The sequence below is a fragment of the Scomber japonicus genome, chromosome 4, assembly GCF_027409825.1.
Source record: "Scomber japonicus isolate fScoJap1 chromosome 4, fScoJap1.pri, whole genome shotgun sequence".
Lineage (NCBI taxonomy): Eukaryota > Metazoa > Chordata > Actinopteri > Scombriformes > Scombridae > Scomber > Scomber japonicus.
The window spans coordinates 4,315,350-4,459,528 of NC_070581.1; the positions used below are offsets into that span (position 1 = coordinate 4,315,350).

General features: G+C 39.8%; 3 protein-coding genes across 4 annotated transcripts in view; 1 reads left to right on the forward strand and 2 right to left on the reverse strand.

Moving 5' to 3' along the window:
- Positions 1 to 43,078: 43,078 nt before the first annotated feature.
- Positions 43,079 to 67,026, reverse strand: LOC128357917 (sodium-coupled neutral amino acid transporter 3-like). Its single transcript, XM_053318339.1, has 16 exons — positions 66,841 to 67,026; positions 61,526 to 61,670; positions 61,352 to 61,421; positions 60,838 to 60,953; positions 59,844 to 59,917; positions 57,793 to 57,885; positions 57,557 to 57,638; positions 55,197 to 55,279; positions 54,898 to 54,956; positions 51,528 to 51,644; positions 51,226 to 51,305; positions 46,348 to 46,448; positions 46,120 to 46,244; positions 45,269 to 45,413; positions 44,044 to 44,147; positions 43,079 to 43,914 (listed from the first exon to the last, which is right to left on the reverse strand). Exons 2-16 carry the CDS (start codon positions 61,588 to 61,590, stop codon positions 43,810 to 43,812), a joined length of 1,419 nt encoding a protein of 472 aa, XP_053174314.1. The 5' UTR covers positions 61,591 to 61,670; positions 66,841 to 67,026; the 3' UTR covers positions 43,079 to 43,809.
- A 16,053-nt stretch (positions 67,027 to 83,079) lies between these two features.
- On the forward strand, positions 83,080 to 97,593 carry LOC128357920 (solute carrier family 2, facilitated glucose transporter member 1-like). The gene is made up of 10 exons (XM_053318347.1): positions 83,080 to 83,097; positions 86,212 to 86,304; positions 89,293 to 89,453; positions 89,552 to 89,792; positions 95,354 to 95,516; positions 95,799 to 95,986; positions 96,475 to 96,579; positions 96,674 to 96,775; positions 97,058 to 97,261; positions 97,387 to 97,593. Exons 1-10 carry the CDS (start codon positions 83,080 to 83,082, stop codon positions 97,591 to 97,593), a joined length of 1,482 nt encoding a protein of 493 aa, XP_053174322.1.
- Positions 97,594 to 106,645: 9,052 nt separating this feature from the next.
- Positions 106,646 to 144,179, reverse strand: part of mthfr (methylenetetrahydrofolate reductase (NAD(P)H)) — a 45,031-nt gene continuing 7,497 nt past the window's right edge. For both annotated transcript variants that reach the window (XM_053318335.1, XM_053318334.1), the window contains exons 4-12: positions 140,907 to 141,017; positions 140,627 to 140,820; positions 133,119 to 133,369; positions 128,219 to 128,353; positions 127,847 to 128,027; positions 108,712 to 108,894; positions 108,505 to 108,606; positions 108,298 to 108,417; positions 106,646 to 107,762 (exon numbers count right to left, since the gene is read on the reverse strand). In XM_053318335.1, coding sequence (XP_053174310.1) covers positions 107,541 to 107,762; positions 108,298 to 108,417; positions 108,505 to 108,606; positions 108,712 to 108,894; positions 127,847 to 128,027; positions 128,219 to 128,353; positions 133,119 to 133,369; positions 140,627 to 140,820; positions 140,907 to 141,017 — 1,499 coding nt within the window. In that variant the 3' untranslated portion in view covers positions 106,646 to 107,540. The remainder of the gene's footprint in view (positions 107,763 to 108,297; positions 108,418 to 108,504; positions 108,607 to 108,711; positions 108,895 to 127,846; positions 128,028 to 128,218; positions 128,354 to 133,118; positions 133,370 to 140,626; positions 140,821 to 140,906; positions 141,018 to 144,179) is intronic.

Sequence of the window (144,179 nt, forward strand, 5' to 3'; positions counted from 1 at the left end):
TTGGTTTTCACTTCTAAGTTGAAGTTAAGGGTCTATAGAACAATTTTGGTCCGAGTGTCAAACACACAGATAAAAAAAAGACCTCCAGGGGGCGCCGCAAAATATGTAAACTGCTATAACTTTTGAGAACGGGTGTGTCAAGCATTTGGTGACCAGATTAAAAATAAATACACTTTTAGCCCAATATATTAAATGGACACAAGCGAAATGATGCTTTTTTAAACATAAAGTCTGAAAATGTCCTCACAGTTGCTGTGGAATTTTACTTTTTAATGCTAATGAGGTGAGTCATACGGCACCCGCCATTGCTGTACTCCCCATGTAAGAATCTCTTCACTTTGACATTCGGGGCCGGGCGAGGTTGAGCCCGGGAGGTGTCCCGGTGCTTCTAGATGATGCCCTGCAGCTTCCACGCATCTAAGCTGCGGGTATTGGCCAGAGATAGAGGTAGAACACATAACCTGACCGACTCGTTTTCGTGTAGTTTACAGTCGCACGTCGACAGGGTGGACAGGCATCGACACCCTAACATCATCCATAGTATAAGTCGCGTGTCGCGGATTGGTAGCGGCCCAAGCTCCTTGCACTACCAGAGCCTAGCTCACAGAGGCCGCCATGTACTCAAGCATTGACTAGCCAGTGGATGTGGCCGTCCCTGAGTGACTTTTTCATGACTTGTCAGGGCTATCAGTGAAGGGTCCACCTGTAAGGGCCACCTAGGTGTCCCCCCAGTTGGCCTTCCCTCAGCCAAGGTAAACGAACCGGAGATCAGTGTTTGAATGAGGTCTTTCAATTACCAACACCAGGAGAGTAGTATCTCTCCGAGGGGGGGATAAGTCTGCTCTTTCGCCCCCCTCAATGCTCTTCTGTTTAGTTAAGTTCCCTTTGTCTCAATGTTTAATCATTCAGTGCGTCAAATCCTGTAGTCCAGGCCTGCTACCAGCAGTAACCAGACCCTCCGTCAATTCCTTTATTCTGCACCTGCTATCAGTGGTAGTCAGATCGACCATTCAACTCCTGTAGCCCAGGCTAGCCAGTAGCTAGACCTGGGTGAATATATTTTATTATACTGACACCTTCTTGTGTTTATTCAATGTTAAGTTGTCCATTCAAATCCTTGAGTCTGAGTCCGCCACCAGTGGTGGTCAGACCCTCTGTCAATTCCTGTATTCTGCACCTGCTACCAGTGGTAGTCAGATCGACCATTAAATTCCTAGAGCCCAGGCTAGCTAGTAGCCAGACCTGGGTAAAAGTTGAAACTTTCCCATCATATCATGCTTAGTTTCACTACTGGTATGGATTACCATTGACAAATGTAAATTCACATTTATTTTTCGATCCTTGGTTCGGGCAATGATCCTTGGTTCAGGTAATGGTATCACAGTGCAATGAGTATATGCATATATACACAAGGAAGGGAGTACGCCACACTCCACTATCCAGCGCAGGAAATTAAGAGAGTCATAGTTACTCCTGCCATTTACCCGCACTTCATTGAATTTCTTCACTTTTACATTCAGAGCACTGGGCAGAAATCACATCGCGTCAACACCCAACGTGGGTCTTCGCGATGCTTTGTTTTAATTAAACAGTCGGATTCCCCTGGTCCGCACCAGTCCTAAGTCAGCTGCTAGGCGCCAGCCGAGTTCTGACTTGCCGACTTCCCTTACCCCCCTTGATCTAACATGCCAGAGGCTGTTCACCTTGGAGACCTGCTGCGGATATGGGTACGGCCCGGCGCGAGATTTACACATTCTCTCCCGGATTTTCAAGGGCCAACGAGAGCTCACCGGACGCCGCCGGAACCGCGACGCTTTCCAGGGCATGGGCCCCTCTCTCGGAGCGAACCCATTCCAGGGCGCCCTGCCCTTTACAAAGAAAAGAGAACTCTCCCCGGGGCTCCCGCCAGCTTCTACGGGATCGTTTGCGTTACCGCACTGGACGCCTCGCGGGGCCTATCTCCGCCACTCCAGATTCGGGGATCTGAACACGACCCCCTTTTCTATCGGCCGGGGGCGACGTAGGCCATCGCCCCACCCTTCCGAACGGCGTTCGCCCATCTCTTAGGACCAACTGACCCATGTTCAACTGCTGTTCACATGGAACCCTTCTCCACTTCGGCCTTCAAAGTTCTCGTTTGAATATTTGCTACTACCACCAAGATCTGTTTCTGCTTGCCAACTGAAGGGAAATGTGTCTGCAAGTCTGCCCTCTTGTGGCAGTAGATGACATAACTCTACTATAACCCTATTTTTCACAAATTACAGTATTCTGTATATGGATGAAAGCAGTGAAATAATTAAGAAGTGCATACAATTACAAAAGGCATGCAAGTTAAGTGTTTCATATCTAACTGCTTCAACATAGGCTATATGCAGCCATATTGGGTAGCCTAGCTATCTTTGATTTGTGCTATAGGGATATTGTGAACACCAATCTCAAATCCAGTTGATTCATTACACAGCCTTTATTTACAATAACTCTAAAAATCATGTTTCATAGCAAATGTGAAGACATTTTCAGACTTTATGTTTAAAAAAGCATAATTTCGCTTGTGTCCATTTAATACATTGGGCTAAAAGTGTAATTATTTTTAATCTGGTCACCAAATGCTTGACATACCAGTTTCTCCTTTTAATTTTTTAATTCTGAATCCATACATACCTCATATGTTAAAATTGGATAATCCAATCAAAAGTTATAGCCGTTTACATATTTTGCTGCGCCCCCTAGAGGTCTTTTTTTTATCTGTGTGTTTGACACTCGGACCAAAATTGTTCTATAGACCCTTAACTTCAATTTAGAAGTGAAAACCAAACTATAACATCAATTTGAAATGACTGAGTCTTAAGCAACCCCACTAAAGGGAGAAGAAACCATGTACATTTCAGTCTCAACTCTTTTGAAGTCTTGAAAACTCACCATGCAGTGCTTCTAACATGGATGAGTACCTGTGGAGGTGATCAGCTGATGGTGTGGCTTCCTTCAGTGTTGGCATGTGAGTGAGAATATTGTCCCCCATTTGGCTTCAGAGAAGCTGCAACTTTCTCATGAAAGCCTTCACTGCACTGTACATTTCATGCACAAAAAGGCCCTGCAGTTTGACATTCAGTTCATTCATCTGAGCAGTCACATCTACAGCAAAACCAAAGTCTGCCAGCCAGTCTGCATCTGAAAGCTGAGGAATGCCATTTCCCTTCTTCACACAGAACTCCTGGATCTCCTCTCTCAGGTCCCAGAAGCCTTTCAGCACTTTTCCCAGGCTGAGCCACCTGACAACTGTGTGGAAGCTTATGTCACGATGTTCGACATTAACAAAAACACAACAACATTAACAAAAACACGACATTAACAAAAACACAACGACAAAAAGGAAAACACAACGACATTAACAAAAACACGACATTAACAAAAACACAGCGACATTAACAAAAACACAACGACAAAAAGGAAAACAAGACATTAACAAAAACACAGGGACATTAACAAAAACACAAAGACATTAACAAAAATACTACAACATCAACAAAAACACAACATTAACAAAAACAGCGACATTAACAAAAACACAACGACAAAAAGGAAAACACAACGACATTAACAAAAACACGACATTAACAAAAACACAGCGACATTAACAAAAACACAACGACAAAAAGGAAAACACAACGACATTAACAAAAACACGACATTAACAAAAACACAGCGACATTAACAAAAACACAACGACAAAAAGGAAAACAAGACATTAACAAAAACACAGGGACATTAACAAAAACACGACATGAACAAAAACACGACAAAAAGAAGAACACAAACATTAACAAAAACACGACATTAACAAAACACAACATTAACAAAAACACGACATTAACAAAAACACAACGACAAAAAGGAAAACACAACGACATTAACAAAAACACGACATTAACAAAACACAACATTAACAAAAACACAGCGACATTAACAAAAACACAACGACAAAAAGGAAAACAAGACATTAACAAAAACACAGGGACATTAACAAAAACACAACGACATTAACAAAAACACGACATTAACAAAACCACATCGACATTAACAAAAATACAACATCAACAAAAACACGACATTAACAAAAACACGACAAAAAGAAGAACACAAACACATTAACAAAAACACGACATTAACAAAACACGACATTAACAAAAACCCGACATTAACAAAAACCCGACATTAACAAAAACACAACGACAAAAAGGAAAACACAACGACATTAACAAAAACACGACATCAACAAAAACACAGCGACATTAACAAAAACACAACGACAAAAAGGAAAACAAGACATTAACAAAAACACAGGGACATTAACAAAAACACAACGACAAAAAGGAAAACAAGACATTAACAAAAACACAGCGACATTAACAAAAACACAACGACAAAAAGGAAAACAAGACATTAACGAAAACACAGCGACATTAACAAAAACACAACGACATTAACAAAAACACGACATTAACAAAAATACAACATTAACAAAAACACAATGACATTAACAAAAACACAACAACATTAACAAAAGCACAACATTAAAGCTGCAGTTGGTAACTTTGAGGAGAGAGAGGACTTAGCATCAAATTTGAAGAAGTACAACTTTCAGATCCCTCCCCCTCCCTCTCCGCTGCACTCCTGCCCTGCCTTCAAAGTCCCTCCCCCAGAGGAGGCTGACGTGCACGTGATTGGTAACACATGAACTACACTCCACACAGCTAGATATAAAACGCTTTACAGTGACTTTCACATGGATATACCTCACCTAGAAACTCGGAGATATGAGCTTGACCAAGCTGAGGAGGAAGGGGAGGGGGCTGTGTGTGTGAGCAGTGACCAACAGCTGTCAGACACTCCATCAGACACAATCCTGGCTCTGATTGGTTCTTTTTTCCGGCCGCGGTGGATTCTGGCAATTTGAAGTTAATTTTATAAGACTTACCAAATGCAGCTTTAACAAAAACACAACAACATTAACAAAAACACAACGACATTAACAAAAACACGACAAAAAGGAAATCACAATGACATTAACAAAAACACAGCGACAAAAAGGAAATCACATTAACAAAAACACGACAAAAAGGAAAACACGACATTAACAAAAACACAACGATATTAACAAAAACACGACATTAACAAAAACATGACAAAAAGGAAAACACGACAAAACGGAAAACACGGCATTAACAAGAACACAACGACAAGAGAAAAACACAACATTAACAAAAACACGACAAAAAGAAAGACACGACATTAACAAAAATACGACATTAACAAAAACACTACGACATTAACAAAAATACTACGACATTAACAAAAATACAACGACATTAACAAAAACACAACATTTACTCCTAACGAAACCTGCTATGACAAGGATCATTGCTGATTAGACGAAAGCACGTCTGTCTTTTTCACAGGTAGGAAAGGCTGCTTGATGCTGTACCTGAGGGCTGTTGCACTCTCTCTCTCTCTGTGAATGAATGAATGAATGCATGACTTAGAGGGCATGGCCAGGGAAGGTAGGCGATTTCAACAGCCTACTCAGTCTGATAGAGCATCTTTATTCAGATTTTCAGCATATCTAACTGAATATAAGAAACTTAGTGAAACACAGATCATGTGTGGATGGTGAGGGCTCCGTGCTGCACAGTGCTGAACTTTGGGACCCAGCAGTCTGCACAGAAAGCTCCTCTCAGTATTAGAGCTTCTTCATCTAACACGTTAACATCCAAACAAGGACACGCCATTGTGAAGAAAGAAACACATGAATGGGAATATTGATGCTGGGCCTATATGAGGCGTAAAGCAGCCTTTCCCACCTAAAAAGACAGACGTGCTTTCGTCCAATCAGCAATGATCCTTGTCATATCAGGTTCCGTTTGGAGTTAATGTCATTGTGTTTTTGTTAATGTCGTGTTTCCCTTTTTTTGCTTTTGTGTTTTCCTTTTTGCCATTGAGTTTTTATTTTTGTCGTTGTCGTTTGCCCTTCAGGGCCACCGTACTAATCTCTTTCTGAAGGAGGCATACAATAATTCTCCCCCTCCAATAAGCTTTAAAGTATCCCACCAAATAGTGCTATCCTGCTTACTATTTGTTTCCTTAAAAAGTGATGTTTAGTTCCGTATCATCTCGAGGAATTAGTTATCTTTCAGTAGGGATATGTTTAGACGCCATCTACGGCTTTTAGTTGCCTGTGAAAAATTTGTTAAGCAGGCGAAAACAGGGGCATGATCTGAAATTACTATATGACCTATAGGCTATCCGAGCTAAGAGAATAATCAACTAATGATTTAGACATTAAAAAATAATCAATTACATTAATCTCCAAATATCTTTTTGACCCAAATCAGTGGCAAGCTGTGTGATGGCAACTGCTGATCTGCTTTGTGTGCTTGCATCTAGGCAATAATCTGTCAAGATCTTGATCCAGTATTTGGCTAAAATCTCAACCTAGAATTATTTAAATATCGCAGAGGTCCAAGAGAAGTTGTGATAGGCCAGAATTTTTTCACAACTTATCGAAATTAGGTGCACAGATATTACAGAGAGCAATTGGTGTATTGAGTAGTTGACCGTACATGATCACATATCGGCCATCTGAGTCTATTAGCACATCTGTTTCATTAAAGTTAAAGGTATAGTAAGCGATGTGGGGGAAAACGAGGAGAAAAGTTGTTGATATTTGAGTGAAAACCAAAACAACCCCAACCCCCCTTTGTGATCCTGAAGTTCATGGATGCACATTGTCATAGTAACGGACGTAACCACTGCACAAGCTGACCAACATGGCGGAGTCTGAAGCGTCTGCTGCGGGATGGTAAGTTAGCTTCAGTTTGATAGCAGCATTTATTTCTCTGATAGTACAGTAGCATGTGTTTTAGTAGTTCGTGTGATAATAAGCCTGGCAGTATTTAACAAGGTGTTGACACCAAATATGATTAAAGCCAAAGTCAAAGCAGAGAAGTAACTTAGTCTATGTATAAATAACGTTAGCATCGTTGCTAATATTACTAGCTTCACAGTAACTAACCCCTATTCTACCGTGAAGTGATGCAGTTTATTGATTTTAAAAGATCTAGGAAGAAAGCATCATACAACAACCTCTGAACTGACACTGGCTCTACATATAATATGAAAACTGCATCTGATCATAATAAAGTCTTACTTATGAACACTAATTAAATTTTCTCAGTTTAGGACCTGGACCTTGATCAGCCTCATCAGCTGCAGCACTGTCTGATGATGGACCCAAGCATGATGTTCAACCCAGAGCAATAGATAGAACAGAGTGGGGACAGCTTTTGATGTTGCCGCCAGAGAGGTCATGTGGTTCATGTATTTTTTTTTTTTTTGATATATTTATTTATTAGGAGTTAAGGCACAGTACTGTACATGACCAATGACAAGTTTACATTGAATACTATGTCACAATTGGATCACAATGTCACAGGTAGATATAGATGCAGAAAAATAATAATAATTAAAACTGCAAGCAGTGATGAACGGGCCCTCGCGCCCCCACGCATGTCGGGCTGCGGCTCGGTCGCAGAATGTAGCATCACCAAGGTCTTATGTCTCAGCTGAGTTAATTTCAGGTGTAAATACTTAAGATTATGGGAGTAATTAGTCAACGAATGAAGCAAGTTACTTACTGTTACCAGTAGACATAAGACCTTGGTGATGCTACATTCTGCAACTCGTGACCCATCATCAAATACTGTTGCCATGACAACGCATTCAACGCCATGAAATACGATTACAGTTTTTAGGGGCAAAGGATGCCTCCACGGTAACGAAACTCAACACACACGTCTGGAGTGGGGTCATTTCACATCCTATATACTTCAATGGGATGGCCGTGACTAAATGGCTCAATAGCGCCCCCTTGAATATTTCATAATTGAACCTCAGACTTCCCGATTGACATAGAAGAATGAAATTCGGTAGGTTTATGTATCATCTCCAGACGCACAAAAACGCCATCCATCTATATCCATTAACATTCATGTACTATTAATTGCATTCAATAACCTAAACTTCTTCCCCGGAGTTGTCTGTGCTTTCTTGTCTCACAGGTAATCTGGGCCTGTAGAAATAAGCCTATTCTCCGGAGGATAATGTTGCTTGATGCAGCCGGAGTTTTACTTCAATTCAAGGTGCAAGCGTGCTGGTGGATTCACACAAATGCACCTTTCTTTCCAAGCTGCAATTCAGGAACAAACACAGTTGCTTGTTGGCGTTCATCAAATAAATACAGTTTATCCCCAAGCAGTTTTCCAAGCTCATTTTTACTCACTGTGGGTTCATTTTTTACTGCACATGCATCCTGCACCTCTAGCAGCAGTACAGTCATGGCTACAGCAGGTAGGAAGAACCCAAGATGTTTTATTGTGCAGTATAACACTGTTATAATGTAATAAATGTGGGGCTGTCAGCGTTAATCGCGATTACATTAATGCAATCCATAACGCGTTAATTTTTTTAAATCGCATTTTAATTTTGCAAGCCTTTTTGTCCCTTCTACTCACCCGTAGACGGCTCCTCTAGCTGTAGCGCTATGCTTTGAAGTGGCCTCCTTCCAGCCTGTCCTCCCCAAAAAAACGACCCTATAGGTCGTTTGTACATGCAGTTTAATACGACCTATGGTTACGTTTTAAAGCCATGCGCCCTCTAGCAGCGCTGTAACGACAATCTGGTGTCTCGTCATCCAATGGCCTGTGACCTAAGTGACCAATCAAAATGCGATGCGCGCAGACGCGCCAAGAGAGGCAGGAAGTGGCCCACACATTTCACTGACCCCATTGATTGTCGTCGTGATTGTCCACGGTTGCTTATCAACGGCTAAAAATGGACAAATTTGTTATTAAAAAACCTAAAGAAATCGCGTCTACCACCAATTTTCCGACCAGCAGCAACAGTGGCAGCAGCGGTGGCAGCAGCGGTGGCGGCAGCGGTGGCGGTAGCGGTAGCAGCATCACCAGCGACACAGACAGCAGCAAGGGTCAGCAGGGAAGGAAGTACCAGGCTAGCTGGAAAGCTAAATTCCCGTGGATTCTCTATGATACAGCAAGAAACAAAGTGCTCTGTGAAGTATGTTCGGCTGCTGACAAAATACATGCCCCCATTACCATGTACAGGACTTGACTTGGATTCTTTACAAGGCGTTTGTAAAAGATGGCTTTTGTGGTTGGGGTAAAGCAATGGAAAGATTTCAATGCCATGAGAAGTCAAATGTTCATCGAGCTGCTAATGCTGGAGTTAACATAGCAACTAGGGCTGGGAATCGATCCGAATTTCCTGGATCGATCCGATTCCGATTCGTAAGGTCACGATCCGATTCGATCCACGATTCGATCCGATTCGATTCGATATCGATCTATTTACAGACATAATGCAAATAAATACTGTCCCATGTGCTCCATGTGTTTGTGATTGTGTACGTGTAAGAGGGACACAGAGAGAGAAGAGTCAAGAATCAAGTATTTATTTTAGACAAAAATCCAAGTATTATTTGAAATTTCAGTAACATATCCATGGCATTAAAACAATGACCAGAACTAAACAACAATGACCAAATAAAATATAAATAAATTAAAATTAAGTGGCCCTCTATATTGGAAAACTACAAGAACCCCCTGTACCCAGTCTTTGACAACCAGATACTTGTGAAATGCCATTTACAGGTTGTTCATGTAACAGATGGCTTGATTGAAAAAAAATAAAATGCCAAAATGCCAAAATGCTGCCATAACGATCAGCTGATAGTCAGCTGATCGTTATGGCAGCATTTTGGACGGAGGGAAAGGGAACCGTTTTCTCCGTTTCATGTTTTTATGTATTTAATAGGTAAAGATACCGTATGCATAGACAGGCTAGTGTTGCCAAACATCAGCCTTCATTCCAGAAGGTGATTTTAGTGGTGCCGCTTCAGCCATCTCGCTATCTTAAGTTTCGGTTTCGTTTAGCCGGCACTCGCTTTTTATAGTGCGCCTTGCGCGTCAAAGAAAATAGTGCCTTTAGTCACCTGGAAAAGATCGATCCAGACATTTTTGGATCGATATCGTGCTTTTTCAGCGTGAATCGATATCGGATCGCGGATCGATTTTTTGACCACAGGCCTAATAGCAACTGCTCTCTCTGACGCTAAGAAAAAACAAATGGCTGAGACAAGAACTGCGTTGATGAGTATGTTGTCTTCTATACAATATCTGGCTTGTCAAGGGCTAGCCATTCGGGGTCATGTAGACACGGAGTCAAACTTGAGGCAGCTGCTGAACTTGCATGCTCAAGACATCCCAGAACTACAGTCCTGGCTGGCTCGCAGTGAGTCGAAGTGGCTTTCCCATGACATCCTCAATGAAATGACAGAACTATTTGCACATGATGTTCTGCGAACACTAATAGATGAGATAAAGCGTGCAGAGTTTTTCTCCATAATCTTGGACGAGACGGCGGATATCACCGTCAAGGAACAGGTGTCTGTGTGTTTCCGTGTTGTTACTGAATGTCTGGAAATAGAGGAACTTTTTATTGGATTTTACCAGACCAATAGCACAACCAGGGATGCACGACGTGTTTAAGGATATACTGCTGAGACTTTCCCTGCCTATCAAAAATTGCAGAGGTCAGTGTTACGATGGTGCAGCAAATATGTCAGGGATCCGAAATGGTCTGCAGGCACGCGTACAAGAACAGGAGCCTCGAGCGCTTTACGTCCACTGTATGGGGCATGTGATGAACTTGGTCGTGCAGGACGTCGCCCATCACATTGCCGAGTGTCGGAACTTCATGTCACTCATTCGTGACCTGAAAACACTGATACGAAATTCACCAAAATGACTCGCTTGGTTTCAGGAGTTCCTCCTCCTTCACGTTCCTCCTTCGGCGGTAGACAGCAGCCAGTGGTGAGTGACTGACTCAAATATTTTTCTTTCTTTCTGTAACAGTAGTAGTAGAGATTTCATGTGTCAAAAATGGTGTAATGATGAGTATGAGTTTGAGTTTGCTTTGAATTAATATGTATGTGTAACAGGGTTATTTTAGATTAATGAAGTTCGTCAAAATGTTATTTTATTTATTTTATTTTGAAAGCAATGTATTTAGTTGTTTTCCATTCTGATTATTTTCCTGTAAAATAAGTTAATATTTTGTGTTAATCTATGCAAGGATCCTTTTATTTGTTAAGTATCCTCATTGTATCCTCCTGTGGCCAGTGATGGTAATTGCTGTTTCCGTTGTCAATGGCAACAGCTTCGGTTTGCCCTTGTTGCTGTGACGACCGCAGCTGTGGTATGCAACTGTAACAGCTCCGTGATTTAATCATATATTAATCTATGAAACTGCCTTTATATAAGTTTAAGTTCATGTTATGTTATTTGAGTGGTCCTGTCACGTTTTTTGACGATCACTGTGTCACTGTTTTATTGTTTATTATTTCTGTCTTCTGAGTGAAGGTGCACTAGCTTACTGTTTGATATATATCAATATATATGGCAACTGTTACAGTGTATTTATTTTAATAATTTTTAATGTATAGGTCAAGGACAAGGGGGGCTATACTACAGACTGTCACCATCGGCCACGTTGATGTGTTTTTTTGTATTATTGAACAGTTTATTATTTCTAATGATAATTATAGGTAAAGGGGCTTTTGCACAAGATTGATGTATTATTGTTATCATTTAATTAATGTTGTAATTTTTATACAAAACTGGAAAATGGGTTCATGGCAATTTGTGTATAGTGTACATCCCTCCATTGACGTAAACGGCGTGAAGTGGAGAGAGAGAGAGAGAGAGAGAGAGAGAGAGAGAGAGAGAGAGAGACGGCGGCTCCTTCCCGACCAAAGACTTTCTCTCTCCCTCTGACCAACCGGAATAAAACAGCACCCTCTCGGTGTTCCGAGTCCATCAAAATAGACTATATATCATGAATTAGAAAACAAAGAAATTTGTAAAATCAGATGTTCAGAAGCAGTGAGCACCCCTACATAGTCAGAATTATATGATCTTTATATGATGGGTATTTATTTAATTTGGGCACCCACGGGCAAAAACATAAATCGGCGCCTATGCCTCGAGGGGAACCTGATTAAAACCAAATTCGTTTGTCTTAGAAAAGACTACTGTCTTTATTGCTACTGTTGGCAGTAGATGTACGTTAATAAAAGGATGGCAAAAAGTAATTATATCTCTTCAGCACTAGAGGCCCTGTGTACGGGTCCTGTTAAGGTTCGGAATAAACTGGAAAATAGTCTAATTCACAGTAGGTTTACAGCTATCAACATTAATTGAATTCAACTTAAATGACATGAAGCCATCACTTCTAGTTAAAAGGGGATAAAATGAAAATGCAGAATGTTGAAAGATGATTAAAAACATTGCAGGTGCAATATTCATGAGATTTGCAATCAGGTTCAGGTTCCCTGATATTGCTTATTTAAGGTTATAGCTACATAGAACATGCATGATCCCCATACTGTAAATGCTTTCAGTTTTACTTGCACAAATGGTCTGTGTCCACTCCTAACCTCTTAATACTGCAATACTGAGTCCTGCATGTTTTGATTAGTGTACTCTGAGCTTTTGTACACACAGAGCGTATTCCTCTTTGTGGTAATTTAGTCTGCATTTAGCTATATGTTTATTTCAGTGGCTAGAAGTAAACTTTGTGGTAGCATAACTAATCCTACTAATCTTATATTATTTCTGTTTTTCAGGTGTTAATACACCATATCACTTCAAATCTCACTTGTATACTTAAAACCAACGGTTCTTTTAAGAGCCATCTTCTTGTTCCTTCTGTTATTTCCCTGTCTCTCAGAGTCTCTCATTGTGTTTGTCTCTGTCTCTCTTTTGTCTTTCTTGTCTTTGTCTTCCCTTTTTTGTCTTCGACTGTTTCTTTGTCCTTTCAAACATGGCATCATCCAAACAACTCCATGACTGGCTGGAGGTGGGGAAAGCTGTGGCAGATGAGCTTGAACCAAAAAAAGTAACATTTTTCATACATTATTTCTTAATTATGGCTTAAATGTATTAGAATGTACTTAGGCACACATCTGTTGAATGATGTTTGTGCCTCAGTAGAGGCAAATGTATCATCTTACTTTTTACTTTTAGCCTTCAAAGAAAAAAAAACAAAAAGAGGCCTGAAGGTTCTGGAGTTAAAAGAAGAGGGACTAGCGTGGGTACATCATACCTCAACATTTCAGGACTAATCGATCTATATAATAGTTACATTGTTATTCAGACATTTTAATGCTGTTGGTCAGCAATTATGTTTCATACATCATTGTTTTTGTGTTTGCAGTTAAACCTGCTGGCACCAGAGAGCTCCCTGAAGCTGAGGAGTCACAGACACATACAAGTCATCAAGAGGTCCCAAGTCTTGGTATGCATATTGAATTCTCACAGCTTAAATGAAATCAACCATTATCTTTCAATTTTAAAATGTCAAATGTTGGCATTAAATACAGGTGCAGCTCAATTAGAATATATAAAAATCATTGAGATGGCAACCGTAAATAATTAGTGCAACAGAAGCCTGCAGATGACTATAGATGTGATTTATTAGCTGGAAAATACAATAGCGACATAGTCTGAAGCCTCACACATTTCCAGTACAAATTTGACAACAATACCACGGGAAATTAAAATTTTACACCTCTTAGGAGTTTCCAAGATGGCGGCGTAGAGGACGGACGCAGTGAAACCAGCTCCTGTACTTAATCCTACTTTTCGCTATTGACCCGCACTAATTTGCCATAGAAACGACTACATTACCCTCTTATAACTAAACTAACAACCCAGGATGCCGCCGAAAAAAGCTGATGTAGGGGCGAAGGAAGACAAAGGTGGAAAGCCCACCTCAGCAACAACATTCGTAGCTAACGCAGCTAAGCCTGCTAGCGTTAGCCCGAACGAAACCAACGCTGAAAAGCCGCTGACATGGTTTCATGAAGAATTTGCAAAGGGGTTCGACAAAATTCAAAGTCTGCTGGACCGAAAGCTGAACTCTCTGGCAACCTCAGTGGAAACACTCATCAGCGACAACCGCGCACTAGGTCTCCGTGTTAAAGAGATTGAAGGCAAGCAGGCCGACCACACGGAAAGTCTCGACTCCCTACATAATGACCTCGGAGATCACAAAAAGAAGACGGAGGAAGAAATTAGCGACCTTAAAGATAAACTCGATGACCTGGAAAACAGAGCCAGGAGGCAGAATCTGCGACTGGTTGGCTTCCCAGAGGGTGTAGAGGGGAGCAACGCCATCACTTTCTTAGAAGAGTGGCTCCCGAAAATACTAGGACTTGAGTCCGGGACCCCTATCGAGATCGAGCGGGCTCACCGTACGCTCCAGCGCCGACCTGATGAGGGTGGCCGCCCCCGGGCCATGGTGATCAGACTGCTCCGCTTCACAGATGTGACGAGGATCCTGGACGCGGCACGGAAGAAAAGATCACTCCTGTACGGCAACTCCAATATAATGATTTTCCGGGACATGTCCACAACTCTCTACAGAAGGAGGAAAGCCTTCGCACCACTGAAGAAGAAGCTACACGACCGCAATATATCCTTCAGGCTCCTCCATCCTACTAACTTGGTGATGGATCTTCCGGAGGGCAGACGCACCTTCACCTCCCCGGTGTCAGCTGAGAACTACCTGGGGAAGCATCACCCTGACGTGCTGACTTGAGCCCGTGACTCTAATCATCTGAGGTAACGCACCACACCGAGGCTTCTTGTACGAAATAAGACTGCATGGAAATCCAAGTAAAGTGGATGTTTTTGTTTTTTTTGGACTATCTTTTGTACAAACTAGCTGAGCGCACTGGCAGGGCCGGACTGATCATGTGGGCAACCTATCTGGGAGGCCCATAGCAATAAGAGTACTGCCTAAAAAATTGTATGATTTTACCTTTTGTAAATCCAGTAGATTTCCGCCCTTGTTTATCTACCTTAGATCTTTTCTCCCAACACCTTTTTTTTTTTTTTGTGGGATGAATCTTGGCAGGATACTCTGGTCTCTCAACGGCCAGTGCGTGTGGTACTTAAAGTCCGCCCCTTGGTTGGATCTAACTATTAAACTCGTTACCTCTAACTTGGCTACGATATCTAGCCTCCTCAGATGTTAATTATAGAGCTTTTTCGGCTCTGAGTTTTTTGAATAATATGTTCATTAGTTCCTTGCCCGCCACTATCTGTGCTATTTGGGTGGCATCTTGCAATGGGGTTGTTTCTATTTGAATCCTTGGCACTTTACTTTAGATTAGGTAGCCTGGTTTTACTTGTCAGGGTTGAGTATGCTAATACGCTTGTCGACAGGCAGAAGTATATGCCAACTCTTTTTTTGGGGGGGTGGGAGGTTTTTGAGGGTGGGCGGAGGGGCTATGGGTGTAGTAGCTTCTCTGATTATTTTAGTCTCAGCTTTGACCTCTCTAGATCATTTGTTTTTTAAGGCACAGGATATTACTTTGTTTTTTACATTAACCATTGACACTAATTGCTTGGCTTACTATACTGTTATGACTGCTGCACCACCATATCTGTGTTTACTCTCTACCAGTTTAACATACATGGCCAGATATGATATATAGATTTTTAAGCTGGAATACCAATGGCATTAATCAACCTACCAAACGCCGAAAAGTCCTCAACTTCATCAGAAAGCACAAGGTTGACATTGCATTTCTGCAGGAATCTCATTTAACTGATGCAGAACACTGTAAACTGGGCAAACAATGGCAAGGCCAAATTTACTACTCCTCATTTACTTCTCAAGCACGGGGAGTAGCTATTCTGCTTAGGAAAGGGGTACCCTTCCAACTGGAATACTTAGAGAAGGATAAAATGGGCCGATATGTCTTAGTTAGAGGCTTTTTAGCCAATACACCAGTCACCATGCTCAACGTTTATGGGCCAAATCAAGATGACGCTGATTTCTTTGTGAATCTCTTTTTCAAAATAACTTGCTCCCCCACCGAACTAATCATCGGCGGTGACTTTAACTTGGTATTGGACCCAAACATGGATAGGTCCTCATTATCTTCTAAACCTTTATCATCAGCAGCCAAGGTCCTTAAAAAAGAGTTGACGGATCTCAATATGATTGATGTATGGAGGGCGAAACACATTCACCTTCGCAAGTACTCTTTTTATTCACACGTACATAACAGCTATTCCCGAATTGACATCTTTTTCATCCATGCAGGGATGGAGCACCTTGTTACGTCCTGTGAATACTTAGCTAAGACATACTCAGACCACGCCCCTCTCCTACTTGACCTGAACAACCAAGACCAAAACAATAGACCTAAACGCTGGAGGCTCCCTGCGCATTTGGTTAATGACGAGAATTTTGTCAAACTAATTAATGAGCAGATAGATTTTTTTCTCACTGTAAATAAAGGCTCGGCCTCCCCATCCATGATCTGGGAGTCCATGATGGCTTTCATCAGGCGTTCCACAATTAGCTACTCCTCATGGAAAAAGAAACAATATCGAGCCCAAATTTTGTCCCTTGAAACTGATATTAAAACCCTTGAAAATGAACATTCCCACTCTAAAACACAGGCAATATTAGACAAACTAATCGCCAAAAGAGCGGAATATGACGTGCTTACAACACGTGAGGTAGAAAATGCAATGGCTAGGCTGAAACAAAGGTATTACGAACAAGGCGACAAATCAGGGAAGTTACTGGCCTGGCAGATTAGAAGAGAGGAGGCCGCCAGATACATCTCAGCTATTAAATCGCCAAGTGGAGATGACGTGGTCCGTAATCCACAACACATTAACCAGGCCTTCACAGAATTCTACAAAACATTGTACACTTCACAGGGTGAGAACAGCCGTGACACGCACAGCTTTCTGGACTTTTTGGATATCCCGAAGGTACCGGAAGGAGCTCAGATTAACCTTGAGAAAAAAATATCCAAACAAGAATTGCTGGATGCTCTGACCAGATTACCAGGGGGGAAGGCACCTGGCCCCGATGGCTTTACTATTGACTTTTTTTAAAAATTTGCAGAAAAATTAATTGATCCCCTGTTAGAGATGTTTAACCATGCAATCGAAAATAACCAATTGCCTCAAACACTGGAACGAGCCCTCATCATTGTTCTGTTAAAACCAGGTAAAGACCCTAGGCTGTGCGGATCATACAGACCAATTTCTCTTTTGTCAACTGAATATAAACTGCTTACTAAAGTTATAGCCACTCGACTTGAAAAAATAGTTCCCCAGCTGGTTAATATGGACCAGACTGGATTTATTCAAAATCGATCATCAATAGACAATGTCAGGAGGTTCCTTAACATAGTGCACTGTGCTAAGTCTCTGAATGACCCAGTTCTGGCAATCTCACTCGACGCGGAGAAAGCTTTCGACCGCGTCGAGTGGCATTTTCTCTTTGCGGTTTTACATAAAATGAACCTTGGCCCAAATATGTTAAGTATGATTCAATTGTTATACCTTAACCCCACAGCCATGATACAGACAAACTCAGACGTGTCGCCTCCATTTTCTCTCTCAAGAGGTACCCGGCAGGGGTGCCCACTATCACCCCTGCTTTTCGCGCTAGCAGTGGAGCCCTTAGCCATTGCAATAAGGACCCACCCCTTGATCTCAGGGGTCACGTTTGCCGATACAAACCATGTAATCTCTTTATATGCAGACGATATAATCCTATTTTTAACGAACTTATCCACCACCCTGCCGGCCCTTATAGATCTGCTCGATACATATAGTGGAATATCAGGATATAAAGTGAATATGCAAAAAAGTGTGGCCTTACCCCTTAACCTGCCAGCTGAACAAATTCCACGGGAAAATTTCCCTTTTCAATGGAATACTCAGAGTGTCACATATCTGGGCTTAGAGATTCCTACCCAGTTAGATAAGGCTTTCTCACTCAACTATGACACACTGTTAAGGAAGGTGGAGAAGGACCTGGACAGATGGATGCAACTACCAATCTCTCTGATAGGGCGTGTGAATTGTATAAAGATGAACCTGCTGCCGCGATTTCTCTACCTGTTTCAAACCCTTCCCATATCAATCCCAACAAATTTTTTCAAGAAACTAGAAGGTGCGATATCCAGGTTTATATGGAGGGGGAGAGTACCCAGAATTAAAATCGAAACGCTGTATAACACCTCCCATTACGGTGGTTTGAAACTCCCCAATTTCGAATTTTTTTACTGGGCTGCTCAGCTAAGAGCTATCTGGTTCTGGCAGACAGAGATGCCCAACCCTCCAGCTTGGAGGCAAATAGAGAAATTCCATGCAGCGGATGTGCCACTGGCTGGTATCCCCTTTATTAAATCCTATTATACTTTGAAGGATGGCACAGCTAATCCATTTATCAACCATACGTCAAAATTATGGTCAATTATACAATTACGTACCCGTAGTGTGAAACTACTGCATAGTAACACCCCCTTTCATAATAACCCAGCACTCCCACCTGTACTAAGAGATGGTCTCACTAAGAGATGGCACAGCATGGGGATTAAAACATTTGGCGACCTCTATGATAATAATATACTCAAATCCTTTGTACAATTAAAAGAATCCTTCAATCTTCCTGCTGCACATTTCTTTAAATATCTGCAGGTCAGGCACTTTATTGGCTCTCAACAGGGTGGGCATCCAACCCCTCTAGAATCTCCTGTAACTGATAACATTCTGAAGGGCATTCAACACTCTAAGGGCATGGTGTCCGTGATATACAGCAGAATACTAGATCTCCTGACAAATAAAACTCTGAAATCTAGGGCTAAATGGGAGCAAGATCTTGGTTTCACCTTTAAAGACTGTGATTGGGAAGCGCTGTGTAGCTCAGCTCAGAAGTTTTCGTATAATAGCCGCCATAGGCTTCTACAGATTAATTTCATTCATAGAATTTATTTCACACCAGAGAGACTCCATAAAATGTACGGTACTATTTCTGAACTTTGTCCTAGGTGTAAGGTCGCAACAGGAAGTCTTATTCATATGTTCTGGGACTGTGTAAATTTGAAACAATTTTGGGATCATATTCTGGATGCACTCAAGGGCATCACAGGGATTGAGATTCCTCACTCACCAAGATTGATTTTGCTAGGGGATTTATCTGTTTTACCTGCTAACAGGGTAAGGAAAACACGTTTTATTAGGCTATCCCTAATTGCTGGAAATAAATGTATTGCCATACAGTGGAAAAGTGAAAACCCACCCACTGTCTCAATGTGGCTTAAGGAAGTTGCATCATACATGGCCTCTGAAAAAATTATGTTCAATGTGAAAGAGAAACCCCATCTTTTTGAAAAAAGCTGGAGTGACTTTAAAACATATCTGGATAACTTCTCACAGTTAACTAGTTGAGTACTGTCAATGGTGTAGTGGTAGTTGTTGGCTGCTGTTGGTTGTTATCACACCTGTAAGTCCAAGCCAATATCATGACCTTTGTTGAATGTAATTTACTGTGCTTTGTACTTTCTTTATATTTTCTTATGGTTTTAATTTATTTTTCTATTATTTACTTAAGTACTGTACTTATCTATCATCTACTTTATTATTACTGTTATTATCTTATTTATTTCTTTTTCTTTTTTTTTTTTTTTTATTATTAGGGATTAAGGCAAGAGTTGGCCCATGGGCCTGATTTGGGAGGGGGGTGGGTTTGGGCGGCATGTGAAGTTATACTGCTGTTACTGATGCTGTAAACTGTATGGGAAAAATGTTAATAAATAAATTGTTTAAAAAAAAATAAATAAATAAAAAATTTACACCTCTTTTTCCAAAGTCTACAGGTGCATCTCAATGAATTACAACAAATATATATGTATGTATGTATATATATATGTATATATATATATGTATATATATATATATATATATGTATATATATATATATATATATATATATATATATTCTAATTTATTGAGCTGCACCTGTATAGCATGTAATGGTTATGTTCATGATGCATATGCAGTGACAAAGCCACGTAAGAAATTACTTCTTTGAAATGTTTATTAAACTTTTGTATTGTAAATGTCTTAAACATTATTTTTCATACTATATTAGATCAACATCTTCAGAGCCTCAGAACCCTGCTGAGTTCCATCACTGTCCCTGTAACAGCGGAAGTGGAGGAGACGCCTACCATGTCTGCCTGGACCAAAAGACAGTTGGCGTGTGAAAAATTCAGGGCTGCAATACCAGAGCTTTTGAATTGCACATTAGCTTCAGAGACTGTAACACAGCATTGCTGTCAGCAGTGCCAAGCAACTGATGCTGTGGTCCGGTGCCTAGACTGTGTTCAGTTTCTCTGTTCAGCATGTGACTCCAGCATCCACAAAAAACATGTATTCCATGACAGAGAAGCCATGATTGATGGATTTTTCAGGGCTATTCCACCCACATCCTTGGTGGTCGTCAATGACAGTGGCCAGTATCAACTTGGTGAACAAGGTGTGTTCAAAGAATGTAGTAAATGTCTTCTCACCACATTTTCATTATGTGCACTATATGTACAGTGGCACAATATGTTGTGCCTGAAGTTTGCTTTGACAGTTTATTTTATTTTTTTGTATTAGACTATATGTCTTAAATGTCTGGAAATTACTGATATTAATTTGCTTTACTGCAGTCTGTCTGCTCCCAGTTCCTCCACCAACACAAATATGCTCCTGCGGTCCAACCACCTTCACCATTATCCCTGGAAAGCAGACTGTCTTGGTGACTATCAACGGTATGTTTTTACTTCCATCTACTTTTTATATCCCCCCAGGAGGCAATGTGAGGTCAAGCATATTAATGGCTTATAATGAGCCCTTTGTCCTATATGCTAGTCAAATAGTAAATATATTTTTGTTTTCAGGTCCATACAACCTGTGCCTACCTATTGTGTATTGTCCATGTTGCTCTTCCAAATGGACCCCAGGGATAAGTGACCTCCTTAAACACAGATACTGACCAGCAACCACGAGCTGCCAAATGCTGTTCAAATTTGATGTGTTCACATCATTTGAGCAGATGAAGTTGGCCAGCCCAGCTTTATCTGTTCAAGCATTTCTCAGAATGCTTGAACATTTATCCATCAGCACAGGACGGGTAAGAACTGTCTTTTTATTTGTAAGATTTTTGAATTTCAAACTTAAAATTCTTTCATTAACCAAAATAATACTATTCTTGTTTCCAGATGGGCAGTATTTGTGTTGTGATAGTTTTGCAGGCATTATGGTAAAGAGCAAAATTCTACCTTAAAACATTTGTCAAGACATCAAAGTTAATTGAGGATGCACAGTGTAAGAAATATGATTCTAAAGGTAAATGTTGTTTGTTTTGGGGCAGGTGAGGTGGAGTGGCAGAAACCAGGATGGTGCAGGAAACACTGTTGGCGAGGAGGTGGAACAGGTCAATAGCTTCCTCTCAAGGGCAGCTCTGACAACAAAATACATGACCAAGTCAGGTTGGTATAAAAACAAAAAAGGTATGCTTTGACACAGCGCCAAATTATAAAATTGATTAATATTTGCATCATTTCTGTTTTGTTTTTACAGCCAGAGGAGATATGATAACTGTGCTTGCCATTGGATGGAACCACAGGAAAGTGGAGTCTCCACAAGACATTGACAAAGAGATTTGCCAAAGTAAGAACTCTATACTGTACGTTAACATATGTAATTTCATGATCACTACTTGCAGTTTTGAATACCAGAATTAGACACATGTTGGTTAATGAAAAGTATTCATAAAACATTACATTTTTCAACATTAGATAGATACTTTAATTAAAAAATAGACTAATTAATTTTGGGGATTTTTATTTAAAAAGGCACTACAAATGGCATTATTTTCTTTAATGGTAACAATATTAATTCTGCTGAATCATCATCAATTTTAAAAATTGGGGCACAGATGTTACTTACCAGAGGAAAGGGTAGCATTATTATGTATATTCAGCAACTGTACATTAAGGAATTCATTTGTTTTCTAATATAAGGGCATTATGGACAAATAACCCTCTCAACAAACTGGTGAAATAGTGTACCTCTTGCAGCCATGTTTGCATATTTGTGAACAAATCTGCTTTGCTCACTACAGTTTAATCAAACTGTCATTAAATCTTCTTGCACCATAAAATAACTTTGGGTATAGCTAGAAAATATTAGTTTCATGAGGCTCATTGTCGGTTGGATGGACAGACTTTAAAGAATATCGCCATGAATTTGCGCTTGGTTGTTTTGTTGTCTTTTGTCTGACACTATCAAGTAGTTTAGCCATATTAAATGGCACTAGGACAAGCAGGAAATGTGCTTATCTGAATTTCAAATTTTTTAGTAACTAATATTTGTCATCTATCTTTAATGAAAATCTTATAATACAGAATTGCCTATGTTAACGTACCTTTTTAGAGATGAACCCTTGGGGCTCATCTATTTTTTTCTTTTTTAAACATTCTAAATAGACAACACAGCGAGCACAAATGGAGGCAGCCAATCTTGAGAGCCTCAAGCAGGAGCTCAACATCTCTCTGGAGGACATGGAGCGATGGGTGTGTGATGTTAAGAAATGGGCAGCCACTGGTATGTAATATGGTCACTGGTGTATAAAATTGGTGCTGTCTTGCACTACATTTGGCTACATGTTTTACAATGATACTTATTGTTTTTTAATGGTCAATTTTTCTTGTTTCTGTTTTGCAAGAGCGACATGGAGCTCATAGTAGCCAGTGAGAGCTACAATCAGACATTGATGAGATCATTTATCCCCTCCGGAGAAGGAAGCATGATCTTTATCGAAAAAAATGGTATTTGCTATTAGGTCAATCAACAACTTAAGTTTTTTTGTTGTAGATTTTTCTAATGATGACAAGGCAACGCCAAAGGAGAAGAATGACTGAGCTCAAGAAGAAACTCAGAGAGACAATACTGCAGTACAACACTGTTGTGGCCTGTGAAGACAAAATTGACACAGAAGCAGCATGCAGTCTCTCTGAGGAAGTCATTCTGCCTTGGGAAGCCAACAAGGTCATAAACCAAGAGTAGACAATAGCTAATTAATGAGCAAATTAACCTGTGCATAAATATACCTGTGCAGCATTCGAATATTGATTTTACAATTAGAATTTCAATGTTATAAACAAAGCTTCAAACTATGTGGTACAGCCCTAATTTGTAGTGAATTGTTGCAAGTGTTGTGAATTATGTATATTGGCTGCATTATTATAAGTAGGGATGGTATCAGTAGGATTTTTTCGATACTACTACTATTATCAATACCCCTTTATTGATCTGGTTCTTTATCGATACTCTTATTGTTTACTTTTTAGTATTAAAGAATGTTTTAAAAAATGTATATTTTGAAAAAGAATGAAATCAGAACAATGCGAGCTGCCAATTAAAAGTTTGCAAGCCACGTGAGGATTGCAAGCCATGCTATGAAGGGCTCTGTGCTAGACCTATGGTGGAACATGTTTAAGTGTCTTGATTTTGACCCATCTTTTTTCTAAAACAGTGGTGAGCCTCCACTTAAAGAGGCGACTTTTTGACCAGGTGATGCTGGTCAAGCGTATGGAAGAGGAGAAATTAATCATTGTGAAGGAGATAACTCAGCATTGTCAATATCTGAGAAAGGCATTAGACAAATTGGACAACCTCCTTCATCAGATTAAAGAGGACACCAAGAACCATATTATGTTCCACAAATACTTTATTTGTATTATTATCCAATACATCAAATATATTGATGCCACTGAGCAGTAGGATGTTGTTGAGTGTTCTGTAATAATTGCATTTTTTCCTCAACTCTAAAAACCTTTATTGAATCTATTCAGCTTTATTTTTTTTTTCAAAAATGTAAAGCATCGGAGTTGGACATTCACACTGCATTACATGTTACCAACTTCAATGTTCATTAAAAGCTACACAATTTTCAATCTCATATTTCTTCACTTTTTATTTTAGCTTTTCCCAGAGAGATGACGGAAGAGGGATACAAGGGACTGCACTGCTGTCTATTACGCAAGCGGCACATTCTGCAGCAGAAACTGAGCGTAGTCACCAGCACCTACGCTCGTGTTGACACAGATCCCTCCTTTTTCGTGATGGAGGAAGACCTGGAGGAAGACATGGAGGACTGTGAAGAGGACAACAGCAGTCCAGAAGTTTCAGAGGGAGAATTGTAGATTGTACAATGTCCCCTAAAACGTCCTCCAGGAACCGTAAAACCTTTCCTGGCCTGAGACTATATATTTGTATATTTGTGTATAAGTTGAAAATTGCCAATTGTGATGTTCAGTCTGAAGATTTTATTTAGCTTGAATCCCTCCAAGTAACTATTGTTCATTCAATCAATCAATCAATCAATCAATCACATTTGTGCACAAAGGCTTGACACATCTTGTGTCCAGCTGGAAAACTGAAAATATTTGCATAATAATAGTCTTGACTTTTCACTGAGAGAGATGTAATTTAAGGTAATTAGACTCTGTGTGGAAAAACCTATATTATGCATATTATTATTCAAATACTATTTTTTTAATACATCTTATATGTGTGGACGGGATCCTTTTACAATTGTGCTTTTTATGATGAATTGTTCAAACATAAACTGTGACCTAAAGAATTTAGTTTTATTAAAAAAATAAATGACAGTTTAACCCACAGCTACTGTGTCTTGTTTTAACCCTACCTATGCCAATAATAGAAACATTGAGCAAAAATAATTACATAACTTATTTCAAACAAAATGTTTGTGTGCAGGTTTTTGTGTGGTTCATAGTCTGCCCCAATTCATACACACAGAGTGCGTGGCTTATTATTGATTAAGTAAGACTATTTTAAGAATGATGAATTCATATTCAATATCATATATATTCTTATATAATATATTTAATATAAAACTAAATTAGCATCTTCACATTTAAATGGCTTTTTTACAGGGACAGTGGCGTTTGGAATCGTGATTGTCACAAAATTTGAAGCTTTGCGACTGGCTGACTGGAGGACCAACCAGGAAGTATTTTCCTCACTGTTAACGTTTTCTTTTTAATATCTTCAACATTTCTCAACACAAAACACTAATGTGTCCTTGATAACTGAACAATTCGATGGGCTCATGTTAAGGCCATCAGTTTCAATTATTCCTCCTTCAATCATGAGAAGTAGGCCTAAAGTATTTCTTTTTTTTGGGGGGGGGGGGGGGGTGTCAGTTTTTGATAGCGAGAGTGACTACATTACAAACTACAGGCCTGTTTCTTTACTCCCCCAATTTTCCAAAATACTAGAAAAACTTTTTTCACACAGACTGGACAAATTCTTTGAAAAACACAACCTCCTTACAGAAAGTCAGTATGGTTTTAGAACGGACAGATCAACATCGCTGGCACTAATGGAACTAATAGAACAAATCACAAACTGTATAGACAATAAAAAAATAGCAATTGGAGTATTTGTTGACCTAAAAAAGCATTCGATACCATCGATCACAGCATATTATTAAATAAACTAGAAAAGTGTGGTGTTAGGGGAGTTGGGTGGAGCTGGCTGGCGAGCTATCTAAGAAACAGGCAACAGTTTGTGCAGATAGGTGACCATAAATCTGACTTCATGAATATTACATGTGGGGTACCACAGGGGTCAATATTAGGTCCGAAATTATTCATATTATATATCAATTGTAACGGAATAGGTATCTTAAAGATATCGAAAATAGCTCTCGTAATAAGGGGCACCACCTTCGTATGAAGGAAAAGATTTTTACTTAATTGGTTGTTTGATTAGCCAATTAATAAATCAATAAATCATAATACTTAATGAATCAATACATTTCTGAATCAGTCAAATATCTAAAGTTCATGGCTCTACGGTTCAATAGATCCCCTGTATCACTTCAAAGAATAGACATACACAATTGATTGAGTTTTATGGGTTTTATTAACTACACACTACTAATAGATGATGTATAAATAAATGTGATGATACAATGCAATATGAATTCAAGGGATTACTCGATATAGCAACATGAATGAAAGATGATGGTGAATGATGAATTTAAATGAAAGATATGTAATTATGTGGAAACTAAGTAAACTTAGCCTATAAGTTTTACTGAGCCTTACTTTTAAAGGGAATTTGAATTACTCAATCTGACATCAACCCTTGATTAATGCAATATTTGGATCCTACTTTCATCCGTGGAGGGTCTCTCAGCTGTCCGTCCTGCAGAACCACGCGTACGCACACCAAGTGGAAGACCTCAGAGAGCGTCGCAGGTTCGGATTCGGATTCCGGGTCGGCTGGCCTTCGTCAGTCAGACTGCCTTGGTTCCGGTCGTTGTCCGCTGGCAGACTTTGTTCCTCTCGGTTATGATGAGTCGTAGGGTTGACAGACGTTTGTCTGCTCAAAAAGTTCTCTCAGGTTGATGAAAGATGGAGGAAGGGTCTAATTTAACTAGCTCTCTTTCTGGAGAGATCTCAGCGTCAAAATCATCAAAAATGACAAAAACAGGCTGAATGCAAAACTTAATGACGTGTTCACTTAAAGGGCCTTTTCTCTAGACGTTGCTGGTGAAAGTTACAAGATTACAAAACTTAAGAAAACCTAGATAAAGAATAACTAAAGATTAAACTAAGTGTGTGAGGGGAAGAAAAGAAAAGATGGACAGAGCAAGACCGCTGGTTCGGGTCATGCTGAGTCCGGTTCAGGTCATGCTAAGACCAAGACCAAAAGGGAAGAGAGATAAGAGGACAAGAGAGAGATTCATGAGTGCAGCTGGGTTTTGTCCCTGGGGTGGGTTTGTGTGTCAGCCAATCAGACTCATCAGAGCTCACTCTGAGGATCTAATTTCCAGCTTTTTATCATGAAACTTTTCATCATCATCATTCATTCAATATTTAATCCTGATTATAAAATGCATACTATAATCTATTGACACAGAACACAGGATGTATTATTCTGTTATTAATATGACATCGGCTTGATTCATCAAGCTGCCATTCATTAAAACCTGAAATATGATCAAGCATAACACATTGTTATTCTACTTATTCCATGATAGATAATTGATTATCACCAAAATGTAAGCATAACATCAGTGTAACACTTTCTCACATTAAACAAACATTTTCATACCAAAATTTAGTAAGTAAGTAAACTAAAGTAAGTAAGAAAGTATAATCACAGTTCTCCAAATACACATTTATCTATGATCGCTGTAATAGCTGTTACAGTGGAGGTTTAGGTAATTGATAATGATATAAGTAATTGGTATTGTTTAAACCATACTTTTCACTAAGATGTTCTTATTTAAGTATTTAACACTCATTTTCTCACTTTCATGCTCTGTGTGGTTTCAGGAGACACAGAGGGGGTTGAACTCAGGAATGTGTCTTTTGATTTACGACCGTTAGTTAGTTAGTCAGAAGACCCCCACTCCGGGTCTGGGGTAGAAAAAAAGTCATTGTTTCATGCCTCGGGTTAAACCTTATGACCGGAAGAATGGGAAGATGGGACAAACCGGCTCATTCTTACACGGTCCCTCTGCAATTAGCTCAAAGCCTTCCATATGGACCGATTCTGTCCCATGTTAAGGGATCTTTGTTTGTCCAAGAGAGAGACCCTGTTTGTCTCTATCAGACCTGGTTCAATTTCCTCATCTGAGGGTCAAAGGTGACTCTGACCAGAGGATGTTCTGAGCAGTACTGATGTCGTATTCACTACACAATGACATATGTAGAGTTTCGCAGATACTGAAATTTTTTTGTTTGCAGACGACACTAATATTTTTTGTTCCGGTGAGAATTTGCAGCAGACTTTGGAGACGATCACAAATAAATAAACTAAAACTATGGTTTGACAAAAATAAATTATCATTAAATCTAAGCAAAACAAAGATCATGTTTGGGAGACACAAAATAGATTGTAATGTAGAATTGATAACAGACAATACTAAAATAGAAAGGGTACAGGAAATTAAATTCCTTGGTGTGATTTTGGATGATAAAGTCTGCTGGAAACCTCATGTTGGCTACATACGAGCAAAACTGGCAAAGTCTGCGGCAATTCTATAAATCGCTGCACACTCTATATTACTCATTATTTTTGCCATATCTGACTTACTGAGTCGAAGTTTGGGGAAACACCTACAAAACCACTCTGCAGCCGATATGTACAATACAGAAAAGAGCATTAAGGACAATAAACAAAGCAGGATACAGAGATCACACAAACCCACTATTCATAAAATCACATATGCTGAAATTTTTGGATCTGGTCAAATTCAGAACGGCACAAATAATGTACAAAGCGAGAAATAACCTATTGCCAAAAAATATACAAGGAATGTTTTGTGAAAGGGAGGGGGGATATAATCTAAGGGGAGACCTAAATTTAAAAAAAACCAAAGGTCCGAACAAGTATGTGCGTATCGAGCTGTGGGGTGACTTTGTGGAACAGTCTGGAGACAGAAATAAAACAAAGTGCAAATATAAATCTGTTTAAAAAAAGGTACAAAGAAATATTTTTAAACAAGTACATGGAAGAGGAAGTCTGTTAACGGAGGACAATGAAGGATGAGGTACAGGGATGGAGGTGTTTAAGTGACTCAGGTGCAAGTTGTTTGTATGTGTGCGTATGTATTTATGTTGTTTGTACATAAGTATGTCTATCTATGTATGTTTCTGTACATGTGTGGATGTGTATGTAAATATGGGGATGTGTATATATGCGTGTATGTGCGTATGTATGTATGTATGTATGTACATATATGTATGTATGTATGTGGCTATTAATTAATTACCCATGAGCCCCACCTCACGCACCCCGTCTCCCGCCTCCCCTGATACGCACACACACACGCCGTTGAGTGATGTGTTAAATGAACTTTTCCATGATATTCTAATAAAAATATTAGGGCTGTATGTTATTCATGAAGTTTGTGTCAAAGAAGTAGCCCTTCGTATAACTCAGTTTCAAAAAGGTTGGTGACCCCTGCTCTAAGCCTTCATAATTCTAATAGTCGCCTAACTAAAACACATGTGACTAGTGACTAGAAAAACTTGACTCAAAATCCAAACACTTTCAATCCTTGAAAATACCACATTAAAATTCAAGCATTTTCAAGGATTTCTAGCACCTGGGGGAACCCTGCCAGCCGTAAAGATATTAGTAAACACATTATTTTACTGAAAGTGTACCTTTTTAGGCTATGAAATGACAAATTGTAAACAATTATAAAAATCAAGTGTATATGAACGAACACAGCCAGCCCATAAACATATGGCTTTAATTTATTACCATTTGCCATAATGATCATTAACATTCTTAAAACAAATTCAATAAACCAACAAAAACAAGAGAAAAAAATGGGATGGTGTTAAACTAGAATGTTGTCTTTTGGCTCCCAGGAGTTTTTCCACTTCGCACCACTGTAAGACAGACAGAAAAAAGGGGAAAAAACTATTACTGTCACATTGTTCGTAACTGTTTGGAATATATAGTACTATGCTGACACATCTGTTTACAATGAGACATGGAGTCTTCAGGTATGCATACATTATATCTTTTTTATCCTTTTTTATACCTGGGCATAATCAAAAATATTTATGATCCGCATACTGAATTTTGTGAAACTTTTGAAATTTTTTAACTACTACTAACTAAGAATAACTAAGTTCCTTGTAAAAGCGTGATAAAAGTGCACTTTATGCGTATAAAACACAATATACTGCTCTACATGCTGTAGAGCAGCATTTACATAAGGTAAATGTTTAAATTCCAAGTAAATGTTTAATTTCCCCTATCCTTTGATTGCTGTGATATTGATGGACTTGAAGCTGTAATGGTGTTTAAAGACGTTATTGGTTGATCATAGGCAGAAAAGGATAGATATTCACACACTGGATTGTAGCTCCCAATATAATATTGGGAGCTATAATCCAGTGTGCGAATATTCAAACTTTTCTGTCTTCAAATTTAATATAATCTAGCACCTGGCCTCTAAAACAGGTTGGATGTGCACTACTACTTTACTGAGATTGGTTGATAAGGGATTTGTGTGAAAAGGGCTACTTAGTTTATCTGATGTAATGTAAATAACCCTTAGATCTGAATTGAAAATGTAAACAACATAGATAATATATAACAAAACTTTGTACACCCCTGGTTGATATTACAGCCTGTATTCAGGGGGTCCGATACCCCGTTCTCCCAGAGAACCCCCCACAGGACTCCTCGAGGGACACGGTTGAATGCCTTCTCCAAGTCCACAAAACACATGTGGACTGGTTTGGAAAACTCCCGCACACCCACAAGGATCCTGCAGAGGGTGTAAAGCTGGTCCACAGTTCCACAATTCCACAGTTCCATCTTTCTATCCGACGAACCCTCCTGTGAGGCCGACTATATTTAGTCCTTCCCCACCAGAGAGGTGACGTTCCACGTCCCTAGAGCTAGCTTCTGCAGCCGAGGGTTGGACCGCCAAGGTCCCTGCCTTTAGCTCACAATGCACCCAACTCCTTTGGCCCCTCCTACTGGTAGTGAGTCTGTGGGAGCGGGGTCCCATGTCACCTCTTCAGGCTGTGCCCACCAGGCCTGGCTCCGGGGGGGGGGGGGGACAGGAGACCATTTATTTTATTCATCATAAGGCAGAGGTGTCAACTCATTTTCATTCAAGGGCCACAAGCAGCCCAATTTGATCTCATGTGGGCCGGATCATTAAAAAGATGGAAGGAAGGAAGGTGAGAAGGAAAGATAAGGAGAAGGAAGAAAGGACAGGTGGAAGGAAGGAAAGAATAAAAGTGAGGAAGGAAGAAAGAAAAGAAAGGTTGGAAAAGAAGACGGGGAGGAAAGATGAAAGGGAGAAAAGAAAGATAGAAGGATGGGTGGAAGGAAGGAAAAGAAGACAGGAAGGACAGATGGAAGGAAGGAAGGAAAAAAAGACAGGGAGGAAAGTGAGCCAAAGTGGAACCCTCGGCGGGCCGGTTCTGGCCCACGGGCCGCATGTTTGACACCCCTGTCATAAGGGGTCTAGTGAGCTACCCTTTGTCTGGCCCCTCTCCCCGGACCTGTTTGCCATGGGAGACCCTACCAGGGGCATAAAAGCCCCCGACAACTGTGCTCCTGGGGTCATTGGGACACGCAAATTCTTTCCATTTAATACAATTTTATTTGTTTTTAGACAAAACCCAAGAAGAATTAAGCCAATTCACCTGAATATTTGACAAATTAAACTATAATGAGAGGTCCATATTTTAGAACAAACTGCAACTAAAGTCAGCACTCCCTTCATTAGTGAGACTGCATTTTGTGTGCCTGCCTTTCTTCATCCTGGGCATGGGTGATTCCATTAGGGAACAAATATGTGGAAAGATGTTTTGTCTAAATGATTACTTTCAGGTGCCCTTTGCTGGAGGTTTTTGTTGCTCCACCTTCCTTTTTATAATACTCTAAATCTGTTATATTGGATTCAGGTCAGGGGACATGTTTGGCCAGATCAAAGTTTTCACTTTTTTATTCTTTAAAAATACACTTTTTGTGTGTGTTTACCAAAATACTACAAATATGGTAAGTTAATACAATGATCGATTGAATGAATGATTTTATATTTTAGTGATATTGCAGAGGGGTGTACTCAGTTTTGTTACTGTAATCAAATTTTATTCTAAATCCAATCCAGTGTAGTACACTGGCCAAAGATTATTTGACTATGTGACTTATTTGACTGCCATGTGACTTGCTTGACAAGCAGACTTTGCTGTCACTGATCAAACTGATGATAAAATTGAAGAAATGTTTATACTTGAGTTAGTTCTGTTTCCCCAGCAAAATCATCTAAAGTAAACTTTAGAAAACATACACACCATCCAGAGCAAGGATGCCACTGCACCAAAACCTCGGCACGGCCCTTAGTGAAGACAAAGACATAAGGTGAAATTAATAAAATGCTCTTTCAACAAATGGCAATACTGGTAGACTAATATACATGCTGAACTGTCAATCCAACCTTAAATATATAGTATGTAACTTTTACATATAAATTAATATCTGTTACATTTAGGCCATTACCAAATAAGTCATAAGCACGTATCGTCAGTTATTTGTTATTACCATGGTAATTACTCTCACTAAACCCTAAAGTATAATGACTATCTAAAAATCTAAAATGTGCACAAAGATTAAATATTGATAAAAGCAAACACATTTTTCTGTTGGACAATTATATGGTTCCACAAAGGTATTTTTATTATCGTTTTTCATTCATTTATAATTCCTTTTGAAACAAACCTCCCTGAGTCTTTCCCTCAACACTTTTTTGTAGGGAAAACTGGATATCCCTTGATGAACGGGACAGTCTGAAATGAATTAAAAGATGGTAATAATTTGTAGGTTGAACAGAGATCTTTGTCATGAGGGTCAAGGTTATAGAAACTATCCCAATGAAACAGAGACTTTTTATCATCAAAATGACTGCTAACTGTAAACAACTGAACAGGGCTGCGTTTCCCAGTTTCAATGTACCTTAGTGCCTATGAAGGTTACTAAGGGAAACCCTGGATGCTATGAGTGTTTCCCAGACTGTTCCTTAGCGGCTGCCTTGAGAAGGAACTGTTAAGGTACATTGTAGGTTGGAGCAGTCTGTCACTGTGGTTCTGAAACGTGTTTAATCCCAGGCGGATCGATTTTGTCACTTATGAATGAAGTTTTAATATAACGCGGAAGTGGTCTTCACTCGGAGAACCCACAACTCCCCCCTTGATTTCCTGCAGCCTGGAGGACTACTCGTTTTGGCGAAAATTAGTTTGTAGTCAATAGTCTACCTTACCACGATAGGAAAGAGGCATTTCTTATGTTTTAACAATGTTTCGTTTATGAGCTATTTATCGCTGAAGTTCGAATCTGCCAATCTCTTTCTAACTTTACCCAAGTCTTTAACACCAGAAATATTTGACGCGCCGTCATAGCATTGTCCTCTGCATTTCTGAAATGGCAGTGAGAATCTCAGCAGAACATCATTCAGCAGCTGGAACAGTGCGTTTGCTGTGGTTGTTGATGTCTCGTAAAATCCAACAAAATGTTCCTCTGGCTCCAGATTTTCAGCTACAACACGAAAACAAATCGACACCTGCTCTCTGACTGAAATTTCGGCGGTTTCGTCCATTATCACAGAAAAAAAACTCACACTTGATTTCTTCAATCAGTGTTCTCAGTACGTTATGGGCCATAATTTCTGTCATCTCATATAAAATATCATGTGAGAGCCACTTGTTCTCTTTACGTGCAAGCCATGACCGTAACTCCGGGATATCCTGAGCACGTAAATGCAGTAACTGGATCAAGTTGGAATCCTCATCCGTGCTTCCTCGGATGGCCAAACCCTGACATGTAAGATGTTGGACCGAGGATAGAATAGCTAACAAAGCTGTTCTTGCATCTGACATCCGCTTTTGTTTACCGGCAGAAATTGCTGCGGCAACATTTACACCTGCATTAGTAGCAGCAACAGTGCTAACTGCAACTCTATGCAGATTGGACTTTTCGTGAGTTTGAAATCTCTCCAGTGCTTTGGGCCAGCTTGAAAAACCATCCTGTACAAAAGCTTGCAAAGACTCTTGGTCATGTGTTGTGGATGGACGAGGGGCGCCCATGTTTTTGGCTGCAGTGCAAAATTCACAAAATACCTTGTTTTTTGCATCTTTGTAGATTATCCATGGGTATTTGCCTTTCCAGCTAGCTTGAAAATTCAACCTTTTTTTTTCTGCCCAACATCTTTAGGCGACTGCTACTGTCCTCAATCATTTTACTTGAGGACGGTGTCGGGTCACTGCTAGTTTTAACAGCAACAGCTCTTTTGGCGGTTTATCTGACATCACATCACAATGCAATGTGTTGCTAGGTAGCGGGAAGTGTCATTAGCCAATCAGCAGTCTCGCTCGCCAGACGCTCCTCCACAGAAGAAAGCCAATCAGTGACAAGTGTGCGCCGGCGCACGTGGGTGCTCGGAAATCTCCGTGGGTGCTCCGCAATCTCCGTGGGTGCTCCGACCCAAAGCACCCACAAAATCGGCGCCCCTGTGTGCCATGATTGGTAAATTAAGTATGTGATGTATAATACTATAACGTTGGCACGTTTTGGCTTTTCTATTCCTGGCTTTGCACCTGTAACGTTACCTGTCGTGAAGTTATCTAAAATCAACATATTCTTAGCAAATCATTTTGTGTTATTGGGAAGGTTTAAACGACCATAACGTTAGGCACCGTTATAGTTAAGCTAGCTTAACTTCCTCGCAGACCTTCAAAATTATTGTACTTTAGCGGTAATAATTTGCAATCTCCTTTGGTTAAGGTCAGATATTATGAAAATGGATATTAAGCTAAGCTAAATGTCACTTAACATTATGATGTTATAATGTTCACGCTAGCTGACTTTTGGCTCTTACATTATTCCTAGCTAAGCATAGTAAGCTTAGTTACTACATTAAATGACGAAACAACACATATTCTACTGCTTTCAAAATGTTTTTTATCACTATTTACGAACCACTTACCTTTATTAGCTTCAGAGGGCGGTATGTCATCTAATAAATTCACAGAGGCGACACGTATCTGTGGCATATCTCTCATATCTCTGGAGGACATGTCGCCTCCTGCAGTAAACCTACCACGGTGATGGAAAGTAAGAGAGCTACTGGACTTTTGAACGGCTTGTTTAACTTTAAAAAACTTCGAGACGGTTCAGTTGACGAGTCAAAAGTAAAATGCAACCTGTGTCAAACGGAGTTTAACTACCACTGGAGTGTGTCGAGTTTGAGTTAGCACCTCCACACTAAACACCCAGGTGCAGCCAAGCGAGGCTCAACTCCACCAAAGTACCATTTTGGAGTGTGGGAGTCGCAGCAGAGCCGTGATCGATTCCCAGTTAAGACACTCTGGTAAGAAATGCTTTACATTATGGGCTTAAAACTGCCTTGAAATGTAAAATAACAGGATTTTAAACATGCAATTCAAAACGCGATTAATCACGTTTAACTATGGAAATTCTGCGATTAATTGCGATTTTAAAAATTAATCGTTTGACAGCCCTAAATGAAACATAAAAAACAGAAGTTGAATTTCTTATTTAAATTATTTTAAAAAACAACAACAGGAATACTTTGTTACAATGCAATACAAACTATTTACCTTTTCCCTCTCTTTACCAATAATTTTTCAATTATTTCAAAACTATTACAGCAAATGTGGCGAAATTGTTCTGTTTCCAACATCAATGGGACATAAAAAGTGGGCATATGTGTATCTGTGGATGAATAAGTGGCAATTCTTCTATCTTACCTTCGCTGTTTTTGTGGTTAAAGGGGCTAAATACGATTTGAATTTCACCGCTAGACGTCGTAGCTCTGGACTGCGTGCAACCAAAACAAAACTAGCTAAGGGGTACACCCCCCCCCCTTTCCGCTCACCTCCCCCTCGCTCTCCGTCCGCTCCTCCTCCTCTACCTGCCTGTTTTCAGTGAAGCACTTTCCATCCGTGATGAAACAGCTGACTCAGGACACAACGGACCGTTGTCACGTCAAGTAACGAAGTAAGTAATTCAAGCGAGAGTAACGTATTAGTAACGTATTTCTAAAGTAGTGTAACAGTTATGAGCTTTCCGATGCTAACGTTAGCTAACTGCTAGTAGTTGAAAATTAACAAGCTGAACATAGTAGCGAAGCTAACAACTTCACATTGATCATTTCTGTTGGATTTTATGAGCACTGCTGGCAAACAGACATTTGGATTTTTGTGCACTTGTAAAAAATATTGACCAAGACACGTGTTGCTAGTGTAATGTAGCCAGAGTCTGGTTCATCAACTGTCTCTAAGGTAGCTAATGCTAAGTTTGTTCCTCATAAAACTATAACGTTATATTATAATTGTTGCTGCTCTCTTCATAACTGATACTTTGATTTTGGTTTTGTTAAGGGCAGCAGCAGCAGCATCATGTCGGCTGAGGCAGCTGCAGAGTGTCTTGCCTCCTCAGAGGAGCCGGTGTGTGCTGCTCAGATGAGAAGAAACAGAGGTTTGTATCATCTGTGTTTCTATGCATTTGAAGTCAATTGTAAAATATCAACATAGTGTGAAACACCAGTTTTTCCAGTGTGTCTACATCATGATTTACTTTTCAGTGTACGTGTTGTTCATCTTATACAGAGCCTGTTTAAGACTTGACCCTTGAAAGAGCCTTTTGGACCTGCAGCCAGGACTGGTTTCTGATGCTCTGATGATGCAGCAGGGCCATCATGATGCTCAGCTGCCATGCCATACCTACCTCTGACATCTGCAGCAACATGCACCCCACATTTACAGGAACATGCATCATTTAGAGATCAAAGGCAACTCAGTCCTGTTCAGTAGACTCCTAACATGTTTAATTAATCATTTATAATAATTTATGTTCAGAAGTTATTGTTTAGCCTATTCATTAATGAGTAAACACATATTCTTCAAAAAATGATGTGTGGGTCTGCTTCATTCACTAATAACCTAATTGTGAAACACCATAAGTTTTCTGCTTTGTGGTAAACAGTACATCAATTTACATTTCACTTGTGTATGGTCAGTGATTGAATTACACTCTCTAAGCAGTAGTGAACTAAGCCAGTGTTATCTACAGTGTTACAAAGGATAATGTTGAAATGGATGAAGCATGAATATAATCTCAAATCATGTCAAGTTTATTGGTGAGCAGTATTGCACAGTCAATTCCAGAAAACAATGTAGCCTCAACACATGGGGCGGGTGCGCTACCCACTGAGCTATGCTTAACCCATTAATTGCATATTAACTGTACATTAATTGCACTACTTACGCATTGAGCCGGTCCGCGATTGTCTGCCAGGCTTTCTCCCTTTCCTTGATTACAGTGCTTTGTGCTTGTGTTGCCTTTTATTCTTATAATTTCTTTAACCTCATCATGAAATTCCATCAGGAGCTGTTGTTCAGCGGCTGTGAAGAATGACGCAACACCTTTCCATTTTCCAATCAGTGATTCTGTGATCGATGCCATGGGTCTATTTGAGAATGCCGTGAACACGCACTTATCCCAACTATCTACACCTGGCTTGACATAGCCGCGCCTTTTCATCCTGGCTCAGCAAACGTGCAACCGAATAAGCCAAGATGCTCCGGTCAGACTAGATCAAGCTGCGCTTGCTCAGTTATCCTGGATTTCTTTATTCTACTTTTGTGCAATACCCCTCTGATGTAAATACACCATTAGTGGTTTACATAGCAAAAATAAAATTCCTGAAAGCTAATAAAGCTGTATTTCGCATATAGCCCCTTTAAAAGTTGTGTGTGGTTGCTTAACCACTTAACACACGCCCCTGTTTTTTATACTGTTAGCCTAAACGACATGCCCAAGTTGTGAGCAGCACAGATCCCACATAGTTTGAGACTCGGAGATATGTCTGGTATCATTGGAAAGGAAAAACTCTCAGGATTCTTGTAAAAGTGTCTGTGTGATTCTGTGACTTACTGACAAAGAGTGGCAGAGGTTACAATGATGGGGTTGTTTACTTGCCCACAGGTTTGCCTTTACAATGACATGTCTACAGACATTCAGGGACCTCTCAGCGGGATATAGACACAAGGAGGCCACAGCCACAGGCCTTGGCTTCATGCAGTCCAAATTTGGAGTCAAAAGACCAAAAGAATTTTTCAGAATTATTTTTCAACAGGTATGTCCATGCGTTTTCCTCAGGTCCTTTTTGGAGACTCCAAATGGACACTTGGTTACCAAAGCTGTATAACCGCAATCAAACACCTATAACTTCACATCCCCTTTGCCTACAATCAAAATCTTGGTCTCTAATGAAAGCTGACGCCATATTATTATTATTATTATTATTATTATTATTACTATTATTATTATTACATATAACCATATTTTTTTGTTTGGCCATATCTATCTATCTATCTATCTATCTGTTTATATTGGTATAAGTCATATGTTAAGTCGAAGAAGAACCAACCGTGTACCAAAATGCTGTGTGCGTAATGATATATGGTTCAACTCTTTTACGCACAGGGCGCACGCCGGTTACGCTTGGAGTTTGTTTATGGACAGCCAAACTTAATAGCTTAGTGTCATACTCTGACTATTGGCTAAAAGGTTATCAACTTCATTTCACCGAATATTTCCATAGGCTAGAACAGCAGTCAATCAAAGCCATGTCGTCATTGTTGTCGGTCACATGTCCTCATTGGCTTTGGAGACATGCGCTGCCTAAACCTAAACACAGATTGGCTTGTGTGTGGTGTCGTCAGAAGCAGAAGAGGCTCACGGTCGTACACATCTAGTCACGTGTACTCTGAGACGGACGTGCAGGTCAGGAAATGACGTAAACGGACTGTATATGGTTTGTTATTTGTGTTATTACGTTACGTGTTGGACTAAATACATGGACATATTGAGGAAAGTATTTCGGTTTTATGGAAACGGATTTCATATTTCACAAGAATGGATACTTGGCGAGCTGTACAGAAAGTGCTGAGTCATAAGATGATCGTTGTGGATAAAGGGAAGACTTTGAAGGTATGTAGGCATTATAGCTTTTCTTACTTAGCTCAGGGGCTAGCCGAGCTAATCGCTAATACTATTACGGCTGTGAGCAACCATATAAGTCGTGAGTGGTCTTGAATGAATCAGGACAATCTAAGCTTTCCAACGATGTACGGCATGTATATATATGTTTAAGGGTTGGTGTTTAAAACATCCAGAAGAATTTGTGGCTACCTCCTAACATCCGTCCCGTCCCGTAGACGGAACAGCGTGCGTTAAGTGGTTAATATTATTTGAAACAGCTACTCCAATGTCTGTGGATGATCTTGAGTCGATTCAAGCCAATTTCCATTTATTTACATGAGATGAATTGCTGTTAGCCTGCCTCACAGTCTTTTTCTCCATCTAGTGGTTGAATTGTGCTATTGTGGTGTTTAACAGATTAAGTTCCCCTTAATTACTTACATTTTTAATGAATTGTTCAAGTATGATCATAACGATGGAAAAACGCAACTATCTTTTTGCAACTTTCACATACATCTTCTGTCACAAACTAGCCCACATTCTGATGTTTTATGATTTTTTACTGAACGGTCATCTGAAATTCATCTAATCAAATCAAAAAATTAAATAGCCTACTGACTACTGATTATTTTGTTATTATAACACAAAAAACAAAAAAGCCTTTTCATATTTTAATTTCAGGCGGAGATAAATAATACAAAATGGCAAAAAGGGCCACAGGACTGTATTTGATTTTAGGCAATTATACAGCACATTTGTGCCAGCCAACCCCGGGCTATTCAGTGCATGCTTTAAGCCAAGTAAGCCCATCCACCTTATTAGCATTATCATTGCTCAACTTTTTGTTTGGGCTTAATGTACGGTGGCCCTGAAGGGCAAACGACACCAACAAAAAGGAAAACACAACGACATTAACAAAAACACAACGACAAAAAGGAAAACACAACGACATTAACAAAAACACAACGACAAAAAGGAAAACACAATGACATTAACAAAAACACAACGACAAAAAGGAAAACACAACGACAAAAAGAAAAACACAACGACAAAAAGGAAAACACAACGACATTAACAAAAACACAACGACAAAAAGGAAAACACAACGACATTAACAAAAACACAACGACAAAAAGGAAAACACAACGACATTAACAAAAACACAACGACAAAAAGGAAAACACAACGACAAAAAGGAAAACACAACGACATTAACTCCTAACGGAAAGGGTTGGTACCTGCTATGACAAGGATAATTGCTGATTGGACAAAAGCACGTCCGTCTTTTTAACAGGCGGGAAAGGCTGCTTACGCCATACCAGGTAGTTTAGTGAATGCACGTCCATATATATATATCTGATGATCTCCACCTGCTTAATCCAAGCATGATGCCTCATGTTGTGAAGTACAATTGTAGGATCCGAAATACCGGACACCATTTTCTGTATTTACATGTTCAAATAAAAATAAATAAATAAAAAGTCACCCGACACGGGATTTGAACCAACTGCAAAAAATTCCCAGCCTAATGATTTACCATTAGGCCACGTAGCTATACAACAAGCATTTGTCATAAAGTGATACAATTACTGTTGAATTAAAAATCACGTTTGCATAGCCACGACTGTCAACACACCATGGCCAAATTAACTTGTGACCACTGTTATTGCAATGATAACACTTTAGCACCTTACAGGTCCAGCTTGTTGCACCTCTGAAAAACATTTCACGATGATCAAAGATCACGTCAGGTAAAGATGGTCTAGTAAAATCACGCATTTGATGTTTTAGACACGTTTATGTCCATCAGTCCGTGTGTTGTAAATCATGTTGGAGCAACAGTGTGTAAAATAAAACAATTTGAAGTCGAGCGGAGTAACGCGTGGCATATAGGATATCCACACATATTGGCATACTCAGTTATAAAATCATTCATCACATCACTTGTTGATATGAAGAAGTTTAGACTGAATGGATAGTGGGTAGTGGAGCGAGGAAAGCAATATGACCAAATATGAAATTGATTACCTGGTATGGCGTAAAGCAGCCTTTCCCACCTGTTAAAAAGACGGACGTGCTTTTGTCCAATCAGCAGTTATCCTTGTCATAGCAGGTACCAACCCTTTCCGTTAGGAGTTAATGTCGTTGTGTTTTTCTTCTTGTCGTTGTGTTTTCCTTTTTGTCGTTCTGTTTTCCTTTTTGTCGTTGTGTTTTTGTTAATGTCGTTGTGTTTTCCTTTTTGTCGTTGTGTTTTTGTTAATGTCGTTGTGTTTTTGTTAATGTCGCTGTGTTTTTGTTAATGTCGTTGTGTTTTTGTTAATGTCGTTGTGTTTTACTTTTTGTCGTTGTGTTTTCCTTTTTGTTGTTGTGTTTTTGTTAATATCGTTGTGTTTTACTTTTTGTCGTTGTGTTTTCCTTTTTGTTGTTGTGTTTTTGTTAATGTCGTTGTGTTTTACTTTTTGTCGTTGTGTTTTCCTTTTTGCCGTTGTGTTTTTGTTAATGTCGTTGTGTTTTCCTTTTTGTCGTTGGGTTTTTCTTTTTGTCGTTGTGTTTTCCTTTTTGTCGTTGTGTTTTTGTTAATGTCATTGTGTTTTCCTTTTTGTCGTTGTGTTTTTGTTAATGTCGTTGTGTTTTCCTTTTTGTTGGTGTCGTTTGCCCTTCAGAACCCCGGCCTTCTGAACACACACTATGGGCCATTTGGTTCCATTGTGACACAAATCACGCACAGAGATTCAGAATCAGAATAGTGTTCACGGAACTATTTTCTAAGAGGGGTCACTGTGAGCTTTCATAATAGTCAAATCTCTCCTGCGTCATGGTGCTGCAGCCAGGTTTTCAGCCTGCACAAGGCTGAGAAAGAGCGCTCAGATGCCGCGACAGATATGGGCCAGACAGAGTTTAATGAGCATTAATTGTATGAAAAAGATAAATATAAGTCAGACAAATTGAGTTTAAATTCAGATTCGTTATTATTATTACAGTAACTAAGTTAATTAACTATTGGTGTAAAACTGAAAACTCAACCACACATATGTGCTGGACAGTGGGTGGGATAGTGGGGGCACCACACACATCCACAACTACACACCTCAGTCACTTAGAAAAGATGTAAAACTGAAAACCCAACCACACATACAGTAGCATATGTGCTGGGTATAGTGGGGGCACAGACAGTGTCTTGATCTTGATTTTCGGTGGGGGAGGTGTCCAGCTCGAAGGTGATGGGTTGAGGGGGATGGTTGCAGGGCTGTCCCATTGTCTTTCAAAGCGAATGCCCCCGTCCCCCACTGGCCCGCACTCACATTACCTCAAAACCCAGTTGCCTCCGACAAAAACATAACGCAAAAACATAACGCGTGTTCAATTTTCTTTGATTTTTGTGCTTACCCAGATAGCAAAATTCCCATATCTGGCCCACACCTGACATGTTCATCCGGTCCACATACAGCATGGAATGATGGCACTTGGGCGGTCCACTCATGTTTGCCAAAAGTGGGCCATAACCAAGCCATCACAATGCCAGATGTCAACCAAAAACACACCAAATAAACCAGTTCGGCCAAGACTGGCCCAAATATGTTTCAACAAAGGTGGGCCAAGTGTGTTTCCTTATATGTGGGCCTCTTTAGGCTCACATCCGGATTAGTCATTGCCATAATTGCCATATTTCGGCCAAAGATGGGCCATATTCGTTTTGTGATATTTGGCCCAAATGTAGCATTTACTACATGGGCCAGTTTAGGTTCACGTCTGTTTTGTCCAGGCCAGAAGAATGCCTACAGTGCCGGATCATTGCCTCAAGTGGCCCACATTCGCATGCTATCTGGGTATCTCATGTGTCAGTAGGCTACGTAGCTAGACGGTGTCTTTATCTGTCTGTTTTATTCATGTTTGTTGCTGAAATACGATCGGGAGGCTGCACGGGTTGTTTTATTTTGAAAGACGGAAGTTTTATTATGCCGATTCAGTGTCTGACTTCCTGTCTGGTGCAATCTGCTCTGTTGAGCTTGTAGCGAGTTAGAAACAGCTCCGTCAAAAATAGAAATGCTGCCTATTGATAGCACTGCAGTGTGGAGAGCCGCTGCTGGGATGTTGCTGACACGCTGCTAAGACGCTGCTGAGACTCTCCCGGTGGAAACACTCTCATTGATTATAGTGGTACCTATCAGCTCCGGTGACCGTGGCGCAGCTGTCACGCACCAATGACGGACCCGGTGGAAATTGGGCTTTATTGTGCTTATCTTCTCTTATCTAGAAATGTCAGTGTGGTGGTCTATGTATTTGTTTGGTTTTGTTGTGTCATTTGTTTTGTTTTTGTTTTTATACTCAACTCATTTACTAAAGATTTAGGGAGTAAATTCCTGACCAGTTACAACTTACAGATGGCCAAATTGTGGCAAATGATAGCTATCAGCCACATTGTTTAATGTAGGTGAAACATTTATTTATAATAAAAAGAAATACAAAAAAGAAATAAAAACAGGTTTCATCCTTTGTGAATTTTTATTAAACAATATCCACACGTTGTTCAGAACCAATTCACAAATTAATGATGTCAAATTAATTGGTTCACAATTATATAAACTAAAATGCCATATTTTGGCTGATGGAAGACAACTTTTTTCTTCCAGTTTCAGTCAGTCCAACACTGTTTGCAGAATCACATCATTTGAAGTGAATTATGTGATAACATTTTTTCGGTTTTCTCATTCTGTATGTTCTTCTGTTGAGCAGACATAATTGGACTAAAATGTTAAATGCCATGATGGGATCTGTTTTGAATAGCATTGTTATAAAGCAAAGCTGCTACCAAATACCAAACTTTGCTGATAATTAAACATGTTTTTGCATTTAGACATTTGCCCAATTTGCTTCTAATATTGCTGCTAATAGACACCACATTTAGCCACTGTGATGGCAGTAGTTTTAGTATTTGAGTTGCTTGCAGGGTCAACATGTTCATCAGCTCTTCTGGTAGAACAGAGAATCAGCACCTGTGAGGGATCCTAGTGGTACATGTCAACCTGGTTGAGTGACGAGACACAACTGGCCTCTCAACAGTCTGTAGGAACAGATTGTCCTTCTTTCGATTAATAAACAGTCTGAGCAGTGGCCTAGCCTTCCAGCAGTAAGTTGAATCATGCTTTCCATCTGGAGGACTGGAGCAGGGGTACCATGGAGGGCTGCTACTGCTGTGGGGTTGGGATGATGCACTTTAATGTCCACCAAGACTTCGTTTTTCCCCGCTCGTCCAATCAAGCACAATGAACGTCAGGCTCATGGTCATGAATATAAAGCCCAAAGCTGTGAAACACACAGCCTGAAAACCAAATAAAGAGGAACATATCAAAATGAAATCCATCTGTAGTTCTCTGTTTATATATATATTCAGTTATACTTCCTTTTAGTCTGTTGAATCTGGGCTCTACATCCAAGCTCATAACTTTACCTGGATCTTTGGTCTGGAGTTAATGGGCTCATGGTTGGTGGGGATGATGCGAATGTAGAAGAGTCCAGGAAGGATGAAGATCAAACAGGGAGCAGTGGTTGCCCCTGGACACAGAGAGGAGATGGCATTGGTCATTTAATTTTAAAATAGTAGTAGTTAGATCTCAGCTAGATATTGTCTAAAACCAGCTGTTGGTCTTGTGCATGCATGCAGATAATTCACTATTCCACTGATCTACAGGTGGCTGTAATCTACCATGATATTCATTAATGTGCCAGCAAAGGCAGAGAATAGTAATAGAGATTTAAAATACAAACAACTTTTATGTATATTCTACGCTTTGGTTAGTTTTTATTTCCAAATGTTTCCATTGTTCTTTATTTTACTATTATTTTATTGTTATTTTTTTTACAAATTTTGATGTTCCTGTCTCTCACCTTATCTGCCACAAACACATCCCAATTCTCTTTCAGGCTGAGTAACTGCTAGCTCGTTACACTAGCCTCATTTGTAACCCTTGCACTTTGTACATTACTCTGTAATTTGTTCAAATCACAGTCCCATGTCAAACTTTAAGAAAAAAATTAACTGTTTAACCTGTTACGTCTAATTTTCACATAGAGAACATTTTCATTGACTGTGTTGCTGCAAGTTTCACCAGATGGAAAGTATCTGTCTGTGGAAATAGTGTTAACAGATTTAAATAATGGTTTTAACCTGGGCAAATCATTCATTATCACACATGGACTGTAGATATTTGTGAGAGCACAGAAATACCTCTCAATGTGAGACTAAACAGAAGTTAAAACACGTTCGTCCTCTCCTAAAGTTTGAATTCAGAGCACTATGTGCGTTAATTATGGAGTAATGTACAGAATGTGGTCATAAATGGGGCTGCACCTGACATGTGTGATTTGTTAAGGAACAAGGAGTCTGGGATGGGTGACAACACAATTATCATAAAAAATATTGTTTTTAAAAACTTAAAATAAAAGAAATAAAAATTAGCATTTTGAAATTAGAAATAGTTATATAGAAATACGAATGAACACAAATAAAATCAGGAAAATAATTCATAAAATAAATAATTATTATTATATTAAAATAAAATAATTTGCTAATGTATCTGTTTCTCTGTAGTCATACAATTGTTTATGCATAGTGGAAAGGAGTGCCATTATTTAGTAGCTTGGCAAAGTCTTCAACTTGAAGTATAATGTCCTACCAGTAATGCCAAAGATGTCTCGAATGTTGGGGACTAGAATGACCAGCAGGTTGACAGCAAAAAGCAGACACACAGCGATGGCAATGTGATGGAGCCAGTGGAAGGGCTTCCCTGGGAACAGCAGCTGCAAGAGAGCTCGACGGATCTGACAGGAACACAAACATAAGCATGTATAATACTACTTTGGTATCACAACAAGCACCATGTGCAACACCAAGTCAGGAAGCCCAGCACAGTATTATTTTCTTCCCTTTTCCAAATATTGGCAAAATATTACAAATATGCACAGTTGTCACTTTATCAGTTAGCTTAATGATTTTTCTTAGTAAAACAGATAATTCAATTCAACAATATATGCGAAATGTGCAAGTGAACTTAAAGTGAATTAATTAATTTTATAAATTGTGAGTTTATCCAACACATTCTGCACAGCTCAACCTCCTCAAATTTCACCCCACTCTTAGTCACATTGCAATAGAATTTGAAGATCAGTGATTGGATGTGTCTGTCTGCAAAGCTCTCTAGTTGCAATGATCACAGTTCTGTATGTTCAGAAATCTTTCAGCATATCTTATTTTACTGATGAGTATAAAGTTGGCAATTTTACTGATCAATCAATAAAGAGGAGATTCCTCTCAATTTGGTAGATTTCCAAATATTAAAGAAAACTGACATTTTGCTGAATTTATCATGTGAGGCGTTGTACCACCAGTGTTTCCACCTTGTCTTAGATTGTTTACCTGGCTTTCCATGTCCACTTTACTTCAGTATTGAATTTAGTACAAAAACACATGGGTATTTCAGGTCAGTGACTTATGTATGTGTAACTCAAGGGCCAGACATGCTCTTACAGGGAACAGGACCACAGGTACAGTCAGTGTGACAGCCATTAGGACAGCCAGTCGCACACAGAGGATCAGAGTGTCCAGGGGATCCACCTTACTGTAGGTGTGGAGGAGCTCTGCTTCAGTGTTCCCTGTGCACACACACAAAACACACAGAGCTATAGAACCAATACACTTTACTATCATCAGACTGAGATATGCTTGTCAGGTGAATGAAAGAAGTGTTGCTCTCACCGTAGAAGGTCAGATAGCCAAATATGGCAGTGAAGAAATACATGGTGAACATGCCAAGGATGGAAACATTGCCAATATTCTGCATTCTTCTCTTGGTTGGGCTTAAGGGGAACAAGATAGCAGACTTTAACCAATGGAGTACATGATGACAAGAGAAAGAAAAAAGGTTGTTGCTATAGTTTATTTTCAAAAGATTTAAACCTACAATATCTTTTCTTTCCACTTGTAAGCATGAAAAGCCAATAGTGAAAACAATGCTGACATACCATCATTATTTAAGATGATATGTTGAACTTATTAACAGTTGGTTATTTCCACATATATTCACTAGCTAGTCTACAGCTAACTATGTCGTCATTTGGTGGTAAGCAGGTAGTGTACAGTGGGTTTTTAGAACTCTTTTTCTGAAAACAACACTGAGAATGCTAACAGTAAACAAAAAGTTCCAGCTGGACAGCTAAACAATAAGCAAAAATGATTTATACCATGGACATAAAGCAGACACACCTATTTAGCAGAGTAACTTTGGTTATTGGAAAGTTATACGACCTGATATAGGATTTATTGCAATATGCAAAAGGTAAATGTACGTGTGCATATTTTTAATACTATACCTTTTCAATGTAGTTTGCTGCAGTATGGAACTATTTTTGTGTTATATTTGCTAAAATTGTCATTATGTTCTGACAGTAGAATGACAGATAAACTGTGAAAAAATCTGGTGTCTCTGGGTCCATCCAGTGGTCATAATACCATTTGCAAGTATCCACCGCTCCTGGATCAAAACAACCAATCAGCAAGAAGTGTCAATCACACTCGTGCACATGCTGCTTGGAAGCCCCCCTTTCCCACGCAGCTCGGCAGCGCCCCTCCCCCACACAGTGCATGCTCTGCTCTCCCTAGGTCAAACCAGCTGCACATGTGCGACTCACATCGGGTAATGACAAGGCTTCCTCTATTACTGTGATTACAAGCCTGCTCGTGCATGACAGGTTCCTCTGTGGGGAGGGGCTTTGAAGGCAGGGCTGCAGCGCAGCAGAGATGAAGAAGGAGGGATCTGCAGATTGCACTCTTTCAAATTTTCTGGCTAAGTCCACTTTTTTCTCATAACTCTATTAAAGTTATATTACCTGAATGAGACTTGTTGCAATCCACAGTATATTTATGTGAATATGTTTAATACTCTACCAGTTTTATGTAATTTGTAGAACATGTGATGCTAGTCACATTTAGAGTGTTTACATGTTAGTGTCAATAGCATAGCTCTCAGTATAGTAGAACCCCACATTATTGTTTATTAGTATTGTCAGTATTGCAATTTTGGTTGATTAAAGTGACTGATGAGAGGGATGTTTGTACTTTTTTAGACAGAGAGGACAAGAAACTCTACTTGCTTGGTGTGTCTTGTCGGTCTCTCCTGTACAGACAGTGCTGCATGCACTGGTCCTCAGCTTTTGTCTTAAGACCTCAAGACTCACTCACTTTTAGTCTTAGCTTCTCTAAAGGCAGAGGATGAAATTGATGTGGATAGGACAGTAGAGGAGGACCTGGGTAAAAGTAGACATCCACTTGTTGTCACTCACCAATGAAGATTGCACCCAACGAAGAGCTGACTGCCAAAATAAAGTCTGCTAAAGAGACGACCATTCTCCACATCACTGACACGGGTACTGAAATTACCAAAAAGGAGCTGGTGGAGAACTTGGGCAACATCATCAGCAAGTTCCTCCACTAGATGACAGAGATGCAGGTTGAGACACAGTCTACCTCAGAGAGACAGTTTGGTGTGGGTTTCTAATCTGTTTTAGTTGTCACGGCATCCAAGCACAAAAATGACACCCAGCACATCTGGGTGTCTGACTCTAATCAGGTTGCTGTCACTGAAGACCCTTGTGCTGGAGACATCAAGAATCTTGTCAAGAAGTACTCTCAGTTTATCAACTTCCCTATCTATGTTTGGGCTAACATGACTGATAGTTAATGAGCCCATTGAGGAAGACGCTGAGGCAGCAGGTGAACTAGAGAAAGGGGCTGCTGAAGATTAGACTGAGATTGAGAAAGAGGAGGAGGACAAGCCCAAGACAAATAAGGTTAAGAAGATGATAGAAGAAGATCATCAATCATACAAGATGAGTGAAGGAAGATGAATACAGGGCGTTCTACAATAAGGACAGGGATGACCCTCTGACTCATCCACTTCACTGCTGAGGGTGAGGTTACCTTCAAGCCCATCCTGTGTGTTCCCAATGCAGCTCTGTGGAGCCTCTTTGACAAGAAGAAAGACTTCATCAAGCTGTTCATGAGGAGAGTTTCCATCACAAACGACTTCAACAACCTCAGTGCTGGCTCCCCACAGGGCTGTGTGCTAAGCCCTCAACTCTACAGCCTCTACACGACTGCAGCAACACCATGGTGTCACAATGGTGACACAACAGTGACAGGGCTCATCTCTGGGGGGGGATGAGTCTGCATACCAGGACAAGGTGTAGTGGCTTTCTGAGTGGTGTATGGAAAATAACCTGGTCCTAAACACCACCAAGACCAAGGAGGTGATCATCAACAACAGGAGGAAAAACACATTCAGCCCTTACACATCAGTGGTATCTGTGTGGAGAGGGTCTCAGACTTCTGCTTTCTGGGCATCCAGATAGAAGAGGACCTGACCCAGAGCACTGACACCACAGCATTGGTTAAGCAGGCACAGCAGAAACGGTACTTCCTGAGGATCCTCAGGAAGAACCACCTGACTCATAAATGGCTTGTGTCCTTCTACCACTGCTCCATAGAGAGCATGACCTACTGCAAGTCTCCAGAGGGTCATCACCACTGCCCAGAAGATCATTGGCTGCCCATTACCCTCCCTGGAAGATCTCTACAGCCCCTGCTGTCTCAAGGACCCATCTCACTCTGGACACAATCTGTTTGAACTGCTGCGGGCAGACATTACGGGACATTAATATCACAGACAAACAGTTTAAAAACATTGTTTTAATGCCAGAGCCATAACTGGTCTAAATGCTCAGAAAACTTGATTTTTGTACAGTGGCAATAACACTTTATATGTGCAATATTAAGGGAAATTGTGCAGTAATGTCAGCAGAATGTGGAGTGTGTATTATGTGTTTTACCTTCCTTTTAGTTTAGTACAAAATATTTTTATTTTTTTATATAGTTGTACTATATTTATTTGCTATACAAATAAAGATTGATTGATTGATATCTTTTATAAGCACTGTTTTGGCACCGATAATGATTGCTTGCTATTTCATTGCACATGTACAATGACAATAATGACAATATTCTATTCTATTCTATTCTGCCCAAGTACCTGAACCTCATCAAGAAAGTGGTTGACTCTGATCACCTTCCCCTCAATGTGTCGAGAGACATTCTGCAGCAGCACAAACTGCTCAAAGTTATCCATAAAAAGCTGGTGCATGAGAGTTTGGACATGATTAAGACTATTGCAGAGGAACAGTACAACGATAAGTTCTGGAAGTTCTGGAGTTTGTAACCAACATCAAGCTGGGTGTCACTGCGAACTACTCTAACAAGCAATGGCTTCAGATGCTCTGCAACTAACCAGTTCACACCGTTGCAACTTTTCCCAGCAACATTCTGAATCAGTTTTGTGTCATTGCTAATCATTGATCTGAACTGGCCTTTATGGAGATAGGATAGAGTGCATGCTCTGACAGAGCAAGGATGTACCCCTCAACAAACACATTGAAGAACAGCCAGGGGAAGAAAAAGAGGAGCCTACTGAGGAACACTCTGAAGATAAAGAGGACATTCTAGATGAGGAAGACAATGTAGAATTGACCTAAACAGACAAAGATGAACTGTGAAACACTGAATCAAAGGACATGTACAGTAGGAAGGCTGAAATTGGATTTGAGTCTTCCAGCACCACCATGGTAGATATTATCCTGGGGGGAGTCCCTGGGTATGAGTTGTTTTTTTTTTAGACAAGCATTGTTTGTTTTTTTACATTAAACACATTACATTCCTTGTGACGAAATTAACTAATATTTATCTGACCTGTTTATGGAAAGATGTAATCCTGTGTCTTGATCAAATAAATGTTCCCTGAAAAAAGGAAACTCTACTGGGACCTGTGAAATGGGGCTCCATTTCTCCCAATAACAGCAGTTTCCATCTGAACAGCCAGATTACCATGTTAGCCTGCTGCAGTTTCAGCCTGAAATCCACCCACAGAATGTTGAATTTTAAATTTGTTTTTTGAGTTTTAAATTGTTGATGACATGTTTATTCAAATGTGAATTGCATTGATAGTAATTGTTCAAGGTATATTTGACATTATATCATATTTTGACTTTAATGAAGTTCATTGAACTTATTGTCTTTTATTTTTCAACTATTCTGTGCCTAGTTAACTTGTTAACACTTTAAATCAGGGGGATCCAAAAGCACTTGTAAATCACTTTTAAATGAACGTTTTTCATTTCTTCTTTCCCATTAATCACCTCACAACCCCTCAGATTTATCTGATGACCCTTTGGATGGACATAAGCCTTAAATTGGCAACCACTGGACTAAACTAGCTAACTGTATATAAAGTTGTGTAAACTAGCTCCACCTCCAGCAGCTACAACAATAACATGCTGCTCTAACACTGATGCTTCACTATTAATAATCTAATTATGTCATAGTAATCTATCATTTATTTTGCTGTACTTATTTACTTTGACTGAAGTAGGATTTTTCATGCAGGATTCATATATACTTCATCATTTATTTTACTTTTTTGTGTTGGTATTTTTACTTAAGTAAAAGATCTGAAAACTTCTTCCACCACTGGGAAATGCATACTGTGTAGCCTATGTGAAATGTAAAAATCTTATGTGTGGCTCTTACTTGCTCAGTTCAGTGTAGATGGGAAGCACTTCAGGGTGACAGACAAAAGCAAATGCCAGGATGGGAATGGTATAAGCTGTCTGTAAATCAAATAACATAACAGAGTCATTTTACTTGGTTGTTTACCAGGAAGGACATCAACTCTGAACGTGTTCAGCCATGTGTTGCATGTAACATGATGCATCCAAAAATAGTTTCTGACCATAAATGTGTTCAGAGTACACATTAGCCTTTAAACAGAGTGCATCATAAATAAACAGTTGAAATGCAGATGATTTTGTGTCAGGAAGCTCATCTCTGACCTCTTGGTTGATGGTGAAGAATTTGGCAGTGCATGAGTTGTCTGGGACTACTGGGCTCACAGTGTGGTTGCCAAACACTTCCAGAGGACAAGCAATGTTGAACCTTTTGTAGATGACCTGGTGTGGCAGAGAAAGAGTGTTAGAAGAAATGCCACCTTTGCTGTGGTTAGAAAAAAACATGCTCTATTGGTTGGTATCTTAACCATGCCTTTGTATATAGGCAATTAGTTTGAACTTGGCAGTTACTCCCTGTCTATCCAGCTGAAGCCATTCAGATTCAACCTAGAGACACTGTATTCTTTAAAGACTGTGTAAAGTGAATCCAGACATTTTCTTCTAAACACATTAAATAGGTCATAAATGTATTTCTTAAAAAGGTGTAAAAAGCATTTCAACCATTTAGATTTGAATTGTGGAGCTAGGCTTCACAAACTGTGTTTCATGATTTCTGTGTGATAAGCATAAACCCACCCTGCTGCTGTAGAGGTACACACTACTACTACTACAGTCTACAGTTAACCAGTTTGCTGAGTTAGCCGCACAGCAGCCGAGTTAAGGCTGATTTATGCTTTTGCGTCGGACCGACAGCGTAGCTATGTGTAGCCCTCTGCGTCGTAGCCTGACGTGCACCTCAAAAAAATCCTAACTATGTGTCATGGCAATGCGGACTGCAAGGGCTGTGATTGGTCCGGTCAAAGCGTCAGTTCTTTAGCCACCGAGCTAGCAGCTGAGTTAGCAGCAGAAAGCTCTCAGACGTAGCGTCGATGTTTCTAGTAGAGGTGGTGACTTTGACTGACAGGCAGTGGCGGCTGGCCCAAAGGGGGCGCTGGGGCTCCGCCCCACCAGCTGTTGAGGGGAAAAAATATTTTTTGCATTTAAAAAAAAAAAATCAATGTCAGTTTTACTTAATAGTGTGTGTGCCTACATGCAATTTAAATCATTTAAACAACATTTCCACCAACTGACACTCATTAAACAGTGAATTTCCACTGACAGACAGTGTATCATTCTCTCATGGGGCGCTCGGCAAAGTGCCCCTGACCTGCAGCTAAACAGCCAATCCGATTATGGTTGCTAGGGGGAAATTATGAATAATTGGCCTATCAATGTCGCCAAATTTAACGCCGGCGGGGCGCTGGAAATTTAGCCCCAACTGCTACGTAAAATGCTTGAAGGTTTAGGATTGCTAAAGCTACATGATGAGCCAGCGATAGTTTTTTTTCGTAGTGCGACTCCCAGACTCTGTCCTACGCTACGGCGGGGAAAAAAATACGTGCGACGACGATGGCGGTGACAACCGGAGTTCAAGAGCAGCTTCCACCAAATTCGGTTAAATCATTATTAATCTACCCTTTTGCAAGACAGACGACGGAGGAAAAACTTCTCGTTAAGGAGGTGGAACTGAAACTGAAACATGGATGCTGTCTACATCGCAGGAATCACCCAGGCATTCATTAACCGCATGCAGGCTATCAGGTATGTTAAATGCATTATTATGTAGCCTAGCCTAATTGTTAATTCTCTGCATAAATTATGTGTAGCCTTAAATGCTTATATGTCATCTTATTCAAATTATTAATTTATCTGTGACGTTTAGATGAAATAATTATAACAACCTTGGGTTTGGTTAATATATCCCTAACTAGTTTTCACAACTGACTCATAAAACTTATGTATTGGATCAGGGAGGCTGTTCCTAATCTGACTGAGGATGAGGAGTACAGGGGACCTGTTCAGGAGCCACCCACAAAGAAACGGAGAACATTGGGAGAAGGCACGCAGAGGAACAGACACACAGAGGAACAAACAGACACACAGAGGAACAGAGAGGAACAGACACACAGAGGAACAGAGAGGAACAGAGACATTCTTGTGTCTTTGTATAGTTGTATATATAGCTATATGTTGTCAATATGTAATAATATTATAGTATTATGTAATTGTAATATAGTTGTGGAGAATGCTGTGACAGGCTGTGACAAATGTATGACACTGATGCTGTTTTTTGTCTTGATTAGAGAGGGTGTTAAAATCATCTGTTTTATGTTTAATTTTTTAAAATAACTTGGTTCTAAATTCTTTGTACATTTTAATAGGAAAAGTTCTGTTTCATTCTCTCTTCTCAACCCACACTCACCTTAGACAATCCCCCCCTCCACTTACTCACTCATTCACTCACTCACTGTTGATTTGTATAGATTCAGCTGAAATCATACCCTTGTTGTGAATTTATCCCTTGATTGTATTGTATAGTATTTGATAGCATAAAGTCTAATTATAGCTGTAAATTGTTACTTTTTCTGTGAAGAGACTGTGAAATTAAATTATTATTGTGGAACTGTAGTCATTTTCCAACTGTTCATTTGAATGCTTATGCTAGATTAGGCAGGGAAATCTGTTGGCACACCAGCCCCACCAAAAAAAAATTTCACCAGCCGCCACTGCTGACAGGTGACACTTGGTAGGGGGTTTCAGCGAACTCGGCGGGCACTCCCACAGCGTTTGGTAGCAGAGAAAGAGGCTGAGTTTTACACAACTTTGAAGCCTAATTTCATATATTTGGCGATTTTTTTAATCATTCAAATTTGGCAGGGTGGTAAACAACTTTCTGTGGTATGTCAAACTCAGAACACATATTTATTCTTACTTTACACAGACTTTAATGTATTGATTAATTAGGTCCTTGAGTTAAAACAACATTAATACAATTTTTGGTCATTTAGTGACGTTGGGAACAAGCTGCAAATAAAAGCTGTGCCGTATAGGAAGTGTATACCTCGTACACATACGTACTACATTTCTGGTTTATCAGAGTCATAGCAGCAAGCTGCTGCTGGGCACCAGGTTGGTGAGAGTGAAATAAAGCAGTCATTTTGCAAACCAAAAGAATGAGTTAAAAAGAAGCTTAGAAAGCTCTATAGAGCTGAGGGGAACTTTAGAGTTGGTGATAATTATATGTGGGTTTGTCACTACAAGCAACATCTTTGACATGCACACAAGCATATATAATATTGTGTGCACATATTGTGGGTCTTCCCGAATACTGCAGTTCTGGCACTTAACTTAACACTGTACACTACATGGTCAATGATGTGATTATTATTATATTAGGAGGCCATATTTTATTTATTTATTTATTTATTTCCTTTTGTTTCCAATAACACCCTGGTTTTACATGGGTGTTACATAGAGCAACAGTGATTCAGTTATTTAAAAAATATGTCAAGTCAGCAATCAGTTGTCAGTATATGTTATGTCCTTTCGGTTATAATTGATATACTGTAGTTTATTGGGAATTTATTCCCCTCAATGTAACAACAAATCATTTTTGCAGTGCACAAAAGCTTACAAGTCACTCATAGTGACTTACCGAAGTGAGGAAGAAGACCATGCAGGAGAGAGAGAAGCCACTGGTGTAACCAAGATATCCTGAAAGAATGTGAGAAAATAAACTTCAGACACACCTAAAAAAAGGCAGATATATTGGAGAGCAGAGACAATCTTTTAAAAATCAGAGACAGTTTATAATAATGAACATTAATTAATTACAAGGGAGAAATATCTTTTCTAAACAAAATTAAACAAAAAAACAACAAAAAAATATAATGAAAGGACTTGTACACCCACAGAGGTTGTTGAGTAAAATGAGATTGAGGTTAAGTGACATACCCAGGTGTTTCATCAGGGCCAGTGGAAGGATGATGCAGGCAGTGACGATGATAATGAGGTAGTTTCCATTCATGAACCAATCACTGCATGCAGAACATAACACATGGCACAGATATACTTTTTTAACAACACATATATGTAGAAAAGCAGTTGTGACACTAATGGCATTGTTCATATACTTGACTGTGTACTTTGTGAGTCCCTGAAGGACCAAAGTATATTTGCAAGGTGGAAGATGAAGGCAGGTCACCAGAATATCTGTCTTGAGAACTTCAGATTTTTCTACAATGTAAACATAACCAAATGTGGTGACACTGAAGGACTGTGTTTAGAACACATGGTTCTTTGGCATTAACAGTGATTGTTTTAAATCATAATCCTTATTGTAGATATCTGAAATTTCATTTTTACTAGTTATAATACAATTGTTGAATATCCATAATGACATTTTTACTTGTCACAATGTATTCTGGATTTTCAATGCATTTGCATTGTGGAAAGGTTTTTCTTTTTTGATATCTGAAATTTAAATGATGAGAAACTATTATATTATAAATATCTGAAACTGGAGTTTTTCATAGTGAGGATTCTACACTGCAGATCCAGAATCCAGAATGTTTATTCTAGATAACAAAATTGTAATTGTGGCAATCTAAAATTGAAAGCCCAATACATATCAATGGCAAAAGTGACATCATTTGTCCTGGATATGTGTGTGGATATCTGAAATGACAATTGTGGATTATGTTAATTTTGGCTAACAAGAATTTAATTACAGATACACTACATGGACAAAAGTATTGGGACACACCTCTTACTCGTTGAATTCAGGTACTTCATTCAGACCCATTGCCACAGGTGTTTACAATCAAGCACCTATCCATGCATACTGCATATACAAACATCTATGAAAGAATGGATAATTCTGAAGAGCAATATGTCAGTTCATGAAATTTCTTCCCTGCTAGATATCCCATGGCCAACTGTGGTATTATTGAAAAGTGGAAGTGTTTAGGAACAACAGTACTCAGCCATGAAGTGGCACCATGTAAAGACAGAGTGGGGTCAGTGAGTGCTGAGGTGTATAGTCTTTAAAAGCCGCGAAGTTCCAAACTTCCTCTGACAGTAACATCAGCACAAAAACTGTTTGCCAGGGCTTCATGGAATAGTTTTTCCATGGCTGAGGAGTTGCATGCAAGCCTTACATCACCTCACACAATACCAAGCGTCGGATGGAGTGGTGTAAAGCACGCTGCTACTGGACTCTGGAGCTGTGGAAATGTGTTCTGCGGAGTGACGAACCAGGCTTCTCTGATGGATGAGTGGAAGGAGAACTTTACCTGCCTGGCTGCTTTGTGCCAACTATAAAGTTTGATGGAGGGGGGGTAATGGTATGGGGTTGTTTTTCTGAGGTTACTTCCAGTGGAGGGAAATCTTAATGCTTCAGCATACCAAGACATTTTGGGCAATTATTTGCTTTCAACTTTGTTGAAACAGTTTGGGGATGGCCCTTTTCTGTTCCAACATGACTGTAGCCCAGTTGGGTTGGGTGGTCAGGTGAGTTTGGTGTGGAAGAACTTGACTGGTCTGCACAGAGCCCTGACTTCAACCCCACTGAACACATTTGGGATGAACTAGAATGGAGATATCAAGCCAGGCCTTCTTGTCCAATGTCAATGCCTGACCTCACAAATGCTCTTCTGTATGAATGGGCAGATTTCCCACAGACACACACCAGAATATTGTGGAAAGCCTTTCCAAAAGAGTGGAAGCTGTTATAGCTGCAGGGGGACATATTAATGTCTATTGATTTAGAGTTGGATGTCATGAAATCTCCTGTATGTGAAATGGCCAGGTGTCCCAATAATTTTGTCCATATAGTGTATGACAGGGGTTGTGACACTCAAAAAATATCTCTTTCACAATATAAGTCTATGGCACAATTAGCCAATTGTGCAAAGGCCCTTTTGGGCCCCATTAATAATTCCTTTGGATACAAACAGGCACAATTTGGTGCTTGGGCCCTTATAATTCCTTCAGATATCACAGGGCCTTTGCACTACACTCTGTTTGGGCTCTAATAACAACAACAACAACAACAACAATAAGAATAGGAATAAGAATAGGTGAGTCACAGACAGAGTAGAGAGAAGTCACACAAGTCCTTTCATGGTATTTCTTGACAATAACAAAATATAGTAAGTCAGCATTTTCTACAACAAAAAATATGGTGCAACACTAGCAGTTTTCCTCTACTTCCAGACTTTGTGTTAAGGTTAAACACACTTTCTGTAACAGACACACACAACTGAAACCCTTGATTTCATTTTGTTGATTTCAAAGTTATTGACAGTACTCACTCAGAGCTGGATGTCTGACCAAGAAAGGCTTGGATGACCAATGGTAGCTCAGATTTCACAATGAACAGGTAGCTGGACATGGCTGCAGAGGATGAAAACAGGTCACTCTCAACAGAGATTGTCTGACATATTTGGTTCCTTTGGCACCAACATGATGATGTACCACCACCAGCTACTCACTTGGTGGTTGACAGAAACCGTTCAAATATCTCAAATAGATACCAATATTGTCTTACCTCCAATGTTATGTAGTGTTATAATGACAGCTGCAATGATCTTCCCTGTGTGGCCAAAAGCTCTCAGGCCCAGCTGCTCATAGGCACGAATACCTGAATAGACCAACAGCAGAGTGTGAAAAGGGCTCAAATATAAGATATATTCTTTGAAAATAACGTGTCCAAAATGAGCAGGTAGGTTTTATTTGTCATATATGACAAATCCTATATCACGCAAACAGAGCCGGTCCTGCCTATACACAGACTATGCAGTCTGCGTAGGGCCCTGGGCATCCAAAAAGGCCCTGCCCACTACCAAGTCTGCACCTGAGTCATAAAGCATGCTCATATTTACTGATAACAATAGGCAAGATGAAGCGCAGCTATCCCTCAGGCGACTCAAAAGGAAAAGAAAACAACGCGAGAGTGAGTTGTGGGAACAACAAGCAGGTATTTGTGTTCTCAATCTCTGTCCAAGTGAGTTGCCACTTATTCATCCACAGATACACATATGCCCACTTTTTATGTCCCATTGATGCTGGAAACTGAACAATTTCGCCGCATTTGCTGTAATAGTATAAGAAATAAAAAGAGAGAATTGAAAAAATGTAAATGTAATGTAAATAGTTTGTATTGCATTGTAACAAAGTAGAGATTCCTGTTGTTTTTTAAAATAATTTATACAAGAAATTCAACTTGTTAACTATAACAGTGTTATACTGCACAATAAGAAATCTTGTGTTCTTCCTACCTGCTGTAGCCATGACTGTACTGCTGCTAGAGGTGCAGGATGCATGTGCAGTGAAAAATGAACCCACGGTGAGTAAAAATGTGAGGAGAGCTTGGAAAACTGCTTGGGGATAAACTGTATTTATTTGATGAACGCCAACAAGCAACTGTGTTTGTTCCTGAACTGCAGCTTGGAAAGAAAAGTGCATTTGTGTGAATCCACCAGCACGCTTGCACCTTAAATGTTAAAGCGGGAACAGTGTGTATCAGGTGTGATTGTGTGGCAAATTAAATAAATGGTTTACATGGCAGCTGGCTCATAGGTCAGGGCCCCTTAACAGAATTTTGCTTAGGGCCCCAGGGAGGCCAGGACTGGCACTGGATGGAAATACACAAAAAGAACAAAACTATTGCACTACACAACCCAGAAAAAATGCAATAATATTGACGTGGAAATCAATCCTAGGAAAAAACAAACACGTGTGTTAAGTGTTTGGTTCTCAGTTTAACCTGCAAGAGTTTCTGAAGACTAGTGTGACACATTTTTCTGCTGTGGGGGAAATAAATTCATGATCAATTATTAACCTTAATTTAATCAAGTAACCCAATTAGAGATAGAAAATCAAAGTTGTATTAAAATAGTAGGTCTTATATAAAATAAATCATCCATCCAAAAAGAATGAGAACATACACCTCATCACGTAAAACAATTGCACTTTGTTATGGGAAGGTTCAAAATCTTGTTTCTAAATTGTTGGCAACTTATGTGGAGTATTGATTTAAAAAGGGGTCTTTCCAAAATTATTGTTGACTTTGGGTACATGGAGTGTTAGCCAATCATATGATTGTGTAATGTAAGTACTGCTTGATTTGATCAAGAGTGATGAAATGTAAGAAGGAAGTTTACCAACAAGTGCTTTGTACATGGATAAGTAAGTACCAGTGCATAGCATGTCTATCTGAGAGAGATGACCAACCTTCTATTATGGGATGCAATGATGGGTACCATAAACATCACTAGTGATAAAATGGAGATAGGAATGACAAACTAAATCTAAATAAAAATGAGTTGAAAGAAATGGACAGGGCTACTGTAGAAAAGAACTGGGTTGCCAAGATTACTGTTGTCAGACACACAAATGAGGAATTTACATTTTGCTTTAATAATGTTGTTTTCAATTTATCATGAGAGGCTTTCTGGATGAGGGCTTTCATCTCCTTGAATTAATAGTATTTCAGGGAAAATGTTCCTATGAGTGTGTCTTTTCAAACAAAAAAAACAGCTGTTCAATCAGGGTAATCTTATATTCAAGCAATATTTTCAAAATTGAATAAAGCCTTACCCACAACTCCAGCACTGCGCAGCAGCAAATGGACAGAGTAACAAGACAGACAGGCTATACATGTCAACAGAACCCTGTAAAACACAAACAGTAATGATAGGATTTACCATTTACATCACCACATACATGTTGATTATATTCAGTACTGTATTGCTAATCTCTGAGTATAATTTAGCCTTTTCTGTCAAATAAGTAGAAGGAGGGAGCATCCCCTCACCTACCCTGTTAATGAGAGTAGAACACTATTCAGTAATCGTGAAAGAAAGGTTGGACTATCTGTCTGTGTATTTCACTCAACTGATACTGGCTCTCACACATGACATGTAAGGCTTGAGTCTACATGAGATCACACTGTATACTGTGAAACATTTCTGTGATGTTTTGAAGCAAAAGAAAAATAACCCAAATTTATTCAAGTTTCTTATGTTACGGAACTTTGTTATGAAGTTAAATAACAAATACAAACTAAAACTATTTAAAATTGATTAGCGTTTTTAAAGCGTTTGTAGTGCCTAAAACCTGCACACTACTGTATATCAAATGAATTTATTTTTTATCCAGCGATAAATATATCACATCACAATGTTTGTGTGGTCAAAATCATGATGTGAAAATATTGACCTGACTTAAGATGGTGCTCTGTGTAACTATCCTAATTGGATAACAGTCTTATTATGCTTGCACAACATACTCCTAGTACTTTAAATAAAAGCAGTGCTTTAGTGTTCAGCATTTGTGTTTCACCACCATTGGATATTGTATTTTTAGATTTGAAAACATTTCCTTTTTAACATTCAGTTAACTTCATATGTCATAACTATGTATGCCACAACTATTTCTTTCTAACCAAATGTTGTGTAATATTTACCTTGTCTCTTCTGGTTTCTGTTTGTGTACTGTCTGTCACTTTCAGGGAACCACTGAGGTACAGAACATGCGTGTGGGTGTTTGTGTGTCCACCCTGTATCAAAGTGTGTATAGCTCTGGGACTCACAGGAAAAGGACAATGCCTGTGTTTGACATGGCATATGACAGACCAAGAATGCCGCTGCCCATTATGGCGTTGCTCAGGTTGAAGACAGACATCCCAAATGAGGTTTTACCCTCAAACTGGAAGAGACATAAAAAGAAGATATAAGCTAATTTAAATATATATAATATATGATCTAAAGAACACAATAACAGTAATAACTAACCCTAACCTTTAATTTTTCAGTTCAATTAATGTTAGGTAGTCATAAGGGACTGATATTTCTATTTTCCACTGAAAAGCAAGCATATCACAGTCATCAAATTAGAGAGATAGGCACATATAGCAGATCTGTGAGTGTACCATCCCTGGATTCCAAATAATAAAAGGGTTGATTAATTAGTTCATATGATGTTGTAGATTCTTAAGATATCTAAGAAGCACATGAAATCGTTATCTGAATGACTAAAATAAAGAACAAACTGGAACAATAAACTGCATGGCCTCTGCATGGCCTCTAACCCTCTCTCATACTCACATCTGTGAACTCAGGTCTCTTTGACCCATCACTCTTGTGCGGCAGGAACTTCTCTTCCTCTGGTGGCACTCTGCGATTCATCAAGAACAAAAGAAACATTGAACTTATAAGCATAATTAATTTTGCATAAATTCAGAGCAATTTTAGAAACTAGGAAATATATAAGAAACATACCCTCCCTCCACCAGCGCAGCAACTTCATGTTGGTGATTACCATTAGATAGCTTCTGCAGCTCCATATTTGTTAGGTGCAGCAGGCTGATTTATATCCTCAGATAAATGAAAATTTTAAAAATAATAGAAAGGCATGGAGACAGATCTGAAAAGGAAGAGACAAAAGACAAATACTTCAAATAGCTTATTTTTATAATTGTATGTTGACTGTACACATATAATAATAATGATAATAATAATAATAATAATAATAATAATAATAATAATAATAATGATAACAACAACAACAACAATAATAATAATATAGATATTATAATAATGATATCTTTGCACCTAATGAATATGGTACTGACCAACACTTCAATTAATGACAGAAAGTGTCAAGTCCTTTATTTATACAACACAAAATTACAAATCACAACAATCTGACAATATGACAGTTTATCCCCCACAACTCCACAAAAACAAACAAAAAAATAAGAACAACTCAGGAGGGAGTTGGCCATTTTCTGTATCATGATGTCAGATTGTAAAATATATTGACTATAAATATATAAATATATTGGCTACTGGTTAACAGACAGTGCCAGAGCTATGCCAAATGAAAGAACTATCAATCAATCAACAAGCCGAAACAGAGAGACAGTTGGATTAAGTGTTACACTGATAAATTGAATGCTACATCTGAGCAACTTCATGGTCCATCTCAAAAGCCAAGCTATCCATTCCTACCCAATCCTGTTACTGCTCATTTATTACATACAGTCAGTGAGAGACGACTGATACTGAGAAAAGGTGAATTACACAAGGAGAGTTCAGCAGCTATGGTAAGTCCCATGTCATCAGTACCAAGTAGACATCAACAAACACATCGAAGTCCATCGAACCAGAGGCCCACCTCCGTCCATGTGCCTGTTTGTTTGGTCTGAATGTATCAACGGAAGCATGAGCAAAACAACAAACACTGCAGCATTTATCCACAGACAATTCAGGTCACACACAACAATATTCAGTTGAAGTTTGCTTTGAACTACTATCATCTTGTTTATGTTTGTACTGTTAAAAATGACCTAAACATTTAAGCATAACTGGCTTGTATTACTGTCTCAGTGCTGCCAGCAGTAGGGTTGGGATTAGACAAAACTGGAATACCAGAGTCTTAGGGAGCCCAAAAGCCCCAGGTTTGTTGTGTGTTTATGATAATGAAGTGGTTCCCAAAGGTTACTGCAGCACTAGGGTGCTTTATTCTTGGGGTGCCTGCAATAATTAATTGATAAGCTGCACACTATTAAATTAATCACGATTTTGGTAATTGATTAATTCTTTTGACTTTGTTTTTTTTAAACATTAATCCTACTGACTGGAGTACCTACAGATCCTAGAAGCATACTTTTTGTAATATTATATATGTGTATCATAAAATGGTTTCATGCCTTTGTCAATCAATTTGTCCCTAATCATATTGTTTTCAGTTTTCTTGTTTTTCTCTGTGCTTTGTTAAAATACCAATGTATCACACAGTATGGGGGGTGCGGGGATAGGGGTACTCTGTCATTTTGTCATTTTGAAGGCTTTGAAGGAAGAAGAACTTGGGATAAAAGTTGCAATATGTATTAAAGAAAAGTATATGTTTTCATTTTACACAACATGCAAGTTAACTGTTAACTTGTTGCCCCCCCTCCCACCACCACCAAAATCACAGAATTAAAATGTTGCCATTTTGATGACCATCTGAATAGTTTGCACATGGGTCTTTGCTAATAAAAACAATGGAACTGGATAACAGAATCAAACCTTATCTGTTAGTGTTATATATAAGAAATGAGTCCTGTATTGGTGGGTCAAAATATTCCCAAGCCCTGTGAAAGGCAACGTGGCTCTTCAGATAAGAGGCTGGAGTGAAGCCAAGTCTGGACGGCTCCAGTTGTGGATATCTCCTCCCTGTTGGCCTCGGTAATGACAGACAGAATGATAACAGCTGAGAATGACCTCCCTGCTCAAATATGACTGAGCTGTTTCCTCAGACATTGACATTTTGTACAGTAGTAGTAACACATGGACAATATTTTTAAACATTGACTCTATACAGGCATTATTTTTAAACATACCCCCTATACAGAGGGCCATTTTTATAGCTTTTCATAGTGTTATTACTAAATATATTCATGTTCCCAACAGTCAACAGTGGATATATATATATATATATATATATATATATATATATATATATATATATATATATATATATATATATATATATATGACATTTAAACCTATATATTCATACTGTTAATAATGATGTAATTGAACCCCTTACATTTAATATAAATTGGGGGGTTGTCTGGATTAGAGTCAGGTTCTATCTGTCCATTCAAAGTTCCATTCTCACACAGACTAGTCTTACTTTAATACTTGTTAAAGAAAGATACGTCTGCACTGTGTTTCAACATTTTAAATAAAATAAATGAAAACTTTTAACCCGACCATAGATCTAAATCTTAAATTTTGATCAAATCATAACTGGTTACATTTCAGTTTGGATTTGGTTGAACTTAAATAGATTATGCATTTTTATTGTCATATTGTTATGTCAAACTACACATTTGACTATTACTATTACTCACAAGTTTGAACCTACTTCTGTGTTTAAATTGGTTGGACAATATTCAATTTTAAATTGAAATTACATTGAAATTTTAAACAGAAAACAGACAATAATGGGAGAGAATTTAAAGTCAAAGTCAGTTTCTGTAGCTGCCTGCTCACCTAACAGTATATGACTTACAATAATGCAGATACACCCACCCATCCTGTGCACCAATCAGGCTTGAGAGGTTCCTTGCCAATGTTTTCTGGCCAAATACAGATTTTCAATTGTAAATAGAAACTATTTATGACAGACTCTGCTTGTAGCCTGGGGTCACTGAGAGTCAAATCTATAAACATCACTTGTGCAACATGGTCTGTGAAAATCTTTTAAACTTCAACAATTTGCAATGTATCATAAGTGTCCATACATGGTGTAATTCTGCAGCTGATATAAAACAACTACACTGAGTTCAGCTCTTAAGATTGAAGAAGACTTCATGAATTGGCTTATTTACATTCAGAGCGTACTGATGATGACATATAAACTGAAGTTATTTTACTGTCTGAACAGACACCTTGAGTAGACAGGCTGACATTGTATCATGTTTGTTTAATCTGTACACAAACAGAAATGTTTTTGCAGTGACTGTGCAGCTTCCTGAAGTGTCGTTATCACAGTGTTTACCAGATTTGCGACCATTGCTTTAAGAAAGTCCCCCATCTGCACCACATCATAACAAAACATTGTTTCATTTGAAAGACTATTTTTTGTTTCACATTATCTAAATAATTTTGAAACACTTTTATAGGTGTACAGAAAATAAATAAGTCTTTAAAGGTCCCATATTTTTATTTATTACTTTTCTGGTGTTTTATTTGAAGTCTTGATATCCATAAGAGGATATATTTATATGTTTTTAAAAACCATGTCAATATATTTTAACATCTCATTTCTCATTGGAACTCTACTGGGAACAGGCTGTTTTGTGTGTGCTCAGTGCCCCTCTCTTCTGATTTAGCTGACCAGACCAACCACAGGTAATGAATTGTAGCCTACTGTAGCTACTGTGTGTAAACTAGGACTCTGGGTAAAATCTATAAAAATAAATGATTTTGGCCACTGCTGAGGACATCCAACAACTGTGCAGAGTTTTCTCTGCTCTGCGTGAATGGATGAGCGAAGCCCCATGCTCGGGTAAAACACAGAGAGCAGAGGAGAAAAGAGAAACTAGTGTGACCATTAATGACAGCAAAACACTTTCACACTGAGCTGAAATTAAACAAGTGCACATAAATTAGGTAAATAACATAAATCAAAATATTTTGTTTCTTTCAGGAGGCATAGCGGGTCCTGTTGTATGGGCTAGCCTCCCCTTCAAGGCAAATGCTGAGCATATAGTCGTGACATCACAACTTGATGGAAGTCCAAACAACTCATTTTAAAGGCATTGTTTATGAATATGGACTGTATTTTGATACTTTCAAAGTATTTTTTATAGCACCTAGACCTGCTTTATAATAAAAAGAGAGATGACAATGTCTCTTTCTACAACTTGGACCTGTTTCCTATTATGGGACTTATTTCACATGGACAGTATACACATGATTTGATCCTTCCACAGAGTTAGGTAAGAGGGAACATATAGTGTACAATGTGTGCCTAAATGGGGCCCTGCCCTATGTTCTTGCATGGAATGTGTACATTTATAGCTTATGTAATACTGTCACCCTTGTTCATGTGTTTCAGTGTTTTTGAAAGTGTACAGCTCAGTAACCTCTTAGGTCTACAGTGTGGTATGCATCTCAAGTTTACCTCTACATCAGCAAAACTGTCTGCCCTTGTTTTTCTTCTTTGGATTTCTCCTGAATTGCACTTTGACATTTCATTACTGTACATTTCTGTGTAGTGGTGTAGATACACATACATGTCATGAGTAAATGAGTACATGAAACATTCTGTCATCTTCTGTCAACAAAGTTTGAGGTGTGATGTTTTTATCAGATCTTAAATGTTACATTTAGCAACCTTCCTTCACAACTAGACTCCCCATTTATCACTTGAAATGCAAAAGTAAAACATTTAAAAAATAAAATAGTAAAATGAGTAAACATAATAGGGGACCCCAAAATTTGTGGACACCATAAAAAACAAAGTACATGCCTGTGAGTGAATTGGGATCGAAAGGGTGAAGATTACACGATTCACCAAAAAAAGTACAATTCGGCCAAGTTTTTTGAAACTTCTTTTATGCACAAGCGAATACACTTTGCGTCACTACTAGAAAGAAAACCAGACCTCCACCAATATATGACTTTCCCTAGGTATTTTATTTTAAAAACATGCTTGTTGTGTTACAATCACCCCCATATTAACAAAACAAGCAAACGTTGACAAGTTAGTATATTAGAAAATTTCCCTTTTAAAGATCTTATAATCTCATCAGGGACTACTGTCAAGTAAGTTTATAGTAAAGAATAAAAGGACCAAGCATTAAAAAAACAGAGACAGGAACTGTTGAAACCACATGAAAACAGTTCTACAATTAGTTTAATAAGTTAGGTACACCTTTCAAAATTAAAGCCTCCGAGTACTGACTCAACACAACAATGCTCTGCTCTTCTTCCATGCCCAAGCAGACCTCCCAAGACCTCCAAAGCAGACCTCCTCAAGTAGCAAAACCACGTGGCACTACAGTAGCTCCAACTCAGCCAGTGGAGTGACTTACCTCCAGAAGCAGGCCCAGCTGACTCTCTCAAGCAGAGCAGATCGTGTTTGGTGAAGTCCTAGGATCAAATGTGTAGTTTGGGCTTGGAAGACAAGTAACATTGGCCTGTTTTTGAAGCCCTGCAGAGAAGCACACAGCGTCTCAGGGAGAGCTTGGTGAGAGGGTTGCAAATGTGGGAATAGGCAGTGAGGAGGGAGGGCTATGAAAATTATGGTTTCAAATTTCTTGTGATGTCATGGTTATAGGCCCTCCTCTTCCTTTCCAGAAAAAGAAAACACGTTAACTGTGACTTTCTCTCAGGGCTCTGATGATGGATTACTCTATGAGGAGTTCATTGGGCTTCTATGGTCTGCACATGCACACCAGGCCAATTGAATTGTTTCCATGCTTCAACTTTCTTCCCATTCTCTGCCTTGTGAGTTGTGGTAGCAGTGGAAATATGCCGATCAGCACAGGGTTGCATAAGAGACTGTCCTGCATTAGAAGCAAACAGCTAGCTCTGCATCAGATCAATGTGGACAAGTTCCACAGAAAGGTAAATGTATAAACCAACGATCCTCAGTGTCTGAGGTGACCTGAGTCCTGCAGCTGAACCACATTGTTTGAAACCACAGATGGTCCTGGACACACACACTCCCACAGCTATTTTGGTGTACTGTTTCCAGACAGGAACACAGTTTCAGCGGAGTGTCTGCTGATTCGCTGTGTGTGTGTAGAGGTTTGGCCAGTCTAAAAATGTTCCTAAAGACATGAAATCCATCATTGTATGATTAATGGTGTACAAAACATTTGGAACAATTTTGTAAAATAATTCATGATTGCACTTTGGATTATTTTTGGTGTGAATGTGTCTTACTGAATGCAAGGCAGGGCACTGCTGAATAGGAACATTCATGTTAAGTGAACAAACTGGTAAAGAGCATGTAAAGGATACTGAACCTGAGTACTGAGTACTATTCCCCTTGCATACCTACATTTCAATAATATGTTGAATGCAGGACTGTAATTGACTATTATTCCACTGTTGACTATTTTTAGGTAGTGCTAAGCAGTTGGAGCATATTTCACTGTTATTTTAAGACCACATTATCAAGATTTTAATAGGCAGGTGCACAATGCGCATACACTCCTGTTACACACACAGGGACAGGCAGCAGCACACAAACATACAAAAAAAACCAGCATATGAAAAATACATGTCATATAATATTTATCAGATTTAATTAATTGTAAAAATAACATTAAATAAGAATAATCTTTGCTATTGTTTGTGTGTGTGTGTGTGTGTGTGTGTGGGGGGGGGGGGGTGTTCAACAATATTTAACACATATTCTTGAGATGTCATTGATCAGGTTAAAAGAGAACTAAAACTGTAATTAAAAGATAAGCAAATAAAAACAAAGTGCCACGATGTCTGTGTGGTGTGCACATGTGTGCACGGTGACCTGACGGGAGGAGAATTGAAAATATGAAGCACAAAGCCAGTTGTTTTTGTGGAGAATGGGTCCACGTCTGCTTCTGGAGAAAAGACACTCCACTTCAACTTATGGCACTTTTCCATTATACAGTTCTAGCACTACTCGGCTTGACTCGACTCGTACTTACCTGGTAAATTTTTAGTATCTGCTCTGATGAGGTTCCAAGCGAGCTGAGCCGATACTAAAATAGTCATGAGCCGTCCCACACAAGAAACAAACCTGGCATTTTTAAAAAGAGAAGAGAGACAAATTGCTTTTTTAAATACCGGCAACAGCGTTGCCGGTATTTAAAAAAGCTCTTGCTTTTTGTGTGTCAAAAGGCACAGGCCGAGCACACAAAATACACCATCACCTCCATGTCCTCTGTTGTTTGTGTTTGTGTCACGTGTACAGGGATTAAAGCAAAAAAAAATCCTGAGCCTGAACTTTTTTAGACTTGTGCACTTGACTCTACACGCCACTACGTTGGTTGATCGATTGGAAACCGGTTTACTTTTTGGAGTGTTTGCACACGAGACAGGCCTTTTTTTTGATGTTGGTGGTAAACTGTGGCGTGTACACATTCGCAAGGTCAAAATGATTGCAGACTAAGGTTTGACTAAACTGCAACACCAAGAAAGGCCAATAGGTGGCAATAGTAGTCCAACACACTACAATATGCTACATGTAGCATTTAGGATTTCTTTTGATATCAAGTTTCGCTGCTAATCTTTGTCTTTGACAGGTTACAAAATGGCCTACAATCACAAGGTGACATGTTATAAGGATATGTGAAATTGGAAGGCAGGCATTTGAAGAATAAGATTTATTTGCAACCATTTAATTTAAGGTATTCAAAAAAGGACAATGATTCTCTTTTTAAAGAGTTTTAATTCAACATATTTGAACTTTCTTTAAAATAAATAGTGGCAAATTAAATACTAAGAAATTACTAGACGTTCGAAAATCAAGTCTATAAATAACATAAAAAATATCAACTTCTACATGAAGTAGTAACAAATCAGGTACAATTTCCGTAAATTCCAGACTACAGAGCGCACCTGATTAAAAGCTGCATGCTCTAATTTTAGAAAGAAAATCAATTTTGTACTTGTACAAGCCGCACCGGATTTTAAGCCGCAGGTGTCCCACGTTGTAACATGAGATATTAGCGAGGGTTGGTGGTCCGATCGGCGATGCCTGACAGCCATCACGCAACACCCCCCCCCCCCCCCTCCTCTGACTACAGACATTTAGGGCACACTAGGCAATCACACCATGCCCAAGCACGTTTGCCCCCTACAGTCCGGATTATTTGGCTAGTGTGAGTGCACGTGTACCCTGCTTTAGGGAGGCAATTTTCCCGGGAAATCAACGATGTTTTAAAAGGCAACACTAGCTGAGCCCTGGTCATTTCAAGCAACACTAAATGCAACGTGGAGACATTATGCATATGGGTTCCCAATCCGACCATTTATTGTGTATTATTTTGTCATTATTAAGACAAAAGAACTCAATGTATGTCCATGGACATTATAATGAATAGGCTATAGGGTTAATATTAGTTTGCATCCAGCGTGCTGCGTGGACTTCATTACATCTGCTGCACTGCTGCTACCACAACTATCAAACGCTAAGTTTATTGTCTGTGACTGTGACCCTCATAAAAGTCATATTTTATGAATCTGCATTATATAAACTAACGAAATTCGTTAAAGTAAGTCATTTGACGACTTCTAAGTCATTAAACTAAGTCTTACTTTTACTGGAGTAATCTACCTCGTTCTGTCATTGTACAGTTTATAGTCCGGAATTTACGGTAGTTAAATCAGATAGTTAGATTTAAAACGGTTTCACCATTTCAACAACTTTGAACTTTCTTTAAAATAAATAGTAATAATAAAAAAATGTTGCCGCAATGCCGCTGGATGCGTTTAATCTTTCTGGAGCACAGCGTGCAGAAACAGGCACCTGGCTCTCTCATCTTTTTGCACCAACTACTAAACGGCTTGCTGTCCTTCCCTAGCTCATCTAGCCATGCCCAACGCCATTTATTTTTCAACCCTTGGTCGATTATCAGGGCATTTTCCCCTGGAGTCATGAACTGAGCCATCTTTCCACTCCATGCAACGTCTCTCTCTCTCTACTCTGGCGATTAGGCTTCATACGTAACTTGGTGGAGGCACGTTTCCTCAAGACCCGCCTCATTTCACCTCTGATTGGATAATAATGTTAGTTTCAGAGCGGGAGAGTTGTGCTTCTCTCATATCATTGGCAGACGAACGATTACACTCTCTTTCACATTTAAAAAATATATTATTTTATTTATTTTGTTTTGACGCGCCCGCAGTCAAGCGCCGCACGCCGGAATTCCGGCACGGGGCCGGAAAACTTTAATCCCTGCGTGTAAAACGAAGTCACAGCAGTTTCGCAGTCGTGCTATGACGACCCCGCCCACATTGAGTAGGGACTATTGTAATGGAAAAGGTCGTTCCTGGTACCGTGTGGAGTTGAGTCGAGCCGAGTAGTGCTAGAACTGTAGAGTTTTATCAACAAGAAAATCATCTGAACATCTGTGGTTAAAACATCTGTATTAATCTGTTAATGAATGTGATTCTTACAGAGTCTGTTATCAACAGCTGTTTCTACTGTAGGACCAGGCACGTGCACACATAGGGCCCTAGGGGTGCTTGAGCCCCTGCCCTTTTTGCCTCGTATTAAAAAGTGCCCTCTGTGCGTGTGTGTGTGCGTTTTAAAAAATTACATTAATAAATTCCTCTTAAGGATGTAAAAAAACCCAGCTGTACAAAAATATCCACGGTGATCTACCGTACCCATTTTCTTGTAATACGGGGTTGTTGTGTGTGTTGAGCCTGCTGCTCCTCTGTCTGTTGAGGCTCCGCTCCGTCACAGAGCCGCCAGAGAGAGAGAGAGAGAGAGAGAGAGAGAGCTGCCCCATGGATAACTGAGGAGACGTGACAGTGGAGCAACGTGAACCTGAGTTATGGTCTAACTAGTCGCCGTCCACTTATTCAACGTGCTTAAATATGGGTAATATTTCAGAAAACGCTCTATTTTAGTCAATGTGTCAACTTCTATTTTTGCCGGACGTCAAATTAGCACAGAGCAGATCGTGCGGTACAGGAAATCGTGTGCAAAATACAAAATAAAACACCGGGTTAATTTTCAAAATAAAATACACCGTGTTTACGCCGGATCATATTTCCCTTCTCACTACAGGTCTGAAGTACAGGTCCGAGGTTTAGATAGAAAGATTATTGTGACTTTGATAATGTGACACAAAAGAAATTGCAATTACATATCACTTTCACCTACACAGGACACACAGCTAAGTAGTTAGCTTTCTATTAGAACTATATTTTTTAATTTTACATTAATTTCCATATTGTGTAAAGGACCGGAAAAAAATGTTGGCACGCAGCTGCCCTTTTCTGAGTTTGAGCCCCTGCCCCTCTATAATCATGTGCACGTCCCTGTGTAGGACTGATGTGTTGATAAGTCTGCAGCCTCTGAGATGCTGCACAGAGCACAGTGTCATTACACACAGCCTTACTGTTTATTAAATCAGCTGATGACACCAGACTGCTCCAGTATAACTAAACTAAATGTGAGGTTAGCAGCTCATCAGCCAACTTTCTTTTTAACAAAAGTAACTTAGCAAAAGAATGGGAGATCACACTCATTGGTTTACTGTTTGTTACGCCCAAACACACCTATGATTAATGAAGGGACTTCATGCGCCTGGCGCAGTCATTGTTTTTCCACAGTTTAAATAGCAAAAGTGGATTGGACATGCCCCAAAGCCACTTGCGTCACACATCTCAGGCCATGCTATAGATCATTAAAATGGGGCCCTTTGTCTCTGGTGTAGTTAAAGGTCCAGAAATGGATCTTCCTTTTTCCATAATACAACTCACTCATCTTCTCCACACTTTAGATTACAGTCTGCAAACTAAAGTGCAGACATTTTGCAATTACCCATGAAACAACTATTAGTTACCTTACATTGAAGAAAGACTTCACTTTAGAAGAGTGGCATCTTGTGTTACCAACTGTATTGCTTATATAAAGGGGATTTTAAGGAGATGTTGAGTTCAGATCAGTAGGCACTGACTGCATTCACCACCCCACCAGCAGACTAATATTGTGGGTAGTGCACTCTCTGTCTCTGTGATTCTGCTTCCTCTCATTTAGGTTCACAGTTGCAATTTCTATTTATACTTGTCTAGATTCAGAGATGAAGAGAGGTTCTGACAATGATAAACTCTGGGATTTCTGGAACTGCAAATAGTTTGTGATGGTCTCCAAAGAATTCAGTGGAGATTAAACTTTGAAGTAAACAGGTGGATTTGATGTAGTTCGCTTTAAGTAGACGAGTCAAGTCAATTTGATTTATATATCACCAAATCACCTCATTACCTCATTACACTTTCCTACAGAGCAGGTCAAGACAATACTAATGTTCCTCGATGAGTAAACACTTAATGGCGGCAAGGAACCCCTCCCTCCCCGGCCCCCCTTGAGCAGTCTGGTGGGTGACTATCTGCCTGTTGGATTAAGAGAGAGACAGCGTCACCTGAGAAGTAAAATAAATCTAAAAGCAGTCATGGCAGCTTGGGTGAGATTGAAGAGTTGCAACAGTGAATTTAGAGAATGAAAAACTGTAAACTGCAAGTGAGGACTTTAAATTTCAAGTGGCATGAGGGCTAAGTAAATAATGGCTGGGTGGATTTCATGAACAGTTGGAGATGTTTCAAGATTGGTGGAGAACGATCACCCACCATGGAAACCCCCAAAACCGGCTTGCATGGTTCTGTCTGCTGTGGTTGTGGGAGTGGCACCCTGGTGCCAATGCCCTGGGTGAAATGAGCTGCAGGGATTAGTAGTGTGAAAAAAAAAGGATCCTGGCAACACAGTGCCAGGAGCCGTGGCTAGAGCAGGCTGCCATGGCTGCTGGAGCCAGATGCCACTACACAGCAATTAAAGCTGTCCGCTGGCATCCCGGTTCCAGGTTTCCCTGTTAAGGCTTGGCTGTTGTGATTGCTGGAGTTGGATGGTGGGGTGCGCAGAATGCAAGAGTGGTAAGAAAAGTGGGAAGAGAAGTCTATGTGGTATGTAAGAAGGGCGTATGTAAGAACTGTTGTGGCTTCACTTCATTTACAGCCACAACAGTAGTAGGAAACAAAAGTTTCTGCATATACTGTACTTGGGAAAAAATATACAAGTGGCCACATCACTTTACATGTCAAGTATGTTGGCATCAGTGAGACACTCCATTGAGTGCATGTATAAATAGCTGCAGTACTCAGAGGATTAGTGACAGAGAGCAAGAGCCTCTCACCTGGATCAACACGAGGGACTGCTCTGACACAGTGGAGAGGACTAACAGTAACATCTGTGTGTAAATGTAGCACTACAGTGAAAAAGTTATATAAAAAAAATAAGCCAGGAATGTTATCATGGCTCTGTCAAATATTTAATGAGTTATAGAATTATTGTATTACTGTTACAAGTAGCAAAGGTCTAGCATGGACTATGGAGACAGTGGGGATATGTGGCAACACTCCTGTGTTAAGGTTTCGTTCTTTGGACCATCTAAGCAGAACACAGCCACAGATAAGTCAACTCAGTACAAACAGAGTTTATTGGGAGTCTTTGGGAGTCTTTTGGGAGTTAAACAGAGGTCTTCCAAAACACAGAAATACTTAGGCAAGTATTTCTAGGTTCAGCCAAGCTGAACATGGGTAAACATGGGTAAACTGATGATCTGGCGATGAATGGGATGAAGAACCGGTCTTAAATACTGCAGCAGCTTGTTGAATGGATGAGATGATTGAAGCCAAGTGTGGAGAAAAACAGGCAAGGGAGGAACCAGGGAGGCCACACCCAGCACACACAGACAAACAAACACAAAGGAGAGGAGAGACAATGCAGATTCCCTAACATCCTGTTGTTCTCGGGTCAGTTTTGAACCAGGATGACAACAGGCATGAATTCAAAAATTAGGTATACTTTCATTTAAATGCGGCCTATTGACCATAATTTCCAAAAATATGTGTAAAACATGTAGTAATAAGTTGGAATGAAGTAGCTAAAAAGGTCTAACACAGAATTGGGTGATAATGTATACCTTATGCTTTATAAACAGTCAAACCATAACAAATCAATTTTGACCCAGGAGGACAAAAGTTGCGTGGTCAATGGGAAGCCAATAGTAGGTTGAGGGGCAAGCCAGTTATCTTGTTATTAAAGTATTTAACCTTTATGTTAGTAAGTACCAACCAAGAATTGTTTTCTGTTGTAATCAATCAATTGATTTTAAAAACGGTTAAAGTAATGCTATGTGTAATTTATCCCAAAACTCCAGTGATTATTATCTACTACTCCAAGCTGCTTCTAATGCAGCATATGCACAAGTGTTTTGCTGCTTTGTGAATAATTATGCAGTGTTATTCAGAAATACTACAACAATTCAATGTCCATACAGAAACATGATTGGCAGTTGAATGTCTATGTACATTACAATCTAACTGATGAGACCATATGAGGATAAACCTATTTAGCTTGTCCTATTTAATTTACATGATGTGTAAACACCATCATAGGAAGGATGCCTTCAGCTGGAAGTTTGTATTGAAACTCTTTCTGAAGAATAAAATGAAAAAATATGGCTTTTGGCCTGTACACTTAAAAACTGTGTAAAGTGAATTCAGACATTTTCTTCTCAACACATTAAATAGGTCATAAATGTATTTCTAAAAAAGGTGTAAAAAGCATTTTAACCATTTAGATTTTTTTATTATTAAACCTTTATTTAACCACGCGAATCAATTAAGAACAGGTTCTTATTTTCAATGATGGCCTGACAAGAAGCACCAGCTTCTTGAGGGGGAGGGAGATGGGGGGGGGCTGTGAAAGGATGGGTTGGTTAGAGGGCCAAACAGTACCCAAGTACAGCTGTACAGACACATACAACAAAAAGTGGTAACACACTAGGAATACAAGGGAGGTACAATTTGACGACATGGTATGCAGAGGACAAGGTCATAACTTAAGCCACAAACATAGAACACTAGCCACAACAATAACAACACAACAATAAGAACAAACAATAACAACAGAGATGCTGATAAAAAAATTATCACAATATATTAAAAAGCTTAACAGGGGATTCATATACGGCAGACCCCACAGGAGCAACACATCACATAAATTAAGAACATAGGCCAGAGCCAGACATACAGGCAGGTGAGGTGGGAGACTGAGAGAAATGGTTAGTGTTAGGTTGTGTGTTCTCATGTATTGTTATTCTGTGCTTTTATTTTGAAGTTGTATGTTCAGTGGAGGTCACGTGAGTCTCTTAAGCCAATGAAATGTTATGAGCGCGTTTTTTGTTGTTGTAATGAGCTCCCCTTTTCTACAATGGTTGTTATGGACTGTGGCTGATATGATGAGATGCAAATAAAGAACAAGAGTAGAGATGGTGTTGATTTTTCCCTCCTAAAATGGCAGAAGAAACAGAAAACTTAACAGGTTATGGGCCCAGGCGCAGTACAGGAGGATGGCAACAGAGACTAGTTATCGACGGAGACGAAGACAAATACGAACTTTGGGAGGTAAAGTTCCTCGGCCACATGAGAAGACTAGGCCTGAAAGACGTGCACCGATAACGTCGAAGCAGAGCCTAATGCAGAATGCTACACAGAGCTAATACAGTTCCTCGACGACCGCAGCCTGTCGTTGGTGATGAGAGAAGCCTCAGACGACGGCAGAAAAGCACTACAAATATTACGGAACCACTACGCCAGTCAAGGTAAACCCAGGATAATTGCCTTATACACAGAATTAACATCGCTTAGAAAGGAGCCAGAAGAAACTGTGACAGACTATATCATCCGGACTGAAAAGTTAGTAACGTCACTTCGAAGTGCAAAAGAAATAATTAGTGACGGGCTTATAATCGCCATGATTTTGAAAGGACTCCCAGAGTCATATAAGCCATTCGTTGTACACACAACACAAAGCAGTCAAGAGATGACTTTTATTGAGTTCAAAAGCAAACTAAGAAGCTATGAAGAAACAGAGAAGTTTGAAACAAAGATAAAGTCAGACAATGTAATGAAAGTGGACGTGTCGTCCCTGACGTGCTATGGATGTGGAAAACGCGGTCATTTCGCACGAGACTGCCGTCAAAAAGGAAGCGCGAAGTGGTGCAGCTACCACAAAAGCTCAACGCACAGCGGCGAGACGTGCAAGAGGAAGAATATGCACAAAGACGATGCAAAACAATCTGCAGAGAAACAAGAAGGTCATGACGAAGAACAAAACTACGTATTCAAGGTTAGTCAAGAGCTCCTCCCAGATAACATCAAAGAAAATGGACTGATGGTGGACTGTGGAGCAACATCCCACATCATAACAGAGGAAAGTAAATTTACAAGTTTTGACAAGACTTTCAATCCACAACAACATTTTATGGAGCTTGCAGATGGCACCAGGGAGAACAACGTGGCTCTCAAGTGAGGAGATGCAGAGGTGATGCTACAGGACCAAGAGGGAAGAAAAGTCATGGTAACACTGAAGAGGGCCCTGTTCATACCATCGTATCCTCAGAGCATCCTCTCAGTAGAGGCAGTAACAGCTGATGGGGCCAAAGTGGTTTTCCAAAAAGGGAAGAATCAACTGACAACCAAAGATGGGACTGTCTTCCGCATCGAGGAACTGGAAAGACTGTACTACATTGAAACGGTAAATAACAATGAAAAATGGGTTGATTACTCAGTCAATGACATAATGTCTAAGGACAAAGTGAATTTAACATGGCATGAAATACTGGGACATTGTAACATTGATGATGTGATGAAACTACCTAATGTTGTATTAGGCATGAAAATCACGGGGGAAACTAAGATTGACTGTAATGTTTGCACTGAGGGAAAATTCACCAACAATAGAAGTAGGAAGGCTGATGCAAAAGCTTGTGCACCCTTTGAGTTAGTACATACTGACTTTCTTATCCTTCCTTTCTCTCCTCTCAACCCCAACCGGTCGAGGCAGATGTCTGCCCACTTCTGAGTCTGGTTCTGCCTGAGGTTTCTTCCTGTTAAAAGGGAGTTTTTTCTCGCCACTGTTGCTCATGTGGGAATGTTGGGTCTCTTTAAAGTTAAAACCTGAAGAGTTCGGTTTAGAACCTGCTCTATGTGTAAAGTGCCTTGAGATAACTTTGTTGTGATTTGGCGCTATACAAACAAAGATTGATTGATTGATTGATTAGCAGGTCCAATAGAGCCAACTGGTCAAGATGGGCATAAATATGCCATCTCATTCACAGATGATTTTTCAGGGGCAGTGACTGTTACTCTTCCTAGTAAGAGTGATACAACATTGGCCACAAAGAAGTTCCTTGCAGACAGTGCACCTTATGGTAGTGTCAAATGTATCAGATCAGATAATGGTACAGAGTACACAGGTGAGGCTTTTCAGGCCCTTTTAAGAGAAAAAGGTATAAGACATGAGACATCATCCCCTTACTCTCCACATCAGAACGGAACAGCTGAAAGACAGTGGAGGACCTTGTTTGAAATGGGGAGATGCATGTTAATAGAAAAGGGGTTACCAAAAGCATTGTGGCCTTATGCTATTCAAAGTGCAGCCCATATCCGTAACAGATGTTACAATGAGACTAAAAACACCCCATACCATATGCTAACAGGAAGAAAGCCAAACCTATCAAAAATGTGGGATTTTTTAAAAGGCAACACTAGCTGAGCCCTGGTCATTTCAAGCAACGCTAAATGCAACGTGGAGACATTATGCATATGGGTTTCCAATCCGACCATTTATTGTGTATTGTTTTGTCATTATTAAGGCAAAAGAACTGAATTTATGTCCATGGACATTATAATGAATCGGCTATAGGCTTAATATTAGTTTGCATCCAGCGTGCTGCGTGGACTTCATTACATCTGCTGCACTGCTGCTACCACAATTATCAAATGGTAAGTTTATTGTCTGTGACTGTGGCCCTCATAAAAGTAATAATTTAGAAATCTGCATTATATAAACTAATGAAATTCGTTTAAGGTAAGTCATTTGGCGACTTCTAAGTCATTAAACAAAGTCTTACTTTTACTGGAGTAATCTACCTGGTTGGCACCTGTCATTGTACATCTTGTATTGGAAAACTTTGAATTGAAACCTACTGAGCGAACTCTCCCGTTCTCTCCTATGAACGAGTCGGACAACAACGTGTATCAAACATGAAGCTAAGTGAAAAAATAATAAAGTACGTAACAACGCTGACCATACAGCCTGCCCTGAACTAAATGGAATAGATACATTTGAGCAGCACGCAGGTAGGAAACGCTTTCCCAATCTACTGCTGCAGCTGTAAAATTAGATTATAATGTGACTGAGTGACGACTGACCACTGATCTTAATGTGAAAGTGAAGTGAAATGTTTTATTTGTGAGTTCCCTACTCGTGTAAGTGGAGTTGCGGCCGCATAATATTAAAATAATTAATTAATTACCGTCACCGTGAGCTTGGAAATCTCACGGTGTCACCACTGTGGCTTCGCACCACCGCGGTATACCGAAATACGGTATACCTTTACACCCCTACTCAATAGTAAATGTAATTGTTACATTGTGCTAAACTTAAACAGCCTCAGCAATAAAATGCATCATATGCATTGATTCATCAGTGATATCAATCCACAAACCTTCTATAACAGTAAAACAGAGAGGGACCGTTTACTGCACAAAGACTGTTTTTACTTATTTTTACTTTTATACTTAATTGCATTTTGCAGATAAAACTTAATGTTAACACTTTCACAAAAGTGAGGTTTTGAATGCAGGTCTAGTATTTTCACAGTGTGGTATTAGTAGGCTACTTTTACTGAAGTAAGGCATTTCAAAACTTTGTACACCACTGGTTACAAGATGTTTGTCTTTCTTTATATTTAGAAAATGGAAAAGAAAGCCGCCCAGGCCTCTGCTGGTCGCCCAGACCATGCACCGGCTGGCTGCCACACCCAGGCCCCTGCCTGTCGCCCAGACCAGGCCCCGGCAGCAAGGACTACAGCCTCACATGGGGCGGGCGCTCCACCAACCGAGCCAAACACCGCCCCTATTTTTTATTGTATTTTAAAAGTTTATTATTATTTATTATATATACTGATTGTTTTGTTTGTTGATTGTCTGTCCATTTAAAGAGTACCTCATGTTCAAATAAATTCTTTTCATAATTGCACTCCTTTTGTCTTCTACACTTATTGAAAATGTTAAAAATGTCATAGTCAGTTAAAAGGAATATCAACTTAAACACAAAAAGTTTTTACCACCCAATTGAAAAGTTTTACTATAAATTGTAAAAATTCTCACAACAGTGTTTCCGTTTCCTGACCTTTCCAGGGTGCCCATGGAACCTTAGAAAGTCTTTACCAGTAAATATTTTTTTTCAAATGTGCTAAATCATATATCTATGTCTTACCTTTACTAACGGTAGAACTCTAATATGTAGATAATTATCTACTTGCATGAGAAATCTCTCCACATGATTAACTGATTTTAATAAGGTTTAAGATGCATGTTATACATCTAGTTTTAAGAAAGTCCGAAAAAATAAAATTTCTGAGTATCTGTGACAACAAGTGGCAGGCAGACGCTGAGTTCACGCTCAATACAGATTTTATTGAAAGCACAGGGGAGGATTGGGGCTGGAGAGCAGGGTCCAGTTCTGTCTCCTCATGCTGACGACCCACTTGTCCAGCCTGTCCGGATCACCTAGAAGGAAACTTTAAAATGACACATATAGATGCTCAGCAACTTATAGATCAGAGGTCACAAACCTTTTTGATACTAAGAGCTATTTGAGGATATGGAGTAATAAAAAGGGCTTTGCTTGATAATAAGTTCCTAAATAACAAAGTTACACAGTTCACCTTTAATAATAATACCAACAATGAATATAATAAGAAATATATATTGTATTTATTTATGGGTGGCCTGATCTTGTTTTTGAACATGATTAACGATTTCTGAAATCATTATCGCCAATACAATACAGATCACACTTTCTCTGAATTAGAAGCTTGCTTTTTGCAGTGTGGCATTAATTAGGCTATTAATTTATTCATTTAAGTTACTCTTGACACTGTATATTAAGTATTATTAAATGAAAGATCTGTCTGTATTAGTAGAGACCATGAGTCGGCAATGAAGTCATTATAAGCTAGCGGCGAAATACGCCGATACATGTCAATAAGTGGCAAAATCCAGGTAAAATATATTTTATACAGTCTATGTGTAAAATAGTACTACGGTTTACTCACTGAAAAAACTGCAACGCAGAATCCTTTGTCAGTCGGTTAGTACAATCAACAGCACAACTCGCCATATTGCCAGAAAAAAACTACCCGAAAATAGGCAAACAAACACGGACACTGCAGCGCCTGTCAACTGCTGGATGTAGCCGTGGACCTCTGGGTGTAGCCTAGTCTAGCCCAGCCGATGCTTTAGCATAGAGCTAACTGCCGGTAACTGTCTGTGAACCTGTCACTCAACGTAACCACGCCCTAATTTATGCCCCCCCCCCAATGTACCAGGCTTTAAATATGTTTTTTAAAGCTGTAAAGTCGGCTATTTTAACATGGGGCTCAATGGGAAATTGCTCCCTTCTGGTGCCAGCCCCCAGAGGCCGCGGGGGGGACAGAAGCTTTTTGAACGCGGAAGTGGTCTTCACTCGGAGAACCCATAACTCCTCCCTTGGGTAGGCCTCAGGCAGCAAACAGCAGTGATGCAGCAGAACGGATTTTGCACAAAGCAGCAGCGGTAGGCCTCATGCAAAGAACTGCAGTAATGCAGTAGATGGGATTTACCAACAGACAGCAGCAGCAGTAGGCCTCAGGCAGCAACAGCAGTAATGCAGCAGATGGGATTTACCAACAGGCAGCAGCAGCAGTAATGCAGCACATGGGATTTACCAACAGGCAGCAGCAGCAGTAATGCAGCACATGGGATTTACCAACAGGCAGCAGCAGCAGTAATGCAGCAGATGGGATTTACTAGATTTGAATTGTGGAGCTAGGCTTCACAAACTGTGTTTCAACATTTCTGTGTTTAGGATTTAGTGGGTGGGTCTGAAAAGCACTGCTGCTGTAGAGGTACAAATACGTTCAGCGCACACTACTACTACTAGTGTCTACAGTTAGCCAGTTAGCTGAGTTAGCCGCTGAGCTACCTGCCGAGTTAGCCACCGAGCTAGCAGCTGAGTTAGCAGCAGAAAGCTCTCAGACATGTCCATGTTTCTGGTAGAGGTGGTGACTTTGATTGACAGGTGACACTTGGTAGGGGGTGGGGTTTCAGCGAACTTGGCGGGCAATCCCACAGCGTTTGGTAGCAGTTGGTGTGACATCATTCACTCAAATGGCTGAAGCACATAATAGGTTTGTATTTTGAATGTCAAATGAATGTTGAATATTAAACTTTAATATTAATATTAAACTTAATGTCGCTTGAAAATCTATACCTTTCGTATAGGATGTCATTGGGGACATCTAAAGGATTGCATCTAAGTGCTCCTCTCACAATCCGCGCACCAATGTCAACAGGATCATCTAAGAACGGGCAGGCCATTTTCCAAGAGAAGGTGGTGCTTTTTATACTCATTGATCTCTTATCCAGTACATAACCTGCTCCGGAGCATTACCATGGTGATTTGCCCCGGTAAGAAGTGAACCAGTGTCGTAGGACGGAAAACCCAGAGTTAACCCTGAAGTTACCTCAATAAGAGGCTGAGTGGATTGCCACGCCTGTGCATAGGAGGTGAGTAAAACAATTCAGACTTGGATGCCCTGCTGTGAAGAATAGAATTGGTGCCTTTACTCTGTGTTTTCCCCCTTTCCTGAGGCACCTCCAGAGCTGGCTCACCAGAGCACACAGCCAGTGTATGAAGCGCCCTGCTGACAGCTGAGTGCAGCAACAATACAGAGCGCACTAAGTCCGTAGCCACGCCCTCGACGCCTGACTCCACCTTGCCCCCTTCCGCCATACCTTCCTTTTTGGACAGAACCCCTTGAACTAACAGAGAACTATATTGTATATTTGGCTATATAAAACACTGTGTATGTGATCACCAACAGTAGGAGACTGTCTCCCTTCAAAATTTGTTAGAAAATTTGCACCACTGAAATACAATATAAACCAAGGTGTATCATCAAAACCTCAGTTCAAAATGCGCTCTCATGGTGCATAATTCCTAAATAAAGTTACATTTAATCAAAAAAAACACAAATGAATGATGCACAGATTCAGATATCTATATGATTGCCTATTTTATTGTTGTAATAATTAATCACTGAGCCTGTTACAGTGTTTTGATGTATACTGTAAAATTTTTAAATAAGTTATTGAACAAAGTGGTAAAGGAATATATATTTAGTCATTTTCAACAATATAATTTAATTTCTTACTGAATAGTATACACATTTGTCTTCCTGTCTTTCCCTTAACCAATCAGCTCAGTGGTTAACCCTACTCCTCTCTGGCGACTCCTCCATTAAGACCCACTTAGTGCTGACGTCATTAAGCTGCTTACTGCAGAGGGTGAATGGCGAGAGGAACTGAGAAAGATATGTTGACACTGGGACTAAGTGCAGGCATCAATATGATGACATATTTTTGTAGAGAGCTGATTATATTGACCTGAAGGATTATTAACTATTGTTGTTTTTCTTGAGTGTGTGTGAACAACTGACATGGAGTGCAGCGGCAAGGTAACTGCTGTGTGATCAATAGATGACAATGTTGTAAACTGTCTAGTTGTAGAAAACAATGATTCAACTCCAGTCTCTCAGGATGTGTGTTCCAGGTAATAGCAGCACCTTCTGAGTATCAGTTATGTTCTGAACCATTAGACATTGATCAAACTGTGACTTCAGGAGACCACTAAACATTAAAATTCACAAAGAAAAAGAAAAAAGATCTTTCTAAATATTTTATAATTATATTTATATTGTCCAATATGTTTCTGGTTCTGGTTCATCAGCACCCACAATTTACTATTTCGAAGTGTGAGCAGATCTGCCAAATCCTTTTTGCATTCTCTTGTTGGACAGTAGTGTCCAACAACAGCGCTCTAAAATCAAGCATTTTTAGTCTACATACTTTTGTAGGTGTAAAAGAAAAATCTAGACCCTTCACCTCAGTGAGAGTAGCAGTAGCTGTGAATGACCATGTAATGAAAATGTCATCACTCATCACAGCAAAGGATCTCTGCTCTGTCCCTGCATCCTGCCCCTGACTCACTCTCATACACCTAGATGTTAGGAGAGGAGGTGGAGTGATCATTATTTAGTGAGCACTATCTATTATTTCATGTTTATAATCAAAACAAATGCTATTGAATGTAAATACAACTGACTGTTAAGTACCAGTCTGTGAAATATTTACCCAAAGTCCTCAGCAGCAGGCCAAAGATTAGAAAAAGTTCAAAAAGTAGAATGATTTTTACTTCAGCCAGGCTTCTATTAGTCAGCTCCTGTCCATCAGAGACTCAGCTGTAGTTAGCTGAAGTGAACTGATTACTACCAGTGATGACATACTTTACTCTTCTTTGAAAAAACTACTTTATGTCCATGTTGTCTGGAGGAGCAAACATCAAACCAGCTAAAAACAGACCAGTCCTCTCTACAATAACAACCAAATAAAAACTAACCACCCTCCTCATCTTTTCACTATTACTAACATAGCATTAGCGCTTCTTAACAGTTTGCTAACTCAGCAGTTTGTGTAAAGAGAGAAAAATAAACAATATCTAGTTTCAGTAAGATAATAATGTCCTGAAGCTTCCCGGTGTGTGTGCATCAGCCGAGTGACAACAGCGCAGTGTGTGTGTGTGTGTGTGTGTGTGTCTCGGTATCAGTGAAAACATGGAGCAGAGTTTCATTGATTTGGGGTTTCTCTCAATAAACAAGCGGAATGGATTCAATACTGAAAATAGCGCTGAGTGGATGGACTGATTTTTGACATGGTAAAAGAAAGAGTGAGAAATAGCAGCTTGGTGTGAGTGCATGTGAGTGCCGGCGCCCCTCCAGCATTTGGCGCCCTAGGCGACTGCCTATATCGCCTATGCCAAGAGCCAACCCTGTTAGGTCCGTTACTATTGGCTCTCGATAGTAACGGACATGTAATGACTTATGATCAACTTAGACCACACAGTTTGATAGTTAATTTGCAGAGTAGCAACGTTAAACTTGTATATGACCGTCAGTCCATGCTGCAATTGTGGGGATCCAGTAGTTTGGGAGCCGTGGATGAGACTAGCTACTATAAACTGTTTACATAGCTGTGGACTGCTGCACCTAGCAACCAACGCAACATCCCACACAGCAGCACAGTCTTCTACCAGCACTGTCCTCTACTGGAGGAGACAGAGGAGATGCGACAGAAAGCAGAAGAGGGGCAGTTGAAGGGGGTTAACAGCCAGGCGTAAGGCTAACACATCCAAAACACTGCTTCCTTCCATCCTGCTTGCTAACATCTGCTCCTTGGAAAATAAACTGGACTACCTGAAGGTGGATTTATCAACCAAATGCGAGATGAGAGACTGTTACTCTGTAACGGCCCTTCCATGCCAACGACAACATTCAGGTTGGACAGGAACTGTGCTGTCACTGGTAAATCCCTGGGCAGAGGTGTGTGCATTTACACTAATAACAGCTGGTGCAATAATGCCGAAGTGGTCTCAAGTCACTGCTCTTCACATACAGAGTTTGTGACTGTAAAATGTAGGCCCTTCTATCTGCTCAGGGAATTTACTGTTGTTACCATGACAGCAGTATACATTGCCCCCTGTGCAAATGTTAAGGAAGCCCTGAATGTTCTCTATCATTCCATCAGTGAATTCCAAAATACTCATCCAGTTGGTGGTGCAGTGGACCTCGCTGGGTTTGACCACAAACATACTGGCACTGTTTTACTAATTTCAGGAAACTACATGTGACCACGTATTTCACAAAGAGAATAATTAGATCATCTTTATTATAACAGTTACATATATTTTATAAAACTGAGTCCTGGCTTGCCTTGGTTCCTCCAAGAGAACCTCACTAGGGCCATTTAAAGTATCAAACAATAAATGTACTTGAGGTGAATACACTAGCCTATATGTCAAATAAATGTAGAGGAAGTAAGTTGATTGGATGAATAGTTGTCAAGAAAATCAATTTTAGTTAGCTATTTCACTCAGTTTAATGTGGCATACAAATGGCACACTTCTTATTTGGAAGGTCTTGACTGCAAATGGAAAAGATGGTAATGGGCATTGTGGTGAACTGGTCCTTTAATGTCATGTGCTGCGACACACTCAATTTCCTATACCATATGAGAAATTATTATTCAAATTAGAATGTCTTTATATCTCAAAAGGATGTTTGTGTAGCTTTATTTATTGCGTGTATGCATGTATGTATTGAGAAACTGTATAGACAAAACAAAAAAGATAAAAACAAATATAGGATTGTTCTTAGTTTTGCTAGATTCTCAATATAAAAATGATCAGACCAGAGAAAAATGTCAATCCTCTTTGACCTATTGGGCCCATGTGCCTGTGAGTGGTAGGTTTGTCTTGTAACAATGTGTTGTATGTTACTGTGTTACATACTCATCAGGACATATTCATATTTGCACACAGAGGCAGCACACCTTATATGCCAATGAATATGTAATAGGCTGATGTGTTAATAAATTACAGTATTGGAAGTGCAACAGGATCATGCGCAAACATACACACACACACACTCTCTATTACTACAACTGCTTTCATCATACATTGTTTAAAAAATGTTGGTTTGTTTAGAAAATCTACATTTTATCTTTCATTACCACAGGTGACGCCCCAGCTGATGCTGGCTGTGGGAACTGCTGTAATTGGCTCTCTCCAGTTTGGTTACAACACTGGTGTCATCAATGCTCCTCAGAATGTGAGTATTTTGTTGTGTGAGTGACAAGTGAGAGTTAAGGAGGAAGAAAAGACAAGAGCACACTATTCTTACAAGATTTGTAAGAATAGTGATCTGAAGTGTCATGCAATAATATATGCACCCATGGTACTGAAAGGTACTTTATTAAAATCTGAATGGTTAACTCTATATTCTGCATGTGTCAGGGCACAGTCCTGGATAGCTTAAAATCCTAAAATTACTTCTGGTAGTATATGAAAGTACACCAGCTATATTAAAATATCTAGCTATCTAGCTATATTAAAAGGATGAATCATGCCTCAGAGTAAAACAAGGTGAAGATATAAATCAGTGTTTCTATATGCCTCTTTCAATATGAAGATGTTTTTCTTTGGTGTTCTGGCAGAGACTTTTTAATCAGGCATGGCAAATCCAAACGTTATTTATATAACAAATGATGACTATTATTTTAAATGCTATAGAGAAAAATACTATGCTTATATGAAGTGAGAGAAAAATTCTCTATGGGTCTAGATCAATGACAGAGTCCTTGGTTTGCCTCTGGTCAAGGACTTTTGGTTTTTTGCATGCTACACTAAGGGTCTGATTTACTAAGATCCCAAATAAAGGGCACTAGATAGATCCTTTATTGTCATTGTCACAAGTACAACGAAATTTAAAGTGCTCACCAGGAAAGATAATCAATAAATACTATACATGTACATAATAAACATCATTGCACAGCCATATTGCACATTCAGTAGTAAACAGTATTTATTTAGAAGCATTGAGTGTAGGATAAAAACTTTGTTTGAATCTGTTCATCCCTGATTTAATTGATCTGAATCGTCTGCCTGATGGCAACAGTTCAAACAGGAAGTGTCCAGGGTGAGAAGAGTCCTTTATAATGTTCTGCGCTTTTTTGATGCAACGGAAACTGTGTAGTTCTTCCAGTGTAGGGAGAGGGCACTAAATTGCGTGCACAGTGCAATAGATTGAGCGTTTTGTTTGCATGCGTTTTGCGGGTGATCTACTAAGAATAACTGTGTAAATGAAAACAGGTGCAACAGGTGCAGACAGCAGTATTTAAATAAGAGTTTTGTGTCTTAATGGAGACTTTAGACGAGCAGAAAGCTGCAAGAACAAAATGAAATGTGATCTGGTTCTAGTGGAAGAGGTTAAATATACAGAGTTATAACAACAACAAATATTACTAGAAAAACTGACATATGAGAGTATTTGTGTGTGTCAAAAATATTAACACGGGTGGAAAAACTCCGTCCTGTGTGTATTCTGTCACTGTGCCTCCGTCTCCTCGTCTCCACAGTAACAGAAGTCATCTGAGCGCAGTGCTCAGCAGGTTAATACCTGCCCTTCAAACCTATTATTTATAGACGCAGTTTCCATCAGAAAAGCAAAATTACCTTGAGGTTTGTTAAAGGGCCTGATCTACTAACTTGATCTACTAACACAGCACAAGTGAGGTTTGCGTTTTTCAAATGTGCAAGATAGTGCGCACTGTCCATTTAGTACATTTGCCATAATGAATATGTAATATGGGGCGTTTCAACCCCAGTGTGCAAAATACAGGGAGGAGAAAATGTAAATATGTTATTTAGCACACCTGAAGGTAATTTTTCTGATGGAAACTGTGTCTATAAATAATACCTTTGAAGGACAGGTATTAACTTGCTGAGCACTGCAAAACCCTCATTTAAATACTGCTGTCTCCACCCTGTTGCACCTGTTTTCATTTATGCAGTTATTCTTAGTAGATCACCCACAAAATGCACGCAAACGAAACTTGCAATTCATTGCACTTTGCACGCAATTTAGTACTCTTTATTTGGGATCTTAGTAAGTCTGTAAGTCAACTGACGAGCCTGTCAGTTGCCTTTGAAGGTAGCCTGACAGAACTCTGCAGTGACGGGGGAGTAGGTTAATGAGATAACGCAGCAGTATGTTGGAGGCATGAAGGATTAAGAAGCTTAAGGTTCCCATGCAAGTTAAAGATGTTTTGCTTGCAGTTGGACCGCTACTATGAATAATAATGCTTATGTTGCTATACTGCCATTTTATATATTTATAGTAGCTACTGTGCCTTTATACCATATTTAGACACAGCTCCACAAGCACAAACAGAAAATACACATTTAAACAACTGCATGAACTAAAACAAAACAAAAATTTCATGTGCATCATTTTATGTCAGGCTATATGTAAAACAACCAATCAGAGCCTGGAGGAGTGTCAATGCCGCATGCTCACTATTCAAACAGGCTTCATCTCTGGGGACGAGCCTTCACGTGGGTGCAGTGTGCAGGTTCCTCTGTGGGGAGGGGCTTAGAAGACAGAGCTACAGCAGCAGAGAGGAAGAAGGAGGGACCTGTGGGCTGTACTCCTTCAAATGTTCTGGCTAATTCCACTTTTTTCTCAAAACTACAGACTGCAGCTTTAGCTTAAAGCTCCATCCACAGTTCTTATTAAATCTACATCAAGAACTTTTTAAAACAATATTTAAACAATATTTGTCTCAAATCATGATATAAAGGACAATCGAGAATTAAATGGATGTATAGAGATATAAATATTGTTGTTATGGTTACTATCAGTCTAATGCATGTTGATTTAGAACAGCTGTCCCAAACTGTGTATCAGCGTGAAGACTTGACTGCCATTATCACAAGTGGAAAATTGATTTGTCAGCTCATATGGCAGGAAATCGTGACACAACCCATACCTAGCCCATGTCTAGAGGATGTGAGAGTGTGGAAATCAAGTTGGCAATAACACTGACTAGAGTCTATGACTGTTCCACCAGCTCTGTGAGACTGTACTAAATGCTCATAATGTCTCTTATGTCTGTACTTGATTCCATGATGATCTGTGAGATAGTTGTTGAGTCTGGAACAAAGTAGTGGACCGACTGACCAACACACACTGTTATCCTCAGAGCAATGGCAGCTCATCAAACATACTGAGCCTACTGTGTGCTGTTTTGTGATTCAGATAATTGAAAACTTCTACAATGAGACCTGGACCAGCAGGTTTTCAGAGCCTATCTCTCAGACAACTTTAACAGCACTGTGGTCAGTCTCTGTAGCCATTTTCTCTGTGGGAGGAATGTTTGGCTCCTTCTCTGTTGGCCTCTTCGTTAACCGCTTCGGCAGGTATGACTCTTCCTATGACCAACAACACTATTAATCAGCACTTCCGATAGACATGACAAACAGAGGACTTACACATACTCTTGCTATTTCTCCTAAAGGAGGAACTCCATGCTCATGACCAATGTGCTCGCCTTTGCTGCTGCTGCATTTATGGGCTTCTCTAAGCTGGCTGCTTCCTGGGAGATGCTCATCATTGGACGCTTCATAGTGGGTCTCTACTCAGGCCTGTCCACTGGCTTTGTGCCAATGTATGTTGAGGAAATCTCACCTACATCTATCCGTGGAGCATTGGGCACTCTGCATCAGCTTGGCGTAGTGTTGGGCATTCTCATGGCACAGGTGAGATCTTTCACCCCTTCAACTCCAACTGTCTCCCCCCTTTTATTAGTTATACGACTCAATCTTTATTATTATTATTAGTTGTAGTCATACTTTCATTACTACTATTATTATTATTACTATTATCATTGATGTTAGTGCGCCTCTCCACCTCTCACTCACTCTCTCTTTCTCTCTTATTCACTCACTCTGTCTCTCTTTCTCTCTCTCTCTCTCCTTCCCTCTTTCTCTCTCAACCAAACTGGTCAAGGCAGATGGTCTCCCAACTAAAGCTCCGCCTCTGCTTGAGTTTTCTTCCTGTTAAAAGGGAGTTTTTCCTTGCCACTGTTGCTGCTCATGTGGGAATGTTGGGTCTCTTTAAATTAAGTTAAAGAGTACTGTCTAGACCTGCTCTATGTGAAAAGTGTCTTGAGATTAGTGTTAATTTTGTCGCCCATTTTTCAATTTCTTCTTAGTCTTGTGTCAACGTTTCTTATTAGTCTTAGTCATATTTAGTCATTCACATATCAGTTTTTGCTGGCGTTAAATAATAAGACTCTTACAGCTACAGACTCTTACAGCTGAGACATAACAAAAACTTAAAAGGATAGACCTACTGTACACCTAAAATACATGTTGGGATCGGTTCTGTGCTTGAGATTACAATATAACAAATGCAATTTTGTTCTGAACAGAAATAATGTATCACAAAAGCTAGAATAGACCCATTAAGTAAGAAAAATCCATTACGAGATTTAGGTCTAAAAAAAAGTGTCTTTGAATTAAAGTGAAAACATAAACACAGTAAACACCTATAAACAAAACAGTCATGAGCAGTTATCATTCTACTACACTCTACTTATCTCTATTAAGCTTAAGGAAAGCACTTCTTTCCAATGTAACTCTAGCTCTGTTGCGGCGGCCACTGGAGAGGTCTCCAGTTAAACTAAAGACTCGCTCAACAAAGACTTGGGAAGCTGGCATTGCCAGAAGATCTAATGCCAGAGGTTTCAGCATTGGAAATGTGGTGGAGCTTTGAGAGGACCAGAGCTCTATTCCTGATTCTTCTGGGTAATGGGACAGGATCTCTTTGAATTTTTGTAGCTCTTGTTTTATGTTGGTCTTGGAACTCCTTGGCCTTAATGGCTGATGAGCACTGAAAAACCTAAACCTAGGTGCCTCTGTAACCTCTGAGTTTCCAATGGCCTCTTCATCAGTAGCCTCTTCTTGATATGGTACAGTGTGAGTGATGAACTCTTCAGCTTTATCTAGGAGATTCTGTATGTCGTCACTGTCATTGTCAAATCAGGGTTTCTGCTGACACACATCCAGAAAGCAGCTAAAGTGTGAAACCATGTTTACCACCATCTTCTCTGCCACTGTCCATGATGTCACCTGGCAGCACCATGGTGGCTGCAGCAAAAGCTGGGAGAAAGCGGCAGTCCTGTATGAATATGACGACGAGAAAGATAAAAGCAAGTGTCTTGTAGTGGAAACAGACTGTGACAAAATATGTGGCTTGCTTCTCAAGGAGAAAACCCCCACAAATCTAAAAGTCCATTTAAGAAGCTCGCACAAGATGGCTAATCTTGATTACCAAAACAGGCTAGCCTCTGTGATTCTCTTATGATGATGTTCTTATTGTTTCTCAGCTCAAGCAGGGCTGCAGCCTCCTCTTTGCTGAGGAGGTTCCCTGCTTGGCTGGAAATTCCTATCAAAGTGCTGGAGGTCAGTTTTGAATAAGTGTGTGATCTTAGGTGGTAATCTGGACACGGGTGGAGCCCAATTAGGTTTAAGAGTGAAAGGAGGAGGATCTGATTCCCCTTCCTTTTCAAAATATGCTGTCAATCTGATCCTCCTGTGATATTGTTGCATATCCCATCTACTTGGTTCAATCATGTTTTTGTTACTACCTATGGTGGGAATAAAACTTAAACCCTTTTTTAACAGGTTGAATTGTGGGGCAGTCAATTCGAATTTTTTTGATAAAACTAGCATTACATACGCTGTAGGTTTTGACCAGTGGATATCATCTTTGAGAGAGAAAAACAGTTTGGCCAGCAAATCCGGGATGTGTTAGCAGTTTTTTCGTATTTGAGTGTTCAGTTGTGTCAGCTGATCTTATTCTTTGTGTGGTAACCATTTGGAGTAATTGATGAGAGGCACCCAAACCTCTGCCTTAGGGAACTGCTTCTCAGCTGCTTTAACTGCAGCTATTAGTTGTTTGGTAGCAATTGTTCAGACCAAAGGACAGAATGATTTTTTCCACTTCAATGGAGACAGCAGCCTTCTGGATGAGAGCCTCAGCATGTGCGAATGTTGCACCTAGATAACTGTCCACCTGTAGGTCATTGCTGTTAAAGGGCGGAAACCTGGCTAGATTTGAGTCTCCTATTATAGCCCATTTTTTGCCCACACTGAGACCCCAGTTTTTTTTGTTTGTATTGACATGTCTAATTGGTCTGCATGTGGCATTTTGTGTAATATATTGTGTTTGTGTAGCCTAATTTTGACGGATGATCTCAGTCTGTGAGTTTCTGTCGATCCAGAGGCCCCTCCACAGGTGGGATGTGTCTCAGGGGCGGTGAGTCACATTTGAAGTCCCCATGTAGGGCTGTAGTCTATCATCCAGGTCCTGAGGTGGCAAGTCCATAATGCATTCATTATTGAGGAGAACAGCAGGGTTAGGAGGGTGGATCAGAGGCGGTCGAGGAGGCGCATTATTGAGGGGAACAGTAGGTTTTTTATTATTGAGGGGAACAGCAGGGTCAGGAGAGTTCGAAAAATGGAAGGACAGAGAGTCGAGCTGGACTTGTAGCCTTGGAGTGGGCCTGTATTTAAGGCTGAGGCATTGGGTTCCCTGTCCCCTAGGGAAGAGAGATGAAGTCCCCTCTGGGCTTTTAGAAGGAGGAGGTGGTGGCTAAGAAACAGGAGGAGTGGAGGAAGGAGAGGCCGGAGCGGTGTCATTGGTGTATGGCTTAAAACGGAGCCTGTGTTTTGGGTCACAGCGGGCTCTCTGTCCTTTAGGGATGAGATATGGAGGCCCAATTGAGTCACCTGGAGAGGTGAGGTGAGTGGAAGAAGGAGAAGAAGGAGGAGGCTAAATCGAGGTGTCAATTAGGTCGTCCCCTAGCCTGGGCTATGACGTCATACTCTGCCCGAGCAGATGGCGGGATGGGGTCAGGTTGCTGTGGCTGTGTGGGAGTCCCATCCTCACCCCTGAGCACATAGGTATCTTTGAGTCTGGCAATAATGAGAGCTTGTGCCTGTTCCAGTGTCTCTTCATTTAGGCCCAAATAACGTCTGGCCCAGGATGAGGCAACTTCAAAGGGTTCCGTCCAGTCATAGGTGGAGAGCTGGGACAAGGCCTCAAGTTCAGTCTCTAAGGCATCTATGTAGTGATCCTGGAGGATTAGCATAGTTGTGAACTCCCAATTTTTTGCATTGCCCTCACTTACGGTGTGTTTTTTCATTTGGGACGGCGGGCTTGATAATCATCTGATCTGATCCCAGCTACGGTAGTAGCGAGGGTCGGGGTGGTGGTATGGAGAATCGCCCCTGCAGCGCTGTCTGTTGCGGCCACGGTAGTACGAGACCATTGTCCAATCACCCCTGTCTTCTCGTTGGTCAATAGTTTGGAGTACTATTTTTATTTGATAAAATTTAAATAACAAAAAATAATAAAAAGGACTAACACAAACAAGCTGTGGAAACAATGTTTCGGTCCTCAAAAAAGGACCTTCTTCAGGTGAGCTTGTTTGTGAAGTCAAAAATAGCTGTGAAGCTGGTGAAAGATAGCTGTGAAGCTGGATAATTGTGATGTCAGTTGTTACTCCTGTGAGCAGTGAAATGAGTGAGCATAGTTCATTTGCAGCAACATGTCATGAGAGTAGGCATGACATGTCCTTTCTTGAATGACGAAAAGTACGATAAGAAGCACAACAAAGCAAATTAAAAGAGATCCATGTCAGATCAGTGTTAGGTGAGTACTCACATCCACAGAACATTAAAAACAAAGACACTGAACTCCTGACTGCCGGTCACTGTGTGCGCATGTGCCCAAACATTCATGTACTATCACTAACCTAAACTTGTTCCCCGGAGTTCTCTGTGCTCTCTTGTTTCACAGGTGCCCTGGACAGTGTCCTGGACCCTGCAGATGTCCTTAGTCCATGACTGCAGCTATTATTATTAATGTTGATTGATTGTCCATAACTGTCTCCTCTCTCCCTCCTTCCCTCTCCTCTTATCCTTTCTCCCTCTTCTCCTTCTCCCCTTCAACCTCAACCGGTCAAGGCACAGGTTTATCAACAATAAACACAACCTACCTACCCATAATAGAAACACAAAAATCAAGGAAAATGTTCACAAAACCTGTCCAAGTCTACAAAGTTGGGATGTTTAATTGCATTGCTACTGCAGTAATAATGGTAGCTGAAAGGCACTTTAATTACTGTAGTAACAGTGCAACTGAATCTAAAAGGCTGATGGCTTACCTGCAATGGAAATACTCCTGTAACACTCCCTGTGGGGTAGGATCCTGTGTGAAGGACAGAATAAATGCACCCATGTGAACCTGGCCTTAGCTATTCAGGGTTACTTTTTTTTTTCAGGCACAGACATCTTAATTGATAGTGGATAGACAGGAAATCATGGGAGAGAGAGGGGGGTGTGACATGCAGTAAAGGTCGTCCGGCCGGGATTCGAACCAGGGTCCGCTGCGTATGTGGCATGCACTCTAATCTGCGCGCCACAAGGTGTGTGGGGGGGGGGGGGGTAATAGCAATAACAACGTTACACGATAGAGGCTGTTATAGGTTGTTATTTTATACTTATGTGTCAGAGGAGTATATATAAGTATATATATATATATACACTTCACTCTATCTCTTCCATTCTTATCAAATGCTCTTCAGGCTACAAACAAATGTTTTGTGCTATAAGTGGAGTAACCCAAATAAACATCTTAAGGCCTTAGTCTCATTATTGGACATAATAAGATTATTACGTTAATCTAAACCTATAAAGCATGTCTGACAAATGCCTGACTGCAGTTCTTAAGGTTGTAAGCTGATGTGTCTGCAGAACTTGTTTTCACATTCATCTCCTGAATGATTAAAATTTCTTGGTACTCACCTTTGATGCCAGTTAATCTGTACTCACAAGCATGATTTGTGACATTACAACTAGTTTGGAGCCACTTGTGGTTGAGTATGCAACTTACAAAAGTGTGATGTGGAAACTCCACTGCACATACATCAGTACACGTACACTGACCTTGACAGGGACTTAAGAGTCAGCTTGTGATGAGCAGGAACATTTTTGAAACGAAAAATATTTGTCTGTTCATAATTCTGATTTTTTAAAATTAAAAAGTAATTTAACTTTTTTTCAATGGAAAAACTGTCAGACACAAGTTATTAGTCTGATTATTTTACTGCAAACTAAAGTGAACAATGCAAACTAAGAAAAGATCTTTTTCAGATTTTTATATTCATATAGGATTTATTGCTGTAACTTATAACAAATACAGGCAATAATCTTCATACGTGTATAAGCAGTGTCTTGTGTGTCTTGTGTAGATTTTTGGGATTGAATCCATCATGGGGAATGACTCCATGTGGCCCCTCCTGTTAGGTTTCACTATACTGCCAGCTATTGTACAGTGTCTCCTGCTGCCCTTCTGTCCTGAAAGCCCTCGATACCTCCTCATCAATTGCAATGAGGAGAGCAAAGCACATAGTGGTGAGACACGCACACACACATACACATTATTAATAATGCAGTAAATGTCGTACATTAAAAGCACATTTGAAGGGGATCTTTTACGAGCCAACTGATTACAGAAAGGAAAAGTGTTTATATGGGCCCTTACTGTGGTTTGTGGACACACTTGAAAAATTGTGAACCTGTCCTTTAATAATTCATCTTTTCACAATCCTGCTAAGCCCATCTGGCACCACTAACTTTGTGATGGTATGTGACAGCTGTATTTCCACACTGACATTAATGTAACCTATCTTCCAGTGTTAATAAAGCTGCGAGGCACTGACAATGTAAATGAGGACATGCAGGAGATGAGAGAGGAGAGCCAGAAGATGATGAGGGAGAAGAAAGTGACCATACCTGAGTTGTTCCGCTCTCCCATGTACCGCCAGCCCATCTTTGTCGCCATCATGATGCAGCTCTCACAGCAGCTGTCTGGAATCAATGCAGTAAGTCCAGGTGTTATTTCAGATCTGTTATGTGGAAGGTGTTGCTATCACCAACTTACAGATTGATAGAATATTATGGAATATTATAGAACAGGGGTTCCCAACCTTTTTCAGCTCAGGGCCCACTTGAAAATCTCATAAATGTTCAAGGCCCACCTCCGACCCAATAAACAATACAGAGGCCAAATAATGTGTTCTCAGGCCACTTTTTTTTATTACATTATTCATATATTATTTTATTTTTATACAATTAACTTTTTTTTTTTTCCCACAAAAATCATATTATTTTGAAAATGATTTGACGGGGCCGCGGCCCACAGGTTGGGAATCACTGTTATAGAATGTTAGGTGGACACAATCATTACTCCAAATGAATTATAATAATGCTGGAAGTGTAAACAGGAAACATGTTAGCTGTTTGCTGCCCACAAGTGGCCAAAAAAGAGACTGTCCAGCTCCTGTTCCTAATATTACCTCATGCTCTGCAGGTGTTTTACTACTCCACTGGGATATTTGAAAGAGCAGGTGTTTCCCAGCCTGTCTATGCAACAATTGGAGCAGGAGTGGTTAACACTGCCTTCACTGTAGTTTCTGTAAGTCACAAAAGTAAAATTATTTTTGAGGAAATAAAAAAGCATTTGGTTTTAGGATGGTGGGATGTGAACATGTTTCTTTCTGTCTGTGCAGTTGTTTATCGTGGAGCGTGTGGGTAGAAGACCACTCCAGCTCATTGGATTGATGGGAATGGCATTTTCAGCAGTTCTTCTAACTGTGGCCATGGCATTATTGGTGAGTGTATGATGATACCAACTGTAAACATTTTACATGTGTAGTGATTGCTATTATTATGTGACATCATATATGAGTCATGATAACATCATAAGTAAAGCTGATGTGATACATCAGCTTTACTATTTTCCAAAATATGGAATAAAAATAAAACATGCTTTGGTTATTTTTATTTTTAGTAGTTTACTGTATATAAAGTTAGAATTTCTTTTCGATGATACTGTAGCTGTAAAACATTTGAATGAAGTGAGTGAAGCCTTCCTCGTGTGCTGTGTTCCTCAGGACCAGCTCAAGTGGATGTCTTATGTCAGCATTGTGGCCATCTTCAGTTTTGTGGCCTTCTTTGAAATTGGCCCCGGCCCCATTCCCTGGTTCATTGTGGCCGAACTCTTTAGCCAAGGGCCCCGTCCTGCAGCCATTGCAGTTGCTGGCTTCTCCAATTGGTCTGCCAACTTCTTAGTGGGCATGGGGTTCCAGTATGTTGAGGTAAGGCAGCCTGTTATTTAGAAAGAGAATAGCATTGTGCCATTCAGTCCAGGAACACCATCAACCAAACTATCGCTTTGCATAATAATTTAAATGAAAATGTTTTGCCTTTGATTTACATGCAGCAACTGTGTGGCCCCTATGTCTTCATCATCTTCACCATCCTGCTTCTGGGCTTTTTCGTCTTTACCTACTTCAAGGTGCCAGAGACCAAGGGTCGCACCTTTGACGAGATTGCAGTGGGCTTCCGCCAGTCTGCTTCTCATGGTGCTGACAAGTACTCAGCCCCTGAAGAGTTCAACATCCTCAGGGGGCATGATCTCAACCTTTGAAAGTTGTTTCAAATATCCCATATACTATTGTTAGGGTTTAGTCTTTACACAGACTGTAAATTGTGGGTCATTTTAGGGTCAGTTTGGAGCCCAAGAAGTCTGTTTTCAGCACTTCCGATGCTGCTAAAAAATGGCTTCTTATAGGTTAAATAATTGAGTGAAGGAAAGGAAGGATGTGCTGCAGCAGGAGAACAGGAGGGTTTGCACTGTAGATATGTGGAGTTATACTCTTGTAAGATTCTTATTTAAAATAGAAAATTTAAAAATTGAACATAAGCTCTTAAATTGTTGCCTCTCTTAGAAACTGTTCATGTCTGTTATATGCAACCAGGAAGTCTGAGTAGTCATTATGAAAACATAGTCATCATCCACAGGGCAGAGCTGTGTCGTGTTCTGGATGAGATGCAGTTTTGTTCTGCCCTCTGCACAGTGTCATACCCCACCAGAAGTGTTTCAAAAGCAGAGCGTTTTGCTCTGCAATTCCAGAGAGAAGAGAGTCACACTCCTCTCCATGGCTTCCTGGAGAGGAAGCCATGGAGAGAAAAATCTTGTGATTTTCCACTTCCAAGATGAGCCCCGAGTCATTCATTGTGTCAGATATCCTCTGACTAGTTGACTTCTGGCCTGGTGTTTCGATGCCCATAAATCTATGCATCTTTGCTGCGGGGCATGCTGTCAAGACTTTGTTCACATTTATACACTTACAAATATGTATATGTATTAACAGTTAACATGTATTTGCTTTCCTACTCACAAATGAAATATTGATAGTATACCCACACAGTGAGTGGAGTAGCTGGTATGTGAAACATGAAAGTTGTGTAGAGACATTTCTTAATCCAGTTTCTTCTGAATATTCTGATAAACATCTCAAAGTCTAAAGCTTTTAAACCACCTTTTTCATAACTTTTAACTCTCCGGGATTTAAAATATAGTGGATTTAAAGTCATATAATTAGCCCATTCTACTGCATTTGGACTAATAATACCAAAGATACTATGAATGGATAGACTTTCTATCAATTCACTCAACTTCAGCATTTTTTGACAGGGCATTAATTGTTGGTGCCCCCTCAGTTATTATGGTCCATTGGTGCTCACTAATGATGTAACTGAGAGAGGAAAGTGAGAATACAGTTGATGAGTTTCAGACATCCCAACCTGTAAAAAGTTTGGGGGGGGGGGGGGTGCGATCGTGTTGGGTGCGATTGGTCTACTAAGCAGCAACACAGAACTGTCAGGACACTTTGCTCTCACGCGCGCTGCATTGATAGTCACACAAACAAACACACGCACAGTCACTGTTTAGACTGCACATTTGTTTGCTTACTAGGGGTGTGACATGATTAAATGTGCCGATATTGTTGTCGAGGTGAGTATTGTCTTACGAAGCAATATTAAGGGTGCGCACCAAAAACAGAAAAGGTTTTCTATCGCTCATTTGCACATCATGTCTTCTTTTTATAATGTTACGTGTGGATGATTAGCCTTGGCCCAGCTTCTACCTGCTGAGAAGATCTCACAGTAGTATGAGATAAGGAGGAGCAGGGTTAGGTTGACCTCAGGTCTACACTGAGAGCCTGAAGTAGGAGCAGCAGAGAAATCTAGCTGAGCTATGGAAGCCTAATAATGCAAAAAGTCACACGACCAAATTATAACACAATTTATATGTTGTTCTACTTGTGTATGTGTGTGATATAGGATTTGTGCAATTTACGTTTATTTCTGTTTTTTGCTAGTAATATGTTATAATTTGTGATCATTTGATTCTTTATTTCATTTGTATTTATATTCTAGGATTGTTTCTATTCTTTATAATTCACATTTTGGTATTTGTGATCATTTTGGTATTTATGGTTATTTCCATAAATACCAAAATGATCTATCTATAAAATATCTATCTATATGGGCAAACTTTTTACAGTGCTTGCATATTGCATGCTGCGTATGATAATTCATACTTAGAAAGTAGAACTAGTGACATTCATTACAAGATGATTAATTAAAACATTTCAAAATGCACCTGCATTATTTTGTGAATTTCAAAAGACCAGTCATATATTTCCTCATTTAAGTTTTCTTTAAAATAGTGTTAAAATCTCATCTCGTCTTGATCTCGTGACACTAATATCGTGTCTCGTCTCACCTTGTGAGTGTATCGTCATTCCCCTAGAATTTATGGGCGTCAGGGAGCCGCTATCAATATGCGGGAGACTCCTGGAACTTCCGGGAGAGTTGGGATGTCTGGAGTTTTTTTCTGTCTATAGATATGACCACATTAGATCCGGAGCAGAGAAAATTTGAATTGGTGGTCTAACTACCTCAATTAAAATAGAAAACAAGCAATGAGGAGAGATTCTTGACAGCTGAAAGAGAAGTGATACAACAGCCATAGCTACTTGACCCCATCCAAACAGTATGTATCAAACATTCTGGTGAGCTGCTAGCTAAACAACAAATTAGCATTCTGGTCGGTGTAAACCTTGCCAATTGTTGTTAACCTTTAGCATTTGTTGCGTTGTTATGTGTTGGTATGGTTTCCTTTGACATTGTTCAATACTGTTAAATTAGAAAAAATGTTAAGTGGTTTATTCAACTACAGGCAGAAACAAATCAATGTTTTATATATTTTCTGTCCTTTTATTATGACATGTAGCCTACTCACTAAACTACTACTAAGTTCTAAGTTAGTAAAATGTTAAATGGTATAGTTATTGAGATATGTGAAGTATGTAAGGATATTATGCATTGGTGTACTGAGAAGAAACAAAACTTAACTGTTTATATGGACTGAGTGATTACTGTTTTTTTGTTGAGACAATACTATAGACCATGCTGCTCAAGTTGCTGTCATCCCACTGCCTCATCCCACTGCCTCGTGGTCTCCATCTCCATAATTACCATCATCTAATCGCTTACTGGATCTTCACCGCCATCATTACTTTAAGTCTTTGTCTCCATTGCTCATCAGATTCAACTGTCTTTGTCTTCCCTATCCTTTTGGGAGCAAGGATTGCTAGGGAACTCAAGTGCACTCAAAAAAGTCATGAAACTGGGGTGAAAAACACAAAGACAGATTTCCTATTCTGCTGGTTATTTATATGAAAGGTATAGACTGTTTCTTTTTGAGATCTTGTTATGTTGTTATTTTGTTCTTGTTGGGTCACATTTTTTAAAATGTGGTTGAAGTTTACTGGGTTTTAACCTAATTGCCCTAGCTAAATTTGGTTGCCATCTCAAATAATTTAAGTAACCATATTTACTATAAATCAGTTGATAATGGAATTTTGAATCATGGTCCTGGTTGTAGGCGTGCTTTTGTTTCATACACAAGAGGTGTACGAGTTCAATGATTCCTGTAACAAAATGGAATGTGTACTGCTGTTAATGAAAGATAAAGGCAAGATTATAGTTCTGACTGACAGGAAATAAGAAACTATAACATATTGCAGTTAAAGTTATTTAGAATTTAGATAAGATATACCTACAAATCCTGGTGTAGACATATAGCAAGTGGGTTATATATGCATTTACATTTTTTATTTTGAATATAAAATTATTCTACATGTAGCATTACATGGGTTGCTCCCAGTACATTAATATTACTTTCTGTCCTGTTCATTACAGCTGTAAAAAGGTGGTCTAAAAAGCAGGAATCCCTGCTGTTGCACTCTGTATCTGACTTTTAAAGAGTAATCTTAACACCAAGCTGTGAATCAGTGTTTCTTTGTCCTCTCTGGTTTTAAGTATCAGTATCTGTTTCTCCTCCAATCACAACCAGCATCACTGATGGAAGTGGCTGTGTGTGTAAAACTGTGCACTGTTCCACCTGTAACCCCACCTGTTACCCCACCTGACAGTGATGTCAGTAATACCACTTCTACATTACTGCACCTGTGTGACAAGTTTTCAATTCTTGGACTTACATGCCTATTTCAACATCAGCATTAGTAAGTACAATTTGTACATCTTAAGCAAATACCCTATTAACAGTCCATTTTGAATGTGAATATTTTGTATTTTGTATTTGTATTTATTTTTAATCATTTGCTTCCTGTGTGAGGGGTGGATCAATTTCTGAGGCTAATCTTGACTTCTGGTGGCTGAAGAGAGCACAGAACGGCCCCTTAGCTGCACTGAAAGAGTGATTCCCCAGTCAGTGATGTCACTGCAGGTGTCTTGGTTCTGACAGGTAAAGAAAATCTTATCTGCTGTAATTTTGACTTTTTAACTCATAACTTTGACTCAATTTTTTTTTTAATTATAGAATTTACATACATAACATACTGATGAGATAAAATTATGTTCAGACTGAATGAATATACTCCAAGTAGATGCCTACATGGACAACCATATACGTGTAGTAGTTCTGATTACTTCTTGCACATGTTCCATACATGCACTGGCAACACAAACAGTACAGCCAATTTGGTTTACCACATGTGCTTTTGGTGCACCATATCTCCGGTAGAAATTCCTTATTGACCCTCTCAATGTAAATTACATTTTTTCTAGTTTGAGAAAAAGCATAACATCCTCTAGGCAACGGGCAAGCAATGGGGGTGTGGTGGATTTCCACATAAAGAGAATTTTATCATGGGCAAGCAGCGAGGTGAATGCAATAACATCAGATTGTGCTTTAGTGAATGTGCCTGTAGGACCACTGAATATTGCACTTAAAGGGTTTGGTTCAATGGTTATGTTGAAAGCACTAGAGGGGCAGTTGAAGGGGATTAACAGCCAGGCCAGGCTAACACATCCAAAACACTGCTTCCTTCCATCGTGCTTGCTGACATCTGCTCCTTGGAAAATAAACTGGACTACCTGAAGCTGGATTTATCAACTAAATGGGAGATGAGAGACTGTTACTCCATAATTCTGACAGAGACATGGTAAAACTCATCTGTTCCAGACGATGCCGTTGGCATGGAAGGGGTAACAACATTCATTCAACATTAATGAATAATTACACTGCCGGCATTTGATTAGTCAGCAAATTAACATAAATTGACCAAGCTAGCAAACATGAACTTAATTTAGTCTGCTAATTTGATCATTTAGAAATTGTATACAATGGATATGAAAATAAAATAATACTGGTGATGTGGTTTAACAGAGACATAACATTTTGTCGGAGTGCGATTGGTCTAATAAGCTGCAACACAGAGCTATAATATGCGCTGCAGTAATAGAATAGTCACACAGACACACACACGCAGTCTCTCTCTAGTGCTCACTTGCTTGCTCCAGATTCCGGGAGATTGTATCTCATTTGCGGGCGTCAGGGAGCTGCCATCAATATACGGGAGACTTCCAGATATTCCAGGAGACAGATTACAGATGATGTGGTATGCTTTGGATCATGAGCCGTGCCACACCTTGTCCACACTTTTTTCTTCGCAACAATCTTGTACAGGTTGACCAGAGTTACATCTGTTCCTGAACGGTGCTGCTTCTTAGATGTTTTTTTGGCAAAGTCTGATCTGGCCTTTCTATTCTTGAGATTTATGAATGGTTTGCTCCTTGAGGTGAACCGTCTGTATATGCTCTCGTGAGGTCTTCTCTTTATGGTAGACTTGAATAATGATATGTTTACCTCCTGGAAAGTGTTCTTCACTTGGCTGGATGTTGTGAAAGGGGTTTTCTTAACCATGGAAAAGAACCTACAATCATCCAGCAGTGGTGGATGATCATCTTCCATGGACATCCCTGTGTTTTTGTCAGAATGTACCATACTGTTGATTTGTTCACAGGAACAGCTTCCAAATGCAAAGACCACACCCGGAATCAACTCCAGACATTTTACCTGTTTAATTGATGATAAAATAACAAAGGAATTGTCCACATCTGTCAATGAAACAGTTTTTAAATCAGTTGTCCTATTATTTATGGTCCCCTCAAAAAGAGGATGGTACATATTAAAGAGTAGGGGAGACTGGGGACAGTTGCAACACTTTTTACATTACTCTCAGTTGCTCAGAGACTATTTGGACTAGGCCCAACAAACCTTTACATATTAAACTTACACATGTCTGCTAATTACCCATACCATTTAAAGATGGTTACATATAACATATCAATCACAATATTGATTTGAATAGAAAAATTCAGATGTTGCAACTGACCCCAAACCTGGGGACTATATATATATAATAAATAGAACATAAAAAGAATAAATAAAATAAACATAAATAAAAATTCTGCAGACTCCAGAACAATTCTGCTGGCTTCCAGAAAGAATCAACAAGAATGGAGATCATTCAGAGTCACAGTTGTGACATGTGTAAACATCAACCCCAGGTGTGCAATCTTTATGTGCCCAGGACTTGCACATCCAGCACTGGAGCCACACTTCCCTGGATTTGGAGAAACAGACGATGCAGACATCTTCTTCCTCTTCAGAGTTGGATCCTTCTCTCTTCTGTTTTGGGTTTTCTTTATACTTTTCTTTGTGGTTTGCTTTACTTTTATCCTTTTTTGCCTTCCTCTGTACAGTTTTTTTTCTTCCTCTTTCCTCTTCTGCTTTTTTCACAGATGTGTCTGTGAGGATGTCAGTGGAGGGTTAGGGTTAGGGCAGATTCTTATTTCTCTATAATGTAATGTAATTTTGTTCTGTTCATCATGAGCATAGGCACAGTAAAATACACAAATTGTGTTCAGGCTTTTTGCCTTTGATGTACAGGTTAGTAGAGAGAGACAGGAAATTGGAGGCAGAGAGGGGGGAATGACATGCAGGATAGGACCACACGGTGCAGGATTCGAACCGGGGTCGCCTGCAGCAAGGACTGTACCCTCAACACATGGGGCGGGTGCTCTAACCACTGAGCTATGCTCTACCCCAGAATTGTGTCTATTTTTAACTTAAGTTTTGATATGACTAGCCAACTTAGAGGGACAGCTGAATCATTGAATAGTCAACAAAACAATGATTCCAACTAGGTAAGTTTCACTCGTACAAAAGGTCAGGACAGTATGACAAAAATACAACTCATGAAAAAGGCTACTTTCATACCTCCAAAACAACTTTTCTTGATAAAAGCAGGATCAGATGCTCAATATGGCCTCTCTCTTTTTGATGGGCAGAGGGTCTAACTGAGCATGTGCAGTGTGAATGTCATCACTCTAGCATGCTTCTGATTGGAGAAATAAGACTTATTGCAACTGTTCCCAGTCTCCCCTATATTTCTCAAACCCTTTCTCCAATTTGGATGTGCACTTTAAACTCATATTCATTATAAAGCTGTAAGTTGAATATGTTTTGGTAAACAGGTGGATCTTGATAATGATAATGATTACGTGAAATCCAAACTGAGTCTAAAACTCAACTTTGCACACACCATAACTAATAACTGTATTGCTTGTTTTCCTCATGCAACAACCGTCCACTTAACTTTTTAAATACAAATATATTCTAATATAATATGTAATGGACATTTACACTATGCTCACCACCATCAATTTTTAGAAGTACTTCTTGAAGGGCTGGAAAGGCTCAGAATAGTGGAATCTGAATGTACTTGTGTAGTGTATTTTTGTATTTGCATGTGTGATGTAATGGATAGAGTTTTAGACTTTAGACTTACAGTAAAGTTCAGCAGTGCCATAAATGACTGTGCAGTTAAACTCAGACTGTGAATATACAGACTGAAGCCTCAACATCTGCAACATCTGCAACATCTGTTCCAGTTTTAGTCATGACCTCTGATCCTTTTTCAGCTTTTTCACAAGAGCAGTGCCTCCACTACAGCTGCTCCTCCTCTGCATATCTGCATACATGTGTTGAAGGATCTTCATAAAATTATGGTTTACAATTACATGCACAGTAGTCCTTGTACTGTGTTTATGATCTATTAATAACCACAAATAAAGTCAGACAAGTGCTGGTATAAAACAGTATTTTAATAGTATTTTCTTTTAAATCATTTAAAAAAATAATTGTAATCCATGCACATAGAGTATTACACAACCCAGTGTGTTTTCAGTTCCATGCTCTGTCAGCCTGACGGGTACAAATTCAGGATTCTGAATAAATCCAGGTATGATAAATGTTAAATGTGTTTGGTCAAAATGAGAACGGTGAGCAAACATCCCAGGGCCACACAGGGGGACCTAGTGAATGACCTGCAGAGAGCTGAGACCAAAGTAACAAAGGCTACCATCAGTAACACACTACGCCGCCAGGGACTCAAATCCTGCAGTGCCAGACGTGTCCCCCTGCTTAAGCCAGTACATGTCCAGGCCCGTCTGAAGTTTGCTAGAGAGCATTTGGATGATCCAGAAGAGGATTGGGAGAATGTCATATGGTCAGATGAAACCAAAATAGAACTTTTTGGTAAAAACTCAACTTGTCGTGTTTGGAGGAGAAAGAATGCTGAGTTGCATCCAAAGAACACCATACCTACTGTGAAGCATGGGGGTGGAAACATCATGCTTTGGGGCTGTTTTTCTGCAAAGGGACCAGGATGACTGATCCGTGTAAAGGAAAGAATGAATGGGGCCATGTATCGTGAGATTTTGAGTGAAAACCTCCTTCCACCAGCAAGGGCATTGAAGATGAAAGGTGGCTGGGTCTTTCAGCATGACAATGATCCCAAACACACCGCCCGGGCAATGAAGGAGTGGCTTCGTAAGAAGCATTTCAAGGTCCTACAGTGGCCTAGCCACTGCTTGGTTGATAATCTAGTCTATTTGACAATTTTCCAAATAAAACATATGAATCCCAAAGTATGGCAGTAACTGGCTATTTTAAGTTTATATTTTTCTCAGAATAAAAACTATATATATATACCTTTGTATTTACAAAGCCTTGACATTATTATTTTAATCTGCCTTTCTCTTCTCTATCAGTGTCTTAGTAAATTGATATGCTACAATGTCACAGTAAACTTTGACTTGATGCCCCCCCACAAATTATACTGGATATTTTGTTTTAACAACATACTTAAGTATCTTATGATGAAAAAGAAATCACTTCCAATCAAGTATTTTGGGGCAATTTTAACAAGAAATGTTAAAATGTTAAATGTTAATGTTAAAACATCTCATTATAATAGTGTAATTGTTAATATAGTGAACTTTATTGAAAACAAAAGTTCTCATTATTACAATAAAGAAAATGTTTTTTGTGGAACATCCTGATTGTCTTCATCACCTTTACAAAAATGTTTTTGAGGACATACAGTACATATGTTGAGATGTAAGAGTTGGGACATGTCATGTAAGAATTTGTAATGTATTTCTTTATTTGTTTGGAATACATGTTTGTATGAAAGAATTCTGCCCTACAGATGCTTATTTTTATATTCATCAGGTCAATATTGTCAGCCACTTTGCCACCACTGGGAACTTTTCCATGTGGGATGTACTTTGTGGCAAAGGCAACAGCTGTCTGTCTGATGTAGGCAATCTGATCAACTGCTGCTCAGGTCAAGATAAGGCTTCCAGTGTGTGCAATGGTTGGACTATCAATACCACGTCACACCATTTCTCTGCAGGGTTATGATTTGTACATTCAGCTGTTAACATAGTTACTCAATTTGTGGAAAATCCCTGCCAATGTCACCTGACTGCTGCAGTGTCATACACCGTCCTATGACCTGACCTGTACTTGTTGTTATGTAGTGATCACAATTCACTCTGAATACATAATACATTTAAAGTATGTCTTGTTGAAATGCTACACATCAATAGCAGCTCAAAATGCTGGACAGTCCTGGTAACTGAATATCACTTTGTAAAATTTTGTACAATACTGGAAAAACTAATGAGATTCAGAAATGAGTCACAACAAATAAATATGAAGCACTATAAAAAATGTCAAGGCAGCATGTAGACAGTGTAACGTTGTCTGTGTTGTCACAGTACAGTTTTTAAGTTCTGTGTCTTAATAGCAGCATTAAAAGACAATGCATAAAATATCAACTGTTTCATAACCCCAGCCCTGTGATTTCATTCAGACACAGCTCCGTCGTTGAGTGGCTCTGGAGGTGCATCAAGTAGCTCAAACATATCATCGATGACCTGCCACAGGCAGTTGTCCAGGGGAAAGTCATTGTCCACTAGATTGACCAGAAAGTAGTTGTCGTGGATATACTTTATGATCATCCGTGATGGAGACTCATCTTCATAGAGTTTGGCCCACTGCTCGATCCACAAAGCAAAGGCCTCGTCCTGAGAAAAACACAGGGACAGGTTTAGTCAGAGCAGACCACAACCACATGTCCTTGTTATTACTCCTGGATCTTACCCTAACACTAGCATTAAATAGCCTGGATCTTTCAGCGTGGGAAGGAAATCCCACCCAACTTGCCAAGAATTCAGCGACGCAAATGTGGTCTTACAGTTAGTTTAAGATGTTGATAAATGCTTTTATTCCTTTTCCTAAGAAATCATTTGTATTTGTGCTGATGCTTAGGATATCTAGCACATGTCAGACAGCACTGTCTAATCACCTGCTATTACATAAATAAAACTAAGCTTTTAGGTTAAGAGGATAGGTTCACAGTTTTTCAAGTGTATATTCAAGTATTTCTTGAAATCACTGTCATTTCCATTGTCATCACTCATTAAGACGGACAAGATTTTTGCAACTACTTACTTCAGTACAACAATCACTACACTATTCTGAGTTTTGTTTCCTGCAAAAACAAAACCAGCATGTGGATCAAGATTCCTGAATTGCTACACATTAGCCAGTCAATCTTACCTTCCAAAACATAAAGCTGACTGGGTCCACTACTGTAGGCTGAACGATCTCCCTGCCAGGGAAGATGCCCCACGTCACAGCATTAGGCTGCATGTCAGGGGCATTGGTCAGGTTACGGCCCTGCACAGAAGATATTCACAGTCATGGATATTATTAATGAATAAACATTCAAACACTGAATGGCAGGTGCTCTCTGTTCAAACTTACGTGCACATTAACAATGTGGTAGTTGACACGGGGCTCGTACTTCTTCAGTACTTTGAGGAGGGCAGTCACATTTTCACTGGAGGTAAAGAACTCCAGATAGGCCTTTTGGATTGAGGCAGTATATTAACATATCAGACAAGAGCACTCCATTGGCACTTCATAACCAACTACTTTATTTTAAAACAATAAAACCAAATGCTGACATACTTTCTGAAAGACATAGCCTCCAGCAGGACCCCAGCCTACTATAGGGTCTGCAGAGGGTTTGCCATTGATGTTGGGCTGGGAGTTGATAGTGAGCACACCTCGTCTGTTGACCTTCTCCAGCTCATCCTTCAGCAAGTTGGTCTCTTGGGCAAGTGGCTCATCGTTCCATGGCAAACACATAACCTGGCAGAAGAGGAAACCTTAGCCTAAACATAGTAAAGCTTTAGAGGAACAGTTCCACATTTTTCTTCTGAGATTGAAGTCCAGATCATAAGTCTTTGGACAGTTACATATTCAATTGTAAAAAAAAAAAGTAATGGACAAAATACTAATTCTCAGCGGTGAGTGGATTTACATCAATATAGAAAGTTGTGTGGAGGTGGTTCAAAACAGAATTCTCATATTTCACATTTAGTGTTAAGTCCTTTGCAGTCAGTGACTGGCTGAAGTCTTGGAGGTAGAGACATCAGCACACACTTTGTATGGTTCCTGATCATGTTCATGGTCATGTTCACCCAGGCCAACACTGCAAACAACTTCAGCTATGGCTTGATGTGGACTCTTTACTCTGGTCTTCAGGAAGGCAGGTCAGAGTGACAGACCAGGTGATTGACTTGGCCAGTTGAGTATATTCCACCTCTTCAACCTGACAAGCTCTTGGGCTGTTTTTTGGGGATGTGCAGAGAGCCCAGTATGTCTATCTAAATTTGTTTACAAAGCAAAACTATTTGTATAAATACAAATAAAAGTAGAAATAAGTCTAACAATAATGCACTGTAAACTTGTATACTTGTTTTGATGAAGCTGTTTTTAAAAAACAAGGCAAAAAAACAACAACAATATTGACACAATTACATGATTACATGAGACAGGTTTGCCTTCTATGTGCAAACATAGACAAATGTTGAAATATGTGGGTAAGCTGTAAACTTAATACATATTTTTGCTCAGGGCCCTGTACAAAAAGGGCCTCAAGATTATATAATAATGCAAACGTCCTCTTAAGGCCCTTATCAAGCCCCAAGGCCCCTAGGTTCATGTTGTGCTTTATACAATATCCAGCATTCCCCCCAAAAATTATCACTGAATCAAATTGTTGGTTTTTGGACCTTGGAGCAGTTGCTTGGTTGATAATCTAGTCTATTTGACAATTTTCCAAATAAAACATATGAATCCCAAAGTATGGCAGTAACTGGCTATTTTAAGTTTATATTTTTCTCAGAATAAAAACTATATATATATACCTTTGTATTTACAAAGCCTTGACATTATTATTTTAATCTGCCTTTAGAAAGCAAAACTATTTGTATAAGTACATATAAAAGTAGAAATAAGTCTAACAATTGTGTTTGTCTTCTAATTTTAGGATATCGAAGTGTTAAAATAAGTGTTCTCCAACAAACTATTATAATTAGGGACCGAGCCGAAAGGCAAGAGGGCGAGGACTCCAGAGGAGTACTGCCCTTGACTGGAGGCAAGAACCCTATTGTTTTTGTGTCGTTTATTAGGGCCCGAGCGCTGACCAGCGCGAAGCCCTATTGTTTTTGCCATGATTATTCTTCTCTTTATTTTTTTTTTCTTTTTCTTATTCTTCTGACAAAGTAACAGCCTTTTTGCCCCCCTAAACGTGCTTCTGACGACACGACACACAAGCCAATCGGTGTTTAGGATTAGGCAGTACATGTCTCCAAAGCCAATGAGGACATGTGACCGACAACAATGACAACATGGCTTTGATTGACTGCTGTTCTAGCCTATGGAAATATTCGGTGAAATGAAGTTGATAACCTTTTAGCCAATAGTCAGAGGTTTCCAACGGTGTATGACACTAAGCTATTATGTTTGGCTGTCCATAAGCAAACTCCAAGCTTAACCGGCGTGCGCCCTGTGCGTAAAAGAGTTGAACCATATATCATTACGCACACGGCATTTTGGTACACGGTTGGTTCTTCTTCGACTTGACATATGACTTATACCAAAATAAACAGATAGATAGATAGATAGATAGATATGGCCAAACAAAAAATATATGGTTATATGTAATAATAATAATAATAATAATAATATGGCGTCAGCTTTCATTAGAGACCAAGATTTTGATTGTAGGCAAAGGGGATGTGAAGTTATAGGTGTTTGATTGCGGTTATACAGCTTTGGTAACCAAGTGTCCATTTGGAGTCTCCAAAAAGGACCTGAGGAAAACGCATGGACATACCTGTTGAAAAATAATTCTGAAAAATTCATCTTTTGGTCTTTTGACTCCAAATTTGGACTGCATGAAGCCAAGACCTGTGGCTGTGGCCTCATTGTGTCTATATCCTGCTGAGAGGTCCCTGAATGTCTGTACACATGTCATTGTAAAGGCAAACCTATGGGCGAGGAAACAACCCCATCATTGTAACCTCTGCCACTCTTGTTCAGTAAGTCACAGAATCACACAGACACTTTTACACCGCGTTCCAAATTATTATGCAAATGATATTTTTCTCAGATTTTCCTAAATAGTCAATGAGAATGACAGTCAGTATAATTTTCAAGTCATCAACCGTTAGAGTATAATTCGAATTTTATTGAACAAACGTCCCAATGATAACAGTATTTTTTTCAAAAATAAAAAACTCAAAATGCACTGTTCCAAATTATTATGCACAACACAGTTTCAAAACATTTTATAGGTTGTAAAGAACTGAAAATGGTCATTTGTTGAATTTGCAGCATTAGGAGGTCATAATTACTGAAATCAAAATCTATTTCAATAAAAAAAACATCTTAACAGGCCAAGTTACATGTTAACATAGGACCCCTTCTATAATATCACCTTCACAATTCTTGCATCCATTGAACTTGTGAGTTTCTGGACAGTTTCTGCTTGAATGTCTTTGCAGGATGTCAGAATAGCCTCCCTGAGCAGCTGTTTGGATGTGAACTGACTCCCACCCTCATAGATCTTTTGCTTGAGGATGCTCCAAAGGTTCTCAATAGGGTTGAGGTCTGGGGAGGATGGGGACAACCCCATGAGTTTCTCTCCTTTTATGCCCATAGCAGCCAGTGACACAGAGGTATTCTTTGCAGCATGAGATGGTGCATTGTCATGCATGAAGATGATTTTGCTACGGAAGGCACAGTTCTTCTTTTTGTACCATGGAAGAAAGTGGTCAGTCAGAAACTCTTCCAACTTTGCCGAGGTCATTTTCACACCTTCAGGGACCCTAAAGGGGCCCACCCGCTCTCTCCCCATGATTCCGGCCCAAAACATGACACCCCCACCTCCTTGTTGACGTCGTAGCCTTGTTGGGACATGGTGGCCATTCACCAACCATCCACTACTCCATCCATCTGGACCATCCAGGGTTGCACGGCACTCATCAGTAAACAAGACTGTTTGAAAATTAGTCTTCATGTATTTCTGGGCCCACTGCAACAGTTTCTGCTTGAGAGCATTGGTTAAGGGTGGCCGAATAGTAGGTTTTTGCACAACTGCAAGCCTCTGGAGGATCCTACACCTTGAGGTTCGTGGGACTCCAGAGGCATCAGCAGCTTCGAATACCTGTTTGCTGCTTCATGATGGCATTTTAGCAGCTGCTCTCTTGATCCGATGTTTCAAGCAGAAACTGTCCAGAAACTCACAAGTTCAATGGATGCAAGAATTGTGAAGGTGATATTATAGAAGGGGTCCTATGTTAACATGTAACTTGGCCTGTTAAGATGTTTTCTTTATTGAAATAGATTTTGATTTCAGTAATTATGACCTCCTAATGCTGCAAATTCAATAAATGACCATTTTCAGTTCTTTACAACCTATAAAATGTTTTGAAACTGTGTTGTGCATAATAATTTGGAACAGTCCATTTTGAGTTTTTTATTTTTGAAAAAAAATACTGTTATCATTGGGACGTTTGTTCAATAAAATTCGAATTATACTCTAACGGTTGATGACTTGAAAATTATACTGACTGTCATTCTCATTGACTATTTAGGAAAATCTGAGAAAAATATCATTTGCATAATAATTTGGAACGCGGTGTACAAGAATCCTGAGAGTGTTTCCTTTCCAATGATACCAGACACTTCTCTGAGTCTCAAACTATGTGGGATCTGTGCTGCTCACAACTTGGGCATGTCGTTTAGGCTAACAGCATAAAAAACAGGGGCGTGTGTTAAGTGGTTAATGTCGAATGTGCCATCATATTTGAACAAACTAGTCCTAGAGATTTCATCCCATTCACTTTAAATTCACACAGAATCATCTTGAGACATTGGAGATGAAAAGTTATCAAAAGCTTTTTGTCCATCATTCCTGGTTGCCGTGGTGACGTGGCGAATTTCAATGCTTCGCCATGAAATTTCAAACCCTCATAACTTGACTCCACATGGTCTGAGCTTTTCCAAATTTCAGATGCTTGTTTAGCGTCCTGGTCTGAACACATGTACAGTCTGATATTTAGTGACAGTCATAGCGCCACCTACTGGCAACAGGAAGTCACTTGCTTCGTTCTTTCACTAATTACTCCCATAATCATAAGTATTTACACCTGAAAATGACACAGCTGAGACATAAGACCTTGGTGATGCTACATTCTGCGACCGAGCCGCAGCCCGACATGCGTGGGGGCGCGAGGGCCCGTTCATCGCTGCTTGCAGCTTTAATTATTTATTTATTTATTTTTTCCGCCAACAACGGCCTTTTTACCCCCTGAACGTGCCCAAAAAGTCACCAAAGTTGGCATGCAAGCCAGACCCGGCGAAAATTTCGATATTTTATGGTTTGCATAAATGGGCGTGGCAAAATGGCTCTCTAGCGCCCCCTGCAAAATCAATAAAAGCGAGCCCCTCGTGACAGATTGACATAGAGAAACGAAACTTGGTACACATGTTCAACATGTCAAGACGCACCAAAAAGTCTCTTGGACACAAAGTCCAACAGGAAGGGGGCCATTTTGAATCAAAATATTGACTTTAATGCCGATTTTGCCATCATATTTGAACAAATTAGTCTTAGGGATTTCATCCCATCCACTTCAAATTCACACAGAGTCATCTTGAGACATTGGAGATGACAAGTTATCAAAAGCTTTTTAGTCCGTCATTCCTGGTTCCCGTGGTGACGCGGCGAATTTCAATGCTTCGCCATGAAATTTCAAACCCTCATAACTTGACTCCACATGGTCTGAGCTTTTCCAAATTTCAGATGCTTGTTCAGCGTCCTGGTCTGAACACATGTACAGTCTCATATGTAGTGACAGTCATAGCGCCACCTACTGGCAACAGGAAGTCACTTGCTTCATTCTTTCACTAATTACTCCCATAATCTTAAGTATTTACACCTGAAATTAACTCAGCTGAGACATAAGACCAGTTATCCAAATCTTTTTTATGACTTATTCCTGTTGGGCGTGGCTGTGCGGACAATTTCGATGCTTCGCCATGAAGCAGGAAGTCCTTATAACTCCTACAGACATTGTCCCATCTACCACAAATTCATCATGCATGTAGAGGGTCCCGCCCTGAACACATCTATGCATCAATACTGTGTCAAATACACAGCGCCACCTACTGGCAACAGGAAGTCACTTGCTTCATTCTTTGACTAATTACTCCTGTCATCTTAAGTATTTACATCTAAAATTAACTCAGCTGAGACATAAGACCTTGGTGATGCTATATTCTCCGACTGAGCCACAGCCGACATGCGTGGGGGAGCGAGGGTCCGTTCATCGCTGCTTGCAGCTTTAATTATTATTATTATTAGGGACCGAGCCGAAAGGCAAGAGGGCGAGGACTCCAGAGGAGTTTTTGTGTCGTTTATTATTATTATTATCATTATTAGGAACCGAGCCGAAAGGCAAGAGGGCGAGGACTCCAGAGGAGTTTTTGTCGTTTATTATTCTACCGCCTCTTTGAGCCTTAATTTGACCCCCTAAATCTGCTCCAAAACTCACCAAATTTGGAACGCACATCAGGTCTGGCGAAAAATTCGATAAAATGGAAAAACAAACAACGTCGAACTCTCTAGCGCCACCTAGAAACATTAAAACGGCCACTACGCCTGATAGGAATGTCAAAGTGTGGTACAGGCCGACCAAAGTGGTCTAATCAAAGTAGGAGGCAGACACAGAAGGCTGAATCAGATGGCCACCGGAGTCTTTATTCTTATAAATTATATAAGGTAACAAAAAGTTGTACAAACAAAAAGAACAAAACAAACAACTTAACTCATAAGTATAACTGAAATAAAATTAAAATGACGTGTACACGGCTACACTCTAGCAGAACAACCCCCTGCGCAGTCTCACAGCTCCTTCCTTTATAGAGCCCTCCATTAGCCCGCCCTCCGAATGAGAGTGGACTACACCACTCCTCAGGTACATCCTGAGCCCCTCCTGAAACAATCAACAACAAAATTAGCCGTTCATCAACACCCACTTAACACTACCCTCATCCGGCCTATCTCCACCACATCTGCCAAAACCTAATCAAATCATAAACAATCATAACATATTAACATAACAATTCACCAGCCACCCCTCCACATGGTTCCTCCCTAGTGACATCACTAATGATGTCACCAGTCTATAAATCCAGGAGACACAGGCCGCCTCCTCCCTTTGTCTCCTGAACACATGTATGTATGGCTAGTAATAAAGAAAAATACAAAACTTATGTATATACTATACTAACTCAAGATACTAACTAAACCAATAAACTCTAACTTCAATACAAGTGTGTGTTTTATTGTAACCAAAAGTCTGTTGAGATGTGACTTAACCAAATATACTGCAAAACACAAACAAACCCGGGATAGTAAGTATCTGCAAAGTATGATTAATGACTAACTTATGGTTCAAATAACAAACAGCAAGTATAATTAAATTAATAAGTTATGGTACAAAATGTAATTGATGGGGACAAATGGTGTGTTCTCACCCACTTTGTCACACGAAGAAAACTCAATTTTTTGTCTTATCTAGACCTACAAATCACGCACTGACACCCCTGACCTAAATCCAACAGGAAGTGCACAATTTGCTGTTACATGTGGGATTTTCGATGATTCTTGGCCTCATGCAAACGTTATCTTGTCCGAGGGCGTTCATCGTGGCGGCTTCAAACTTAAATAGCTGACTTAGCACACCCTGCTGCACAAAAGTTCTGAACAACTTTGTCATTACTCGTCCGGTTTGGATTTTAGAAGCCCTCAAAAGGTCAAGTGCCCAAAAACCCGCGCCAAAACGCTCCCATAGACAATGAATGGGAGGAGAGTCTAATGCCTCTTTGACCCTAAATTTGACCATCTAAACATGCTCCAGGACAGACCAAATTCAACAAGCACATGAGGCCTGCCCATTAATTTGATAAAATGGAAAATTTAACCCCAAAAGTGCCAAAATGTGCTCTCTAGCGCCACCTAGAAACACTAAAACAGTCACTACACCTGATAGGAATGTCGTAGAAAGATCAAACCAAAACTCAATTATTTGTCTTATCAAGACCTACAAATCACGCGCCGATACCCCTGACCTAAATCCAACAGGAAGTGCATTATTTGCCTTTTAAATGTATGATTTTGGATGATTTTTTAGGCATTTCAAAATATATACATTATTCCTGCACACTTTCAGCTACAGACTCCATTCAAACGTCAAAATGTATCCACAAGTCTCATCTATAGATGTGTGTAATTTGGTCTGGCTATGTTTTATACTTCTTGATCTGCGGACCCACATGTGCACCATGTTCCTCTCCCATTCAAATCTCCATACTGTCTGTGCATACTCTGTCCTCATGCTGCAGTCGTTAACTACCATGGCAACGACTGTGTGTATGCGTGTAGGTGGCTCATTTGTGCTGTGCAGTCATCCAGATTCATTTGTGGTCTTAGTGTGCCACCCAGTGGAGAAAACTTGTAATGATTCATGATACCTGATGAGGAAAAGGTGCCTCAGTTTTCTGTTTCTAGTTCAAGTTTATTGATTGTATTATGTTTTTAGATATCTGTGCAGTCTGTCAACTATTTCACTGACATTGGTGTCAAAGTCTAGATCAAACCAAAGTACAAGAGCATGACCTACAAACATATCTACAGGTTTCACTGGAAATAAGTTCCTCTCCTGTTTGACTCAAAGTGTTGGCAGTTAATTTAAGTTAAGTTGCAGTGTCCGATAAATACCCGGGTCTGAAGGCATCTAAATGCCCCTGACGGAAACCTTTCCGCTTCGCCCCGGCCCGACGTACGCAAGGGGGCAAGGTCCCGCCCAACGCTGCTTGCAGCTTTAATTATTGTTGGGCCTTGGTTACAGGTTTGGCTATCGACAGTAATAAATTATTATCCAAGATTATTAAATATTAAAAGTAGAGAAAAAAACCCTGTAATGAATAAAGCACCTGCAGAAAATGAGGTGATTCCTTAACAGTGATGCAAAGCTAATAGTGTATTGGTTCTCCTTTGCCCAGTGTTGGGCACGTTACTTTTAAAAAGTAATTACTTATAGTTACAGTTACTTCTCTCAAAAAGTAACTGAGTTAGTAACTGAATTACTCCATTATAAAAGTAACTAGTTACCAGGGAAAGTAACTATTGCGTTACTTTAAAAAATATATTTTTTTAAAAAAGTATAAATATGTCTGTGTTTTTGGCCACAAGTTTTGTAGTGGCGTGTGCCGTTGAGAGGTGCTTCATTAGGTTAGAGTTGCTTGTAACGGACGTGGACAAATACTTCGCTCTGATACATAATGTACATTTCACATGTATGTTCCTGCCTTTTACCTCAAGGAGATTATAGTAGTGTCTGTACTTCCAGTTTAAAAACGCAACCTTTTCCTCCGAACTCGCCATTGCTGCAGCTTCTGCTAGTTTGTTTGTGTGAGGCTGCTGTGTGCATGTGTGTGTGTGTGTGTGTGTGTGTAAATACTGCATTTGATTGGCTTACCATGAAATCTTATTCTGCCTTAACCAATCATCATCACGGTTGTCTCGCCCCTCCCTTCTCCCGTTCCCCTCTCCAAAAAAACCCCCCAAAAAACCTGGCTTTGCAGCTTTTGTGGCTGAGAACAGGTTCACTGAGTAGATGAGCTTCTTCTTCCTGCTCTCAACGAAGGAGGTCGCATCTCTCCCTCTCTCTCCTTCTCCCTTATCTTCCCTGCTTTGCTTCTCACGTCTCGTCCTGTCTTGTCCTAACTTGGAGCCTCTCTCTGCACTGCTCTCTAAATCTGAAATCATGGAATTGGTCAACTGGTCTCTCAACGCAATTGACAGAATTTTCTCCACGAGAAGCTTGGGTTCGGGGGGTCCTGTCTGTCCTGATGGAACGTTCGCCGCTGGCTACACGATGGACTCCTGGGAGAGGTGGAGGGTCGTGTGCCTGGCGATTCTTTCCGTTGAGGACATCGAGGATGTCTACATATTCGGAACCATGATAACAGGCTATCTGCTGATTGGATTAGGCATTGCCCTGGTGTATCGGAAAATTCGGGGGTCGGTGTCAGCAGTGCAAATCTCCACAAAGCTGCCCGACATGATTGAGGGAGTGGGCAGAGCTGTTAGCACTCAGACTGCAATTATGAACCGCAACATGGAAAACATGGACAGAGCTATTAGTGCTCAGAATGTGGTCATAGATCGCAACATGGGAATTATCTTGGAGAAGCTTTCGGCTTTTGGCGGGCAAAGGGATCGATCTGAAGACCAAAAATGGACAAGAGAGTAAGTCGTGTCTATTGAAATGCGACTACTCGCCTTAACCCAAACAATCATAATCTAATGTGCATTCCGGCCTTCCGCAGCACCGGCCTTGGCCAAGGCCGCTGCTGAAAACAACTCCCCCATGAGATCGCTGCAGTGAGAAGCCCTGTATTGTTTTCCCTTCCTCCCTTCTTCATGGACACCTGTTGATTGTTGACTCGGCCTGGGACACGATCAGGGACGTCTCCATGGCAACTTGCTGTGTTATCGCGATGACACCCTACGAACTGAGGCACTGATTGTGAAGCGGGACGAAGAAACTCTCCGGGCTTATGTACACACACGCATCCATGGACACTTACACACATGAACAAATACTACACTTCCCCACCCCCCCATCCCACGCCTTCGCCGCTTTTACCCACCGGTGCGACAGGCGGGGTCCGATGGCGGTGCCGAAGATGGCTGCGGCCGCGGCTGGCTGCCTGTCTGAACTGGAACACCTCCCTCTCCCTTTCCCCCTACCCCGGTGCAAAAGTTGTTTTTTTGGTTGGTTTTGGTTTTTTGGTGTTTTTAATGTTGTAAAATGAGCCTATATGTGCTCATGTTGCTGGGGTTTTTTCCCGTTCCCACACTGTACTCAAGAGAGCACAGTCTGGGTGCTGCTTTTTTTTATCCCGCTCTCTCCTCGTTTTTCCTTCCCCTTTTCTCCCCTCTTTATTGTGCTCAGTCATCCAGTTCTGTCTTGTTATGTATTGTATGTTGTATATGTACGGACGGGTGATTGCTGTAATTTCGCTGTACTTGTACTTGTACTTGTTATAGTGACAAATAAAGCTATTCTATAGATTAGCTTCAGTTTGTAACGTGCCTCATTTAATTAAGTAACGTAACGGCGTTGTAACAATGGAAATAGTAATTAGTTACATTACCCGTTACTGAAAAAAGTAATATTCCCATCACTGCCTTTGCCATTTGTGTGAATCTTCACTGTATGCATGATTATGATTCTGACCTGTTAACAATTCAATTCAATTTGATTCTACAATACATCATGATGCATCTCAATGTTTCACATTTTCATTTTTCTATATTACTGCATGGCTCATTTTTCATTAGTTGATTCAACAAGTCAGATAAATATGAACTCCTTTTTATTTTGAAAGTGCTTTAAAAATCAGAATGTCAACACTCAACATACATGTTAAACATAAATGTCTTCACATTAAAGTAAGTTGTAAACCAAAGTACATAAATAGTATTAGACCTACTAGGGGTGGGAATCTCAGCTGCCTGTATGAGAATAACAAACTATGTTGCCTAGGTGTTTACCTTTCATTTCTGTCATTCAGTGTGCTGCACACAATGACATGTTCTGAGATAGGTTGCCAAAGATATGTCATCCCACTAAACTTTATTTTTTCAATGGGAAAAGGAATTCTTCTAAGTAATCTAAATCCTTGATATGAGATTATTTGCACCATGGAGAGAGAAACATGTTTTTTTCTGTTGCTCTGGTTTATTTGAGGAGTAAAAGGCTGCTCTGGCTGTCTGTGGGTACATCACAAACCCGGGACTGATCATCATGTCACCTACCTGCCCAACAAAAACAGCCTGTTTCATCTCCTGTGTGTGAGCTGGGTTTAAAGTTGAAGCAGAAAAATGATCCAAATACTGAACCACATGCAATATTCACTAGTAACACTGAACAGACTGGAGATCTCTGTCCATACAGCTTCTGTTTCTGCATCTCTGAAACTGTACAACGTGTTGTCTTACAGTATGTGGTGTGTAAAATCTAGGGGTGCAGAAAATAATTGATTTAAGATACATCAAGATGCTTAATGGGGCGATTCTGAATCGATGCAGTAACGTCACATGATCGATTTTTAAATTCAAAATAAAACATGGGCTACTTCGGTAACACCACTAATATGCGGAACCACATTAGCCGATGGCACACTGAGCTAATGTTAGCCTCTGGTCACAACGGAAAGAAAACTACTGACCAAGTCCAGCCAAAGAAAAGTCAGTGAAAAAGTTGCCATGGGCTTCTGGTTTTGACATGGCCGAGTGAGTGTTCCCGAAGCTTCTCCACTGAACTTTCACACATTTTTTTTTACAAATACAATTGAACCTTCGAAACGGTACACAGTGTTGCTCTAAGGAAAAACTAACTACTTCTTAATGTCCGGGAGGAACAAATTCCATGCGGGAAGCAGTAAGTCATCAAAACCGACCGACAATTCTCTGTCAGCTAGCCAAACAACAATGGGGGCAATGGCGGGGCCAAGTACTGTGGGCGAGATGATTAGCGCCATCCGCACCGAGGTGAAAGCATTAAAATCAGAGATTATGGATGAATTCCGTGCCACAGTTCAAACTATGCTTGAAGAAATAGTTAAAGAACATCGCGCGACGATGACCTCACTACGGTCAACAGTGAATGACTGAAAATCAATGCCTTGGAAACTTCACAAAATGACGTTACAGGCCGGCTGGAGGAGCTGGAGACTCGATGTGCTGCCCTGATTGCAAGCAACGCCGTCCTCAGGGCCGCAGTGGGCGACCAGGAGAATCGCTCCCGTTGACAGAACATACGTGTGGTCAGCTTACCTGAGGGAGAAGAGAGCGCCAATCCGACTGCCTTCATGGGACCCTTCCTGAAGGAAATTATTGGCGAGGAGTCTCTCACTGACACTCCGGTCATAGACAGAGCTCATCGTACCCTCGCAGCCAAATCACCTCCAGGTAAACCCCTGAGAGCTATGCTAGTGCAGTTCCACTACTACCAGACGAAGGAGTTGATTCTCTGTGCATCCCGAGAGCGTGAGCAGCTGGTTTATAACGGGAAAAGGATCCACATATTTCCAGATTATTCCGCGGCTCTCGCCCGACGCAGAGCAGAGTTTAAAGATGCGAAGGCTCAACTCCGCCAAGCTGGCGTGAAGTTTGGCCTACTCCACCCCGCCAAGCTACGGATCACCTTCCAGGGAGCGACCCACACGTTTGACAGCCCGGATGTGGCGCTTCTGTTTCTCCACACCACTATTCAACCCGCGACCGACCGACAGGACAACAGATGATGCAGCCTACTTATTGACATCACTTGACACTCTTGGATTACCTGTCACTTTTCTCTCTCTTCTGGGACACGGAATTTTGACTGTTGGATTTAGACATTTTGGATGTGTGTTGTTTTTTTATGCACATGCCAGCTTTGACAGCATGCGGGGGTAAGTTAGATAACTCTGTATTATGCTCTGAGTACACCTGTTCATATATATTAGGCCTCACATAATATAACCTAACCTTTTGGTGTAAGGTTGATGGTGAAGGTTTTGATGAACCTAATGATGTTAGTTAATAAGACGTGTTGGGCACTGTGCTCAGCCTACCCTACAGAAGAAGAGAGAGACATGTCAGGTCTCACTGTGTGAAGAGCATTTATGCATTACCCCCTTTTTTATTTTATTTGCCTATTTTTTAAATGTATTTATTTATTTTTAATTTAGTTTACTTATTTATATGTAATGTTGGGATGTCTGTTAATTTGCACTAGCATTTTTTTTGGTTGGTTAATTCCTAACTTCATTCAGACTATTATTGGGTGAGTTTGTTTTTTGTTTTTTTGTTTTTTAAGTCTGTAAAGATGCTTCTGACTAATTGTCTACCTGAGTATATAACTAACTGTTGCTACCAAGGTTAAAGCTTAAATTTAAGCTACGTTTCTTTATTGTTTGAGTTACTCTGTTAGTTTCATGACAGAGAACGACTGTGTAATTTACACAAGCGTTTGTTGTGTTGGGATTTTGGGTTTAAGGTGGCTTGTTTGGGAAAGCACATGGGGTGAGCAGGCGGGATGCTGGGGTGAGAGGTGGGGAGGGGCTAATCAGAGGGCAGAGATTTTTTTTTCTTCATTATTTACTCTGCAATGCACTGGAATGCACTGGATGCACTGCAACGCACTGGATATTTCTTCTCCTGCGTTCCGTATGGCTGATTTGAACACTACTGAGTGTAGTATCCGTTTTGTTTCCTGGAATGTTAAGGGTTCAAATAAGGCCACCAAATTAAACAGAATAATGACCCCATTTACAACATTTGAAGGCCAACAACACTTATGTGCCTCTGGCATTCCAAGACTTAAAAGGGGATGGGTTGGTCATTTATTTCACTCAAAATTTAATGGTATACACATGATCCAAGAGGTGAAGCAGGCCATCAGAACAGATGTGCAGAAAAGAAGATGCTAGATACAGCCTCAGCCCTAGATCCTCCATTTAAGGGACTGCATTTTCTCACAGAGAAGGGGAGACAGTCTACAGCAGAGTGGCTGATGAAGCTGCTACTTTGGGGGTAAATGTATGTTAACCTAAATCTGTAAGTGTTTCCTCTGGGATTATATCATGTAATCAATAAATTAGTGTTTTTAAAATCCCTAATGAACACATTGTTTTGTCTTATGTTCAGATGATGACTGTGCCTGTGATGGAGGAGGAGTCAGACAACAAAATGCCCACTTGCTTGTACAGCACCACCCAAGACTGCCCATGCCAGGGCTGAGGAAGAAATGGAGAGGTAGTGCAAAGCCCCATCACTCTCTTTTGAGGGGAAACCCTTGAAATGGCAATATATATAGCGTGCAATGGATTAAGCTAGGATGCATTGATGTGATTAGGTCAAGGCTCGCTTTTTCAGTTATCCTGGATTTCTGAATTGTGCTTTTGAGTCAAATGTAGTTACCCTAGCTTAGCTTCAGGACTGAAGCATAAATGCACATATTTATCTGAATTTGCTCTATGAAAGAAAACAAAAAAAAGTGGAACAATTATACTAAATTCTTTGATTACAGCTTCTCAAATGTGAATATTCTCCTCTACAACAGTGAGCTGGATACCTTTGGATTGTGGACATTTAAGGGACATCATCTTTGGCTTAGAGAAACACTGACCAACTAATGATTAATTGAAAAAAGAGACAACAGATTAATTGATAGTCAAAATATTGTTAGTAATAGCCCTAATCGCAAGATCATCAACTGGATTTAGAGCTCATCATAGCACAGAGACTGCACTGGTGAAAGTTACAAATGACCTTTTAACTTCAGACAATGGACTTCTCTCTGTCCTTGTTCTGTTAGACCTTAGTGCTGCCTTTGACACTATTGATCATCAAATCCTGTTGCAGAGACTTGAACATTTAATTGGTATTAAAGGAACAGCACTGAAATGGTTTAAATCATATTTATCTGATAGATTTCAGTTTGTAAATGTTAATGATAAATCCTCCATGCAAACAAAAGTTAGACATGGTGTTCCTCAAGGCTCAGTGCTTGGACCAATGCTTGGACCTCCTTATATATGCTTCCTTTAGGAAACATTATCCGGAATCACTCAATACATTTTCATTGTTATGCAGATGATTAATTATATCTATCAATAAAGCCAAATGAAATTAACCAATTAACTAAACTACAAACATGTATTAAGAACATAAAGGCCTGGATGACCTGTAACTTCCTGTTATTAAACTTAGAAAAAACTGAAGTTATTGTGTTTGGCCCTAAACACCTTAGAAATTCATTATCAAATGATATAACTACTCTGGATGGCATTACTTTGGTCTCCAGCACCACTGTAAGGAACCTAGGAGTTATATTTGTTCAGGATTTGTCCTTTAATTCACACATAAAACAAATTTCAAGGACTGCCTTCTTTCATCTGCGTAAAATTGCACAAATTAGACATATCCTGTCTCAAAATGATGCTGAAAAACTAGTCCATGCATTTGTTACTTCTAGGCTGGACTACTGTCATTCATTATTATCAGGCTGTCCTAACAAGTCTCTAAAGACTCTCCAGCTGGTCCAGAATGCAGCTGCCCGTGTTCTGACAAAAACTAGAAAGAGAGATCATATTACTCCCATCTTGGCTTCACTGCATTGGCTTCCTGTAAAATTCAGAATAAAATTCAAAATCCTTCTCCTCACCTTCAAAGCTCTTAATGGTCAGGCTCCATCATATCTTAAAGAACTTATAGTACCTTATGTACCTACTAGAACACTGTGCTCCCAGCATGCAGGTCTACTTGTGGTTCCTAGTATCTCTAAAAGTAGAATGGGAGGTAGAGCTATCAGGCTCCTTTCCTGTGGAACCATCTTCCAGATTTGGTCCGGGGGGGGGAGGGGCAAACACCCTCCCTACATTTAAGAGTAGGCTTAAAACTAAGACGACCTTGAGCAGAAAGAAAACACCATGGAGGAACACTATGATGGTAAAGGCTTTAAAAACAGAATGCAGGAAAGCAGAGCGTAAGTGGAGAAAAACTAAACATCAAATTCACCTTGACCTCTACAAACAAAGTCTTTGTAATTTTAAATATGAGTTACTCAAAGCTAGACAGCAACACTTTTCTGAAATAATTAATAAGAACATCAACAACACTCGTACTCTGTTTGCTACGGTTGATAAGCTTACAAACCCCCCTAAACAGATAGCTCCAGAACTCCTTTCCACAGAAAAATGCAATGAATTTGCTTTTTCAGTGAAAAAATCCAGTCCATAAGGTTAAATATCAACACAGATCAACAAAACAATAAAATGATGCAATCCCTAAGACCTCCCAGGAATAACTCAACTGCAATGTCAGAATTTAAAACAGTTGACCAAAAAACCATAGAGGAAACAGTGCAGCATCTAAAACCATCAACATGCTGTCTTGACACAATGCCATCAGATTTCTTTAAAACTATTGTGAACTCTGTCCAAACAGATTTGCGACAAGTAATAAATAGCTCACTTAAATCAGGTGTGTTTCCTAAACTCCTAAAAGTAGCTGCCATTAACTACAGACCTATCTCAAATCTTCCTTTTATAGCCAAGATCGTTGAGAAAGTGTTTTTTAAATCAACTCAGCAATTTCTTGAACTCCAGTGGCCTTTTTGACAAATTTCAATCAGGCTTCCGACCTAACCACAGTACAGAAACAGCTCTTATTAGAGTGTTAAATGACATAAGGTTGAACACTGACTCAGGCAAGGTGTTAGTTCTGGTCCTGTTGGATCTCAGTGCTACGTTTGACACTGTGGATCACTGTATACTGTTGAACAGGTTGGAAACTTGGGCAGGACTCAGCGGAACAGTCCTAGACTGGTTCAGGACCTACTTGGAAGAGCGGAGTTATTTCATTATAAAGTTATGAATCTGATCGATTCTGCAGAACTCTAATGTAGACTATCACAGTTATGCAGATGACACACAGATATACCTAGCACTGTCCCCAGATGACTACAGTCCAATACAGTCATTATGTCGCTGTTTAGAGCAAGTAACTAATTGGATGAACCAAAATTTCCTTCAATTAAAATCAGGACAAAACTGAGGTCATTGTTTTTTGGCAATAAAGAGAAGAGGATTGCTGTCAGTAAACATCTCGAGTCACTCTCTCTAAAAACTAGGGACCAAGTCCGAAACCTTGGCGTGCTGATAGACTCAAATTTGACTTTCAGCAGTCACATCAAATCAGTCACCAAAACAGCCTTCTATCAGCTTAAGAACATATCCAGAGTGAAGGGTTTTATGTCTCAAACAGACCAGGAGAAGTTGATTCATGCTTTCATCTCAAGTAGACTCGACTACTGCAACGGTCTTCTGACTGGACTCCCACAAAAAAGCATTAAACAGCTGCATCTCATTCAGAACGCTGCAGCTCCAGTTTTAACCAGAACAAAGAGATCAGAGCACATTACTCCAGTTCTAAAGTCTTTACACTGGCTCCCAGTCAGCTATAGAATAGATTTTAAAGTTCTGCTACTGGTCTACAATTCACTGAATGGTTTAGGTCCAGAATACATGAATGACATGTTAGTAGAATATAAACCCAGTAGAGCTCTGAGATCTACTGACTCAGGTCAGATAGTTGAGCCCAGAGTGGCAGAGGTTACAATGATGGGGTTGTTTACTCGCCCATAGGTTTGCCTTTACAATGACATGTGTACAGACATTCAGGGACCTCTCAGCAGGATATAGACACAATGAGGCCACAGCCACATGTCTTGGCTTCATGCAGTCCAAATTTGGAGTCAAAAGACCAAAAGATGAATTTTTCAGAATTATTTTTCAACAGGTATGTCCATGCGTTTTCCTCAGGTCCTTTTTGGAGACTCCAAATGGACACTTGGTTACCAAAGCTGTATAACCGCAATCAAACACCTATAACTTCACATCCCCTTTGCCTACAATCAAAATCTTGGTCTCTAATGAAAGCTGACGCCATATTATTATTATTATTATTATTATTACATATAACCATATATTTTTTGTTTGGCCATATCTATCTATCTATCTATCTATCTATCTATCTATCTGTTTATTTTGGTATAAGTCATATGTCAAGTCGAAGAAGAACCAACCGTGTACCAAAATGCCGTGTGCGTAATGATATATGGTTCAACTCTTTTACGCACCGGGCGCACGCCGGTTAAGCTTGGAGTTTGTTTATGGACAGCCAAACATAATAGCTTAGTGTCATACACCGTTGGAAACCTCTGACTATTGGCTAAAAGGTTATCAACTTCATTTCACCGAATATTTCCATAGGCTAGAACAGCAGTCAATCAAAGCCATGTCGTCATTGTTGTCGGTCACATGTCCTCATTGGCTTTGGAGGCATGTACTGCCTAATCCTAAACACCGATTGGCCTGTGTGTGGTGTCGTCAGAAGCAGAAGAGGCTCACGGTCGTAAACATCTAGTTACGTGTACTCTGAGACGGACGTGCAGGTCAGGAAATGACGTAAACGGACCGTATATGTTTTGTTATTTGTGTTATTACGTTACGTGTTGGACTAAATACATGTTGACATATTGAGGAAAGTATTTCGGTTTTATGGAAACGGATTTCATATTTCACAAGAATGGATATTTGGCGAGCTGTACAGAAAGTCCTGAGTCATAAGATGATCGTTGTGGATAAAGGGAAGACTTTGAAGGTATGTAGGCATTATAGCTTTTCTTACTTAGCTCAGGGGCTAGCCGAGCTAATCGCTAATACTATTACGGCTGTGAGCAACCATATAAGTTGTGAGTGGTCTTGAATGAATCAGGACAATCTAAGCTTTCCAACAATGTACGGCATGAATATATATGTTTAAGGGTTGGTGTTTAAAACATTCAGAAGAACTTGTGGCTACCTCCTAACATCCGTCCCGTCCCGTAGGAGGAACAGCGTGCGTTAAGAGGTTAAAACCTGAAGAGTTCGGTTTAAAACCTGCTCTATGTGTAAAGTGCCTTGAGATAACTTTGTTGTGATTTGGCGCTATATAAATAAAGATTGATTGATTGATTGATGTCAACCTGAGTATAAAAATATGGTGCAAGGCTGAAAAGTCAAACATTTGAATTTCCTTTAGCAGTTACATAAAATACACTCACAAAAACACCACGTCATGTCTCACCTTGTGCCCACTGCGGTTTGATTGGGCGGTAATGTAGCAAGTGAAGACCTCATATACACTCTCTTCATTCATCAGCTCTTCACCCCACATCTGCAGCAGTGCATCTTTGGAAGACTTGCTCTTCAAGTAGAACAGGTAGTAGTCATTTAATTCACCAAAAGCTGGAGATGAGGAGTTACCCCTAGGGAAATAAACAGGATAGACACAGGACAGTGTTTTTGACAGCATACATAACACTCTCTAATAATCCAAATGAAGGACATTAAAATGATGCTACTTAACATTTATTCACTTATACATTTTTTCAAAAGGGAAACTGTTCTGTTATAGAAAATGAGTGAGTAGAAAAAGTAAATGAGTGGTCAAGCTCACCATCTGCCATTGGGGAAGTCATCCCAGTCCTGAGTTCTGTAGATGTAGCTCTTGGGTCTGGATGCCCAGAAAATGGGTCGAACATCCTCTACCCTTCGTTTGGGATGTGCACTCACCGCCCAGGGAAGAGGCCGCCTGGTAAACACAACAAGCTCTGAGACACAATTCCAGGTCAACCAACAGCAGGGGCCTCAAAATAAGTATAACACACCCAGGCTCTCTCTTTTAGGTGTCTGGCTTCACTAATCCTGGTTCATTTTAAGTTATTCAGACCGCTGTCGAGTTGGTGGCAAGTGCTCATATTGGTGGCTCGTATCATGGCATTGATAAATGAGGTGAAAAAAGAGAGACTGATGTGGTGGAAGATAACATGTCCAGAGAGACTTGATGAGTGTTCCAGGTGAGGTGGAGGTTTTACATGACAAATGTTCTGTGACTTCTTGTTCCTCAGGCAGAGGCTTTTCACACAGAGTGCATCATGGGAGGAAACTAAATCTATCAACAGAGATTCCCTGTGGAGCATGTGGGCATCACTGCTGACCTCCACACTGTACTTAACATCTCTCTGTCTGGGTGCTAACACTGGATGATTTGGAATGAGTCTGATCACTCTGCAGTTTTTAGTGGGCTCTATTAACACTGCATGGAACTTTTTATTTTTTTTTATCTGTGTGTGGTGTGTTAGTCCTCTCTCTGTTCATCTTTTCTCTCCATAATGCATGCATAATCTACAAGTTTGTTGTTTAAACGAATATTTAAAAAATGAAAAAGAATGCATGAAAACAAAAGCCACTGAATGTCTCATCATAAAAAAATTTGAATGACTCCTAATAATGAGTACAATAATAATAACGGATTTTTTACAACTGTGTCTATCAAAATGACAGACAATTAGAAAGTCTAACACAACTAATGTCCCATGCATTAAAAACGTGCAGGTTAGGTCAATTAAATGACTCTTCTTGGTTTTTTACTGTGGTAGCTTTTATGTGCACTTACAGTAACATAACAGTGAGTTGTTCAGCTGGTGCCCTGTCTCTCTGTGTGTGCTGCACACATAGAGGGCTCAGCTCCATCCTGCATCATAGTCATAAAGAGCATCACTCATTAAGCCTTTGCTTTTCTACACTGAACCAACCATGCCTCTCTGTGTGTGCTTCTACACAGCACACCAGCATTTAGATTCAGAGGCTTGAAGTGAGTGTGCTGATCCGGCTCTGTGACTACATGTCTGTCCCTTCATTCCATGTCTGGACCTTTTACACAGAACAGCGAGGCAGAATAAAATAGCAGCATTCCTGCCTTGAACAGGCTCTCATGAGAGCAGAGGAGAGCAGTGTGACCATAAATGATCGCAAACTGCTGCAGAGACTAGCTGCTCCTATTGTCCTCACTTTTCTGTTTCAGTGGGGGAGGGGCTGAGCCCTCCATGTGTGCAGCACAGAAACAGAGAGCAGTGGAGAGTTGTTGACTACTTAACTCAGTCATTTAACAATGTAATCCACATGAAAGGTGGACAGACTCTAAATTATGCAGTAAAGAGTGATTTGCGTCACAACATTATAAACAACAGAGCAAAATATGAAACAGTAGACGCTTTTCTTACATCACGCAATATACTGTCATGGTGGTTATCTGTTTCTAGTCAGCACTGTGATAGACTGGCAACATGTCCAAGCAGCTCTCCATCACTTGCTCAATGTCAGCTGGAATAGTTTCTAGCCCCCATGAGCTCTCCAGCAGAGGTCACTAATAGGGGACCACGGTCCGGATTCAGACCCAGACCCCGTCCTATCCGGACCCAGACCTATAACTGATGAAATATTGAGGATTGTTACATTTAGTCAGAGGGTTTCTATTTTAAAAAGGGCTCAGCTTTTCTAGCTATTATGGTAAAAGTGGAGCGGCCCCACAGACTACTGTGCATAGAGAATCTTCTCACGTGACGCTAATCAGCGAATTAAATCATTGTATTGGGACATGCAGAGAGATACACACGGAGAAAAGAGGGCACCAAAGACCCACTGGGGGTCGCAAAGTCCTCTTGATTTTAAGGGTGTAATAATGGGCTGTTTTAATGTGTTAAATATATGTGTAATGTGAACATCCCTCCTGCAGTATACACAGAGGTTAGCTAGCAACGTAAACAGAGAGCTGATGGAGAAATGGGAAGCCTGCACAGTCCTCCTTGTGTGTGCAGTGCAGCAGAGAGACAGACAGCGGTGGAGAATTGACACAACAAGTGAACTCCTTAAGTTGCTGTAAGAGCTTCGGGAGTAAAAAGCCAACAAGAGTCATTTATTCATTTATCAGTGCAATCCACGCAAAATATGGGCAGACTCATAATGATGAAAATGATTGCGGTCCACTACAGAATTACCTTAAAAATGTGAGCCTATAGACACTGGCTATTGTACAAAGCCTCACAGTGCAAACAAGAGTATGATCTTGTATGTCTACAGACCTATTTATTTTACTATTATTATTGTTATTTATTTATTTTTCTCTGCATTTATATTTTGTCTATAGTAGATACTCATTTTATGATCATGAAATATTGTAATGCTTGATGTGCTGTATTCTTTTTTTTTCTTCTTTTTTCTCTACACTGAAAATCAATAAACATATTTCTAAAAAAAAAAAGAAAAAAAAATGATTGCGGTAAAGAGTGTGATTTATGCAACAACAAAATGAATGACAGATCATAGTAGGAAACGAGAATGAGAACGGCCACTGATCTCAGAGCTGCTGTTGAAACACAAGAGCCAGTAACTGAGAAAACGGCCACTCCTAAGTTCACTAGATAGGCTTCCTCCCTCTTACAGTCCTGCTCACCATTATTGGCACCCCTTCATTTTTTGCATAACCTGTACAATATCTTCAGAAAGAAATGGAAATGTACCAAATTTATATCATCAGGATCTTTTAATTGGAGGTCCAAAGTAATTTTACAAAGAAAATTGTTTTTTCAATTTACATATTGTAATTTAAAAGAAGAAACTGCATGTGCAGCAATAATGTCACCCCTCTTTAGTATTTGGTTGCACACCCTTTGGCAGTGATGACAGCCTCCAAACGTTTCTTGTAGCCATCTATAAGCTTCTTGCACTTCACAGCTGGTATTTTCTCCCACTCTTTCTTTGCAAGTTGTTCAAGCTCTTGAACATTTGTAAATTTCTTTTCTCCAATGGCAGATCTCAGCTCATTCCAAAGATTTTTGATCAGATTGAGATCAGGACTCATTGCTGGCCATTTTAAAATAGTCAATTTTTTTCAACCATTCCTGCGTGCTTTTGGATGTTTGCTTTGGGTCTTTGTCTTGCTGGAGGACCCATGATCTTCGCCTTAAACCAAGTTTTCTCACACTGGGTAGGACATTTCACTCTAAAATTTTTGATAATTCTCTGATTTCATGATTCCTGTGATACGGTCAAGACCACCAGTACCAGATGCAGCAAAGCAGCCCCACAGCATTATGGATCTTCCACCATGCTTTACTGTTGGTAGGGTGTTGTTGGACCCTGTTGGAGTGCATTGCCAAAAAGCTCCATTTTGTTTCATCTGTCCACAGAACATTTTCCCAGAAGGATTGTGGTTTGTTCAGGTACTCTTTTGCAAAGATTAGTCGTTCCTTTTTATGTCTTTTCCTCAGCAATGGTGTCTTCCTTGGCCTTCGCCCATAAAGCCCTGTTTGGTTTAGTGTGCAGCGTATGGTACTTGTTGAAACCATGACCCCAGACTGTTCCAGGTTGGCCTTCAAGGTATTTGGATATTTGACGTAGTGTTTTTTCCACCATTCGCACCAACCTTTGAAGACTTCTCTCATACATTTTTCTCTTCCCCCCACGTCCAGGGAGGTTCTTGACAGTTCCTTAATAACATTATGCACTGTTGAAACAGGGATACCAAGGTCTTTGGAGATGGCCTTATACCCTTTGGAGGTCTTGTGTTTGCTAATAATCACACTTCTGATGTCGTCAGACAGCTCCTTTGTCTTCACCATTGCGACAAAGGAACGGGGGACGACAGATGGCTTTTTAAAACATGGAAGTCATCATTCATTGGCTAATTCGTGTTACATGGGCACAGACAATTTATCACAGGTGAGTCATAATGTGTTTCCATAATGGTTTACAGCAAAGGGTGCCAATACCAGTGACACAGCAAGCTTTACGTTTTTCTATTTTTTCCTCCCTTTGTTTATTGTTTTAAATTGTTGTTTATCATTTGCTCTTTTGTATCAAACACGAGTTCTATATAGATATTCAGAAGATATTCCACATTATGTACTTAAACTTCATGGGTGCCAATAATGGTGAGCAGGACTGTATAATGCTGTTCCTTTGATGTCTAATTGTGTCACAGATATAACATAATATATAGCCTCCTCAACTCAACCAAAATGTATTTATAAGCTACATTTAACATGGGATTGAAAAATAGACAGTTTATCCAACATATGTTTTGCCACATATTCAATGTCTCTAAGCATTTCATTAACATGTAAGCTAAAATAATCATGTCAATCCTTTTCAGCATCATAGAGGAGGGAACCACTGCTCTAGATGATAAGCAGTACAGCTAATGGATGGCTAGAGTCCATATATTACAGTAGTACTAATGACTTAACCAAAATGCAGCACTAAATTATAAAGCACAACAATGCAAACAGAGTAAAGATAGGACTGGGCAATATGACAAAATCTCATATCCTGATAGCCTACTTTATAACCTGAAAACATTTTTAGCAGAAACTCTAAAGTTAGTTTTGTCTAATACAATGGATAACAGTGGAAAACAGTTTGTTTTGAATATCAGTTTATTTCCTAAAAATATATGACTAATTATGACTTTTGCCAAAAGCACTAATGTCTTGAGAGCAGGCAAGGAGATGACTGACCTGGGGTCTTCTATCCACATGCCCAGCTGTCTGAGGACCTCCATGGTAGCAACCTCTCTATTCAGTGTGTAGAAGTGGAGGCCAGGAACCTTGCCACTGTCCAGTAGCACTTGGCACATCTGCACTGCTTGTTGGATTCCATAGTTACGGATAGCAGCGTCATTGTCTTTGATGGGTTCGATGACTTTTGTGATCTCCTCTGGTACCTCCAGCTTGGACAGCTTGACAAGTTGACGTAGAGACTGGTAACCCTGGAGAAACAGGTTCAAGTCCAGTAGGTTTAAACTGTGGTTATTATTTGATGTTTTTCTTTTATATATGGCCATTCCACCAAATTGGTGCAAAGTTAGAGTTGGAAAAAAAAATCTTGGAAAAACCCCAAATCTTTTTATGTGTGCAAATGACATAATATCTAAAGTACACATTTCTAGTAATTGTACACTTAATCCTCGCATTGTATTTTCATAAAGTTTTGGAATATTTTTCCTTTCCTAAAATTAGTCACTACAGAAACACACAACATTTATTAACAGATGTTCAGAGGTAAAACAATAACAATAACAATTTTAACAATATTTTTAATGTAATTTTTAAAATTCATGGGATTTTGAATCTGATTTTTCTTTCTAAAGCACATAAACTTGATCATACTTATTTCAAACTTTAGGATCCATTAGTTTTAATACACATTAAACCAAATATTACTGTAACATTTTAGTTTATTACTCAATGTACTTTATTTTTGACAAAACATCCCATGTTTTGCATGTATAGCAGACAGTAAATATCTCAGAATAACATGTACTTACATTTCCAATTACACTGTTTCAGAATTCCTTACAGGCTTATTTTTAATAGATTGTTCATATAATAGACAAAATAATGGATACATTATTTTATTGTAAGTCATTTTAAGTATAAAAGACGAGCATGATATTCACAGTTTGATTCACAGCTCATATTGTGTTAACACAACGTGGCTGATAGTCTGATCCTACAGTGTGTGCTCATACACAGTCCTGGCTCAAAATGATGGAACCTATCTGGTCACCATGCTGCTGTGAGAAGGAGAGGGGGCAGACATATCCTGATCAAAAATGTAAGGGTGTGGCTAAAATCAATCTCAGTCCACAGACTAAAATGTTCACCGTTTCCGTACGTGAAATTTCCTGAATTACAAATTAAATGTAAAATGTATGTAATTTTTTGGACTTTACTTTTAAAAATATCAAAAAGATCTCATGTGAAACAACAAAAATGGCAAAAAAAAGTCAGTGTAAAGCAAGAATAAATATGTGTTCTGAGTTTGACATACCACAGAAAAGTGTTGTTAACCACCCTGCCAAATTTGAATGATTAAAAAAATTCCAAATATATGACAGTGTTTCCCACAGATCTGAAGGCAATGTGTGGTGGTAGGCCAGCGGCCGACCGGGGGGGGGGTGGTTTGGGTGCTGGCCGACCGGGGTGGGTGTAAAAATAATAATAATAATTCCTTCATTAATAACACACCCAACTTTATTGTATTAATATTCACACCTTCACAACACCTATTATGCTACATTTTGTAAACCGCCCACTGATTCCTTCATTAATAATTGGTCATACACAACTTTATCATAATAATCACAAATTATTCACACCCCATTCAAATGTATTTACCTCTACAAAATACTATACTATGCTGTCCTCCTCTCCTACTCTTTCTTCAATGCCTAACGAATCTATCTCTTTCTCTCCCTGACCCTGTCTTTCTGCTTGAGCAGCACTGGTTGAAGCCTGAAAATATTGTAAACAAATTAATAACATAGCTAATTACACTGGTCCGACTGTTCAGCTCTGTTTCAGACTGATACCTCCGGTTCAGGCTGGTCCTCATCCTCAACACGTCTTTTTTTCAATCGCGGAAAATATTTTTCAATACTCATCTGGATTGAAGCAGCAAACATTCAGTGTAAGGGTAAAAAAACTACATAACAGTACTTATAACAACTTTATTTGATTCACAGCTGCTAGTGTTTTGACCTCGACAACCCAACTACATTTTACCGCAAACTTGCGACTAATTAACTTTATAAAGAAGGTGTAAGGGTCGGGGCGGGACGGGACAATATTGTATTCAAAATATAAAATATTTTATAGGACTTTTTAATGTGTGATTTTATAAAGGTGCACGTGATACCAATCTTTCTTGAATTTCACCAGCCGTCTTCTCTGCACTAAGGCACAGCTTCCACGCTTCTAGGGATGATCTCGCTGATGGAGACACACGGTGTGCACGGAGGGGAGGGGCTGTGTGTGTGTGTGTGTGTAGGCTATGTGAGAGAGACGCGTGAGTGACAGAGAGACGCAAGGAGAGCAGGGAAAGGAAATGCAGCTTAACGAATACGATGCGTATTTTTTAAATAGCGTTAAAAAAATAATTAATAACGAAACGCAATATGTGGCGGCCGGTGTTGAATCTGTGGCGCACCGCCACGAATTAGTCTATGTGTGGGAAACACTGTATGAAATTAGGCTTCAAAGTTGTGTAAAAATCAGCCTCTTTCTTTGCTACCAAACACTGTGAGAGTGCCCGCTGAGTCCGCTGAAAGCCCGCCCCCTACCAAGTGTCACCTGTCAATCAAAGTCACCACCTCTACCAGAAATATGGACGCTATGTCTGAGAGCTTTCTGCTGCTAACTCAGCTGCTAGTTCGGCGGCTAACTCGGCGGCTAATTCAGCTAACTGGCTAACTGTAGACTGTAGTAGTAGTGTGCACGGAATGTATTTTATAGCTACAGCAGCAGGGGCAGGTTTATGCTAAATCACTGCAGCGTTACGTAACACGGTGGTGATTTTCAGACCCGCCCACTAAATCCTGAACACAGAAATCTTGAAACACAGTTTGTGAAGCCTAGCTCTACAATTCAAATCTAAATGGTTAAAATGCTTTCTACACCTTTTTTAGAAATACATTTATGACCTATTTAATGTGTTTAGAAAAAAATGTTTTAATTCACTTTACACAGTCTTTAAGGGTTGGGGTTGGGAACAGCCACCTCACAAAAGAAAGTACCTAAACATGACGATTTTATATATATTAAACTTACTGCTATCTCAAATACTATTTTGGGTTTCAATACATAATAGCAGGATCTTTGTAAACATCTAAGATTTATAAACTTTAATGCCATTTGCACCAATTTGATAGAATGGCCCACATATTATATAACAAATTTTAATGCTAACCCTAACCCTAACTAAGTGACTAACAGCTGTTCTTTATAGCTACATGTTGTGTCTGCTTTAAGAGCCTTGCTGTGTAAAATGGGATACTTGACGGTATGCAAGTTAATCAGCTTTTGTTAGAACAGTGTTCAGTGAACCATTAGATTTTGATATATTTCTATCACAAATGCCTTCAAATTAAACTGTCCAAAAAGTCTGTTGAATGAACTCTGTAGGAGGAAAATACAATGCCTGCAAATGGTAATATCTGTGCAGAAATAACAAATAACATTCAAAATGACCAACTGATTTTGGATTTGGCTCCAAGGGGCTGTTTTGTTTGTTGGGGGGTATTCCAGAAAGCAGGTTATATGGAAAACTCAGAGTATGTTAACCCTGAGATGAGGAAACTCCGTGTTATCCGTTCCAGAAAGAGAGGTAACTGAAACTCTGAGTCAGTCACCATGGTAACTGATTCTGTGAACATAACCTGCTCGCTGGCAGGTTTTCTTTAAGAAACCCTGAGTTTCTACCTGTCTCCTCCTACCTGAAGCAAGCTACCAGACATGGATGGTCTGTTTCTTCGCAATCCGATAGATATTGAGGCAGAATTGATTCGCAATGCCTTATGTCTGGAGATGCGGTATCACTGTTCATTACACTCAATCATTTCTTAACATTCTCCGGCCATATCTGCCTTCTTGTTAATGTTATTTTTAGGAAGTATTTTATTGTACACATCGTCACATTTTAGTCTTAAAATCAATGACTCCAATATGTATAATAAGTAAAATAGTGTAATCAAGGTATTGGGGCTCCATTGATGATGGCTTTTTATAGCTGTCGCACACGCGCCAAACTCAAGGTGAACATACTAGTGGGGTTTTGTGCATGGGTAATTTGTCTCAGTCATTTCAAATTGATGTTAAAGTTTGGTTTTCACTTCTAAGTTGAAGTTAAGGGTCTATAAAACAATTTTGGTCCGAGTGTCAAACACACAGATAAAAAAAAAGACCTCCAGGGGGCGCCGCAAAATATGTAAACTGCTATAACTTTTGAGAACGGGTGTGTCAAGCATTTGGTGACCAGATTAAAAATAAATACCCTTTACAAAGAAAAGAGAACTCTCCCCGGGGCTCCCGACAGCTTCTACGGGATCGTTTGCGTTACCGCACTGGACGCCTCGCGGGGCCTATCTCCGCCACTCCAGATTCGGGGATCTGAACATGACCCCCTTTTCTATCGGCCGGGGGCGACGTAGGCCATCGCCCCACCCTTCCGAACGGCGTTCGCCCATCTCTTAGGACCAACTGACCCATGTTCAACTGCTGTTCACATGGAACCCTTCTCCACTTCGGCCTTCAAAGTTCTCGTTTGAATATTTGCTACTACCACCAAGATCTGTTTCTGCTTGCCAACTGAAGGGAAATGTGTCTGCAAGTCTGCCCTCTTGTGGCAGTAGATGACATAACTCTACTATAACCCTATTTTTCACAAATTACAGTATTCTGTATATGGATGAAAGCAGTGAAATAATTAAGAAGTGCATACAATTACAAAAGGCATGCAAGTTAAGTGTTTCATATCTAACTGCTTCAACATAGGCTATATGCAGCCATATTGGGTAGCCTAGCTATCTTTGATTTGTGCTATAGGGATATTGTGAACACCAATCTCAAATCCAGTTGATTCATTACACAGCCTTTATTTACAATAACTCTAAAAATCATGTTTCATAGCAAATGTGAAGACATTTTCAGACTTTATGTTTAAAAAAGCATCATTTCGCTTGTGTCCATTTAATACATTGGGCTAAAAGTGTAATTATTTTTAATCTGGTCACCAAATGCTTGACATACCAGTTTCTCCTTTTAATTTTTTAATTCTGAATCCATACATACCTCATATGTTAAAATTGGATAATCCAATCAAAAGTTATAACCGTTTACATATTTTGCTGCGCCCCCTAGAGGTCTTTTTTTTATCTGTGTGTTTGACACTCGGACCAAAATTGTTCTATAGACCCTTAACTTCAATTTAGAAGTGAAAACCAAACTTTAACATCAATTTGAAATGACTGAGTCTTAAGCAACCCCACTATACTCAGAGCTGATTGAACTAATTTAGATCAGCTGTTCTGGAACCGGATACTCAGAGTTTCCCATCTGAGAGTAAGTCAACTCGGAGTTCAGGGTTAGACTCAGAGTTTGTTGAACCTCCTACCTGGAATACCCCCCTGTGCTACCCTCCGTTATTATAGACAATGTCCACTCCTTGTTTAATAAGGCAGATGAGTTACAAACCTGTGCTACTCTGTTATTATAGACAATGTCCACTTCTTGATCAATAAGGCGGATGAGTTCACAGCTTGCTTGCGGCATGATCACCTTTACCGACAGAGCAGCCTGCTTTATTTTACAGAGACCTGGCTGAACAACAGGACACCAGACTCTCATGTGAACATGGATGGATTTTCCCTACACAGTATGGATAGAGATCCAGAGAAGAATGATCAGTGGTGTGATCATTGTCATGTCACGGTTTGTGACCCAAACATTGAATTTCTTGTTGTATGTTGCCGACTAGTTCACTCATGATTGTTCAAGTGGTTCACATTCCTCCATTGAGTAATGGGATGTAATGTTGGCCAAAGAGACAATATTCAGAGTCACACATGATTGTAGCGCTCCTCTCCAGAAACGCTGTTTATTATTGACAGGGATTTTAATCACTGCTCTCTCTGCCATCCTCCCCTCTTTCAAACAAATGGTGACATGTCCTATGAGGGGTGACACAACTATTGACTTGTTCTATACAAACATTAAGGAGAGCTTTGTTGCAAAGCTGCTCCCTCCTCTTGGTCAATCATAATTTGATATCTCTTACGTCCAGATATTCTCCTGAGGTTCAGAAGCAGCCGATCATGATGAATCTACCCTAACAATGAACCCTGGGTGACAGGGGAGATTAAAGCCGGTATTAATAGAAAAAAAGCTGCATTCTTCAAAATTAAAGCTGGTCAAAAGGAGCTGAAAGCAATAATCAAAAAGGGTAAACATAAATATAAGGAGAAGGTTGAAGGACAGATGTCCAATAGGAACACTAAGGGTCTTTGGAAAGGAATAAAAACTATTTCTGGCTATGGGATCAGTCATTTTACTGTCCCTGGTTTAGCAATAAATGTAAATGAGGCTAACCAATTTTGTAAGGTTTGACCAAGTTTCTAATGAGAGCATCCACTCATCTCTTGAACAGAATAGTCCTGAGGACTGTAGCCCAGCTATTTCTTCAGTGTGGATGAGCCTTAATCCCAACAAGTCAGCAGGCCCAGATGCTGTTCATCTACGCACTCTGAAAGTCTGTGCTGACCAGTTATCCTCAGTCTTGCATTCTATTTTTTCTATGTCTCAGTCTTCTTATTGTAGAAGACATCATGCATTGTTCCAATTCCCAAAAAAATCTGATGTGAGCAGCTTTTAAAACTGAATGTGGGGAAGACAAAAGAGTTAATTATTGATTTCAGGAGGAAGAGGGAGGATCTCTCCCCGTCAGTATTAAGGGTCAACGGGTCGAGGTTGTTTTTGGGTGGTCTATGATTTACAAATAAATAACAATGAATTTAAGGGTCCATTGTTGTTTTACAGTTTGAAAGTGAGCATAGCATAATACTGTTCACCTGGGAACAGTATGATATTAAGTTATCACATTTTCAAATAAGTGATGCTCTCCTGACTTTACTGGTCATACAGGAAACCTTGACTAAAATCTTTCCCATTCATTATTCCCATTGACAAATTATTCTAAACTGTTAAATCCCTTCATCACTCACCACAGCAAAGGATCTCTGCTCTGTCCCTGCATCCTGCCCCTGTCTCTGACTCACTCTTATACACCTAGATGTCAGGAGAGGAGGTGGAGTGATCCTCATTTAATGAGCACTATCTATTATTTCATGTTTATAATCAAAACAAATGCTATTGAATGTAAATACAACCCAAAGTCCTCAGCAGCAGGCCAAAGATTAGTCCTCAAAAAGTAGAATGATTGTCATTTTTACGTCAGCCAGGCTTCTATTAGTCAGCTCCTGTCCATCAGAGACTCAGCTGTAGTTAGCTGAAGTGAACTGATTACTACCAGTGATGACATACTTTACTCTTCTGTATGTCCAAACATCAAACCTCCTCTCTACAGTAATAATCAAATGAAAACTAACCACTCTCCTCATCTTTGCACTGTTTTACTAACATGTGTGTGTATATATATATATATATATATATATATATATATATATAGTTACCTGTATAGGGAAGATTCCAGGTAGGATGGGACATGTGATGCCAATCGTCCGGCAATCATCTAGAAACTTGAGGAAAGTGTCTGCCCTAAAGAACAGTTGGGTGATGACGAAGTCTGCTCCAGCATCTACTTTCTCCTTCAGGTGTTGGAGGTCTTCCTCATAGCTCTCTGCCTCAGGATGCCCTGTGGGGTAGCCTGGACATTCAAACATTTCAATCAATGACTGATATGTCACATGTAGTTCCAGTTATTCTAAACTGATCTGTAGGTTAAGAAAATACCAGCAACACAGATGTCAAAGTAGTCATCAAAGTCTGATCGGATTTGTTTTACAAGGTCAACAGCATAGTTGAAGCCTCCTTCCTCTTCTTCCCAGTCTACTCCCACTGGGTCTGTGGAGATATCAGAATAACACATCATATACGTTATCTACAGATGTATGAAAATGTTTGGCCACCCCTTGACAAGTGGAGATTTTCTTTTTTTTTTTAAAGGATAAAGACATGGGAAAAACAATATTTTCGAAAAACATCATTGCTGAATGCGCAAAGCTTTGGGTACCCTATAAGTTCTGAAGTCTCTGACTCTTTTTACAAGGTCTCAGACCTGAGTCAGCTTGTTAGTCATCAATTGTCATTGGGAAATGTAATTTGGTGCCAATTTCAAAGCTTCACAAATACTCCCCTAAGTTCCCCTGTTTCCTTGATGGCTCATTGGCTGGTCCCTGACAGGTCCTTGGCTGGCCGATAATGTGATCCCCCAGCGATGACGTGGTCGATGAGGCCCCGACTGGAGACGCCCCTAAGCTGCCTGAGTGAAAACCAGCTGCAATGCCTCATTTGTCCACGGGGAGGAGCAGTAGGTTTAGACCACCTACTTATAGAAAAAGACTAGGCTGTCCAACAATTCAAAAAATTAACTGGATTTATCACATTACAACTCTGATTAAACCTGATTAAAATACGAGGCTAAATATTATATACACTAATTTGTTTTACTTCTATTCTTCTGTATAAAGTAGCTTAATGAAGGGTACAATATAGTTAATCCATTAGAAAGTAAGGATGCAGTTGAAGCTGCCGTACATCTGACAGGACACCGTCCGTCACAGGAAACACTGGCGGACACTTAACAATTCCTCTCTGATCACTGATCATTGTCACTGTCACTGTCATCATCAACAGCAAGTGATCCAATGAATGACCTTTTTTCATAAATTGTCGTCTTTTTATTCCCCGCGTGCACGCCCCATGAGCTCGCTTCATTCATACTGGTCGGTTTCTTTTATACAGTCTATGGTGTCTACATTAAATCAGAAGCACTCACACTAGGCAATCATACTGTGCCCAAGCACGTTTGCCCCCTAAAGTCCGGATTATTTAGCTGGTGTATTGGCAAGTGTTCCGTGCTTGAGTATGGTACACTTCCCTGGCCCAGTATGGTTGGAATAGGTGTGCTTGCTTGAGCACTGTACACTTAATTAATTAATATTTTTTAAATATTTTATATTTTTCCCAGGAAATCAATGATTTTTAAAAGGCAACATTAGCTGAGTCCTGGTCATTTCAATTGACACTAAATGCAACGAGGAGACATTATTCATATATGGTTCCCAATCCGACAACTTTTTTTGTGTATTATTTTGTCATTATTAAGGCAAAAGAACTCAATTTATGTCCATGGACATTATAATGAATAGGCTATAGGCTTAATATTAGTTTGCATCCAGCGTGCTGCGTGGACTTCATTACATCTGCTGCACCGCTGTTACCACAATTATGAAATGCTAAGTTTATACAGTCTGTGACTGTGACCCTCATAAAAGTAAAACATTACAAATCTGTATTATATAAACGAAATTCGTTAAAGCAAGTCATTTGGCGACTTCTAAGTCATTCAGTTAAACTAAGTCTGTTCAGCTGCTGCTGGAGAGGCTGTGAGCGTGAATGATCACTAGAGTAAAGAGTTGGATCAGTACGTCTTTTTTACACAAGTATCTGTAGTAGGCTACTGCATGACTCAGGCATGAGCCAGAAGAACATGCTGGCACTTTTTAATCATAGTGCGTTGTGTTAATTGATTGGCTGTGTTGTGTGTTACCTGCGCACAACACGCGTTATGTTTTTTCACAACGTATGTGTCGGAGGCAACCGTGCTTGAGTACACTTGGGTTTTGAGAAAATGTGAGTGCGGGCCAGTGGAGGACAGGAGGGGGGACATTCGCTTTGAAAGACAATGGGACAGCCCTGCAACCATCCCCCTCAACCCATCACCTTCGAGCTGGACACCTCCCCCACCGAAAATCAAGATCAAGACACTGTCTGTGCCCCCACTATACCCAGCACATATGCTACTGTATGTGTGGTTGAGTTTTCAGTTTTACATCTTTTCTAAGTGAGTGAGGGGTGTAGTTGTAGATGTGTGTAGTGCCCCCACTCTGTCCAGCACGTATGTGTGGTTGAGTTTTACACCAATAGTTAATCAACTTAGTTACTGTAATAATAATAACGAATCTGAATTTAAACTCAATTTGTCTGACTTACCGTATTTTCTGGACTATAAGCCGCTACTTTTTTCCCACACTTTGAACACTGCGGTTTATACTACGGTGCGGCTAATGTATGTTTTTTTTCGTGGTGCCCAAAATATTTTGCCTTGTAACAGTAGACCAATAAAATTGATGAGTAGTTCACAGAGGTCCAATGAAATTGTGTGATAAATCAAGCGCGCTTTATTATTGTAAATCAGTCATTTGTACTGACTCTCATCAACCTGGAAAATACTCGAAGAAAAGCATATGATGCGGCTGTTACGTACTTTATTATTTTTTCACTTTGTTTCATGTTTGATACACATTGTTGTCCGACTCGTTCATAGCAGAGAACGGGAGAGTTTGCTCAGTAGGTAAGTTTTACCTTACAATGACAGGTGCGAACGAGGTAGATTACTCCAGTAAAGGTAAGACTTAGTTTAATGACTTAGAAGTCACCAAATGACTTACTTTAACGAACTACGTTAGTTTATATAATGCAGATTTGTAAAATATTACTTTTATGAGGGTCACAGTCACAGACAATAAACTTAGCATTTGATAGTTGTGGTAGCAGCGGTGCAGCAGATGTCATGAAGTCCACGCAGCACGCTGGATGCAAACTAATATTAAGCCTATAGCCTATTCATTACAATGTCCATGGACATAAACTGAGTTCTTTTGCCTTAATAATGACAAAATAATACACAAAAAATGGTCGGATTGGGAACCCATATGCATAATGTCTCCTCACTCGCATTTACTAGTGTTGCTTGAAATGACCAGGGCTCAGCTAATGTTGCCTTTTAAAACATCGTCGATTTCCCGGGATTCCCGGGAAAATTGCCTCCCTCAAGCAAGGTACACTTGCACTCACAGCACACTACCCAAATAATCCGGATTTTAGGGGGCAAACGTGCTTGGGCACGGTACGATTGCCTAGTGCGCCCTAAATGTGTGTAGTCAGAGGGGGGGAGGGTTGCGTGATGGCTGTCAGGCATCGCCGATCGGACCAACCCTAGCT

What these genes read in the sequence shown, in the direction of transcription:
- LOC128357917 (XM_053318339.1), bottom strand. Translation starts at nt 61,590, where the DNA reads ATGGAGCTGCAGAAGCTATCTAATGGTAATCACCAACATGAAGTTGCT. An exon ending in ACAGGCATTGTCCTTTTCCT is followed by an intron (nt 59,918 to 60,837) that starts GTGAGTCCCAGA and finishes TGTGTTTTACAG; the next exon opens with GGTTCTGTTGACATGTATAG. An exon ending in TGGCTATCTGACCTTCTACG is followed by an intron (nt 46,245 to 46,347) that starts GTGAGAGCAACA and finishes GTGTGTGCACAG; the next exon opens with GGAACACTGAAGCAGAGCTC.
- LOC128357920 (XM_053318347.1), top strand. An exon ending in GGAGAGCAAAGCACATAGTG is followed by an intron (nt 95,517 to 95,798) that starts GTGAGACACGCA and finishes CCTATCTTCCAG; the next exon opens with TGTTAATAAAGCTGCGAGGC. An exon ending in AGCTGTCTGGAATCAATGCA is followed by an intron (nt 95,987 to 96,474) that starts GTAAGTCCAGGT and finishes CATGCTCTGCAG; the next exon opens with GTGTTTTACTACTCCACTGG.